Source organism: Eleutherodactylus coqui, chromosome 6 (genome assembly GCF_035609145.1).
Source record: "Eleutherodactylus coqui strain aEleCoq1 chromosome 6, aEleCoq1.hap1, whole genome shotgun sequence".
NCBI classification, from domain to species: Eukaryota; Metazoa; Chordata; class Amphibia; order Anura; family Eleutherodactylidae; genus Eleutherodactylus; species Eleutherodactylus coqui.
The window spans coordinates 134924471-135068649 of record NC_089842.1 but is presented as its reverse complement, the minus strand read 5'-3'; the positions used below and the strand labels follow the sequence as shown (position 1 = coordinate 135068649).

Here is a 144179-nt window from a genome sequence, read left to right as displayed (position 1 = left end):
TAGCACAATGAAAACAAGAGCCAACAGCTCTCCTTCCCTATGTTTATTGTACAGCTCAAAGGAAAATACAGGAACTGTAAATGGTATTTTCCATCACATTTTTGCAGAAACATATCACTGGTAATATATGCACTACATTTAATACTATTATGTGTGCATTTTGGTTAGTGCTATTATATATGCACTACAAGTGGAACTGTTATTTCTGTATTACAGAGGGTAATATAAAATATTTTAGATGTGTTATTTGTAGTGGACTCAATCCAGGTTGCTGAGCATGGGGTTTATGCTGCAATGATAGATGAGGTGGGGAGGGATGTAGACATTTTAATGTGGCAGTACAGTCCTTCTTCCACAGCCCTGAACCCGGTGGTATATTTGAATTTGACATTATAAAATAGTTTTAATAAATTCTTCAACATATACACCCATCCTTTTTCTTGTTCCTTCAGAATATGATTGCTGAAAATTAGCCAAAATTGACAAAGTATTATGAGAGTCTGTAATGGGTTAATGAAAAGATTCTCTTTTATTTATTGGTTAAGTAACTTGGCCACATATGAAATAGATCAAACTGTGATTCTTCTCAATCGTTAGTGAGGCCTAATGGGAGAATATCCATGAGAATGTGGAGATAAGCATGAAGAATAAAGCTTAAAGGGCAAAAATAGCTCATGCTGTGTAATGTAAATCTGATACATACATCTGGTATTTTAATGTGTATCATAACTACTCATCTTATCTCTGACACAACTAAATCAATTGTATTCAACTGTTCTACTAGGCATTTTGTACCAAAGTCAGATCCGCAGTTTGGGATAACCTCTGAATTTCAAAGCAAAGATGAGAGAGTACTGAACATTACTATTCATGGTATACATTTAGAACTCAGTTCCTTACCACAAAGCATTATGGCTCCAGATTTCAGAACTTCCAGAAACTTTGAGGTGATTTGCTTTGTTAATTAATCAAATGCTGACTGCATGGAAACATAGATGCAAACTAAAAAAAAAACTGTGCAATAGAATTCTCAACATATAGTCTAATATGCATACAATGTCTGATATAAAATATCTGTTTATGCAATGGGTTAGGAACTACTGTCAACCGAATGCACAATAATTGTTTTCTCCTTTCACTTCATCAGATTCCACAGCAGATATATTGACAGTTCTGTGCTCAAACACTGAATGGAGCTGCTCTCTCTCTCCCTCTCATAGCAGATAGTCAAAGCAGTATCTGAAGTTATAAATTAACAGATAAATTACACTAAAGATCGATTTTGATGGGACAAACTGTTGGGCAAACGATGCCCGACAGCATGTCCCGGTGGAGCAAGTATTGCTGGATCGCTCACAGCACGGTTGGCATGAAGCCGGGGCGGCCGAGGAGCTCTCTTTCCCTGCCTGCCTCCATTCACTGTATGCTTAGAACTGAATAACTGCTGTATATCCTGAATGGCTTGTCCTTTAGGTCTCTGCATGCTGAAACTGAATGACTTTCACTCAGTCGTTAAGTCTCTGCATGCTTTTACATGGGAGCGCAGAGTTTTGAACAACTCTTAGGCCTCATGTCCACGGGGAAAATCAGGCCCGCTACGGATTCTCCATGGAGAATCCGTAGCGGGTCCCTCCTGCCCCGCGGACATGAGCGCTTAAAATAAGAATAAACTCACCTCTCGCACGCTCCGGATCTTCCCTTCGCCGTGGCTTCATCTTCTCTCTGTCGCTGCCGGATCTTCTTTCTTCGGCCCGGCGGATGTGCATGGCATGTCGGTTGCGTGCCGCGCGCATGCGCCGGCCAGAAGAAAAAAGATCCGGTCGCGACGGAGAGAAGATGAAGCCTCGGCGAAGGGAAGATCCGGAGCAGGTGAGTATATTCTTATTTTAGGTCTCCCGCGGATCCGGACGGCTTCCATAGGCTTCAATAGAAGCCCGCGGGAGCCGTCCCCGTGGGAGACCCGCACGAGAATGGAGCATGGTCCAGATTTTTTCATGCTCCATTTTTTTAAAATCACTTTTATTGACCATCCGCGGATCTACCCGCGGGTGGTCAATGCATCCCTATGGGATGCGGATCCGCGGGCAGGAGAAGAGTTAAAATCCGCTGCGGATTTTAATTCTTCTTTTGCCCGTGGACATGAGGCCTTAATGATAATGGTCCCGTGTAAAGGGGCCTTAACTAAACCCATGTATAGCTGTTTCTTTAGCTCAGTTCTCACATAAAGTAAGCTTTGGCAAAAAAAAAAATAATAATTTAGTGATAACTGATAACGGGTTTCCAAAGTTTTTATGTTGTTTAGTTCTTGGTGGAATTCTGAGCGCCAATTGTGACACTTTTCAACTTTCAATGCCTTTAAGAATAAGCAGGATGATGTCTTTCTACACATGCTTTTACTCATATTTCTTCTAACTATACATCTATTGCATAGAAAGAGCATCAAATACTACATTGCTATACTGTGCTCTGGTAAGCAAGATTTAAAGGGGTTTTCTCATTACTTAAAATTGCTTCACAGCAACTCTGTACTTCTTGGTTGCTTCTGACCAGGACATGTGACTGCTGCAGCCAATCACTGATCACAGCAGTGACTTTCTACAGGGAGTGATTGGCTGCAGCAGTCACATGTGCTGGTCAGAAGCAACCAGCACGTAAAGAGTGGCTGTGAAGCAATTTTAAGTAATGTGAAAACCGCTTTAGGGGTACCATTTCATGAGATGACTATTGGGCACATAACACCCATCAACTGTGCTTTACACATGGGTGATAGCCGTTCAAGTGAATGGAGGCGGAGCAGCAAGGGATCGTTCCGGCCGGCCGCCTGCATTCACAGTATACGTGTGTCTCTCAAACATTGAGCGGCTCCTGTTTAGACAGCCCGATAGTCGCTTGATTTATAGTTCTGTTAAATACCAAGCGACTCCGATAGGTGAACCATGCCCTGTTGGCGGCCGCATGTACATAGGATGCTTATCGCAATAATTTGCTGCTTCCATCAAGAATTTGGGCGACAATCGCCTTGTGTAAAGGTACCTTTACTTGGTATTGTCATGATTAAACCTTGAACTGACTTTGTGAATTGTTGTAGCTTTTGCCTCAAGTGTTTGATCTGCATGTTAGAACTGGTAAGACTGGCAGCAAACTGATTAAAGGTGCAATTTCCCCACAAAACAAGCACCGGAATATGCTGGAATGACTGGAGTGCTAAAGCAGCCATTTAACCTTTTCCGAACATTTTGTATGAGAAATTTAGAATTAAAAGAGAACATATTGATTTCATGCAGAAAACACGGTTGATACAGTATGTGTTATGTAACGTCTATTTTCTGCCGCACCCTTAACCCATTCCAATCCACTGTCTGACGTGTAAAGACATTCTGATTGAAGGATGTACAGCTCCGATGTTGGAAGACATCCGGCAGGGTATTCTTACTGTAGATTACTGGCCACTCTATTGTAGGGGGCCTCTCCGGCATGTCCCATACCGCAGTACTAGCTCTAGCCAGCAGATGGCACCATTGTATAATGGCAGAAAGAGAAAGCCCCCTAGGAAACCCTGAATCATAATTGGATTGCAAAGGGTTAAACTCACAACTTTATAGTTATCAACTTATTGGCGACCTCGGGACAGAATTTACCATCCTGTGGAATATTTCACATAAAAATCCGCAGGTCTTTCGTGTGGATTTTGATAGGGAGTGGAGAATGGCTTAAATCTGCCATCAATTACACATCAAACTCCTCAGTTAGGGCTCCTGCAGACAAGCATGGGCATAGATACACTGGTGATAGCGTGACGTAATGGCGCTTTGAAGGGAGCACTATTGCGTATATCTGTGCATTCTACTGTACTTTTCTACACCGACGGGTCCATTCACATTCGCGCGGGACGCATCTGTGCAGCCTAATTAGTTCCCGGTGTTATCGATTAATACTAGGAAACCTCGCAGTACAGTGCATGTTTTTGTGATGACAGGGTGCGCACCCCCATAGACTCCTGTTGTGTGCAAATGAGCACAAAATAGAGTATGTCACGTATATTTTCACACGCGTGAAAATTAAGAGCAAAAACATAGAATGTGAGAGAACCTATTAAAATGAACATGTTCTACTCTCTGCGTTTTGCGCAAGCAATTTTGTGTGTGCAAAAACCCACGCAAAATTGCCCATCTGCAGAAGCCCTTAGACAAGCGGACTTTGGCGTGGATTTCCGTGGCGGAAAGTATTTGGTCCTGTGTGTAAGGTCTCCCATTTTTACTGAAATAAATTCATTTTTTATTATATTTTCTCTTGTTTTTAAATGTCATTTTTTAAATTCTTTACATGATTATAGGGGCAACCAAGTTGCCTGGGTTCCTGCATACGTAGCTGCACAAATGTGCATTATGCAGCCATCTCAGCTTAAGAACGCAAAGTCCCGAAATGACTTCTTAACTTATAAAGCAAAATATTGTGAACATGCTCTATGACACGTACAGACCTGACTCTGCAAAAATGGGACAGGAGGAAGAAGATGAGCTGCCTCATCACCTACTGTCTAAAGGCCCTTTTACAGAGCACAATTATCATGCAGGCCATTCGTTAGATGGAGTGGTTTTCACAATAATTGTGCAGCGTAAATGCGTGCAGTGGAAGAATGATCAGCAATAAATCACTAATCGGACCTTTCATGGGGACTATAAAATCATCGTTGGTCTACTGCTGCATCATTCTATGTAAACAGGCAGTCACTCATCTATAAACGACTGCCTGTTCACTGTGAATGGAGGTGGATGGGCTGCAACAATCTCTGGTGTGCTCTTCTTTTCACTGAGCAATGATCGCTCCTATGTGAAAGCACAAGGTCCATCATCGCTGTCGGGCACTGACAGTCATTCTGTTCAAAACGGGCTTAGGAAGTGATCTGTTATTATCTGCCTCCTGCTTTGTAACAGTCATCCTGCCTGTGATGATAATGAGATGACTGCTGAGAAGTGATTTCTACACAAGAGAAAGTGTTAGGGCCCTTTTACACGGGACAAGTGTTGGGCAAATGATGGCTGACACTCATCCCTGTATTTACTTGCTCCTATGCTGTTACGCAGGAGCGAGCATCGCTGGATTGCTCACAGAGCGGCCAGCAGGGAGGCAGGATGGCTGGAGGAGAGTTCTCTCCCCGCTCTCCCCCACCCCTCTCCACTCACTGTAAGCAGCGGCCGCTCAGTACTGGACGACTGCTGTTAAAACTGAACGGCTAGTTGTTTGGCTTTCAAGCATGATGAAACTGAACGACTGGCTGACTCTCACCGAGTCATTCAGGTTCTGCATGCATTTACATGGGACAACTATTGTTCAAAACCCCGCAGGAGCGCGGGGTTTTGAACAACTACTAACGATAATCATCCCATGTAAAAGACTCTTTAGCTATCACTATAAAAACGGCGATATTGCAAGTTGATACAAGTAATATCATAAAATAACTTTTAACGATATCTTTTTATTTACTCTATAAATAAAATAGTGATTACAGAATTATGATGGCTGCCAAATTGAGGGATAACATATGAGAAATCACGGTAAGCCGTCCTGAAGGTCTGTATACACCATGCTAATCTTCTACTTTTTAATACTTTGTGTCAATTCCATCTGCTGTGTCTCCCTGTATATGTTACCTTGTTATTAGGAATGTAAGCTGTATTGAGAGTTACTATTTGCTGATGGTGACTTTAGAGTTTTTCGTGATTTCTCATGTGCCATCCCTCAGTTTGGCAGTCATCATGATTGTGTTCTTGATGTTTTAAAAATATCTATTTATTCTGTATTACTAAAAGTTATATTTTCTGATATTACTTATATCAACTTGTAGGAATTAGAAGAAAAAAATACTGCGCTCTGGGTGGGTATGTAATATACAAAGTAACAACCAATATTAGATAGGACGTCAATAACACGAAGGACTCCTCTATTATCCTGGTCAGTGTTGGAATCCCTAAAGGTTATTGCTAAATCCAGGAATGGCTTTTCCATTTTATTTTATAATATACAGGAACACGATATTAGGCCTCGGTCACACGGGCGGTTTTTCCCGCGATTTGCGGATCACATGACGGATGCGCATCCGCAAATCGCGTGACCAGGGCTGAAAAATCGCCCGAAAAAACTGCTCCTAGCCGCATTTCATTAGAAACGGGCCGGAGCTGTCCAGCGCATTACATTCAATGGAGCCGGCAATACAGCCGGCTCCATTGAAAGCAATGGGCTGCGGGCGATCTCACGATGAATTTTCGGGAAGGGCTTAAAAATATAAGCCCTTCCCTGAAATTCATCCAGAAATGTGTAAAAACAAAAAATATATATATATATACTCACCTGGTCCCGGCAGACGGAGTTCATGAATTCAAGTAAGTGAGAGCTGCCTCTGATTGGTCACAGCCTCACCAATCAGAGGCAGCTTATTCAGCAGGTGGGGATTTTAAATCCCCGTCTGCTGAATACTACTCACAGCAGTTCAGGAGAACTGCCGGCCGGCCGCGGCTGAACTCCGTCTGCCGGGACCAGGTGAGTATATATATAATTTTTGTTTTTACACATTTCTGGATGAATTTCAGGGAAGGGCTTATATTTTTAAGCCCTTCCCGAAAATTCATCGTGCGATCGCCGGCAGCCCATTGCTTTCAATGGAGCCGGCTGTATTGCCGGTTCCATTGAATTCAATGGGCAAACATCATTCTTCTCTGCCACAGCTGTTACAGCTGTTGGTAAACTATGCCTAAAATCATATTTAAAGCAGCCTTGGACCGGTGCTAATAGACGCCTGTCAAATGACGGGCGCTGGACACCAGGTGAGTCCATTCAAATCACTATATATATACCTTGGGTTAAGAGTGCCTCAACTTACAAGCTTTTTGACTTGAGAGCAGGCTCTCCTGAATTTTTTCCTTGACTTAAGAGAAAAAATTTGGATTAAGAGCCTTGCTGTCAATGGGGCCACCGCTGCTGCCGGTGGCCCCATTGAAAGCAATGGCCTGCCAACAACCCCTGCAGTGATTTTCAGGGAAGGGCTTTAAATATAAGCCCTTCCCTGAAAATCATCCCTAGCTGTAGTAAAAAATATACACTCACCTGTTTCCTGCCGCCGGGGCTCAGGCGTGTCTAGCCGCCACTTGTTCTCCCTGCATTTTTAATCCTCGCCTGCTGAAAAGTTTCAGAGCAATGCAGGGAGAACAAGAGGCGGCTAGATGCACCTGAGCCCCGGCAGCAGGGAACAGGTGAGTATATATTTTATTTATTTTTTTACTGCAGCTAGGGATGATTTCAGGGAAGGATTTATATTTAAAGCCCTTCCCCGAAAATCACGGCAGGGATGCCGGCGTCCTATTGCTTTCACTGGGGCAATGCCTTCCCCATTGAAATAAGTGGGAGAGCTTCACGATCCAGAACGGATTAATGGCTTTTCCATTCATTTCAATGGGGAAACTAGTTTTGAGATAACAGTGTTTTAGGCTAAGAACTCCATCACGAAACAAATTAAACTCTTAACCCACGGCACCACTGTGTGTATATATATCCACACATATATTTATATATAATTATTTTCATTGTTTGGAGTGATATCTATACCTACACATGTTATATCAACTTTTGGATTTTCCATTTTGGTGTGTATCATTTGTTGGATCCACAATAGTTATTCACAATTGTCTGTATTCCCTTACACACTATGCTGTTATAATACTCATGTCTTCCTACGTACTAGATGGGCTTTTGGGCCCACTGAGGATCAATAGCCTGTGTACGACAGCTACCTCTGCACTTCCTGTAACTATACCTAAAAGCCCCATTTACACACTGATCCTAAAGCCCCATTTACATGCGACATTTGCTCAAATTATGTCTTTTGAGCGATAATTGTTGCGTGTAAATGCTACCATTGTTTACTTTTCAGCGGAACAATGATTTTTAGTTGAGCTTAAAATCCATTGTTCGGGCGGAGAGCTGATAGCAGGGACTGCATGCTGTGTTTCACCAGTGCATGAAGGCTCATTTACATGCAAATGAGGCTAATAAGCTACTAATGGGTATTAGTGCCTATTAACAGCTTATGCGAAATGATCGTTCAAACTGTCAATCATCCTATTTTTTGAACAAATTTTAAGCGATCATCTTTGCGTGTAAATGGGGCTTAACTCACATTGTTCTTTCTCCAGACCTCTACTCCATTAAGCTACTTGTAAGTTATTCACATCCATCTCAATTATCCTCACAAGCAAAGCTGACAATGTGATCTCAGTGATATTTGTTCACTCTAGAGCTGCTCATCTGAAACTATATTTAAAACTATAAACTTTGTGTAGTTGAGAATATGAAACATAGATGATGACGAGATTATGTGAACAGACTTTACAAGAATCAGTTAAAGTGAAGTTTCACCTCACTGCCACTCTAAATCTTAAATTTAGGAATTGTAAGGCATTAGAGATGAGCGAACGCGTTCGTCCGAGCTTGATATTCGTGCGAATATTAGGGTGTTCGGGATGTTCGTTATTCGTGACGAACACCATGCGGTGTTCTGGTTACTTTCACTTCCTTCCCTGAGACGTTAGCGCGCTTTTCTGGCCAATTGAAAGACAGGGAAGGCATTACAACTTCCCCCTGCAACGTTTAAGCCCTATACCACCCCCCTGCTGTGAGTGGCTGGCGAGATCAGGTGTTCGCCTAATATAAAAGTCGGCCCCTCCCGCGGCTCGCCTCAGATGCGGTGTGAGTTAGATGAGGGACAGTGCTGTTTATACCGGAGCTGCTGTAGGGAAAGAATTGGTAGTTAGTGTAGGCTTCAAGACCCCCCAAAGGTCCTTATTAGGGCCACTGATAGCTGTGTGTTGGCTGCTGTTAGCAGTGGGATTTTTTTTTTTTTCTCAAAATCGCCTCTGCAGACCGTTGCACCTGGCATTAGGGACAGAAGTGCTGCATAGGCAGGGAGAGTGTTAGGAGTGAGTGTAGCCTTCAAGAACCTCAACGGTCCTTTCTAGGGCCATATTTATCCGTGTGCAGTACTGTCCAGGCTGCTGTTGGCTGTGCTGCATTTTTTTTGGGCTTCTCAAAATCGCCTCTGCAGAGCATTGCACCCTCCATTGATACTGCAGGGAAAGAATTGTATAGGCAGGGCCACAACACAGTTATTATTCATAGAATATACGCAGTGCTGCCTGTTGGTGGGAAAAAACTGAAAACAAATCTATTTGTCCAGCCTGTGTCCGTCCTTACGCCTGTGTAGACGTGTGAGCTGCGTGAAAAACATTGCTAAATCATACGCAGCCAGCTACGCTTTACTGCTGGGTTCGCCATTTGCTTTCCTTAATTGGGAAAAAAAAATACCTGCTCTCCAAGAGTTATAATAACTCTGCTACCCTCACGTTCTGTGACACATAAGCAGGGACACAGCGCAGTTATTAAACTTCGCAGGTTCATTGAATATACGCAGTGCTGCCTGTTGGTGGGAAAAAACTGAAAACAAATCTATTTGTCCAGCCTGTGTCCGTCCTTACGCCTGTGTAGACGTGTGAGCTGCGTGAAAAACATTGCTAAATCATACGCAGCCAGCTACGCTTTACTGCTGGGTTCGCCATTTGCTTTCCTTAATTGGGAAAAAAAAATACCTGCTCTCCAAGAGTTATAATAACTCTGCTACCCTCACGTTCTGTGACACATAAGCAGGGACACAGCGCAGTTATTAAACTTCGCAGGTTCATTGAATATACGCAGTGCTGCCTGTTGGTGGGAAAAAACTGAAAACAAATCTATTTGTCCAGCCTGTGTCCGTCCTTACGCCTGTGTAGACGTGTGAGCTGCGTGAAAAACATTGCTAAATCATACGCAGCCAGCTACGCTTTACTGCTGGGTTCGCCATTTGCTTTCCTTAATTGGGAAAAAAAAATACCTGCTCTCCAAGAGTTATAATAACTCTGCTACCCTCACGTTCTGTGACACATAAGCAGGGACACAGCGCAGTTATTAAACTTCGCAGGTTCATTGAATATACGCAGTGCTGCCTGTTGGTGGGAAAAAACTGAAAACAAATCTATTTGTCCAGCCTGTGTCCGTCCTTACGCCTGTGTAGACGTGTGAGCTGCGTGAAAAACATTGCTAAATCATACGCACCCAGCTACGCTTTACTGCTGGGTTCGCCATTTGCTTTCCTTAATTGGGAAAAAAAATACCTGCTCTCCAAGAGTTATAATAACTCTGCTACCCTCACGTTCTGTGACACATAAGCAGGGACACAGCGCAGTTATTAAACTTCGCAGGTTCATTGAATATACGCAGTGCTGCCTGTTGGTGGGAAAAAACTGAAAACAAATCTATTTGTCCAGCCTGTGTCCGTCCTTACGCCTGTGTAGACGTGTGAGCTGCGTGAAAAACATTGCTAAATCATACGCACCCAGCTACGCTTTACTGCTGGGTTCGCCATTTGCTTTCCTTAATTGGGAAAAAAAATACCTGCTCTCCAAGAGTTATAATAACTCTGCTACCCTCACGTTCTGTGACACATAAGCAGGGACACAGCGCAGTTATTAAACTTCGCAGGTTCATTGAATATACGCAGTGCTGCCTGTTGGTGGGAAAAAACTGAAAACAAATCTATTTGTCCAGCCTGTGTCCGTCCTTACGCCTGTGTAGACGTGTGAGCTGCGTGAAAAACATTGCTAAATCATACGCAGCCAGCTACGCTTTACTGCTGGGTTCGCCATTTGCTTTCCTTAATTGGGAAAAAAAAATACCTGCTCTCCAAGAGTTATAATAACTCTGCTACCCTCACGTTCTGTGACACATAAGCAGGGACACAGCGCAGTTATTAAACTTCGCAGGTTCATTGAATATACGCAGTGCTGCCTGTTGGTGGGAAAAAACTGAAAACAAATCTATTTGTCCAGCCTGTGTCCGTCCTTACGCCTGTGTAGACGTGTGAGCTGCGTGAAAAACATTGCTAAATCATACGCACCCAGCTACGCTTTACTGCTGGGTTCGCCATTTGCTTTCCTTAATTGGGAAAAAAAATACCTGCTCTCCAAGAGTTATAATAACTCTGCTACCCTCACGTTCTGTGACACATAAGCAGGGACACAGCACAGTTATTAAACTTAGATAATTCATTCACTAGAGGCAGTGGGGCCTTTCGTTTTCCAAAAAGGGCAAAAATTATATTTGGCCTGCAGTCTTGCGCCAATTTATTTCCTGCCTGGGAAATCTAATCACTGGTAATACAGCATGCTGAGGGGTAGGGGTAAGCCTAGAGGACGTGGACGTGGACGTGGCCGAGGACGCGGAGGGCCAAGTGAGGGTGTGGGCACAGGCCAAGCTCCTGATCCAGGTGTGTCGCAGCTGTCTGCTGCGCGATTAGGAGAGAGGCACGTTTCTGGCGTCCCCACATTCATCGCCCAATTAATGGGTCCACGCGGGAGACGGTTATTAGAAAATGAGCAGTGTGAGCAGGTCCTGTCCTGGATGGCAGAAAGTGCTTCGAGCAACCTATCGTCTACCCGCAGTTCTGCGCCGTCCACTGCTGCCAATCCGAATCCTCTGTCTGCTGCTCCTCCTTCCTCCCAGCCTCCTCAGTCCACTACAATGACACCTGCTCAGGAGCGGGAACACTCCCAGGAACTGTTCTCGGGCCCCTGCTTAGATTGGGCAGCAGCGGTTCCTCTCCCACCAGAGGAGTTTATCGTCACTGATGCCCAACCATTCGAAAGTTCCCGGGGTCCGGGGGAAGAGGCTGGGGACTTCCGCCAACTGTCTCAACAACTTTCTGTGGGTGAGGAGGACGATGACGATCAGACACAGTTGTCTTGCAGTGAGGTAGTAGTAAGGGCAGTAAGTCCCAGGGAGCAGCGCACAGAGGATTCGGAGGAAGAGCAGCAGGACGATGAGGTGACTGACCCCACCTGGTGTGCAACGCTTACTCAGGAGGACAGGTCTTCAGAGGGGGAGTCAAGGGCATCAGCAGGGCAGGTTGCAAGAGGCAGTGCGGTGGCCAGGGGTAGAGGCAGGGCCAGACCGAATAATCCACCAAGTGTTTCCCAAAGCGCCCCCTCGCGCCATGCCACCCTGCGTAGGCCGAGGTGCTCTAAGGTCTGGCAGTTTTTCACAGAGACGCCTGACGACCGACGAACAGTGGTGTGCAACCTTTGTCGCGCAAAGCTCAGCCGGGGAGCCAACACCAACAGCCTCACCACCACCACCATGCGCAGACATATGATGGCCAAGCACCCCGCAAGGTGGGACAAAGGCCGTTCACCGTCTCCGGTTTGCACCCCTGCCTCTCCCCCTGTGCCCCAACCTGCCACTGAGATGCAACCCCCCTCTCAGGACACAGGCACTACCGCCTCATGGCCTGCACCCACACCCTCATCTCCGCTGTCCTCGGCCCCATCCAGCAGTGTAGTTCAGCGCACCGTTCAGCCGTCGCTTGCGCAAGTGTTCGAGCGCAAGCGCAAGTACGCCGCCACGCACCCGCACGCTCAAACGTTAACCGTCCGCATCGCAAAATTCATCAGCCTTGAGATGCTGCCGTATAGGGTTGTGGAAAAGGAGTCCTTCAAAAGTATCATGGAGGCGGCGGCCCCGCGCTACTCAGTTCCCAGTCGCCACTACTTTTCCCGATGTGCCGTCCCAGCCCTGCACGACCACGTCTCCCGCAACATTGTGCGCGCCCTCACCAACGCGGTTACTGCCACGGTCCACTTAACTACGGACACGTGGACAAGCACAGGCGGGCAGGGCCACTACATCTCCCTGACGGCACATTGGGTGAATTTAGTGGAGGCTGGGACAGAGTCAGAGCCTGGGACCGCTCACGTCCTACCCACCCCCAGAATTGCGGGCCCCAGCTCGGTGCTGGTATCTGCGGAGGTGTATGCTTCCTCCACTAAAGCACCCTCCTCCTCCTCCTCCTCCTCTGTCTCACAATCAAGATGTGTTAGCAGCAGCATGTCGCCAGCAGTCGGTGTCGCGCGGTGTGGCAGCACAGCGGTGGGCAAGCGTCAGCAGGCCGTGCTGAAACTACTCAGCTTAGGCGATAAGAGGCACACGGCCCACGAACTGCTGCAGGGTCTGACACAGCAGACCGACCGCTGGCTTGCGCCGCTGAGCCTCCAACCGGGCATGGTCGTGTGTGACAACGGCCGTAACCTGGTGGCGGCTCTGCAGCTTGGCAGCCTCACGCACGTGCCATGCCTGGCCCACGTCTTTAATTTGGTGGTTCAGCGGTTTCTGAAAAGCTACCCACGCTTGTCAGACCTGCTCGTAAAGGCGCGCCGGCTCTGCGCACATTTCCGCAAGTCCCACACGGACGCTGCCACCCTGCGCACCCTGCAACATCACTTTAAGCTGCCAGTGCACCGACTGCTGTGCGACGTGCCCACACGGTGGAACTCTACGCTCCACATGTTGGCCAGGCTCTATGAACAACGGAGAGCTATAGTCGAATACCAACTCCAACATGGGCGGCGCAGTGGGAGTCAGCCTCCTCAATTCCTTTCAGAAGAGTGGGCCTGGTTGGCAGACATCTGCCATGTCCTTGGTAATTTTGAGGAGTCTACCCAGGTGGTGAGCGGCGATGCTACAATCATTAGCGTCACCATTCCTCTGCTATGCATCTTGAGAAATTCCCTGCAAACCATAAAGGCAGCTGCTTTGCGCTCGGAAACGGGGGCGGGGGAAGACAGTATGCCGCTGGATAGTCAGGGCACCCTCCTGTCTATTTCTCAGCGCGTACAGGAGGAGGAGGAGGAGCATGAGGAGGATGAGGAGGAGGGGGAAGAGACAGCTTGGCCCGCTGCTGACGGTACACCGGCTGATTGCCTGTCATCCTTTCAGCGTGTATGGCCTGAGGAGGAGGAGGAGGAGGAGGAGGATCCTGAAAGTGATCTTCCTAGTGAAGACAGCCATGTGTTGCGTACAGGTACCCTGGCACACATGGCTGACTTCATGTTAGGATGCCTTTCTCGTGACCCTCGCGTTGCACGCATTCTGGCCACGACGGATTACTGGGTGTACACACTGCTCGATCCACGGTATAAGGAGAACCTGCCCACTCTGATTCCCGAAGAGGAAAGGGGTTCGAGAGTGTTGCTATACCACAGGACCCTTGCGGACAAGCTGATGGTAAAATTCCCAGCCGACAGCGCTAGTGGCAGAAGGCGCAGTTCCGAGGGCCATGTTGCAGGGGATGTGCGTAGATCGAGCAGCATGTACATCCCAGGCAGTGCAACAGTCTTTAAGGGCCTGGCCAGCTTTATGGCTCCCCACCAAGACTGTGTCACCGCTCCCCAGTCACGGCTGAGTCGGCGGGAGCACTGCAAAAGGATGGTGAGGGAGTACGTAGCGGATCGCACGACCATCCTTGGTGACGCCTCTGCCCCCTACAACTACTGGGTGTCGAAGCTGGACACGTGGCCTGAACTAGCCCTGTATGCCCTTGAGGTGCTTGCTTGTCCTGCGGCTAGCGTGTTGTCGGAGAGGGTGTTTAGTGCGGCTGGGGGAATCATCACAGATAAGCGTAGCCGCTTGTCAACCGACAGTGCCGACAGGCTAACACTCATCAAGATGAACAAAGGCTGGATTTCCCCAGACTTCTGTTCTCCACCAGCGGACAGCAGCGATACGTAAGCAATACGTAGGCTGCACCCGCGGATGGAAGCTACGTTCTCTCTCACCATCCAAAACGGGGACATTTCTGCTTCATCAATCTGTGTCTAATATTCCTCCTCCTCCTCCTCCTGCTCCACCTCCTGAAACCTCACGTAATCACGCTGAACGGGCAATTTTTCTTAGGGCCACAAGGCTCACTCAAATAATTTTTCAGAACAATTTTTATAAGTTTCAATGCGCTTAAAAGCATTGGAACTTTAACTTGAACCAATTTTTCGTTACACTGGGCTGCCTCCAGGCCTAGTTACCACTTAAGCCACATTAACCAAAGCGATTAATGGGTTTCACCTGCCCTCTTGGCTGGCCATGGCCAATTTTTGGGATGTACATTAGTACTGTTGATACAGCAATTTGTGTGGGCCCTCGCCTACAGTGTAATCAAATTAATTTTTAGCCCACCTGCATTACAGCTGACGTTACCTCAGCTGTGTTGGGCAATGCAATGGGATATTTTTGTGTACCGCCGGTGGGTTCCAGGGAGCCACCCATGCTGTAGGTGCACACTGAGTTTTTAATACATCTGTACACTTCTAAAGAACCCGTCTGACCGGGGCATGCAGTGTGGGCCGAAGCCCACCTGTATTACGCACGACATTACTACCTCAGCTGTGTTGGGCAATGCAATGGGATATTTCTATGTACCGCCGGTGGCTTCCTGGCACCCACCCAGGCAGTGGGTCCACAGGGAGTTAAACCTACATGTGTCCACTTGTAAAGAATCCCAGTCTGACTGGGGCATGCAGTGTGGGCCGAAGCACACCTGTATTACGCACGACATTACTACCTCAGCTGTGTTGGGCAATGCAATGGGATATTTCTATGTACCGCCGGTGGCTTCCTGGCACCCACCCAGGCAGTGGGTCCACAGGGAGTTAAACCTACATGTGTCCACTTGTAAAGAATCCCAGTCTGACTGGGGCATGCAGTGTGGGCCGAAGCCCACCTGTATTACGCACGACATTACTACCTCAGCTGTGTTGGGCAATGCAATGGGATATTTTTGTGTACCGCCGGTGGGTTCCAGGGAGCCACCCATGCTGTGGGTCGACAGGGACTTCACAATAGGGAGTTGTACCTGCCTGTGTCTATGAATTAAAAAGCCCGGTCTGACTGGGGCATGCAGACACCTTGACAGAATGAATAGTGTGTGGCACATAGGTTCCCCATTGCTATGCCCACGTGTGCAGCTCCAGATGGCGGTGGCACAGGATTCTATTTCTCATTGCTTCTGTACAGCATTGTGGGCTATCGCTCCGCCACTTTTAAAGAGGGTCGCTGCCTAGCCGTGCCAACCTCTGCAGTGTATGCCTGCGGTCCCTCGTCATGGCAGACGCAATTCTAAATAGACATGAGCGTGGTGTGGCATGAGGGCAGCTGAAGGCTGCGCAGGGACACTTTGGTGTGCGCTGTGGGGGGGAGGGGGTGCGGTTGGGCAGCATGTAACTCAGGAGAAGTGGCAGTGGAGTGTCATGCAGGCAGTGATTGTGCTTTGTTGGAGGTAGTGTGGTGCTTAGCAAAGGTATGCCATGCTAATGAGCGCTTTTCAGAAGTAAAAGTTGTTGGGAGGGGGGGGGGCCCACTCTTGCCGCTATTGTGGCTTAATAGTGGGACCTGTGAACTTAGGATGCAGCCCAACATGTAGCCCCTCGCCTGCCCTATCCGTCACTGTGTCATTCCCATCACTTTCCTGAATTGCCCAGATTTTCACACATGAAAACCTTAGCGAGCATCGGCAAAATACAAAAATGTTCTGGTCGCCCATTGACTTCAATGGGGTTCGTTGTTCGAAACGAACCCTCGAGCATCACGGGAAGTTCGTTACGAATAACGAACACCCGAACATTTTGGTGTTCGCTCATCTCTATAAGGCATCATTAGCTATCCCCCAATATATATTGCTCTTTTAGGTTCACTATTAATTTGGGTGATTGTGTGTGATAAAATAACTAATCCTGATCAGAGTGTAAAAAAGAGGTTCATATGGAAATCAAGCATAGTATGACAAGGCAGGGTAATGCTGTATTACATAGAACGTAAAACTAACCCAAAAGTTTAATTATATTTATGTAGCCTATCTGCAGGGTTGGTTGAAGTAGTGACCTCTGCATATATGCTGTAATGTACTGAATAAGAAATTCAAGACTATGAATGAGTTAAGTCACTATATGGAGGCAATTATACTTACCCTTCCCCCTTCGTCAAACAGCAGCATAGCCAAGAACAACATCTGCTGTATAAATCAGAGCGCATTCTTTCTCACTGGATCAAGCAGCCTCTTTAGGTTTCCTTATTTTCAAAAGATGTACCGACTTATTCCCTGTCACTGGAAAAGTACCCATGGCATAAAGGGAGGAATTAGGAAAGAGTAGATTTATTTTGATTGTTAATTGTGTAAAAGAAACAGATTATGTTCAAAGGGAAACTTCCCGCAGTTAAAAGAATTCAGCATGTCCGCACCTGCGGGGAATCCCTCGCTTCTCTTAGGCTGCGTTTTCTATATGATAATGTATATCCAAAATAATTCAAGAAATTCTTTTTACAACATGACTCAAATTCTTCTTCAGATAAAAGACCTAAAACATACTTATTTTCCATTAGGTGATATATACGAGCAATAGAAATCACACATGCATGTACATTAAATTCAGAGACCAGCGTTCTTTCTTAAGGTCCCTTTATACATTACGATTGTAGGGCATATACCAGCGACTATTGCTCCTGTGCGTCACATAGAAGCGATACGGGGGTGGAGTGAGTGGGGATCGTTATGGCCGCCCACCTCCATTCATAGCAAACAGGAATTGCTCAGAGATTGAGCGACTCCTGTTTAGGCCCAATGTCCACGGACAGATCTGATGTGCGGAAGATCCGCAAATCAAGCCGTTCATTGGGATACATGGGCGTTCACAAGTGAAATAAGGCATTCAATTTTGATTTGCAGACCTTCTGGTCTGGAAAAAATAAATCGCAGCATGCTCCATTTCACTGCGAATCCCGCATGAACGGCTTCCATTGCGGGAAAGCAGGAGTTTAAAAAAACAAACTCCACTGCGCACGTGCAACAGCGCGATGGTTGGCACTTCCGCACACATCCGCAGTGAAGAAAAGAGAAGACCCGGATGGGTAAGTAGAAGTCCCGCAGTGACCGCTGTCATGGGCAAGGTCGGATTCCGCTGCGGGAATCTGATCCACCCATGGACATGAGGCCTTACACAGAGCAAGAAGCCACTCAGTAGTCGTTCCATTTCAGTAAGCTGAAACAAAGACTGTCAACAACTCACTCAGTGCCATCAGGAGTCGTTTGTACATAGGCCAAGAGTCACCCAAAATTGCTCATTTGAGCAATTACTTTGGTGGCTATCAGTCCATGTAAAGGTACCTTAAAAAGAATGTGTCATCAGAAAGTGACCTATTGTATAAATCACATTTTTGTGTTAAACATATATATTTTTTTAATTTTGATTTTTTTTTTCAAACTTTTGGTCACAATCTGAATTGTTAAAAGAAAAATCCTAAAATCCTGCATTTTCCACACCGACCACAGAGACTAATAATAGTAGATAAAGCTTTGCAGCAGTCATCTTACTAACATCACAGGCAGGATTACACTGAAAGGTGACACCTATATGTAGATAAACGCCCCTTTACACAGGATGACTATCGGGTGCATTAGTGTCTGCCAGTTGTCCCACAGACTACCACCCAACTGTGTTTACACAGAAGTGAGAATCATTGAGCTGAAATGGAGGGGGAGCAGGCTGTGATCATTCTGACCCATCCGCCTCCATTCACGGTAAACAGGAGTTGCTTCAACCCACCTGAGTCTTTGTCATGCATGATTATACGTCATTAGGGTAGTTTCACCCGAGCTGATTGTATTACGTCTGTAATACAGATCCATGACACGGACATGCTAAAGATGAAATTGTAATCGTATGTCCTCAGTATTTCATCATTGTTTGATCTATATTTGCCTCTGTATTTGATGTCATTACTTCTATTTTCCACTATTTTCAGAGTCTCTAGTGTAGATAAATGAAATGCAGGACTTATTTGTCTGGTAAAAATGCCGGACAGGTGCAGGAACTGAACGGACCCTATTATAGTCAATGGGTTGTGCTTGGCACAGTTTGGCTTCATTATGACACGGATCCATCGGTTTGTGTGCTAGCGCTGGTTTCTAATTCCAGTCCAGTCCTGTGGAAGAATCAGGACATCCCTGTCTACCAGATCAAGCTCAGCTGTATGTGAATAGCATGCATGCCATTAACAGTTCACTTGTGGGGTCCATTATTAACACAATTCAAATCCACAATTAACAGAGACCAGAGGGTTACCCCTTTTTATAGAGTACTAGAGATGAGCGAGCACCAAAATGCTCGGGTGCTCGTTACTCGAGACGAAATTTTCGCGATGCTCAAGGGTTCGTTTCGAGTAACGAACCCCATTGAAGTCAATGGGCAACCCGAGCATTTTTGTATATCGCCGATGCTCGCTAAGGTTTTCATTTGTGAAAATCGGGGCAATTCAAGAAAGTGATGGGAACGACACAGCAACGGATAGGGCAGGCGAGGGGCTACATGTTGGGCTGCATCTCAAGTTCCCAGGTCCCACTATTAAGCCACAATAGCAGCAAGAGTGGCCCCCCCCAACAACTTTTACACCTGAAAAGCCCTCATTAGCAATGCATACCTTAGCTAAGCACCACACTACCTCCAACAAAGCACAATCACTGCCTGCATGACACTCCACTGCCACTTCTCCTGGGTTACATGCTGCCAAATCCCCCCCCCCCCACGACCCAGTGTCCACAGCGCACACCAAACTGCCCCTGCCCAGCCTTCAGCTGCCCTCATGCCACGCCACCCTCATGTCTATTTATAAGTGCATCTGCCACAGGAAAAGCAGGCACACACTGCAGAGGGTTGGCACGGCTAGGCAGCGACCCTCTTTAAAAGTGGCGGGGCGATAGCCCACAATGCTGTACAGAAGCAATGAGAAATCCAATCCTGTGCCACCTCCATCTGGAGCTGCACACGTGGGCATAGCAATGGGGAACCTATGTGCCACACACTATTCATTCTGTCAAGGTGTCTGCATGCCCCAGTCAGACCGCGTTTTTTTATATATAGTCACAGGCAGGTACAACTCCGCAATGGGAATTCCGTGTGCACCCACAGCATGGGTGGCTCCCTGGAACCCACCGGCGGTACATAAAAATATCCCATTGCATTGCCCATCACAGCTGAGGTAATAATGTCATGTTTAATGCAGGTGGGCTTCGGCCCACACTGCATGCCCCAGTCAGACTGGGGTTCTTTAGAAGTGGAAACAGATGCATTTACAACTCCCTGTGGACCCACAGCATGGGTGGGTGCCAGGAAGCCACCGGCGGTACATAAATATATCCCATTGCATTGCCCAACACAGCTGAGGTAGTAATGTCGTGCTTAATGCAAGTGGGCTTCGGCCCACACTGCATGCCCCAGTCAGACTGGGGTTCTTTAGAAGTGGACACAGATGCATTTACAACTCCCTGTGGACCCACAGCATGGGTGGGTGCCAGGAAGCCAACGGCGGTACATAAATATATCCCATTGCAGTGCCCAACACAGCTGATGTAACGTCAGCTGTAATGCAGGTGGGCTAAAAATTAATTTGATTACACTGTAGGCGAGGGCCCACAAAAATTGCTGTATCAACAGTACTAATGTACCTCTGAAAAATTGCCCATGCCCAACCAAGAGGGCAGGTGAAACCCATTAATCGCTTTGGTTAATGTGGCTTAATTTGTAACTAGGCCTGGAGGCAGCCCAGTTAAAATAAAAATTGGTTCAGGTGAAAGTTTCAACGCTTTAATGAGCATTGAAACGTATAAAAATTGTTTAGAAAAATTATATGACTGAGCCTTGTGGGCCTAAGAAAAATTGCCCGTTCGGCGTGATTATGTGAGGTTTCAGGAGGAGGAGCAGGAGGAGGAGGAGGAATATTATACACAGATAGATGTAGCAAAAAGGTCCCCGTTTTGGATGGTGATAGAGAACGATGCTTCCATCCGCGGGTGCAGCCTACGTATTGCTTAGGTATCGCTGCTGTCCGCTGGTGGAGAAGAGAAGTCTGGGGAAATCCAGGCTTTGTTCATCTTGATGAGTGTAAGCCTGTCGGCACTGTCGGTTGACAGGTGGGTACGCTTATCCGTGATGATTCCCCCAGCCACACTAAACACACTCTCTGACAAGACGCTAGCCGCAGGACAAGCAAGCACCTCCAGGGCATACAGCACGAGTTCAGGCCACGTGTCCAGCTTCAACACCCAGTAGTTGTAGGGGGCAGAGGCGTCACCGAAGACGGTGCTGCAATCGGCTACGTACTCCCCCACCATCCTTTTACAGTGCTCCCGCCAACTCAGCCTTGACTGGGGACCGGTGACACAGTCTTGCTGGGGAGCCATAAAGCTGTCAAAGGCCTTAGAGAGTGTTCCCCTGCCTGCGCTGTACATGCTGCCTGATCTCTGCGCCTCCCCTGCTACCTGGGCCGCGGAAATGCGCCTTCGTCCACTAGCGCTGTCGGATGGGAAGTTTACCATTAGTTTGTCCACCAGCGCCCTGTGGTATAGCATCATTCTCGAACCCCTTTCCTCTTCGGGAATGAGAGTGCAAAGGCTCTCCTTATACCGTGGATCGAGCAGTGTGTACACCCAGTAATCCGTAGTGGCCAGAATGTGTGTAACGCGAGGGTCACGAGAAAGGCATCCTAACATGAAGTCAGCCATGTGTGCCAGGGTACCTGTACGCAACACATGGCTGTCCTCACTCGGAAGATCACTTTCAGGATACTCCTCCTCCTCCTCCTCCTCCTCTGGCCATACACGCTGAAAGGATGACAGGCAAGCTGCATCTGTACCCTCAGCAGTGGGCCAAGCTGTCTCTTCAGCCTCCTCCTCATGCTCCTCCCCCTCCTCCTCCTCCTCTGGGCATACACACTGAAAGGATGACAGGCAAGCAGCATCTGTCCCCTCAGCAGTGGGCCAAGCTGTCTCTTCCCCCTCCTCCTCATGCTCCTCCCCCTCCTCCTCAACGTGCTGAGATATAGACATGAGGTTGCTCTGACTATCCAGCGACATACTGTCTTCCCCCGCCTCCGTTTCTGATTCCAAAGCGTCTGCCTTTATGCTTTGCAGGGAACTTCTCAAGAGGCATAGCAGAGGAATGGTGACGCTAATGATTGCAGCATCCCCGCTCACCATCTGGGTAGACTCCTCAAATTTTCCAAGGACCTGGCAGATGGCTGCCAACCAGGCCCACTCTTCTGTAAATAATTGAGGAGGCTGACTCCCACTGCGCCGCGCAAGTTGGAGTTGGTATTCCACTATAGCTCTACGCTGCTCATAGAGCCTGGCCAACATATGGAGCGTAGAGTTCCACCGTGTGGGCACGTCGCACAGCAGTCGGTGCACTGGCAGATTAAACCTATGTTGCAGGGTCCGCAGGGTGGCAGCGTGCGTGTGGGATTTGCGGAAATGTGCGCAGAGCTGGCGCACCTTTCCGAGCAGGTATGACAAGTGGGGGTAGCTTTTCAGAAAGCGCTGAACCACCAAATTAAAGACATGGGCCAGGCATGGCACGTGCGTGAGGCTGCCGAGCTGCAGAGCCGCCACCAGGTTACGGCCGTTGTCACACACGACCATGCCCGGTTGGAGGCTCAGCGGCGCAAGGCAGCGGTCGGTCTGCTCTGTCAGACCCTGCAGCAGTTCGTGGGCCGTGTGGCTCTTCTCTCCTAAGCTGAGTAGTTTCAGCACGGCCTGCTGACGCTTGCCCACCGCTGTGCTGCCACGCCGCGTGACACCGACTGCTGGCGACGTGCTGCTGCTGCTGACACATCTTGATTGCGAGACACAGGTTGCGTAGGAGGAGGAGGAGGGGCATACACCCCCGCAGATACCACCACCGAGCTGGGGCACGCAATTCGGGGGGTGGGTAGGACGTGAGCGGTCCCAGGCTCTGACTCTGTCCCAGCCTCCACAAAATTCACCCAATGTGCCGTCAGGGAGATATAGTGGCCCTGCCCGCCTGTGCTTGTCCACGTGTCTGTTGTTAAGTGGACCTTGGCAGTAACCGCGTTGGTGAGTGCGCGTACAATGTTGCGGGAGACGTGGTCGTGCAGGCATGGGACGGCACATCGGGAAAAGTAGTGGCGACTGGGAACCGAGTAGCGCGGGGCCGCCACCACCATCATGCTTTTGAAAGCCTCCGTTTCCACAAGCCTATACGGCAGCATCTCTAGGCTGATCAATTTGGCAATGTGCACGTTTAACGCTTGAGCGTGCGGGTGCGTGGCGTCGTACTTGCGCTTGCGCTCAAACTGTGGCGCTAGCGACGTCTGGACGCTACGCTGAGAGACATTGCTGGATGGGGCCGAGGACAGCGGAGGTGAGGGTGTGGGTGCAGGCCAGGAGACGGTACTGCCTGTGTCCTCAGAGGGGGGTTGGATTTCAGTGGCAGGTTGGGTCACAGGGGGAGAGGCAGTGGTACAAACCGGAGGCGGTGAACGGGCATCGTCCCACCTTGTGGGGTGCTTGGCCATCATATGCCTGCGCATGCTGGTGGTGGTGCCTCCCCAGCTGATCTTGGCGCGACAAAGGTTGCACACTAGAGATGAGCGAACGTACTCGGATAAGCACTACTCGTCCGAGTAATGTGCCTTATCCGAGTACCGCTGTACTCGTGCTGAAAGATTCGGGACGCGCTGCGGAGCGGGGAGTTGCAGGGGAGAGCGGGGAGGAACGGAGGGGAGATCTTTCTCTCCTTCTCTCCCGCCCGCTCTGCCCCGCTCCCCGCTGCGACTCACCTGTCAGCAGCGGAGCGCCCCGAATCTTTCAGCACGAGTACAGCGGTACTCGGATAAGGCACATTACTCGGACGAGTAGTGCTTATCCGAGTACGTTCGCTCATCTCTATTGCACACCACTGTTCGTCGGTCGTCAGGCGTCTCTGTGAAAAACTGCCTCACCGTAGAGCACCTTGACCTCTGCAGGGTGGCATGGCGCGAGGGGGCGCTTTGGGAACCAGTTGGTGGATTATTCGGTCTGGCCCTGCCTCTACCCCTGGCCACCGCAGTGGCTCGGCCTGTGCCCACACCCTGACTTGGGCCTCCGCGTCCTCTCCCGCGTCTACGTCCTATAGGCCTACCCCTACCCCTCAGCATGGTGTATTAGCAGTAGTGCAGAAGCAGAACGTTGTAATTAAATGTGCCGCTTATTGGCCTGTGGTTGGAGGCTGACTTCGTTTACGGAACCCCAGGAAATAATTAGGCGCATGCCTGCTGTAACACTTAGCTGGCTGCGTATTTATTTGGAGAAATACTACCCCCAGCAGACACGGACCCAGAACACTGAGCACAGTGACAGGCAGGCCAAATAGATTTTTTCCAAATATTTTTTTCAAAAGGACCACCGCGTATATTCAATCTATAATATGTCTTCTGGCCCTGCCTACACAATTCTGTCCCTGATGTGTGTGTCACGGAACTGCAGTGTTGCACTGTTATTAACTGCAACAGACCGGTGATTTCAGGGCCAGGAAATAATTTGGCGCAAGCCTGCTGTAACACTTAGCTGGCTGCGTATTTATTTGGAGATTTACTACCCCCAGCAGACACAGACCCAGAACACTGAGCAGGCAGGCCAAATAGATTTTTTTCAAATATTTTTTTCAAAAGGCCCACTGCGTATATTCAATCTATAATATATGTCTTCTGGCCCTGCCTACACAATTCTGTCCCTGAAGTATTACTGCAGGGCGCAATGCTCTGCACGGCCGATATACCAAAAAAAAAAAATGTGCAACACTGCTAAAAGCAGCCTCCACAGTACTGCACACGATTAGATGTGGCCCTAAGAAGGACCGTTGGGGTTCTTGAAGCCTACACTAACTCCTAACACTCTCCTTGCCTCCACACTTCTGTCCCTGGACTATTACTGCAGGGCGCAATGCTCTGCACGGCCGATATACCAAAAAAAAAATGTGCAACACTGCTAAAAGCAGCCTCCACACTACTGCACACGGTTAGATGTGGCCCTAAGAAGGACCATTGGGGTTCTTGAAGCCTACACTAACTCCTAACACTCTCCCTACAGCAGCTCCAACACGATACCACTGTCCCTCAGCTATCTCACAACGCATCTGAGGCGAGCCGCGGGAGGGGCCGATTTTTATACTCGGGTGACACCTGATCTCCCCAGCCACTCACTGCAGGGGGGTGGTATAGGGCTTGAACGTCGCAGGGGGAAGTTGTAATGCCTTCCCTGTCTTTCAATTGGCCAGAAAAGCGCGCTAACGTCTCAGAGAGGAAAGTGAAAGTAACCCGAACATCGCGTGGTGCTCGTTACGAGTAACGAGCATCTCGAACACGCTAATACTCGAACGAGTATCAAGCTCGGACGAGTACGTTCGCTCATCTCTATAGAGTACCATTTTAACTTGGAAATACAGCACACAGTACCACTTGCCAGTAACTTTTAGTACACCTCCTTCCAGTCAATAAAAGATGTGGACCTTCCTTCATGGGGGTGGGACGGATAAAAAAATACAAAAGTCCATACTAACACCGTGGCATTCGTCATGCATTTCAGTATTCGGAAGTGTACATCACCAAAGACAGCGGTGCCTTCCCAACTGTGGAAGTAGCATGCCAATGTGTATGCGGCGTTGTGTGTCCCAGGGCAACTCTCTCAAGATGGCATGTATTCCATAGAGTGGAAATACACATACATAGAAGTGCAAAAGAGGATTTCACCTAATAATACGTACTATATGATGTATTAAAAAATAGGTGAAAGTGAGGTGCAATAGAAAAGAAACCACAATTTCAACATTTTGGGGAAGAGGGTGATTTTATGATGATCAGGGCACATTAAAAAAATATGTGTATTCTTTATCCTGTGGGTCAGTACAATGGCTAGTATACCAAATTTCTATAGTTTATGTTTTACTACTTTTTAAATAACAGAAACTTTTTTAAAAAGAAAAATTGCTTCATGTTACCATATTCTGAGGCCCATAACTTGAGCTGCAGTGTTCACCATGTAAGGGGCTACCCTAAAGGGTTAGCATGCTATCATGGAGATGCACTAAATTGCACCAAATTGCGATGCATGTGAGGGGAAGCTGCTGGAGCTGCTGAGAGAGGGCAGTACCAGAGACTGCTTGGTGACTAAAGACAGTAGAGAAAGCCAGTGTTGTGTCCCCAGACCAGCGGAACACCCCGACAGTGATAAGCATTTATGCAAACCGTGGTGGAGGAGTGCTCCTGACCCTGAACTAGCCTGGGTCAGTGGAAGTGAGTACTCCCACAGAATGTATTGTAAGTGAGGTCAGCCTTAATCTGACAGTAGGTGTGCACACTAAGGAAGGGATTAAAGACAGTGTGTTAGCAGGTCTCCAATAGAAGATATGGCTCATATTGCGGACATTAACAAAATGCAAGCTTCTGATGCTTGATTCCAGGTTATGGACTGTGCTATTTAGAGTCCCTATATGTTAATAGGAGAACCAGCTTTTATTGGAGTGTTAACCCCTAAGGGAAAACTATGTTGCTGTGCAATAAACAGACATTGTGTGAAACAGTGTTGATAATAGTCGAGTGTTAGTGATATTTAGAGATGAGCGAGTATACTCGCTAAGGCTAACTACTCGAGCGAGTATTGTCTTAGTTGAGTATCTGCCCGCTCGTCTCTAAAGATTCGGGACCGGTGCGGGTGACAGGTGAGTTGCGGCCGTGAGCAGGGGGGAGTGGGGGGGGGGAGAGAGGGTCTCCCCTCCGTTCCTCCCCGCTCTCCCCCGCAGCTCCCCACCCGCCGCCGGCAGCTGAATCTTTAGAGACGAGCGGGCGGATACTCAACTAAGACACTACTCGCTCGAGTAGTTAGCCTTAGTGAGTATACTCGCTCATCTCTAGTGATATTGTTCTTTCAGAATTATTTCATATTGTGCCTTAAGTATTATACTTAGAATGACTTGTCACTAACTACAGCTAACTAGATCCTAATGAAAAAGGTTTAATTGTGAACCCACTCTTGTCAAACTATTGTTGTTCATTTCTACTTTTGTGCTTATCAATAAATATTGTACATTTTGGTCACTCCGTCTGCTACATTGTATCCTGAATCCTGCGTCTCACTACCACCTGTGACAACCATGTAGGATAAATAGTGTACTATTATAATAGTTGAGACTTTTATGAACACCATGAATATGTTTTTTTATTGTTTTAATTTTTATGTGAAAAATCAGGCAAGGTTTTTTTTTTCTATCTAATATTTTTTTTTTCTTCTTTAAATATTTTTTACAATTTTATTAAACCTTTTTAACCTTTTTAAAGTCCGTGTAGGAAAGTTTAACTTGCCATCATTGGATCGCTTGTACTATATATTGCAATATGTCAGTATTATAGTATAGTATTTTTCAATGTTGCCTATTAAGCCTTGCCACAGGGTTCCTTCACTAGGCTCTCAGCACCCTGTGATCACCTTGAAAGGGGATTGATGGGCTCGGGAGTGCCCCCACCCCTCTATCTGGCTACTTAGATGCATGATGATTAGTATTAAGCGTAGCATCTAAATAATTAACAGCTTCCATCAAAGCTGCTGCTGACAGCTGTTGAAAACTGCTGATACTAGTCAGGTATGGAGAAGACTTAGCTCCCAAGCCCTCTCTATACACTTTCCGGGACTACCAGATGTATATTTACGCTATGTGGTTGGGAAGGGGATAAAAAGGCTGCCAGACCTCTTTATGCACTAATTGCCTTAGCAACCCACCAACACAGTGAATCCCATGTATGAGAGCCGTGGCTTGATCTAACAGTGCTGCAGTATAGGCCCAGAGCTGGACAAGAAGAAGGAAGCATCTGGTTGGCGCTCATCAGCAGCTGTCTGCTGGTATGTGGCGCCGGCATTGGGGTGGGTGAGTAACAAGCATCAAACTTCAAAATATCCCCAGTCATGTAAGGGTTACATTAAAGAGTTTGTATTCCTGGTGTGAGTGGATACATCCTGGAGCAGATTTGTCAATAGAGGTGTGTATGTTCAATGTAAAAGCAATCAAGGCAGAATTGCAATATTTGCAAAATTCTGCAGGTCAGATGTTTTCTTTAATGTAATCGGCACAAGCTTGAGCCCGTCACGGCGCCCCCCAGAGGCCCCAAACTTACCTGCGGATCCGGCGTCCTTGCTCCCGCATGACGCTTCAGCGTGATGCGCCGCAGCGTCATGTGACACGCCGGCCACGTCACATGACACGCCCACCGCGTCAGAAGCGACGGCGGTAGGCGGGGAAGCGGTTTCACGCTATCTTCCTCTGTGCTACAGAGGAAGATAGCGTGACGGACGGCTTCCATTGACTGCAATGGAAGCCGTCCGTGCGTACACCCGCGGCAAATAGAGCATGCCGCGGGTGAGGTCGGGTGATTTCACGGTGCGGAATTCCGCTGTGGAATTCCGCACCGTGAGCCCTGAGCTATTAGGTTCAATAGAACCTAGTAGCTGCGGGCAACGCAGCAGATTTCCGCCTCGAATTACGCAGCGGAAATCCATTCGTGGGAAGGAACCCTTACACTAGAAGTGACCTGCCCTGTTTTCTGAGTCACAATCAGTGTAATAGGATGTGTAGAGAGGGCTGTGACTGACTTCATTCACTGCTCAGCAGTATACTAATGTATGTGGTCACAAGACAGACCAGTCATCTGTCAGCCGGAAAAAGTCGCTAAACTATGGAAAAGAGTTAGGCCGGCTTCACACAGGTGATAAAGTCTCGCCCAAAAACTGAACCCCATTCTTTTGAATGGGGTCATACACATGAGTAATGTTTTCCTACATGCCAGCGCGATGCGATGCAGGAAGCAAATTGTGGCATGTTCTATCTTGTGCGTGCTCTCGCATCACAGCGCTCATTATTTTCAATGGGGTGGGCAGCAGCATCGCACCACTTACTAGTTGCATGCAATGCAAGGTCTCCCACAGATAGCTGTGGCGGAGGATTCCCTGCTTCTCCAAAGTGATGTGAGGCTGTTTTGGCATGAAAATGCCTCGCATCCTTGGTGAATTCACAGGGTGGGGAGGGCGATTTGGGGATGGGATTCACGGACCCATATCGCGCTCGCCCATATGAAGGGACCTCCAGGGTCATCGGGTCCAACCCCCTGTACTGAGAAGGGGTTGGACCCAATAACCCTGAAGGTCCCTTCCGACTCTACCATTCTATCATTCTAAGTAAGCCTTAGGGTGGTTTCACATCTACATCGGAACTTCCGTCTGGAGGTTCCATCACAGATGTGGCTGAAAATACTGGAAGAAAAAGCTCTGCATGCTTTTTCTTCTGTCCCAAAGCCAAGCAGCTGGGCGGAAAGTGGGCAGACCCCATTATGGTCAATTGGGTTCGTCTGGCGCTGTTCAGTTCCTTCCAGAGATAGAGCCATTCAGCCACGGGGATTCCCCTTTCCTGCTCCCCAAACGGAGCAGGAAAGTGGAATCCCCAGCACAAATGTGAAAGCACCCTTATTAAGACTGGAGTTTTATATACAATTCTCAAACTGAAGTCTGTCCAAGTGAAATGCACAAATTTATAAAGAGGTGCAATTTGGCACATCTTGGATTGTTCTTAAGACAGAAAATGAAATCTGCAACTGTTATGAGCAGACATAAGTTTACATTATAATTTGCGTAATTTTGTGCTTTCATAATGACTAGTAATTATTAGGAAATTATAGTAGCAGTGTTTCTGGTGGCACAATTTGCCACACAGCTGTGCTGCATGCACGTCACACACACAGCACTACTACATACATTGTTTATTCCATACAACAGGGATCAGAAGCAGCACAGCACTGCAGATGAAGGACCTGTAATGACGTCACCCTCATGCTCCGCCCCTGATCACATGATGGTGACATCATCAAAGATCCTGCATCCTTGTGCAGATTATGGGTGGACTACAAACCTCCTGCGGCGTCAGTTGCTATGGAATACTAACAAACACCTAGCTGGACAGCAGCCGTGTGCGTACAGGACCTGTGATGATGTCACTGTCATGTGAACAGGGGCAGAGCATGTAACTCCCTCACTGGGGATGAAGGACCTTTGATGACGTCACCGTTATGTGATCAGGGGTGTAGCATGTAAGTCACTCACAAACCCACTCACTCACGCACGGACAGACTGGTCGTCATTAGTAGTTTCATAAATCTGTTGTAAACTTCATGACGCACCACCTACCAGCTAACCCCGTCCAGTTTTTGGATACTTATCATAAGTGGCAAGAACAGGACAAAGTCACAAATTTTAGGGCAGAACCTTTAATAAATATTCATAAGTAACTTTATACACATAGAATTCAAAAGCATCACAATATTAGTCTACTTATTGTATCATTGTACAATGATCGTGCTGCTACATATAGTGAATAAATAATATGAAACAAAGAAGTGAAGCCCAGGCCTGCTTGCATCAGTAGCCATCACTACTCTTATGAATTTTTTTTTCTTCTTGGTTCATTATTGTGATCAATAGATGATGGAATGAAAAAATTAAAATGATGTATTTCCTATGGTGTTACACATTTGTTTCCACTAGATGGTGTTATATGCCACAAGTTCAACTCATTGCACACAGTGCAGAAACTAACTTTCTTGAAACATTAAATGTACGCACCTGAGAGTTCTAGAAAGTCTTATTTTTTTAGTTTTTATTCCTCTCCCTTTGAGTAATAGAAGACTGTGGTTTCATCCTGAGGTTCTGTCTGAGTCCCATTCTTGGAGATTAAATACATAACCCAAGGGTAGTACCCGGGGATGTATAGAAAAACAAGATATGACCGGCCCTTTACATGTCTGATGTTCACTTTCTTTACATTGTAGCATATGGACAGTATTTGACAACTCAGTGGGATTAATGCAAATGCTGTACTACAGGGATCTGAGCTATTTGAAGTGCAAACATGGAGCTTTACTATGTAAGAGGAAGAGATATTTAATAACATGTTTTCTGCACCGAGTTTCCTAAAACAAGCTCATTAAACGTTGTTGGATTGTAATACATAGATACCTTCCTCTTGCTTCATTACATCAACATTTGTGAAGCACATGTTGTCATAAAGCAACATGAAAGACCACTACAAAGGCACCTGGAATGTCTCTTATGTCTTGGCCACAATCTTACTAGCATTAGCAATAGTTTTAGTCATATCCTCCCATAATTACCCTTTCCAAATAAATATTGTTTCAATTACATTAAAGGGGTTTTCCTGTTATTTATTTTATATGGTTTTGGGGCCCCCCATGCCCAAAACTATATAACATAAATATACTCACTGACAGGTGACGCCCCATAAACCTGTCTTGTGGGATTCTAATGTAGAAGCCATCATCATTGACGTCCTTGTTGGGGCTTCTATTGGCCGCAGCGGTTATGTGGGTAAACAATCCATATGACCGCTGCAGCACTTGTAAACAGAAGACTGGAGAGCAGCAAGAGGAGAGTAATGTGCTTATTTTTTATGTACTCTGTATCCCTCTACTGCCAACAACCCCTTTAATAATATGTGCAATAGAGCATACAAAAACCAGTTTAAAAAAGGCCCCACATGTGCACCCAGCTGTACTCATCAGCAGTCTTGCAACATGACTAAGGATATAAGCCAAACCAGAGTCTTCTCCAGAATGAAAACAAACCCATTGAAAAAGCCTGTCTGCAGATGAATGCCTTTTCCTACTGGAGAAGACTCTGGTTTGGCTTATATCCTTATTCCTTAGTCATTTTGTCTAAGTAGTGACTGTTATAGTCAAATATATTGGTCAGTGTTGTAGGTTTCATATATTTAACACCGAACATTTCCAGAAAATAGTGCCTCCAGTGGTAGTCGAGTGCAAAAACAACCCTCCCATCAAATTTGTGAAGAACCATTGCATGATGTTGAGGATGGCAACAGAAAAGCAGGGCGGGAAGTGTGAGGTGGTGGAAGAGCTCCCTGCTCCTTCACTGAGGATACAATGGCCATTCTTTCAATCACTGTCAGCAATGCCTTAGGCCTCATGTCCACGGGGAAAATAAGATCCGCTGCAGATTCTCCATGTAGAATCTGCAGCGGGTCCCTCCTGCCCCGCGGACATGAGCGCTGAAAATAAGAATTTAAAAGCATTTACCTATCCGGCGCGGGCGGGGAAGGTCAGCTGTTCCTCACGGCCGGATCTTCATTTTCGGCCGGCGGATGAATTCCTGACGCCGGCGGCACGTCGCCGGCACGTCGTCGACGTGCCGCGCGCATGCGCCGGGCACATCCGCCGAGCCGAAGCAAGGAAGATGCGGCCGTGAGGAAGAGGAGACCTTCCCGGTCCGCTACGGATGGTAAATACTTTAAATTCCTATTTTAGGTCTCCCGCGGATCCGGACGGCTTCCATAGGCTTCAATAGAAGCCTGCGGGAGCCGTCCCCGCGGGAGACCCGCACGAAAATGGAGCATGGTCCAGATTTTTCCATGCTCCATTTTTTTTTAAATCCCTTTTATTGACGATCCGCGGGTATTTATCTACCCGCGGGTGGTCAATGCATCCCTATGGGATGCGGATCCGCATGCGGGAGATCCGCTGCGGATCTTAAATCATATTTTGCCCGTGGACATGAGCCCTAAATCATACTGGTCCAGAGAGTAGAGTTAACATGTCATTTTTATCACACAGTGAACACCATAAAACCAAGACTCCCAAAAAGTTGCACAATTTGTTTTTTGCCCTCGTATTTAAAGGCTTTTCAATACATCATATGGTGTAATGAATGGTACCAATAAAAAAATATAACTCATCCCACAAAAAAACATGTCTTCATAGGCTCCCGTAAAAGAATGAAAGAAAGTTATAGCTTAGTCCTTATGGGATTAAAAGGTTATTCCAGTCAGTGAAGGCTGAGTTGGGTACTACCTACCCAAAGTAGTCAGGATTACAGAAAAAGCTGAGCTGGCTGTCCTATGCTGTTCTTATAACTTCCATTCATTCTATGGAAGTTATATAAAGAGCGTGACTACCTTGGCTGTTTCCGTAATTTCGACCACCTCTACCCACGGCATACAGGCAGGTATTCTCATCTTAGCCATGATTAAAGGATGATGGATATAACCCTTTAAAATGACCATAAAGCTATTTCCACTGACCCATCAATAGGGGATTGTAATAGGGAGAGGTGTCTGGCAGCAGTCTATCTTCCTTGAGAACAAAAGAAACAGGCATGTTGAAATCCAAGATGCCCAAATCTTCTTTCCCCTGACATCTGCTGTTAGTCCACCCTTATAGATAAGGCTAGAAATTAAAGATGGTCATATACATTACAGATACTCCTCTAGCTGCGAACATTCGAGTCACGAACTTCGCTAGATACAAACAAGCCTGGCTTGATAGGCACTCTGCATAGGCAGCCCTGGGGCCTTTTAGAAGATCTCCACGGCAACAGCACGGCATCCCGCGATCTTATCGCACGAGGCCGTATGGGACCACGAACGTCGGGTGCAGGCTGTTTCTTACAGCCAACAACCAGCCGCACAGCTTATCGGAACTGTTAATGGTTTAAACGCTGACGTCATTTCTGACAGCGGCATTTAAAGCGTTAACAGAACCGCCGTTAACAGTGCGGCTAGACTGAGCTGCTGGGCCAGGTGCAGGCTGTTTCTTACATTGTATGGAGCGGGATCCACCCGCGGTCCCAGTCCATACAAACCTTTATTTGGACATACGAACAAATGGACTTACGAACGGCTTCCAGGAATGGAACCTGCTCATAAGTAGGGGACTTTCTGTAGTCTGAAACAGAATAAAACGGATGATTTCAACCAAAACAATAATTTATTGGCTGAAATTTAACAAGCGATTATTTTTTGGCTAACCAATGGCGGGTTGTCTGGGAAATCATCAACAGCATTTAACATCTTCAGCTTATAGTTATTAGTCCATGAATGATCTTTTTATGGTAAAGCATTCCCAGAACGTTCCTAGAAAGATCATTTGTCCTTAGCCTGGTGTCATGTATGACGTGTATGGCCAGTGTAAGCCATAATGTGAGCCAACAAGTGCTTTGCTGCAGCAGTGTAACAATGGTTCATGAGATGATTGTACATTCAAAAACAACCTACTTCTATCTAACGTATAAGGTCACTTTTAGGCCTTATTCACATGAACGTATTTAGCCGCATACAAAATCACCCAAAAATCGCAACCAACCAAAGCATTGGATTCCAATGTATTCAATCAGATGAACCATTTTTGGGAGCATAAAAAAATTGTGCTGGGAAAAAATATACATATTTGTGTGTTTTCGGCTGCCGATTTTATACGCCGTGTCAAAAGACAGGTTTTGCCCTATCGTTTCCAAGATACGCAGGAAGCTCCCATAGATTGGGAGGAGGAGGAAATAACCCTGCAAACAACACTGGGAGAAGGTCACAGCTGGCCCAATTTAACCATTATTGGTCATTCTGAGTATTTTACAGCGATCAATGGTTCTCCGCGCCTTTTTGCATTTTTTTTTGCCAAAACGCAGCAGCGGCCCGTGTGAATGGTATGAAATACGCGAATTAAGATCGGAACTCCATTGTCGTGTGAGAGAGGCCTTCACTTGTGACTATATCAAACAATTAGTTCTTCCTCCAATTATGAAAATAAATCTAAAGGTAAATAACATGATTATCAGTAAATCATTATATGATCTAAAGGAGGGCATCTTTTACATCTAGAGGAAAAAGGTTTCTACATCAAAATAGAAGGGGTTCTTTACTGTAAGAGCAGTGAGACTGTGGAACTCTCTGCCGAAGGATGTCGTGATGGTGAACCCGCTAAATGAGTACAAGAGGGGCCTGGATGCCTTTTTTATGTGCAATAAGTCACTGATTTCTTCAGAAGGGTTGGTGATCCGGGGGTTATTTTCATTGCCAGATTGGAGTCAGGGAGGATTTTTTTTCCTGAGATAAAGAAAATTGGCTTCTACCTCATGGTGGGCTTTCTGGGTCCATATTGTAGGATAATAGACTGAACTGCATGGATGTATTTCTTGGTTCAGTCCTACAAACTATGCTACTATGTAAAGTAGCTTCAGGGATGCTATGTAGAGCTTACATCTTGAAAAATACAAAGCACAGTCATGAATCACATGTGAAAATAATGGGAAAACAATTCAATCAAGTGGAGCAGGTTGTCCAGGTCATGTGTCTCAAAGAACAAACAGGGAAGCTTAGTAAAGAACAAGGTCAATATGCAGTTACAAAGATGAATAATAAGTCACATACGTCAGAGTACAACATACAGAAAATGAGAAAACCAGGTATTTTATGATCTGAAGGATCAGCACAATGTGTTGTGAAGCCTTGATGTTTATGAGTTCTCTTTTATGTCATCTTTTGTCTTTTTGTAAGAATCAGGAAGCCACTGATTAGTTCAATAAACTTTTTAAAGAGCAGATTTGAACACAAAAAATAGACCTTCAGGCATTTTTTTCTGACATTGAGCAAGGTCGTTCGATTCAACACATGCAACCTGTAAAGTGGCATTTAGGTGACTGTAATACTGCTCCATACGGGGGCGGCATTCAGTATTTTGTGACAAGAACAGGACAGGATAATGCCAGGAAAAAGCAGGAAAACCTGTCATTTAAAGGGGACCTGTCACCTCTGCTGAAATGTTTGTTTTAGTAAATACTTGTATTCCCCATGAAGTTATAGTTTTGAAGCATCTTTTCTCATAACTCTGAATTGTGTTATTTCTCTGTAATTTTTCCTAGAAATGTATGACTATATTGACAATGAGGTATTAGCATCCCCATTGTCAATATGATGTGTTCACACACAAGCCAACCCTTCCCATCCTGAAGACAAACAAGCCCTCATACAACTCTATTGATGGAAAAATAAAAATCTAAATGCAGGAACACATAAAAAAAGTTTTTAGTACAAAAGTATCAAAACATAAAAACTGAATAAGTTTGGTATCACCATAATCATGCTGACCCAGAGAATGCCATTATCTTGATATTGAAATGGGATAAAAACGGAACCAAAAAAACAATTGTGGAATTTATAATTTTCCAACCCTCCCCTCAAAAATTACTATAAATTATGGAACATATTGTCTTCACCTCAAACTTACGAAATTTAAAACTACAACTTATCCTACAAAACAACATGCCTTTGGTGGAAGAACAGAAGAGTTATGGCTTTTGGAATATGATAACGAATGAAACAGAAAAACTGGTTGGTCATTAGGGCTTAAAATAGGCCAGTCGTTAAGAGCAGCTGTTTTCAGTATAGTAGACGCCTCCTGGTGTGATTGGAGCTTACAGAGTGTCACATTTCTAAGCCCTTCTGTCTACCTGCTCCACTGTGATGGTCAGAACAATCAAACTGAATTATAGGTATTTAGGGACGGTTAATTATTTACAATTTTGTTAATATGATTTTAATACACTAATTTCATAACAGAAAACCATTGAAAGTAAAAAGTTAATTGTCATTTCTTTCAAGCACTTAATATTTGAGCCAGTAAACACATTAAGGTTTATCTCTACTTCATAAACCGGTTAAACAGCTGATCACAGTCATAGAGTAGTTTACACAATAACCTTACTCTTTACAAGTACACCAGTGTTACTTCATTGCACAATACTCTTCCACTGTAACAAGCATCACCACAAATATTAGTATAGCATCTATGTGATCAAAATATATTGCAATCAATAGGGGGGCGTGGCCTGACTTCAGCCGAGACGGCAGCAAAACCTTAGCTCCGTCGGCTACCACCTGAAAAAGCAACCTCAAAGTGTCCCAAAGGAAAAGAAAAAAAACAACTGACAGAAGCAAGAACCTCCAAAGATTGGAAAAATGACGAAAAGAAAGCCTCAGAAGCCACAACCGCAGCGGGTGAAGGACTTCTTCTCGGCGCGGGGCGCCGAAAGAGAGCATGCTGCTGCGAGCCGCGGGTCTCCTTCTCCTACAGCCCCGCTAGACAGGACTCCGGGGCGCTCCGATTCCCCTCGCGCGGCGGAGAGAGCTGCAAATGCCGCCGACGGCACAGAAGACCGATACAGCCAGACGTCCCTCCGTGTGGGGGACTTCTTCCCGGCGCGCGGTGCCGACGGAGTGCGTGCCGGCGTAAGCCGCGGGTCTCCCGGTCCTGCGGCCCCGCTTGTCGGGGCTCCGGAGCGTCCCGACTCTCATCACATATCGGAGGGAGCCGCGGATACCGCCGACGGCACAGAGGACCGGAGCAGCCGAGCAGCCCTCCGGGAAGGGGTAAGTCACTGTAGCGCTGAGGAGCGCCCCAGCCCCGACACTCCGAACAAGATGGCGCCGACCCCTAGTCACTCTCTCTCAACCACTACAACTCCTTCTGCAAGCCCGGCCAAACAAAAGCTAAGGATGTCACCTGAGTCCCCAACTACCAAACAGACACAAACAAAGCTTTTCCAATATGCACTGACAGAAGAAGACCCCATCCTAAGTGTCCCTACTTCCAAGCATCCCGCCTCAGAAGAATTTATAAAAAATATGATTCTTGCCTTGAGGGGGTCATTACATAACGACATATCTGCCATGTCCGCGACATTCAACTCCTCACTACAAGAGCTAGGGGACCGTACTGACCACATGGAAAATAAAATGAAAGAACTGACTGCATCACATAATTCCCTAATAGATGCACACTACTCTCTGACAGAGGAAGTTGCGACCATGAAAAATAAGATGGCCGACCTAGAAGACAGAAGCAGGCGGAATAATATAAAAATGAGAGGAGTGCCTGAAACCGTTACCCAAAGCGAACTAAAAGAATTCCTGTCAAAATTTATCTCTGTCTTGCTACCGAATACCCCTCAGCAGGAACTTATAATAGACAGAATCCACAGACTCCCCAAACCCAGCCACATTCCAGAAAAAGTACCAAGGGATGTTATTGCAAAAATTCATTTCTTTCATGTGAAAGAGGCACTGATGCAGATTACCCGTAAAACGAACCCGCTTCCTTCGCCCTACTCGAACATTCATCTCTTTGCAGACCTATCCCCTGCAACTATGCAGGCAAGAAGAGCCTTGCTACCCATCACGCTTTCCCTGCGGGCAGAAAAAATTCTTTATAAGTGGGGATTTCCAACAAAACTCGTGATACATAGAGATGGCATCCTTCATGTAATATCCTCACTTGAAGATGGTAAAAAACTTTTAACAAAATGGGGAATACCCATCGCCAGCATCCAGAATCCTACGCTCCCACAAAGATCAAGAAGGGTGGAAAGCGCTTGGTCTTAATCCATTCACGTATGGAAAAGATTCCATTCAACCTTGCTGATATACGTCAGACAAATACCAACCCTAATTATTTGGGACACATAAGACAAGAACACCTACTTAATAAGGTGGCCGTGTCAGGTGGACTATTATTATCGCCTCCCAAGGAATGCAGGCATTAATTCCTGCTTTAACATCTGTTCTGTTGCACTGTTTTCTTTCTCAGTTCGCCGTCCAGAAGTACCGTAAGATGCTGAAGACACTAACCATCGACGGTGGACCTGTTATTTCTATTGACAACACTGTTCCTTCTGTTGATGTTCCTCCTTTGCCAACCTCTACATCTCATCCAGGCGCAGTAAGTTCTCAACCTTCCACAACTACACACCTACCTCATAGTCAGTATGTCAGTTAAAGTATTCTCACAGAATGCTAGAGGGCTAAATTCCCCTTTTAAAAGGTCACTTATTTGGAGGGACGCTAACCGCACTAAAGCGGACATATTATGTGTACAAGAAACACATTTTCTCCACAACTCAAAATTAAAATTCTCTAACAAACATTATCCCCAGATTTACACGGCCAGCGCCCAAAAAAAGCACGCTGGAGTGCTGATAGCACTCAGAGCAAATATAAACTTTAGAGTAACAGAACAAATCGCAGACGTAAAGGGGAGATTTCTTATCCTGGTGGGCACACTCAACGAAAAAGATATCACCTTAGTAAACATTTACGCCCCCAACAATGGTCAGATCTCTTTTCTGAACAAAACCATTAGAAAAATCAGGAGGGTGCAGAGCGGAGATCTGATCATGTGTGGAGATTTCAACTTAATCTCTGATAAAACAATTGATACCACAGCCAAACACAGAACAGCCCCTACACTACTCCCATGGCTACATAAAGAATCGATGTATGACACTTTTAGATGTTTAAACTCTTCTTCGAAAGAGTTTACATTTTTCTCAGCAAGGCACAATTCGTTCTCGCGAATAGACATGTTCCTAGTTGACAGATGGGCCCTATCTAAAATTATTTCCTCTGAGATAGGACTGACCACTTGGTCAGACCATGCCCCAATAATGATGTCCATTAACCTAGGTGAAAGTCAAGGAAATGCTAGAATATGGCGAAATAACGTTGCACTTATTAAACTCCCTCACAACATATCAGCAATTAACAGTCATCTGAAAGAATACTTCGAATTAAACATAAACTCAGAAGCGAGTGTTTTTTCAATATGGAACGCGCATAAGGCCTTTATTAGAGGAATTTTAATAAAAATGAGCGCCCGTCACAAAAAACATAAACAGTCACAGGTAAATAATCTCCTGACCCAAATACAAAACCAAGAAAGAACACTACAAATCCAACCGACAGCAGACGGTCAGAGAAATCTAATGTCCCTGAGGAGGAAACTAAGGTCCATCTTGCTTGTAGAACACAACAAGAATACGGACTTTATGCGGGCAAATTATTACTCCTCATTCGACAAACCCTCTAAACTGATGGCCAGTCTTGCCAAGAAGAAACACATTAGATCCAAAATCCCATATATAATAAAAGCTGAAGATCACAAAACAAAACTATCCCACCCGCAAGATATTGCAGAGGAATTTGCCAGATTTTACACCAATCTCTACAATCTGAAAGATGACACATCTATACCCCAACCAACTACAGAGATAATTGATAAATTCCTAAATAAAATGGACCTCCCCAAAATAGACAACCTCACACTAAATGAACCTATTTCCATAGAAGAGATCCAAAAAGTCACAAAAACTCTGAAAAACTTCAAATCACCTGGCCCCGATGGTTTCTCTAACGAATATTATAAATTATTTTTACCCACACTATCCCCCCACCTAGTAACGACATTTAATGAAGCCATGTCCAAAGAAGAATTCCCGAAGGAGATGCTACAGGCAACCATAGTTGCTATCCCCAAACCAGGAAAGCCGACAGACTCCACGGCAAACTTTAGGCCAATCTCGTTATTGAATACGGATATTAAAATTTACGCCAAAATCTTGGCCATAAGACTTTCCCATGTTCTGCCTGACATTGTACACAGTGATCAGGTGGGATTTGTTGGAGGCAGACAAGCGGCGGACGGCACTAGAAGGGCGCTGAACTTGATTGCAGAAATGGGGAGGGGTCGGACGCCTTCTCTCCTCCTTGCCCTGGATGCGGAGAAGGCGTTCGACAGACTCCACTGGGAGTACGCATTTAGCGCTCTCAGAAAATTTGGATTTAACAAAGAATTCCTTGGTGCGGTCAAGGCGCTATACTCTGCCCCCTCTGCTAAAGTCTTGGTAGATGGTGCTTTGTCGGCCTCCTTCAATATCACAAATGGGACCCGACAGGGCTGCCCCTTGTCTCCCGTATTGTTTATCTTAACAATGGAACCCATGGCTGAGTTAATTAGGACATCTCCTGAAGTCAGGGGAATCCCCTTAGGTAACAGGTCCCACAAAATAGGTTTATTTGCGGACGATGTCCTCTTGACTCTGTCAAACCCTTTGGGATCCCTAAGAGAAGTGTCAAAAATCATAGAAGCATTTGGGAACGCTTCACTCTACAGTCCTAACATGAGCAAATCTCAAATATTGGGGATAAATATTAACTCGAGTCTGAAAACGGACATACAAAAAGAATTCTCCTATCAGTGGCCCCCGTCGATACCTTACTTAGGCATAAAACTATGCTTTCCACTAAAGGATATCATCCTCTTAAACTTTGACCCTCTCCATTCATCTATTCACACAGACTTAGAATTATTAAAAAAGAAAGACCCATCCTGGTTTGGCAAAATCATATGGTACAAAATGCTCATACTCCCAAAAATTTTATACTTGTTCCGTACCCTTGCATACCCAATCCCATATAAAACCATAGATAGCTTCCAAAAACAATTACTAAACTTCGTATGGGGAGGAAGACGACCAAGAGTAGCAGCCAATATCTTATATCTCAACCGCAGACAAGGCGGCCTAGGAGTACCAAATCTATGGTCATACTATCAAGCAATCAGCATTAAACATTCGACCCTATGGCTCGTGGACTCCCAGAAGCTGCCGTGGCCTATCATGGAGAAAAACTTCAATCGAAATAGATCATTGTCAACTCTTTTACAAGCCACAATTCTAAGCATCAGCAACCCAAACCTTCACTTAGCCATAGACATGCAGGTCTATTCTCCTCCTATGCTAGTTTCTCTGCAAGCCTGGAACTTATACACCTACAATCTCATGAAGTCCCCTAAGGCGACGCTCTCCAAAACCCCATTGGAGATACTCACCTACTTCATCCCTGACATCTCTATCAAGGGGTGGTCGGCTAAAGGAATTCAATTCGTGTCAGACCTTATGGAAGATCAAAAAATAATACCATTCCTAACACTTAGAGAAAAATACAACCTCCCAACTAATGACATCTTCGTGTACTTCCAGATACGATCATTCATAGAAAAAAATCATTTAGAAAGGTGTAGGGTTCCATCCGAACTGTCCTCTATTTTCTCCACACCCTTACATACCCAGAAAAGACCCACAAGGAAATGGTACAACACTCTCTCAGGCGATATAGGAGAAATGAAAAAAGTCCATTTGCTCAATTGGGAAAGAGACATAAAAGAAAGCTTCACAATACCGCAATGGCTGCTATCCTTCGAGTGGGCAAATAAAGCTACCCTAAACACTAACGTTATCCAGGTTCATTATAAATTACTCACAAGATGGTACTACACCCCATCTAAGCTAGCCAAAACAATTCCTGGAATAAGCAACCAATGCTGGAGGAATTGTGGTGAAGAAGGAACCATTTTCCACATTTTTTGGGAGTGCCCTCTGATCCAACCCTATTGGAGAGAGGTCTTCCTAATGATCCAAGAAGTAATTGGCGTTAAGATTCCTCATGTCCCAAGTTTGGGTCTACTATTACTGAACTGTAACCTCATTCCCCTCGAACAGAGAAAATGGGTGTGCCACTGTTTACTTGCGGCTAAATTAATAATAACCAGAAGGTGGAAGTCCACTAGCCCTCCTAGTTCCTCTGAACTAATTGAAATCATCAACAACCACTATACATATGAGAAAATTTTTGCTAACAACAACAACGACAGACATAATTTTGATTCCAGATGGAAGTTGTGGATGCGCTTTGCGGCAAAACGACAATTGTTGTAGTTTCCTGTTTAACTGTTTTCTACTTTTTGCATTAATTGCAAAGAAAAAAAAAAAAATCCACAGGTGCAAGCCTCTTGAAATAATTGGTAATTTCTATGATGATGACATGTAATTCCTTAGCATGTATTGACTGATTGTGTTGTATATTTGTAACTGTGGTATCAAACTAATAAAAAACTATTTGGTTAAAAAAAAAATATATTGCAATCAATAACTATATACACTCATTGTCAAAAAATCAAGTACCCGAAGAAGTTGTTGTTTTGCTGCAAAATTCAGCATGCAATTACATCTCAGGCAGATATACAAATGCTGAGAGTTGCGGCATGATTAGATGAACGTCTTCCCACCTACTACTTGTGTGTAATGATCTCTTTTTCCACTTCTGTAGAGCTTGTTTGCCACTAGACGCCTCTGCGACGCAGAAGAGATTTCACCCGGTTAACAGAGTTTGAGAGGGGGAGCATTATTGAAATGCAAGAAGATGGACGCTCATTTTGACGAATGGCCCACTACTTGGGCTATTCTGACGAGACTGTTAGGAGGTGTTGGGTACTATGGATGTTTGGCACAATAGTTACGGGTCGCATATTTGGGATTTCAGCCGCACTTAAGCAGCGGTGAGCGATTCCAATGACCTGATTGGTTGTTGGGTACACACACCCCTTTAGAGATGTGCACGAGTGGCTGGCCCATTAAATAAGCAGCAGCAGGGCTGTCGGAGGGTCGGCAAGTAAGCGCAACCCTAAACCCTAACCCTAAACGTAACCCTAAACCCTAACCCTAAACCTAACCCCAAACCCTAACCCTAAACCTAACCCTAAACCTAACCCCAAACCCTAACACTAAACCTAACCCTAAACCCTAACCCCCCACTGGTCTCGTGAAGTAGCACTCGTGCACATCTCCAAAGGGGTGTGTGTACCCAACAACCAATCAGGTCGCTGGAATCGCTCACCGCTGCTTAAGTGCGGCTGAAATACCAAATATGCTTACGGGTCCCCTGTTGGAACCATTTCCAGGCACTTGGCTAAAGGACAGTTATTTTCACGGAGCCCATTACATGTACTGCCTTTAGCACCAACCAGCTGTCATCTCTTTTTGCAGTGGTGTTGTAAACAACAAAACTTGACTGCTATGGAGTGGAGGAACTGTGTTGTCTTCAGCGATGAATCAAGGCTTAGTTTGGACACTAACGATGGCTGTGTTCGAGTCTGGATACCTTGGGGTGAATGTCTTAATCCTGCCTATGCTGTGGAGAGGCACATTGCCACCATTGCTTGAGACATGGTCTGTGGAGGGGTCATCGCATACAACAGTTGGTCACCCCCAGTAATTGTACAAGGGACATCCAGAAACAGGTGATGCCATTGTTGCAGGCCCCTGTGTCTGCCAGAACTATTTCCAGGTGCTTGTCTGAAGGAAATTTGGTCTCACAGTGCCCATTACTTTTTGTGACACCCTCTGTTTGCAGTGGTGTCGTGAACGATAAAACAGGACTGCTACGGAGTGGAATAGCGATGTCTTCGGCAATGAATCCAGATTTAATTTGGGCCGTGTTCATGTCTGGAGACCTAGTGATCAGTGACTGAATCCTGCCTTTGCTGTGGAGCAGCACACTACCCCCACTGCTGGCGTGATGCCCTGATGGCCATCACATATGACAGTCAGTCACCCCTACTAGTGAATATTTTGTTCCTTGAATGACTACTATATCTGCTGAGGGGTTTATTCTTGAGCTAGTTAGCCCTTTTAGGGAAAAGTCATATTTAGGCTGGGGCAGAGGATTTCTCCATTTCGAGGGGAGTAAAGAATCCCCCACCACAGCTGTGGCAGAGGATTTCTTCATCCCTGCGGAGAGTAAACAATTCCCTGTGACCGCTGTGACAGCTGTGGCAGAGGATCGCAATGTTCTCTCATTGCTTTTAATGGGAGCGGTGCTGCTGCCATCCCATTGAAAGCAAAGGCATGCAGGCCACCCCTGCAGTGATTTTTGGGGAAGGACTTGAAATTAAGCCCTTCCCTGAAAATAAGCCCTAGCTGTATGAAAGTAAAATGAATACATTGCCTAGCGACGCTGAAAAAAAAATTAAAAATTAATATATCACCTAGCAGCGCTGTCGGGGCTCCGGCTCTTCTTCTCTCTGGCTCCCTGGCAGTGTTCATCAGCATTTTCTTCTGGTCTGGGATTTTAAATTGCCCGCCTTCAGAAAGCACTGTCTCTGATTGACTGAGCACTGTGACCAATCAGAGGCAGCACTCAGCCATTGATTGAATTCAATGAATGGCTAAGTGCTGCCTCTGATTGGCTGAGTGGTGGGACCAATCAGAGGTAGCGCTCAGCTGTTGGTCAAAGCACTCAGCCAATCAGTGGCAGCACTTTCTGGAGGCGGGGATTTTTAAATGCCTGGCCAGAAGAAAATGCTGAAGAACACCGCTAGGGAGCTAGAGAGAAGAAGAGCCGGAGACCCGACAGCGCTGCTAGGTGATATATTAATTTTTAATTTTTTTTTCATTCAGCTAGGGCTTATTTTCATGGAAGGGCTGATATTTCAAGCCCTTCCCCGAAAATCACTGCGGGGGTTGCCTGCATCCCATTGCTCAATGGGGTGGCAGCAGCGCCGGCCACATTGAAAGCAATGGAAGAACATCCCAATCCTCTGCCACAGTTGTTGCAGGGGATTCTTTTGTCCCTGCTGTAGTCCCCTCATCAATGAATACTGTGACTGTGCTGTCACAGTGTTCAGTGATGAGAGGACCTTCGTGGAGCAGCTGCACTTCTACAAGCACAGCTGCTCCAGTAGCACAGAGTTTCGGTTACGTGCATTTCGCACATCCGTGAAGCACATTTTTTTAGGGCACATAGGTGCGTAAAAAAAAAACGCTTGTCTGATCGAGCTCTAAAGCATACCTGTGTTGTCATCAAGTTTTGTAAAATACACCAAGTTCTCCACACCTTCTCATTTGCTGCTGTTTGCATCCTGTTTCATGTTTGTAGGTTTTGATTTTCAGGTGGTCTTCTTAATTTTTCCTGTTGTCCTGCTGTTTGCAATCCACTTTCAGGCAGGGGGCATGTAGCAAACCTAGTATTCTTTCAGTAGTTCACTGTCCTGCACTTCTTTTTCATTTCTTTCCATGCTGCATTGCTTGGCCTCTGGTTCAATCAGCAGGGAGACAGTATCTGAATACCTGCCTGCCTGCTTTCCTAGGATGAATAAGGCATTCAGAGATGTTCTGGTGAAATGGTTAGTAAACCTAATATAATGTGTACGCTTTCTCACACACATATGTGATGTAACAGTAGGAGAAGCAAAGATTTTGGGAACATTAAAGACATTGTGTCTGCAGATCTGTCAGCCTGTGATGATAGCACTTCCCCACAGCTCTTACCCTACGTCCTAACATCCCTGTTACTACAGAAGCTCAATACCCAATAACAGACAGTGGATTGCAGAGAGGCTGGAAACCTCTTCAAACATGATTTATCATGGAAAAATAAAAATATTTTTAATAGAAGTATATCACAAGATTCAAAAGACACACACAGGCTATTACATGAACATAAGTTGCCGGAAAAGTTAGTACCTTTTTAACTACTATTATGTCAAGGTACAGGAAGGGGATAAATAGGATGATTCATGAATGAAGCACCATATTCCTTTAGAAGAGCTACCATAATTTAATATAGCATTTGCACTGCACTATATGTAGGTGTACATGAATAGAAGCTGCAACCATTACCACTCACACAAAATACTGCAGCTAGGTTGTTATCAGCTATCCCCACACTGTCAGTTGTCTACATTCTTTATTGGCTTCAAAGAAAAAACAGAATTCTATATAACATTGGTCTCCTGCTCAGTCCATGAGGCTCCACATATGGATATAGTTAAAAAAAAACTACAAAGATATTTCTTTACTAGTTTCTTGTCACTGCATTTACAGTGCTTTAAATGAACACTAACTTTTCAAACACTGTGTGCTTATATGATAGCCCGGGTGATAATTAGCAAAACAGCTATGTATTTTATTTTCTAAAATAAGTTTTTTGCATTAAAAAACATCACTTTAAAGTGCTGTCTTCCATCCCCTACATTGCTGTCCACTGTCTGCTCTCACAGGATTTAGAGGCTGCTGGGATGGCAGAGCAGGGTGATGAGTCATCTTGCACATTGAATGGTATGTAGAGAGGATGAGGAGGTAGAGGCACACACAGACTTGAATGCTAGAGCTAATGCTGCTGCTGTTTATCTACATGTATCTTGCTAAATATTTCTGTACACTTCTACGTGATGAGGTTATGTCTGTGTGTGTAAAAGACAGTTAGAGACCAGAATCTCTGCAGTTCTCTAGGCACAGTCTATAGAACACAGCATCCATAGTACAGCAGCCAGGCTCCTCTCACCAGTTCTTAGAGGAAGGAGAATCAGATATAGAACCTGCAGTGGGCAAAATGTGAAAAATACAAGATACTAGTCATATAATGGTCGCAAAGAGTGTTATTCCTAATGTGTACACATGGCTGCCAGAAGATGGCGGCAGAAAATGATTTAAAGAAATTAAATATCTCTGTAAAAAAACAAAAGTAGTACAGCAAAAAAAAACTATATAAATTTGGCATTGTAGTAATCATACTGACCCATAGAAAAAAGTCATTGTTGTTTTTGTTGCAGTGTGTACACCGTAGAACCCTACCCCAAGTGCCCAAAGATGTCGGAAGTCCGTTTTCTTATCATTTTACTCCACTAAGAATTTTTCTTTACATTTTTCAGTACATTATATGGTACATTAAATAGTACCATTGAAAAATACAACTTGTCCCTTAAAAAACAAGCCTTCAGATATCTACGCTGATGGATAAATAAAAAGGTTATGATTTTTTTAAAGGGGGAGTAAAAAACGAAAATGGGGGGTTGGAAGGGCCACGTCCTTAAGGGGTTAAGCTATCTGATGATTGAATACATTTTATTTTGACGATGGCAAGGTACCTGATTTATTTATTAAGCTGTAGCCAATCCATCTTTTCCCACCCATTGTGTCTTCACTATCTCTATTTCTATTGTCACATAAATGTCTCCAGCCTGCTAATGTCAGAATACTGAATGTAAACAGGGTCAATGAATGGTTGGTCATAGGTCCACACTGTCTGTAATGCAAAGTGTTAGTACTTCCCAGAACTATTTGTACACGGAATAGGAAGGGTCATACTTGTCTTCTACATAAAGCTAACTCCTCAATAAAAACCTAAGCCTCTCACAGCTCTGGATGACTTGGCAGTTTGTTCTTCACTCATTCCTAAAACTAATCTGGGAGGGACGAAGATTTGATATCTGTATTATACATTCACATGTATGTTTGCTTTGTGCACTGCCCATGATAAACTATAACACATGAGCAATTTCATAAAACATTTGACATGGTTGTGTTTATTATACTAGATTTGTCACAATTATTACTCTAGGCCACATTAATTCTGAGATTACAAAAATCTGTGGGTGTGGTGTCATTCGCAGGTCAGGGAAAGTAGAGAACAACTGTAATTGGGGTATATTGCTAATCACTCAGCTTTCCAAATAACATATATCACGAAGACTCTGTTCCCCCCTGCCTCATGGCTTACATTTATTGATTTGTAATGGGTCAGTCAGGGTTCTGTTGTAAGGAACCACATTACTGTTAAAAATGGCCATAAAGGAAGGATGAGCCTGAAATTGTGCCAAAAATGATAGCGTGCAACAAAATTTGGTTCAATGTAATTAAGTATGCCCACTGGACACTTGTTGATTGGTTAATGTTTTGACTGTGAAAAGGACATTTTTATTGCTGCGTAGTGAGCCGAGCTGACGCAGGTCCAAATATTCAGGGAGCTGGAGTCTGTGCTGCCTGACACTGGGGAGGAGCATAAATGCAGCAACCCTGAGCTAGTGGAGTGTTACACCACTGTCTGGAGCAAAGAGAGTGAGAGGGGAGTACCACTTCTGATCCCTGATCAAGCTATTGACTCACATTGATCAGGAGAAGCTTAGACATTCAGTGCAGCAAACTGTAAGTAAGGCCGGCCTCTGAGAGGACTATAGGTGTGCTCATTGAAAGAGATAATGAAAACTTAAAGATATTTTCTGTTGGCTCAAGCTCACGGAAAGTCATCAATGTATCAATGAGCATGAAAAGTTCATAATTTCAGGACTGAGAGATTTTGCAGGGTAAAAATGTAGAAAGACTGCTGTAAAGGTGCATGAGCCTTAACCAAAAGAGTTGATGTGCGTCATGTACTGTAAACTGCATTTCCATTAGACTATACTGATATCAGTAACACATTCTTGATATTACTCATAAGGTATTACTATGTTACAGTCAATCATACATAATGTCCAGATAAGTGAAGGTGAAAATTCTGTTGCATACTCATTAATATTCAGTTGCTTGCCCTTATCTCTATGTTTTAAATAAACCCTTTGTGCTCTGTTCATCTGATGCATTGTATCTTGATACTTGTGCCTCCATTCATTAGCCCATGATATTTTTTGGCAACCCGAACAGGATACAACATCGGAGATCACAGTGAGGCCTTAGTCAGACGGGCGTTTTTTTGCGCGATTTGCGGATCGCATGTCGGATGTGCATGCGCAAATCGCGTGACCGGGGGCGAAAAATCACGGGAAAAATCTGCACCTAGCCGCGTTAATCGTCGCAGCAAAACGCCCGTCTGACCGGAGAAAAATCGCCGTGCGCATCAAAATGCGCATGAAACTTAGACTGGCCGGCGAAACGCCGAACGCAGATAGGCGCGATCTGCGAATCGTCGTGTCCTATAATTTATCGCATATCCGCATAAAAAGCGGACATGTGACCGATACCATAGCGAATAGAGATGAGCGAACACGTTCGGCTCCGCCCCTTTTTCGCCCGAACACCGAACTTTGCGAACACTTCAGTGTTCGGGCGGAAAAGTTCGGGGGCCGCCGTGGCAGCGCGGGGGGGTGCGGCGGGGAGTGGGGGGGAGAGGGAGAGAGAGAGGGCTCCCCCCTGTTCCCCGCTACTGCCGCCCGCGCCGCCGCGCATCTCCCCGCCCCCCGGCGGCACCCGGACACTTACGCGCGAACACTGCAGTGTTCGGCAAAGCCGGTGTCCGGGTGCGGATGTGTCCGTAACGGACACGTTCGCTCATCCCTAATAGCGAACCATTGGTTCTATATATGCGCGAATCGCATGCGCAAATCGCGCGAAAAAACGCCCGTCTGACTAAGGCCTAGAAAGTGTTGAGATCTTCGCAGCTACCTAAACTAGTGGTGAAACAACCACAAGTGTATAACTGGTGGGAGATATTTTAAGTCGTCTCACCAAGTTTGACGAGCACAATATTACGCGTCCTGATTGGGTAGCTAGGTTAAAGAGTACTATTCGCCTCTATAGCATAACCTCTTATCCTGCAGACAGAGTTTGCTTTAAATGCACTAGAAATGCATGAAAAACAGTGCTATTATAGTTGGATTGCAAAACTGTTGAGAAAGTTAATAAGCTTCTAGAGAATACATGTGGGGAAATACCTAGTGCAGGGAACCTAAAAACTTGGTTTTTCACTTGATACCAATGAGAGGAGGATGGTATTCCCTAATATGCTAATGCCCTCCAAGAAGTTTTGACCAGTATCTAAAAGAGATATCCATATGGGTTAGATACTATGAGGCATGCAGACCAGATCTTGAGAGACCAATTTATCATTAGGTCAGATAGCGGTCTGTTAGGCCAGGTGTTACGGGAAAGAATTCTGGTCAATCTTTCCCTAATTTTCCACCAACTACTAACTGAAGTCATTACAAGCAGATTACTGTGAGACTTTAGGCTGTAGATGGTCATAGTGCGACTGGAAAAGAGAAGGCTTGGGAAACTGTGATCTGAGAGCTTCAGGAGGCACTGTGTTTTATAAAAGAAGAATTGAGTCCGGTGAAGGTCTGAATGGAGCAGCCTCTAATCGGAAAACTGCATTATGAAGAGCCCCGGTACTCACCTTTAGAAGTCAAACTTTTCCCCAGTCCCAAAGTGCAGGGATGATGCAGATTACACATTGAATCAGATAGAATTCATGCTCTTAGATCAGGGTCATAGTTCTGTCAGATTAGTATAAATCCAAATCTCCAGTTCAGGTTCTATAGTTGAACATGTAGAGCTGCGTAAGGGCTGCGTATAAGGGAAGCAAGCGTCATATTCCTTCCCGCTTGTATAAAATTGTGTGTATGTAACAGTTTATTGTCAAATTGTGGTTGCCATGATTTATTGCATACTATGTACTTGCTATGTTATGTTTTGTCCTGTTGTTGGCCACAAGGTTTGGTATTCCCCTCTCCGACATTTATGGCATATCTACATGAGCAAAAAATGGTAAAAGAAATACTAGATAATACGTATCATTTTGACATAAAACGTATAGAAGCACCTTTAGCCCGCCGTCACATGGTGCGTATCTCCTGTGTGCTTTTTTTCGCACTGGAAAACCCTCAGCAAATACCCGATAAGGCCTCACGTACGCGGCAGAGGTGGATTCCGCATGCAGATATCTGAAAACCTGCAATTCATTGCAAAAAGTAATTTAAAAAACTTGGGGCCAATCAGGGATTCAATGGTTTTTCCGTGCCGATGTACATGGATGCACAGCGTATCTTCCATGCGGGAAAAAAATTGCAAGCCCAATGGCACCTTCCCCCACCTCCCTGCCTGGTCTCTAAGCAACCTGAGAAGTATACGCCTACAAATCTGCAATTCATCTGTGCTAAAATGGAGCATGCTGCGAATTATTTTCTGGTCGTGGAATCCGCATGTGTGCGTGTAGCTGAGGACGCTCCATACTTTCCTATGGGCGATTTGAACAGGGGATCGCACGTGCCAGTGTTGATCGTGGATTCCGCAATTCAAATCCGCCTGTGTGCGTGAGGCCTAAATACACACAGGTCAAAATTGCAACTTGAGAGCTTCTACTCACTAGCATTTTTCTTAACGCTGCGATATCGCTGCAATTTTTTCAATGGGACTTTCTAATGTTAAAATCACTTCGCACAAAAATCACAAGTTTGTGCGATGTGATTTTAGCATTAGAAAGTCCTATTGACATTTAAATTAAAACACGCAGCGATATCGCAGTGTTAAAAAAACGCTAGTGGGTAAAAGCCCTGTCTACACACAAGGCGGAAATGCTGCAGAATTTCCACTGGTGAAACCACAACAGAAATTCCACAGCATTTGCGGTAGAAGGCATGTGAAGGAGATTTTAAGAATCACTTTGACATGCTGCAGAAAATTTCTATAAGGAATTTGCAGTGTTTTTGAAAAATGCCATGGATATTAAATACAAGGGTTAAAATCCACAGCATTTGCGCAATTGAAAACACGGCCATATCCGCATTATTCGCTGCATATTTGCTGTGGATTTTCTGCTGCAGAAAGCCCACAGTGAATACGCCACATGTGAAGGTAGCCAAATGGTGCTCCATTGCTGGTCATGTGTTCTTTCTTCAGATGCTGCGGAGAGTCGTCTGTACCTGCAGTGCGGCCGTCTTCTTCATGCAGTAACACGGGCGCATAGGTGCCCGGATGCGCCCATGTGACTGAGACCTAAGGGTGGTTCCACACACTGTTTATTGGAAAAGCTATTGCAGCTTTTGATGCAGTTGTTTGAGCTAAGGCCGCTTTTCACACAGGTGACAAAATTGCGTGTTTTCCTCGCGATACGACAGCGCTACAAATCACATGTATGTGAAGCCCATGCTTTCCTATGGGTTCCTTCACATTAGAGATGTTTTGTAGGCTGTTACATTGCAAGAAAAAAAATTGTAAATGCTAAATATTGCCGCAATTTGCTGTTTTGTAGCCCATGTTTCTTTATATAGCCTTCCTTTCGGTTGCATCGCATCACATGATAACGTGGTTTTCCGGTGGTGTGATGCAACTTTTACAGTAGGAAGTCTTACTGTTTGTCCCTAAACTAAGCCCTATCTGCATTAAAAAATACATCACCTAACAGCCGTATGTCTCCAGTCTCCAGTATGTCTCTAGACTGTTTGCGGTGCTCAAGAACTAGCGCTTCCTGGAGGTGGGGCTTTTGAACCTCCAATTGAGGAAGTGCTGACAGAAGACTGCAAACAAGTGCCGCGGACCTTGAGGAGTAGTGCGGCGGAGCAGACAGCACCTGTTAGGCGATGTATTGCGTTTTTATATTTCTTTAATGCAGCCAGGGCTTATATTTCAAGCCCCCCTCCCCCTCCCATAAATTCTGGCATAAGAGCAACTTTGGAGCACCACATGCGACTTTGTAGCGACACAAAATCGCAATATCGCCACAAGAAAAAACAGCAAAATTGCACAGAACACAGATGCGATATCACTGCGATTTTCTTGCGGCGATATCGCTGTCGCCTGTGTGAAAGAGGCCAGAAGTGGATCACATTGATGGGGTGCGCTGAAACTAAAAGTCAAAGTGAGAGCGGCCTAAGTTCTTCCTTTTTATTTCCCATATCTTTTGGAAACACTTCTGATCTTGATTTTTTTAAAACTCCACGAAAATCTGCAATGTAAATTGACTTTTTAGGGGAAAAAAACAGTGTGTGAAACCACCCAAAAAGATAGTTAATAACTTGAGGTTAAGTTTGTTCTCTAGGTTTCATGGGCATTACTACCAAACTGACAGGTTTGACATCATTTTCGTCTACGTCTCACCCATGACATTCGAAAAAGTCAATAAACAAGTATTTCAGAATTCAGCTTCAGGCATGGCTGCAGAAACTGAACAATATGATTTCTTATAATGCAGGACACAACAACGCTGCGGGATGTGCTGCTCTGTACATGATTGACATCACAAACATTTTTGTAGAATGAAAATGCTAGAAAATAGTGAACATTTCTATGAGTGCTCTTTTTTGCAGATAATTGACTGATAATGTATTTTTATACATTAAGAGCAGTTTTATGCTCTTGTACAGGCACTGTAAGCAAGTATAGCACCATTGTGCTCCTCTCATTGGATGCAGCACCTGTGCTGGAGAGACAATCTGAAAGCTCCATACTCACAGTTTTTCCATTTATATGCAGTCAATTAGTCAACCTGGGTGGGCTGCAACAGTGATTGCCCCACAGTCTTGAGAGGCCATGTAATGTATAATGAAAGGGCCCCCAACAACAGGGACAGCATTAGGCAGAGTTAAAATAAAGGAACTGATGTTACTTTAAGGGACATTTGACGAAGGCAGGGTGGGAGGGCACAGGCCTATAAAAAGTAGGCTGCACCCATGGCAAATGCAGTATGCTCAACTAGGAGCACAGCTGGTGGCTCTGACTCCTGCTCTTATGCCGCCTAGAGCCAGCCAGAGCCTGCTTGCCGTCTCTCTCTATAGGTGACTTCTGGCTTGGGCAAAGCCTCAGGAGTAGTTGAAGGCCTGTGCCTGAACACAGACCATCTCTTTCAGCCTGGTGCGGTGCACTGGGATCCGGCAGCCGGTTCATCCCAGACACAAAATGGCAGCATTATAAGGATGGGCCGCCATCAGTGAGTTCTGAAGGTATGACAGTGTCCCACTCAGAGAAAGTGCAAGTACAGGCACAGTCAGCAGCTGGTTTTGGGGAGGAGCGGAGCAGCAGGCAAGAGCTATTGGTTCCATGCAAGGAACTACTTGACAATCAAACAGCTCCTTCATAGATGGGGAATAAGGGCAGCTTTCCTCCACCGGGTATATATACCCTTGTTCTACAGAGGAGTGGACAGTTAGAGGATTCTGGGAATCAAGCAGCAGAAATGTGGGATATACCTGGGAGTCATGTTGCCACTGCATTTTTGGATAATAACCAGCAGATGGTATTTGTAACCTTTGAGCTCACAGGGGATACTTCTGCCTTTATATCTATGGCTTCAGGTTTTTGTGTAGCTGAGAGAGCTGCAGCGGGCCATTTAGCTGTGGTGGTTCAGCATTTATAAGGTTTCTAAGAGCCAGAATAGGTGTGCAGATGGTCGCAGATGCTGGTTCCATTTGTCCCCCACAGGTAGCCATTTCTCACAAGCAGGCAAGCATCAGTAAAGAGGCGGAAATAGAAGACACCACAGTAGGCTTGGCAGAAGGGAATGCCGGTCCTAGAATAGGTCGTTTTAAGACTCTATATCCTCCACGTCTCCCCCAGGTACTGGTAGACGATGTCGTCATCACCAGTCCAGCAGATCATTAAGGTCAATACATTCCTGCAGAGACCAGGAATCGACTGGTGGACCATCCCAAAAGACTTCTCTGATGAGGGTAGAGCCCAACACAGAAAAGCCTCCTGTCTCAGCTACAGCTCTGTTACCACCAGCAAGGTCTTCTTCTACTTCCACTCCATCAGGAGAAAACAATTTGATGTCAGTACTTAAACAAATGTTAAATCAGATTGCGAGAGCAAGTCTGTATTAATACTCTTTATTCACACGGTAGGTGGGGGTTCGCTCTCACCCAACTGGAATGTGGAGCAAAACAATTTTATTTAGGGATTCAAAGTTTCATGGGGTAGCTCCACTAGGGATGTGTTTATTGGCAGATTTAAAAGACAAGATCAAGAGAGAATATATATGCACAGGCAACAGTCGATAAAGAGTGAGTATTCAAGATTTGGATAGGAAACAGAAGGTTGCTAAAACCTTTGCCAATTGGCTTTAAGCAGTTTAATGCTAGCACATGTTATTTTTCTGCAATAGAAAAAGAAAAGACAGGAATTGGTGGATATTGACACAATCTTTAGCGCCCACAATCTTTAGTGCCTATCAATTAGCTGGGCTTCAAGGAGTACAGATGCATGGATCCAACTGATTCTTGTACAGAATCCTCAGTGGCCCTTTCCAGGAGGAGCTGGAGTTGCTGAGCAGCAGTCAGGCACCACGGCACCTAAGTCAAATGGATCTTGCTACTGTATAATTAAGGCTATTGCCAATTTCATGCAATCTGCAAGTCCAGGTATGATTGCCCGATTTGCAGAGGAACACTTGCAGCAATTAAATGTTTCTGCCAGCTGAAGCAGCTTAAGTTGGATGCATCCGGTAACTCAGAAAACTGCAGTGTAAGGGCGCCCACCCACTGGCGTTTGCGATTTCCGTGCGTGAAAAACGCAGCGTTTCCGCGATTTTTCCGCGCTTTTTTCGCGGCGTTTTTTGCGGCGTTTTCGCGGCTTTTCCGTTAATTTCCATTGCCATTCATGGGTGTATTAAGAGAAAAATAAGGACACATATGCAACTGACAGTTCCTATGTTAAAAATCGCAACGGACCGAAAAAAAAACGCCAGTGGACAGGAACACATGTTATCTCTATGCCTGTGCAGGAAAAACGCAAAACGCAAACGCAGGTAAAAAAAACGCCAGTGGGTGGGCGCCCTAAGACAGTCTGTTGCAAGAATGATTAGGAATGTACCCTAGGAGGCAGGAACCAAGATTGATCAGTGATGGGTTTGAAGTAGGCTTTTTTATTTTGCACCAGCATTCGTCGTCATTGTTGCTATGCTGTCTTTTGAAATCGGTCCAGGAAAATGTGACTTTGGCTAGAAAAGTTCTAAAAGAGGTTGCTTTGGGCTGTATGTGAACTTGAGGATATTGGGCCTGATCTCCAAGAAAGAGCTAGGTAAATTCAGGCTAATGCATCATCTTTCATCTATGGGGAATCGGTCAATCATGGCATCTCAAAGATGCGGTGGTCGCTTATGCATCCTTCAATAGGGCTGCTTTTCTGGTTCAACATGCAGGTCACTAATATACAAAGAGATATATCTGAATAATTCTTAGCAAGACCTGAGATGGTGCCTATATAATCTTAATATTGCGTCGCACCCTGTCACGGGAAGACATAGGCCCTTTTGTATGGAATGAATGGGCTGGAGTGTGTTAAAGACTAATATTGAAGTCCCACTGGGCTATATTCACATACATCGATATGGATGTGAATTGAGACTTTTTAGATATATGTGTGTTGATCTATAATTTTAATTAAAAATGCTCTGTCCTGTTCTATTTCCAGGATCTACACCCAACAGTGAGCAAGGAGGGGATGCATGACCTAAGTTCTCATGGAGACTGGCAGAGAGAAGCTCTTAATGCTTATCCACAACTCCATCTTGGAGATGACCTGGAGGAGCTATGGCATTACATGGGCTCAGTGGCTTTCGCACACTGGCAAGTCTTTCCCCGAAAAGGAAGAAGTGTTGTTACAGGTCACCATGATTTTTTTTTTATTATGTTACAGGCTAGAGGGTTATCAGCAGGAAACAGTACAGAAGTGTCTCTGGTGTTGTGATTTTATTACAACTACATGATGCAAAGTGTATATTATGAAACATTTTATGATGGTTAAAGGCTGGAAGAAGGAGATAGTGGGTGATGATAGTCGTTGCCTGGTATCCTTTTTCTTTACTGTGCAGATTGTTGTTGGTTTTAGAAAGAACTTGTAGAGATGAATGGGAAGTCTTGAATTATAGCAGCTTTCCTTTGAGTTATTTTCGTTATCCTACACATAAGGGTGATAAAATAGGACTTTTGTCCAATGCAAGCTTTTGTATTGGTTTTATTGGGTGGGAATGGTCAGCAGTCCATGTTGGTTCATACAATGATCTGAAAGTCTACAAGTCCGCAGTCTCTTGGCATTTTGGATGTGTTATCGTTACCTTGGTTATTAATTCTGCTTTAATTAATGTTTATTACATGGCATGGAATAGCATTTTGTTTTGTTAACAATGGTAATAAAGCTGTGGCCAACCCCACTTTGACCCACTTAGAGAAATGTCTCCATTTATGTTCCATTGTAAGAGGTTTTCTTTAACAGTCCATTGATGTATTTTATGGGCTATAATACATGCAGTCCTGCTGAATGCTACAGTGGCGGGATATCAATTCTCCTGCAGTGTGGACCTCATACAGCCTCCTGGAAATATACAGTATGGTAAGAGGCTAAACAGCGTTTTTTTAATTGAGCAGCAGATTTGTTAAGCTGGGAAGATTTTTATTTCGAACTGCAATCTTGTTTCAAAGACAAATAGTCCAGTTAGGAACATCTGACTTTATGACTGTATTGTAGTGAAAAAATCCTTCCATTCATCCTTCCAATTTATTACTCCCAGATAGAGTTAATACCCTAAGGCCGCCTGCAGACGGGCGGGTCGGATTCGGCGGTGAGGATTCCTGCCGCGGGACCCGACCCGAGCGCCTGCAGGGACCAGCACGTACTCACCCGCGCCCGCAGCTCCAGCTGTTTGATGTGCCGGCTTGCCGGGCAGCCGGCGCATGTGCAGACCGGAGCCGGCGGCGGGTGGGTGACGTTTCTGAGCGGGGCTCAGCGAGCACCGCACAGAAATAGAGCTTGCCACGGTTTGTTTGCCGCGTGAGATTTCGAGCGGCCAAACCACAGCCATCTGCATAGGATTGCGTTTGTTAACGCAATCCTATGCAGGCTTCCAGCGGCGGAAATCCTGTGGGAAATCCAGCCGCGGAATTTCCGCTCGTGTGCAGGCGCCCTAAATAGGAGATCATCTTATACATTGTATTGAAATGTATGATCATTGTGCCTGTGTGTAAGGTTTGCCACTCCCTCCGAGATTTATTTTATTTTGACTTAGAAAATCAGTAGTTCTTGAGGTGTAGAAAAGTACCACTTATGGGTGCATTCAGACGACCGTATATCGGCTGGGTTTTCACGTCCAGCCGATATACGGCATCTCTCTCTGCAGGGGGAGGAGGCTGGAAGAGTCGGGAGCAGTGCCCTGAGCTCCCGCCCCCTCTCTGCCTCCTTTTCACACCCCTGCACTATTTTGAATGAGGAGAGGCAGGATGGGGGCAGAGCTAATTCCTGGAACTTAGCCCCGCCCGCCTTCTCTTATTGCAAATAGTGCAGAGGGGCGGAGAGGGGGTGGAGAGGAGGCAGAGAGGGGGCGAGAGCTCAGAGCACTGCTCCGGGCTCTTCCAGCCTCCTCCCCCTGCAGAGAGAGACGCCGTATATCGGCTGGGCGTGAAAACCCAGCTGATATACGGTCATCTGAATGCACCCTAAAGTTAATACTAGCCCACGGCCACAGATTTTCACAGTCCAAATAAAATGAATGGTAGGGGGCACCTGGCATGGCAAATGCCTTATTTGACAAGTACCACTGTACCCTTCAACTATCTCAGCTATTATTTCATTGAGGTCTTCCATTCAGATTGTCTATTGCCTCGGTCCTTGACAGATTTTGTGCTTCAAGAAAAGTACATCTTCATGTTTATACTTAGTGTGTGATATAAAATGGCTTTACAATTACATAAATTCCCTGTTTATGCATGAATTATTATGCAATCATTGCAATAAGTTATAGTAATATTTCCCTGCATAAATAGGGAGTTTTTAACATTACGTATTATTAATTAGAATTATTGCATATAACATACTACTCCTTGGCTAAAAATAATTCTTAGCAATTCTACAAACAGTACTTTCACTCTGCTGGAAAATATTTAGCGTGACCAACAGACATAATATACTGCAATACAGAAGGCTTGCAGTGTATTATTGCACCAATCAAAGTCAAGTCCAAAAGTGAGACTAAAGACACATAAAAGTTATATAGAGAGTTTTGAAAGATTTAAAAAATACTTTACAAAAAGTAAAAGATAAAAAAAACTATATATAATTGGCATCACTGCATGATCAGTGTTGAAATTGACAACACTTAAAATTGACACGTTTTTTATCCCCCATCTTAAATATTGTAAAAAAGCAAAAATAGCTATTTTCTTTTCAAACTACCACCTAAAAGCAGTCATAATAAGTGATAAAAAAAATTATATCTACCCCAAAATGGTTTCAATGAAAACAGCGAGTCAACCTGCAAAAAGCAAGCCTTCCCAAAGTAAGGGCCTATTTAGACGACCGTATATCGGCTCGGTTTTCATGCCGAGCCGATATACGGTGTCCTTGTCTGCAGGGGGGGAGGATGGAAGAGCCAGGAGCTGGAACTGAGCTCCCGCCCCTTCCCCGTCCCTATTTGCAATGGGAGGGGCAGGGGCGGAGCTAAGTGCCAGGACTTAGCTCCGCCCTGTCTCGACCCCTCCTATTGCTAATAGTGGCAAGGGGCGGTGAGGGGGAGGGAGCTCAGTTCCTGCTCCTTGCTCTTCCATCGTCCCCTCCCTGCAGACAAGGACACCGTATATCGGCTTGGCGTGAAAACCCAGCCGATATACGGTCGTCTAAATAAGCCCTAACATTGATAGAAAAATGGAAATGTTATTATTTTGTAAAGAAGTGTTTTTTATTGTAGTAGTAAACCATAACAACTATATTGATTTGGTATTGCTGCAATCATAATGACCCATAGAATAAAATTAACATATTATTTGTAACTTATGATGAAAATATATCTCTAAAAACAATCGCAAAATTGCTTCGTTTTTTTTTTCATTTCCATCCAAAAAATATTACTAAAAATGATTCAATATATCATTTATAAACCAAAATGGTTGCTATAAAAACTACAGCTTATTAAGCAAAATACAAGACCTCAAACTGCTACATTTAAGAAAAACATTAAAAAGTCGTGACCATTGGAACACAGACAGGGAACAAAAAGTTACTGTTCACTTAAGCTAAAATTAGTTACATCAAGAGGTTAAAGGGACTGTCCAGTTGTAAACTATTAAAGGCCCATTCTCTGGCTAGGTCATCAATAGTAGATTAGTGCAGGTCTGACGCCCACCGATCAGCTGTTCACTGGGCCAGTGCTTTTGTGGATTGAGCTGATTTATGCAAGAAGCAGACAGCTCAGTTCCCAATGCAGTGACCAGGCTTCGTATTATGGGCAAAATTCCCATTGAAGTGCATGGAAACTTGCCTGCAATACCAAGTCTCACCACTGCAGTGAGAACAGAGCTGTCTACAGCACAACATCCTGGAGAACAGCTGATCAGAGGGGATCCTGGAAAGCAGATGCTTTCCTGTCTACTAATGGTGGCCTATCCCAAGGATAGGCTATCAAGATTTTAAATCTGGGCAACCCCTTTAAATTGCACTTAACCGGGGTTTTCAATATCTTAAAATTGCTTCACAACCACTCTGTCATCCCTGTTTGCTGCTGACCAGGACCTGTGACTACAGCAGCTATAGAAGATCATTGCTGTGACCAGTGATTGACTGCAGCAATCACAAGTCTTGGTCAGCTCTGACCAGGAAGGACAAAAGTAATTGTGAAGCAATTTTAAGTCATGGGAAAACTTTTTTTTACGACATTTGAGTTATGAACCAAATATATTTATGTCCTACTTAACTTCAAAATCTACAAAAAAAATAACATTTCCTAGAGGGTTTTTGACATTTTAATGTATTTTTTAGGGCTTATTCACATAGACGTATATCAGCCAAGTTTTCACGCCCGGCCAATATTCACTGCCCCTCTCTGCAAGGGAAGGACGCGGGATGGGGCGGGAGCTAGTGTGCTAATCTCCCGCCCCCTGCCACTGTTTGCAATGGGAGGGAAGGAGCTGAGCTTAGCTCCGCCCCATCCCACCCCTCCCATTGCAAACAGTGGTGAGGTGTGGAGAGGGGGTGGGAGCTCAGCATACTAGCTCCTGTCCCATCCCGCCTACTCTCCTTACAGAGAGGGGCGACGTATATCAGCTGGGCGTGAAAACCCAGCCGATATACGTCCATGTGAATGAGCCCTTAGGTTAAGGGTTCCATAGTATACAGAAATAAAATGCATTAAAAGAGGTCATATAGAAAATGACATCCAGAGGTTAAAATTGGGTGCAACTTCCTATACCCCATCTCGATTCTCCCTCTGTGCAACCATCACAGGGCTTGCAGGGTTTAGTGAGAGCGGTGTAAGAACTCAAGCATTTCCATGCTGGCTCAACAAAGTTACCAGGAATATCCATATAGGATATGGATTGTTAAAACAAAGAGAACTTCTGTTGTGACAGTAACACTGTCACTTCTGTCCATGTTCCGTGTGTAAAGAGTTAAATGATCCCATTGTATTTGCTGTGCATGTTAATTGTAGTCTGTCCAGGTGTCCCACAGTCATCTGGTAACAATAACCCACATTGTTATCTATAATCTAATATCACATTCAGAATGCAGAATGAATTGCCGCCTGCTTTGTAATACGTGTTTATAGAAATGTAGGCCAGTAGATCCTTACAGGAATAGCCTGCTATAGTTACCTATTTAAATCCAGCCTATAAAAGAAGTCATTACTGATGGTCCTCATGATCAGCTATGCTACGGTGAAGCCTGGCCAGACCCTCGTTAACGTCTATCCTGTTTCACTTCTGTTGATTTATCATCTTGCAAATAAGTCAACTGATCTACTGAAGGTGTAAATGCTTCCTGGTTGCTACAGGTAGGCTGCATGACCTGCTGGTGTGTCTCCTGAGTCTGGCACAATGACAGGAAGAACAAAGACAGGGAGAGCAGGTGGAGAGCGACAACCTACACAACCGCAGTTTCTTTGAGCTATGCTGACATCTTTCCCACAGTCGCTTATAGATAAGCCCATGGATTCGAGGAGACAGTAAAAGTATCTTCTGTCCTGGGTTCAAGTTTTCAGCTGGACTTGAGTCTCACAAGTACTGCTCTGAATATTCTTGTGATTTTTAGGTTTTTATGTCATTTAAATTATTTCACATTTCAAAGAAGAAACAAAAGGCTTCAGGGAAGAGATGGCAAAACAACCGGCTGGAAAAAACAAAATATCCTCAAAGTTTTTGACGTCATGACTAATCGTGGAAGATCTTGTGTCCTACTATAATGAAGAGGGCTTCTTGTCAGGTATGATTTTATTATCATTCTTCTTTTTATATTGAAGTTACTTTGCATAAAATATTTGTTACATACAAATGTTTTCTAATATATATTAAGCAGCATTTTTCAAGTTAGTAGCAAACTTGTTCTGAAAATCAAGGACAGCTGAGGAAATTTCAGATTTCTTGCTGTTGTTTTGCTATCAGCAGGCTACAGACTGTCATTTGTAGATCTGTAGTTTGAAACTGGAACTCAGACTCATGATTGATGCAGGTAGGAAAGTCCTGACTATGCGTCAAGTCAGTGGTGTAGATCCACTGTGCCAATTTGGCTTAGGGCTAGATCCGAGGGCTGTACCTGTGGGTCCCCAGTTTTAACTTTTTTAATTAGGATCTGGTACTCACTGTGGGGGAACCTAGACCGCTCTCCCAGAAGTTGTCTAAGTTAAGGGGAGCTAATGCAACTTGGTCAGGTTTACCGTAACGCAGTACTGGAGAATGTAGACAGAGATGTAGCCAAAGAACAGAGCTGAGGTGAAGACAGGTGGAACGGAGAAGCAAGCCAAGCGTCAGGGCAGGCAGCAGGCAGAGTAAACTTTGTCAATACACAAGCCGAGGGCAGAAGTGGATAAGTCTAGAAAAGCTGAGTTAGACAGGCACGAATCCCAACCAAGTGAATAGGCAGAACAGCAAACACATTTGCACACTACAGAGACCGATTGCTCAGGCACCTGCTAGTAGGAGGAGGTGCCTTAATTAAGCAGAGGCTTGTCTGGATTGGTCAGGGAAGAAAAAGTTGGATGTGCATGCTGGCCCTTTAAGAGGTAGACCAGCCAAATGCGGATATGGGGATTAGGAAATTTACAAGAAATATGGCATCTCTTGCAGATTACATGTGGAACACAGCAATGGCCATGACTGGCAGCAGGAGGAAGTAAGGGACACTGACGGCCATGACACTATACTATATTTTAAAACTTATCCTGATCTGATCCCATTGCTAGCAAAAGTATATTTGCCGATAAAATTATCCCTTTATTCACGTAAAGAAGGCATCATCTACAGTTTTGAGCAGGCAGTCAACTACCAGTTTTTTGTCTCCTTTACGGCTAACTGCTTAGATGTCACAGTGAACATTGACTGTGGCATCTAAGCAGTTGGGTGGTCGTGATTGGGGCCAGCTCCAATTGCAGACATTACTGGGGACTGTCAGTTTGAAGAAAGAGCTTATAGCTGTCGGGTATGAAGTGGGCTCAGCTCTCAAACCTGTTCCAGACACACTTGTAGCCCAATGGACGTGCCATTGGTTGTTAAGGGGTTAAAGCTTGTCACAAACATACACATTAAGGGGAGCTTTATTGTTAATGTTATAAAGTTAGACAGGACAAAATTAGGCCAGACAGACAAAAGTGCCTTAAAGTTATCACAATGGCATATGCCGTTCGATATATTTAGTACATCTTACTAGGTATGATAGACTCATTTACCGTTTGGCTGCTTTACTTTACATCAATAGTTTGCACACCACTAATAAACCTAGCACATTTGATATCATCCTAGTCACACATCCTTTTCAAGACTCTTTTCAAATTTACCTAGTAAGATGTAAAAAGTGTATAAAACACACACTAAGTTTTGCTTAAGGAACGTGGGGCATATTTTTGGCATGATTTCTGCCATATTCTGGCGCATTTTGCAGTAGTAGCTTGCCCCCAATAAGAATAAACGTCAAGAGAATGTATTTTATATTAATCAAAGATATTTGCCGTAATTTTATATTGTACATATCAGAGTATAAGGCCTCATGTCCACGGGGAAAATCGGGCCCGCTACGGATTCTACATGTAGAATCTGCAGCGGGTCCCTCCTGCCCCGCGGACATGAGTGCTGAAAATAAGAATAAATGACAATAAACTCACCTCCCATCCGCTCCGTTTCTTCTCTTCGCGGCGGCGTCATCTTCTCTCGTCGCGGCCGGATCTTCATTCTTCGGCTCGGCGGATGTGCACGATGACGTCGGTGACGTGCCCCGCGCATGCGCCGGGCCGAAGCAAAATGATCCGGCCGCGGCTGAGAGAGGATGGCGCGGCGCCGAAGAGAAGAACCGGAGCGGGTAAGTAAAATGTGATTTTTGTGTCCCGCGGATCCGGACGGCTTCCATAGGCTTCAATAGAAGCCCGCGGGAGACCCGCATGAAAATGGAGCATGGTCCAGATTTTTCCATGCTCCATTTTTTTTTAAATCACTTTTATTGACGATCCGCGGGTATTTATCTACCCGCGGGTGGTCAATGCATCCCTATGGGGTGCGGATCCGCGCACGGGAGAAGAGTTAAAATCCGCTGCGGATTTTAATTCTTCTTTTCCCCGTGGACATGAGCCCTAAGGCACTGTAACCAGTAATTATCACTGCTCGCTTGATATCCACCCTTCGCTCCCTAATGTTCATGGATAAATAAAGGCAAGTTGTTATTTCTTGTGTGCTGTTGGCAAAATAGCCTGCTTTAAAGTAAAGATTCCCCATGGTTAAAGGGGTTTTCCAGAACTTCAACACTGATGACCTACTTTCCCTGTATACCAGGCACAGCGCCATACATTTTGTAGAGGTGGTACTTGGAATAGCATTCACTTGAATGAGACCGAGCTGCTCTCAGGCCATATGATGAATGAATGTGACACCACTGGTCTGAGAGAAGGCCACAGTTCTCACCTGAGCACCATGGCCGCTTCAAACAGCAGCTGATTAGCGGGGAATTCTAAGCAGCGGACCTCAACCGATCAGAAATTTTATGACCTATCCTAAGGCTGGGTCACAGCCGTGACGGAATTTCGCGGCGGAGCCCGTCACGGCGCCCCCCAGAGACCCCCAAACTTACCTGTGGATCCGGCATTCTCGCTCCCTCATGACGCTTCGGCGTGATGCGCCGCAGCGTCATGTGACACACCGGCTACGTCACATGACACGCCCACCGTGTCACATGACGCGGCCGGTCACGTCATATGACGCGGCGGTAGGCAGAGAGGCTGCAATGGAAGCCGTCAGCATGTACACCCGCGGAAAATAGCCGCGGGTGAGGACGAGAGATTTCACGGTGCGGAATTCCGCGGTGGAATTCCGCACCGTGAGCCCTGAGCTATTAGGTTCAATAGAAATCCGTCCGTGGGAAGGGGGCCTTTGAGTCCCAGAAAACCCCTTTAATGTACAGTCAGAAAATGTGCAATTTCGCAATATATAAATTCTCTTTTTGCGCTTTTAACTTATTGCGTAGCACTTCGTATTTTCATTGGGAAGGATTTTTGGCTTCAATTAACATGAAAACATAATCCCATTACTCAAAGAACACCTAAGCATAGAGAGAGCAGAAACTTGAATAAATTATAAGTTATACTGAATCTCTTCCCAGAAAATTATAAAACAATCTACTCAACTCCTTCTGCTCTATATAATGGTGCCCACAGATAGGACTGTACATATGATATGACAAGTTCCCTTTAAGGGAAACTAGGATTTTAGACAAAGTTTCCTATTATAATTATCTATAGTGGAGTCATTCTGACTTGCAATGCAAAATAGGATTGATCACTGCCACTGTTCTGTTTAGGTAAATGGGTTGCTGCAACTCTAAATGCTATTCATAGGCCCACAATACCGGAAATGGATCCAAATTATTTAGAAATCTCCAACAGCCTATGTAACAGTGAATGGAAAACCACCATCCAAATTCCCCTTATCCCGTAGCACCAGACAGGGTTGCCCTCTATCCCCGACTCTATTTGCCATAGCTATAGAAGCACTGTCTATAAGGCTAAGCTGCGCCCCAGATATTACGAGTATTTGGTGGGATGGGTGAGGAAGTGTAGTGGGTCTGTACACAGATGACATGGTCCTATTTCTACACACCTGGGGAAGTCTTTTCCACAAGTTATTAATATTTCTTGAACAATCTTTTTTTATTTATTTTATGGAAGAAAAGACATCAACAACATATCTAATGGAGTCATTAAGCATATAAATGAGGCACGCAGGACTCCATTACTGATAGAGCATACAATGAAAACGGAAGAGCCAAAATTAAAAGCACAAGCTATTAATATAATAAATACATTCTCTTAATTCTCAGGACTATACATTAATTGGCCAAAATCTGCCATTATGTATACTGCTCAAGACTCAACTGATAACTCCTTTGCCTCCAGGTATGGCCTGCCGGTGTTCTCTAAGTTTAAATATCTGAGAATCACTATGGTGTATGATCACGAACAGGCAATTGCTGAGGCCATCTCCCTACAACAAGAACTAGTCAAAACCAAACTTAAATTATGGTCTAGACTACCCCTTTCTGTGGCGGGCCAAATCAATTTGATTAAAATGGTTATACAGCCCAAGTGTTTATATACCCTACAACACATGCCAGTAAAGGTCCCACTAAATGCTATTTATAATGCAACTATTCCAGAACTAATGATGGTGGTTTTCTTTAATAATGAGTCCAATGGTCTACTTGTACTGCTCTTCCAACTCAAGAAAAGTCTCCCACTATTCACTAGAACAATAGGCCTCTCACATTGCTTCAATCTGGAGACTCTGATTGTCAGGTCAATTAGAGTCAATGAGCAGCCTGATAGCATCTATTTTAAAAGAAGTAGAGTAAAGGCCCATTTATACACAACGACTATCGCTCGAAATTCGCTCAAAAGCCGTCTTTTGAGCGATAATCGTTGTGTGTAACTGCACTGACATCGTGCAGTTTTTGTTCTCCCATCGCTCATCGTTGTCTTTCAGCATGCTGAAAGACGACGATGAGACTTATCAGGGATTCCCAGCAGGATACAGCTGATACTATTGTTTCAGCTGTATCCCGCATGCTGAACACGGGCTGGGTATGAAGAACAGAGCAGTCCAGCTCTGTTCTCCGTACCCCACATGGAGCGCTCGGCTGTATAACAGCTGGGCGCTCCATGCAGAAAGCATCTGGATGCAGAAGACAAGTGGGGACATTCCGCTTGTCTTCTGCATCCTCCGCTCTGAGCGCTCAGCTGTATAACAGCTGGGTGCTCAGCGCAGGGAACAGCTGGATGCAGAAGACAAGCGGGGACACCCTGCTTGTCTTCTGCATCCTCTGCTGGCAGTGCAAGGTGATTGTTCATCTTGAGCGATCATCTTGCACTGTAAATGACACAACGATTATCACTCAAAACTCGCTTGAGCGCCATCTTTTAAGCGATAATCGTTGTGTCTAAATGGGCCTTAAGGTCGGTGGGAGTTAAGTATATGACACTCTGTTGGGTGAAATTGCCAAAAAAGCCAATCTGTGAATTTTTTGTGATCTGCAGGTCGCAGTAACTTGCAAGTGTCACTGCGACTGTGTTGACTTCAATGATTGTGCAGGGTAGCAGGGGTACACAATGATCTTCGATCACACAAAAGTTGCCATGCAGCCCTAGCCTACTGAGGTCTCCTGTGACTAAAAAGCTCCCATGCAAGCCTAAGAGATCAGTTTTCTGATTTATTGCCATCTGACATTTTTGTACTGTACTGCCCACAGAATGTTCAGTCTACATCTCCTACAAATTCCTTGTGTTGCTGCTGTGATTGCTGATAATGCTAACAAATATATTAGATGTACAGCAAAAATAATGTGGTACTATGTTAGCCAAAAAAATCTATGAGATAAATACTCTTGTGTTTAAAAAAAGACAACAAAGTATTATAGAGGTGATAGCTTTATGGCTAGTCATAAAACTTATGTTTGCAAGCTTTTGAAGCACAGAGGCCACCTTCATCAGGCAAGTGAAACATCATTAACCCTTTCCAATCCACTGTCTGACGTCTGAAGACATTATGATTTAAGGCTGTACAGCTCCAATGTTGGAAGACATCCGTCGAGGGTTCTCTTACTGAATATTGCCAGCTTCTCTGCTGTCGGAGCCTATCCAACGTGTCACCTCATGCAGTACTGGCTTTAGCCAGCATATAGCACCGTTGTATAACGGCAGCAAAAGAGTAAGCCCCCTAGGGAAACCAGGATACAAATTGGATTGGAAAGGGTTAAGATAAGCCAGAGAAATAAAACTTTAGGGCTTATTCACGCAGAAGTTTTTTCTGTGGTCCGATTTTTAATCAAACCAAACTTGTGTGGAATTAGAACACATCGATTTCAATGGTTATATTCACATAAGCGTTTTTGTACTTGAACGGATAGTCCAAGCAAAAAAAAAAGACATAGTATGTCCTATCTTGCACTGATTCTCAAAAACAGATTGCACTCACATCATGCAAGTGCGTTCCATATTTTCATGTACTCATTGACTTCATTGGGAGTTTTAAATAACATCAACTGAGCCACTTTCCCTTTTTTAATGTGCTGTAAAGAAAATGACACATAGATGACACCTGTGCATGAAGAAGCAAAACAGCATGAACATTGCATTAAAAAGCAGTCTGTTTTCTATGCATCACAATGGCACTCACTTGGGTGAAATAGGCCTTTGGTAAAGGTAAAAGGGGAAGACTTTGAAGTTCAGAGTTAAATCTGAGGTCAGCCTGATGGGGGTGAGGTATCCATGTAATGAGTCATAAATCAAAGTGCTAGGTTCGGTCCCTATTAATGATTGTAAAGTTATCAATTTGAATTCCCCAATTATCTGTCTCTGTCATTCTTAAGATGACGATTTAGTATTAAGACTTTTAAATCTATCGTACTGTGGCCTGGTCCAAAGACATTTATTCCCACGGGTACTAGAGCTTCCTCATTATCAAATGTCTGTGCCACTTTATCCTGGATTGTAGTTTTTAGCTAATCTCTCTAATGTATATGCCTTCAAGACACATTGTACACTATATCAAGTATACCACACTGGAGGATGTATATGAGAAAGCGTCAGTGATTTTATAGTCCTGTAGTGTGTTGGGTATGTGGACTTTGTTGGAAGGATGTGGGTACAGGTCTTGCATTCTTTTGCTGTTACAAGACAAATTGCCTGTCTTGGATGGTGATGAGAGGAACAAGGAGATTCCTTAGGTTCGGTGGCTGTTGGTATGAGAAAAGAGGTAAATCTGGGAATACAGTGGTGGCTTGGGTTAAGAGTTTAATTCGTTCCATGACGGAGCTCCTAACTAGAGATGAGCGAGTATACTCGCTAAGGCACATTACTCGAGCAAGTAGTGCCTTAGCCGAGTATCTCTCCACTCGTCTCTAAAGATTCGGGGGCCGGCGGGGGGCGGGGAGCGGCAGGGAGGAACGAAGGGGAGATCTCTCTCTCCCTCTCTCCTCCCCGCCGCAACTCACCTGTCACCCGCGCCGGCCCCTGAATCTTTAGAGATGAGCTGGGAGATACTCGGCTAAGGCACTACTCGCTCGAGTAATGTGCCTTAGCGAGTATACTCGCTCATCTCTACTCTTAACCCAAAACACCCGCAAGTCAAATCAATTTTCCCCATTGAAATGAACTGAAATGCCAATAATGCGTTCCAGTTCATTTCAATGGGGAAAACTTTACACTACATGTAAAAAATACAAACATCAATACTCATCTACCGCCGGTGTTCCGGTCCTCACGCGGGTCTCAGTCACTGTTGCAGCCTGCCGCGTCCCTCCTTCACGCCGGCAGAGCATTTCTAACCAATGACATAATTGAATGGCTGTGACTGGTTAGTCCAGCGCCAGGTTTCATTGGCTGATGCGGTGCTGGATTAACCAATCAGAGCATTAGCTTGCTGGAGGTGGGGAATTCAAGCCCAACTTTCAGGAAGAACTGCTCTGTCAGCGTGGAGGAGGATGCAGCAGCGCCGCAGACCATCGCAAGGACTGGAACCCTGAGCCAGCTTGTGAGCTTCTTGATTTGCAAGCAGGCTTATAACCCAATTTCTTGCTCTTAAATCAGAGCAAAAATTCAGGAGAGAGCCTGCTCGCATGTGATTACTAGGGGCACCCTGCTATTCTCCTCCTTCTGTTTGTATTCCAAGAGGTTGCTCATTGGAATCATTGCGACTCGTTGGATCTACTCATCTATTGGTTGTAGAAAAGTATTCCTCGGGGTTCTTTCCCACGAGCGCATATACGGCGATGGCGTTTTTACGCATGCTCCGTATAAGCGCCTGACAGGGCGTTTTTCCGTGATCACGGCCAGCGTTTTCTCGTCCATTCCCACGACCGTGACCATCGTTTTTGGTGAAAAAATACACTGCACTCCGGAAAACCCTTGCTCTGCCAAAATCCTTGAGATGCCTTTTGCCTATATAGAGGCACCTGTAAGCTTTTCGCAGCATTGGACACTGCAAAAATGCCTTCCCCTCCCTTCTCGTTCCCTGCTCCCATAGGAGCCTATAGGACCTGCCGGCGTATATTGGACAAAACATAGTTCCAGAACTATGTTTTGGCTGAGCGTATATGCGCTGGCCGTGTATATGTTCTTTTTTTCGCGCTGCCGGTGTATTTACACGCCGTATATTCGCCCGTGCGAACGGCTGTATTGGAAACCAATGCTTCACATGGGTACGGTATATGCGCCCAAGCGTGAAAACTCGCCGTATATGCGCTCGTGGGAATAAAGCCTCAGGGATTAAAGCTGTTGTTTCCTGTCTTCATTGTCTGAATAGAACCGCATGTATCGCAGAGCTTGACTGTAAATTATGGACTTCTTTTTTTCCCATTAAGAATTTTTTATTGAAAATTGTGTAAGAACAAGCAGGTAGATTTACACGAATAACACATAATGTCTACAGTGAGTCAAAATTAAGTCAAGATTTGGTTATAACAATGTAGAGTATATAACAAAAATTAATGAAGAGTAAGATTCTTGAAATAATAAGAGTAATGGGAACAGTAATAAGTATAATAAAATCTATAGAAAAAAGTAATGCCAGCAAGGGTTCCACTTTATTGTTTGAAGGGCAAAAAAGTTTTCATAGGCAGTATGTTTTGAAATTACAGAGATCAAATCCTTGACGGAGGGAGATGTGGGAGACTTCGAATTTCTGGCAAGAAGCAGTTTGGCAGAAAGGAGAATGTAGCATATCAATTTACTGTAGGGAGGTGGGACTGAAACAATATCAAGTAGCAAAAACACTTTAGCAGGATGTGTTCTCTCGTGATATTTCTTATTAGGGAAAACACGTCTGACCAGTATGATGACAAAAAAGGTCGCCTCCAAGAGATGTGAAGTAAAGAGCCCATTTGTTTATCATTTCTCCAGCCCAAATGATTAGAGCCAGGAAATCATCTAGCTTGTTTAAGTGGAGTATAATACCATCTAGTTAGCTCTTCACTCCTAGAAGTGCCCTATAAATTGTTAAGTGAGAATTTATTGGCCCAGCCTTGTGTCAAGAACCACTTAGATAAGGAGAAACAACTGGTCAGAACTCTCTCCCAATTCAAAAAATTAGCTTTCTTAGAGTCTCCCATGTCTTCCAATAACATGTTATATATCAAACGTACACATGATCAATTTCCAGTTATGATAATGAACAAAACAGTATCAAGTTTAGAAGGGATCTTGATTTTAAAAAAAGAATTAATTTAGGAATATTTAAAGAAATCTCTATGGGGAATCTCAAATTCTGTTTTTAAATGCAGCGTTTTCAAATGGCGTTTTGGATCCAGTCTCGTGATATTTTGGATGGTTTCCTTGAAAAGGAGTTAGGCTAATGCTCTGGAAGTTGTATGCCCCATGAAAATAAAAGTTGAAGGTGATGTTAGAAAAGACTTTCCTAGCTTGTATGGATGCTGGTGAGCGGTTAGAGGAAAGGAGAATTCCTGTATGAGGGCTAAGAATATTGTTAGCTTTGTGGGCTGCAAACATTAGGGCTTCTTTGATGTGGAAGAAATGTACTCTGGCTATGACATCACATGATACATTAGCTGACACAAATTCCGGCTTTGTCAATCTATGGACTCTATGAATGGTTAGGTCAATTAGTGAGTTAGCAGGTAGGACTGTTTTTATCAAGTGAAGTAAATAATCTTTAAGTTCAGAGATTCTGTAAAATTTCACAGTTTCTTCTACTGCGGTCCTCAGTTTATTTTCAATAAGATCCATATCCTCAGCTAAAGAATAATGGGTATCAATTAGATCATTGTGTGATTGAGTCAGTTCAGCTATTTTGTTTTCAGTGTGGCTCACTCTATTACTAAGGTGATTTATAGAAGAATTAAAAGTGGTAGATAAGCGGTTAAAGTAATTTTGAATTGAACCTTTCAATGCCAGTATAATTTCTTTATAAAGGTTTCGGAAGCTGTTTGGTTGGAAGAAGGCATATTGAAAAGGAGATCCACAGTAATAACTGGTGTTAAAGGAGGAGAATGAAAATTTCTAGCCTGAGCCTCTGTTTTTCAGGACTATCTGATGGTGAGCCAGCAGGAGCTGTGTAAGCCATGTGTATGAGCACCATTTTAGCAGGCTGAGTGTAGCTGTAGAGGGAGAGACTGTCTTCCTGATGACCTACCAGTTCTGGTAAAACTGTGGTGCTGTGCCCCGAAGCATGCTTAGGTGGTGAGTAAGGTGAACCTGGTGAAGTTCTGTGAGGGACCTCTTCACCGTCCTGTGAGCTGCTAAGCAAAGAGGAAGTACAGGTCTCAGTTTTGGAGCCTTGGTGTATACTGCAGGCGGTGAAAAAATTCCATTAGGCACTGTGGCTGTGCCTTAGAAGCTCTGCGTTGAGTCATTGCGAGGATCCCCAAGCTGGAGCGAGGAGACAGGTAAGTGAATCACTCGCCAGTATGCTGAAGTGTCTCTGTGTGAGGAGGATACTGAGCAGAGCTCACGGCAAAGCTGCCATCTAGGTCTGCATCCAGGCCATGCCCAATTATGGACTTCTTAATTAGTTGTAACATAAACCATAAACTTATGGCCTGTAGGTTTATGAAGATTAATATTTGTATGGTATCTTTTTTATGTATATAGTTGTGTCTAGTTAATGTATTGAGATTGTGAGTATCTGAGAGTAAGCCTGATAGTTGAATAGAACTTGTTGAAGTTTTTGTGAAGGGTCTGCAGCTCATCTTCAGGGGCTGTCCAGATTATTAGCAGATCATTAATCCAACAGAAACATGCTAGAGGTTTAATTATGCCATAAACCTACAGGGCATCTAGCATATCTAAGATGGAAAAGCTTTTATCCATGAGACAGTATCACAGTAATTCAGATTTTTTTTTCCTTTCTAGAGTTTCCTTGCATTCCATGCTCAGTCCTGCAATCACAAGACTTTCAAGGGATTAATATACAGATAAACTCCGGGTACATGTTTTACTGTGCATAACACTACTAACTTATTACAAAGACTGCTAAGTCTAAAATGGCCAACTCTCAGATAAAATGTTTGGAAGATGAGCATGAATTTGTTGAGATTTCTCAAACAAATCCTCAATTTTATTATTCGGAAAAACAGCGGACGGCCTTGGAAGCACTTTTATCTTCCGGGGAAGTGGGATTCTACAACTACCTAAAAAGTGAAGGAGTTCGACAGTTTTTATCCCGGGATGAAGTTATTTCTTTACAAAACTCAGCAGTGGATTCTCAACTAGGCAAAATAGAATACGAGGAAGATTCAGAAGTGGATGATGATTTAAGTGTAAGCTACTGGCCAGGAAAATCAGATGTACCAACACCTATGCTGGACCTTGGATGGCCAGAGGGAGACACGTGGAAAGGGATTACACGAGCTGAAGTTTTCACACATCCTCCTAGTAATAATGCTCCTCACATTAAAGTGGTGGTTCGGAGAGTAATACAAGAAGCAACAAAGGTATGTGAATTCAGTTTCCTCACAATGTGTTGCCATTTGGGCCTTCAGACTTCTCGAGGGATTGTTCATGAATTTTCTAATTTTGTTATTTCATTTTATTGCTGAGTGTCCTCTTCCATTGTTCTTCACATTTCACTTGTAGTGTCAACAGCTAGATGCACAACAATCATCTAATGGAGAGACAAGCCGTTTCATTTTTGATTGTCTTTCATCATAAATATTAATTATTGTAGGTATAGATTAAGATTAGAGATGAGCAAGTATACTCACTAAAGGCAATTGCTCGAGCCAGCATTGCCTTTAGCGAGTACCTGCCCGCTCGAGACCAAAGGTTCGGGTGTTGGCGGCGGGCGGGGATTTGCGGGGGAGAGCGGGGCGGAATGGAGGGGAGATCTCTCTCTCCCTCTCTCCCCCCGCTCCCTCCTGCTGACTGCCGCTACTCATCGCTCCCCCGCGCCGGCACCCGAACCTTTGGTCTCGAGCGGGCAGGTACTCGCTAAAGGCAATGCTCGCTCGAGCAATTGCCTTTAGTGAGTATACTCGCTCATCTCTAATTAAGATGCGTAATTTTAGAAATTGTACAGATTTAGCCAAGTTTAACTTGTCTGTGATACCTTTCAGAGACAAGTTATCTTATCTGAAGTCATTAAAAAGCTATTGTTATCTTAACACAGACAGAGCCATTCAATAGCTAATTAATGGCAAATAGACTGTTGCATCAAAAGTTATCCTAACACAATGACTCAAGTTAAACTTGGCTACATTTGTAACTTGAAGCCTTAACCCTATGATAAAAACTAGAGATGAGCGAGCATACTCGCTAAGGGCAATTACTCGATCGAGCATTGCCTTTAGCGAGTACCTGCCCGCTCGGAAGAAAAGGTTCGGCGGAGGGCGGGGAGCGGCGAGGAACGGAGGGGAGAACCCTCTCTCCCTCTCCCCCCTCCCCCCCCCCCCCCCCTGCTACCTCCTGCTCACTGCCGCAACTCACCTCTCACCCGTGCCGGCAGCCGAACATTTTCTTCTGAGCGGGCAGGTACTCGCTAAGGACAATGCTCGATCGAGTAATTGTCCTTAGCGAGTATGCTTGCTCATCTCTAATAAAAACCCTATAACAGAGCATGAACATGAATTTTAGGGATCTGTCCTTCAAACTAATCTGATTAGCTTCTATGAGGAGGTAAGTTCCAGACTGGATCAGGGTAAGGCTGTGAATGTTGTATGTCTAGATTTTTCAAAGGCATTTCATACTTTGCCACATAAAGGTTGGTGCAAAAATAAGAATGCTGGAAATAGGGGAAAATATGTGTTATTGGCTTAACAACTGACCCAGTAATAGGAAACAAAAGGTAATGTCAGACCATTATCTTCAATGTAGACTTAGTGAGCCCTGGGAGAGCTGCTGTGTGGACCAAAGTTGTTGGGCATAGTTTGTTGCCCTGTTTCTGTTCTGTTCCAGTAAGTGTTCCATGAATGAACATTGACTGTACCTGGCAAACTAAGTGTGTGCCCTAAGTGAGAGGCTTTTTCTTGTGATTTGCTACTGCCAAGATAAGTACCTTCCTAAATAGACTGAAATTGTGAAGCCTTGTACCATTACAGTAACCAACAATCTCTGTACCCAGTATAGATTCTGTACCCATTTGTGACTGTAACCATTGTGCTTCATGCCTACTGATGGTGTCCACTTCAGTTATCGTACAACCCTTGAGTGGGGCCCCACAATTGGATCAAGGACCACACATAACTTGCCATCTTACAAACCAGTTGCTCATTGTTCCACTAGTCAAAATAACTAATCTATGGCCAGTTTTACAGTCATTTATAACAATTTTAGCTGGTAATGATTATCTAAAAATGGAAGACCATACTCAACTACTACACTAAGGTCTAACGGCTCATTCACATGGGGGCATGAGAGTTTTGGTTACATAATACATAGTGTATTAACACAAATCAAAATTGCATATTCTCAGCATATTTTGTGTGTTCTTGCATGCGTAAATATGCAGCATATTTATGCACAGAAAGAAAATTTAGAAGGGCCCAATGTTTAGATGCACAAATATGCAGTGAATATGCAAGCTTCAGTGGCCTATTTCAGCATGTAATACGCACCAAAATAGGACAGGCCATGTTTTTTTTCATGCGGCTGAAAGTTGCATGAAGAATACGCATATGTGAATGAACCCATTGAAATTAATTTGGTTTTGTTCTCTGCGTTTTACATGCGTAATACGCAGCATAAATCCGTGTGAATGAACCCTAATTGTATCTATTACAAAGAAGACAGAAGTGAACTTGCGACTTCACCGGGGGTCTCATAATTGTTGGCAAACATTTGCATATCATTTGGTAGCTCATGTCTCCATTTCCTGGGCATGATCATCTACGCTGTGGCCAGTTAGTTTAACTGATGAGACAGTTAGATACATTACTGAGAAGGAATATTACAATACATTTATTTAGTTATCTTATTAGTAGTAAGGCATCTTTTCATGTTGGTAAATCAAATGTGTGAAGTTAAATACTTAACATTATAACATAGTATGTAAGAAAAAATTCCTTCCCAACTCCAATCTGGCAATCGGAATAATCCCTGGATCACTGACCCTTCTGAAGTTATTAATGATTATAACATATAATATTGTATTGCTCAAGAAAGGCGTCCAGGCCGCTCTTGTACTCTTTCATCGAATTCTCCATCATCGCATTCTTAGGGCTTATTTACACGAGGCTATATCAGCCAGCATTTTCACGGCCGGTCAATATACGCTTCCATCTAAGCAGTCCCCCTCTTCCCTCCCCCTCACTAGCTCTTTGCCTCTCTCACTCTCTCCTCCACTCAGGCGTTTGCAATGGGAGGGAGCTTGATGGGGCAGGGCTAAGCTCTGCTCTGCCCCGCCCATTTCCATTGCTGGCTGCAGACAAGGGTCAAGGAGTGGGCGGGAGCTTAGCTCCACCCTCATCCCACTCTCATTGAAAACAGCCGAAGGGGGAGGAGAGAGGCAGAGAGTCGGTGAGGGGGAGGGAAGGTGGGGACTGCTCAGATGGAAGCGAATATCACAGCTGGCCGATATACGCTCGTGTAAATAAGCCCTAAGAATGGGGTGATGGAGAATTCGATGGAAGAGTACAAGAGCGGCCTGGACGCCTTTCTTGAGTGATATAATATTATATGTTATACGCTCGTGTAAATAAGCCCTTAAGCAGAGAGTTCTATAATCTCACTGCTCTTACAGTAAAAAATCCACTTCTATGTCAGTGTAGAAACCTTCCCTCTAGACGAAGAGGATGCCCCCTTGTTACAGTCACAGTCCTGGGTATAAATAAGTGATGGGAGAGAACTCTGTATTGTACCAGTGATATACTTATACATAGTTATTAGGTTGCTCCTTAGCTGTCTTTTTCTAAACTAACAAAATCCATAATTTGATACAAGCTCTGATATGTTGAGTACCGATGCCCCAAACTGTCCACAATATTCCATGTGAGGTCTGACCACTGACTTGTAAAGAGGAAGAACAATGCTCTCATCATGTGCCTTAGACCTCCCCTCCCCCTTCCTGACACTGGTTGCTCCACTTAAGCTTACAATTAACTAAAATCTGTAAGTGTTTTTCCATGTCAGTGTTTCCCAGTGGTTTCCCAATTACTCAATTTTGCCAGATGTTAAGTCTAATCTACTCGGGTTCTCAATAGTATCACCAGCAGCACTTGTGTATTCTAACATGGCGGGTGAACCAGCTGTGAAATATAATTTTCTTCCAAATCCCTATATTACCACTGGAGGTTCCTCCCACTCAAGCCCTGCAGCAATCAGACTATAATGCCAAGCAGGACTGTGCCTTGCCCATGAGGATTTTCAAACTTCATGCCACTCTGTGTGAGAACTATGGAATAGCTCCATTATCACACACACATTGGATGTGCAATATAGTAATAGTTAGCCCCCTATGTCATTTAGGATGTTGATAGGATAACAAGCCCAAAATACTGCTAATTAGTTTTTCGTATTTCTGCTTATATTAGTGCAGTGTGTCAACATTGTTTTAATTTCTTGTCGGCACTTTCTTGACTGCCCCATTCTAAAGATGCCTCTAAATGGACATTGTAGAATGGGGACCACTTGGGTCCTCCTCTATAAGCCAGAGTAGGAAGCCAATGGAAAGAGTAGCTCTTTCTGGAAGACTCTGTGGAAACATGTTTTACCCGCAGTTTCCCTAAGCAGTTTGACCCAGAACAACTGGCCTGTTTTTTTTACAAGGGGAGTTTCCTACTGGGATAGTCCCTTAAATGTTTATTGGTGGACTTCCTTCTCAGATATCTATTGTAAAGCCTGGTTTAGACACAGCGATTATCGCTCAAAAAATCTTTTGAGCGATTTTTGAGCGAAAATCGTTGTGTGATTTACAGTGCAAGGTGATCTCTCAAACGTTGAACAATCACCTTGTGCTCCGAGCGGAAGATGCTTGTTTTCGACATCCAGCTGCTCTCTGCTTGGAGCGCCCAGCTGTTATACAGTCAAGCGCTCTGAGTGGGGTATGGAGAACACAACTGGACCGCTGTGTTCTTCATACCCAGCCTGTCTTCAGGGAGCAGGATACAGCTGAAACAATAGTATCAGCTGTATCCAGCTGTGAATTCCTGATGACTCATCGCTGATGTTTCAGCACGCTGAAAGATCAGCGATCAGCGACGGCTTAACCAAAACTGCACCATGTCAGTTCAGTTAGACACAACGATTATCGCTCAAAAGATGGCTTTGAGCGATTTTTGAGCGAAAATCGTTGTGTCTAAATCAGCCTTTACATGATATATTTAATACAATTGAAATTGTAGACAAATGAATACACATTTGTTCACTTATTGTTCATTGCTTAGTTTGTGCACGCATAAAAACTAAATGACAATCTGCCTGTATAAATAGGCAGTCGTTCATTGATGAATGGAGGTGGGCTGCGGCAAGCAATGTCCGGCCCAGTCCACCTTCATTAAATTAACGATTATTGTTCCCATATGAAAGCACAGGAGTGATAATCCCTGCTATGACTGTTGGGCACTTAAAGGGGTTGTCCCGCGAAAGCAAGTGGGGTTCAGCACTTCTGTATGGCCATATTAATGCACTTTGTAATGTAGATTGTGCATTAATTATGAGCCATACAGAAGTTATTCAGTTACCTGTTCCGTTGCTAGCGTCCTCGTCTCCATGGAGCCGTCTAATTTCAGCGTCTAATCGCCCAATTAGACGCGCTTGCGCAGTCCGGTCTTCTCCCTTCTGAATGGGGCCGCTCGTGCCGGAGAGCTGCTCCTCGTAGCTCCGCCCCATCACGTGTGCCGATTCCAGCCAATCAGGAGGCTGGAATCGGCAATGGAACGCACAGAGCCCACGGTGCACCATGGGAGAAGATCTGCGGTCCACCGTGGGTGAAGATCCCGGCGGCCATCTTCGCAAGGTAAGTAAGAAGTCACCGGAGCGCGGGGATTCGGGTAAGTACTATCCGTTTTTTTTTTTAAACCCCTGCATCGGGTTTGTCTCGCGCCGAACGGTTGGGGCTATTGAAAAAAAAAAAAAAACGTTTCGGCGCGGGACAACCCCTTTAAGCGCCAGACATTTGGCGCATCTAAAAGGACCCTAACAGTATCATTGATTAAAGAAACTGTTTATATCCAGTCTTATCTTCAGAAAATGTTGTTTCTGCTACTTTTCCTAAAGAGGTTTTCCAGAGGCTTTATGAAATGTTGCTAAGTGAGAGACCAGCCACTGGGAATACAAAGAAAATTAGAGTAGTGGTTATTTGTCAGAACAGCTGATTGATAGAAGGTCACACGTGTAATGTCATGCTTCACTGAAATGAATGGAAGTAATGGAGAGTGAGAATAAAAAGATAAAATTTGCCATACACCATAGCAGTAGCAGCTGTAAATGATTGGACGACCATGTAGTAAAAAGAGCCCCAACCTTTTACACCTTTTGAGCCACATTCAGTTTTAAGTAATAATTAGAAGCCAAACTGAACTCAGAAATGAAGGAGAGATAAAGAGTACTGTTGTATCTTGTCTCCACCAGAATAATGGGTGGAGACATGGTTTGGCAGTACTAAGTTGAAGGATATGCCCCCCAGCGGCTGATTGGCTGCTGCAGACATGCCCTCCTGAGCTGGACCTCCTGCTTCATCCTCCCGGGCCAAAAACACATATGCCGTTGGAAGTGGTGCCGGCCCTGAAGCTACGCCCACTACTGCTGGTAGAGTCACAGTGCTCCCCCTCGCAGTGGTCGCAGGGAGAACAGGGAGAGTGACAGCATTGCCGGCGGCAGCACCGATGAGGCAGCACAGCAGTCCTTCAACTCAGGACTGCCAAAGCATGTCTTCACCGATTATTCTGGTGGAGACAAGATACAACAGTACCAAGATAACGTTGAAGAGCCTGCAGGGTTGCAGGTTCTGGGTCAGTGGGTAGATTGTCTTTGAGGGCCGGGCCATGGCTCGGGGACAGGAGACTACCTTGACTATTTGGTCTTCCTTTGATGCAGATGCTCAATACACTGGGTCACTCTCCGATAATCTCACAACTGGAACCACCAAAGCCATCTGGGAAACATGCCAGGAAGCCTTCCAATCACATTTATGGTCAGCTGTAGCAGAAGCAAGGAACTTACAGGCACCTCCCGCCCAACACACAAGGGCAGATAAATCTTCAAACATTACTGAACAAAAATAACCTAATAAAACATGTAGCAGTCAGCATAACCCTTATTTGGCCTACCCCTTACATACTAAATATGGAGAAATAGGAAATCACACATTTTTAGTGTAAATTTGATACTGGTCATTAATCATTAAAGTTAGAGCTGTTCAATGATATGCAAGGTTTTGTTGTTTTGAAATAAACAGGGTTATTGAAATGGATTTTTTTCCGCAGATGCCAAAAATGACCTTCAAAATTCAGTATTACGTCAGGTTTTTTCACAAATCACGAAAATGTAAAAATTACAAAAAACGTAATTTTTTTATGACATTTATATATAACAACGCTAGTATCATGTGAAAATGCAAACATACCTAACATTTACCACTTGCCTCCCCTTGAAATTTCCTCTTTTTGGATTTTCTTGTGTTCATCCGTACAGTGCATCATATGTGCAGTCCACTGTCCCTAATATCTCTTTTCCATCATGTTCTTCCAATCGTCAAGATTGTCAGGAAAGTTATTTAGATGAAGAAAGTGAACTTTGATGCTCACGTTGCAACCAAGCAGTTTATAGGATTCCAACATCTCGCTGACTAAAAGTGTAATTTGCAGCCTTCGTGTTCCCCAAAAAGTTTTGTACCACATTTCTGAATGCAGTCCATGCTCGCAATTCGCACTCATGGTTTTATTGAATATGTTGTCCGCCATTAATTTTCGTATTTGTTTGGCTACAGCATTTTCAAGGGATCAACCAGTGGAAGTGAAACAATGTTTTTTTTCGCCAGGTGTGAAGGTACTGATTGGCCGCTGCTTCTAAACCCAAGCAGTGACGCGATACAGATAAATCAATTTCATTTTAGTAATCAGCTATGCATTTATGTTTATCTATTCCTTGCACATTCATTCCATTCCTCCAGTTCACACGTTACAAACGTTGTCATATATCAATGTCATTAAAAAAAGTACATTTTTTTTTTATTTTCAAATGTTTGTTATTTCTGAAAAAACCTTATGTGATATGAAATTGTGAAGGTCATTTTCGGAATCTGCGGAAAAAGTACATTCTGATACACTTCTTTATTTTAAAACAACAGACAAAAGTTGCAAAATTGCAGATCAGTGATCAGGGGCATAGCTGAAGGCTCATGGGCCCGGGTACAAAAGTTTATCCTGGGGCCCCACAATGTCTCTTAATCCCTTAAAGGGGTTGTCCCGCGGCAGCAAGTGGGTCTATACACTTCTGTATGGCCATATTAATGCACTTTGTAATGTACATTGTGCATTAATTATGAGCCATACAGAAGTTATCAAAAGTTTTATACTTACCTGTTCCGTTGCTGGCGTCCTCGTCTCCATGGTGCCGACTAATTTTCGGCCTCTAATGGCCAAATTAGCCGCGCTTGCGCAGTCCGGGTCTTCTGCTGTCTTCAATGGGGCCACTCGTGCAGAATGCCGTCTCCGTGTAGCTCCGCCCTGTCACGTGCCGATTCCAGCCAATCAGGAGGCTGGAATCGGCAATGGACCGCACAGAAGAGCTGCGGTCCACGGAGGGAGCAGACCCCAGCGGCCATCTTCAGCAGGTGAGTATGAAGACGCCGGACCGCCGGGATTCAGGTAAGCACTCTCTGGTTTGTTTTTTTAACCACTGCATCGGGGTTGTCTCGCGCCGAACGGGGGGGGGGGGGGTTAAAAAAAAAAAAACCCGTTTCGGCGCGGGACAACCCCTTTAACCCAGAGGCGTAACTTGAACCTCAGGGACCCCAATGCAAAACCTGTAACAGGACCCCGCGTGGCGTTTTTGCAGACAACATTACTGAAGACTGTGGAAGGGTGGGCATTCTTCACAGGTGCTGTAGGGTGTGTTGGTATAGAAACGCTATGCAACGTTTTAGGATGAGACATTCTCCGCGTTTTGCGTAAAAAAAACGCAGCTAAAAGCGCGCGAAAAACGCAAACGCGTAGATGCGAAATCGCTGCGTTTTTCACGCACTAACAACGCAAACGCCAGTGGGTGGGCGCCCTAACTCAGAAATCCTGCAAGCCACTTGTAGCTCACAAGCCACTGGTTGGGGGTTACTGTTGTAGTACATAGTTGCAATAAATCCTCCAGAGAAGCAGCTAATCTTTGCAGCTATTCTCTGCTCTTCTTGCTAATAGAGGAAAGTACCAAACAGGGGATCCTCCTCTATGACGTCCATGCGTTGAAGCAAAACTTTAAGAGACAAGTTTTAAGCAAGTTCCATGTAACTATATAAATAAACATCGAGTCAGCTAATGGCGCACATCCCAGTGATTCTGCTTTATTTGCATAAGTACTACACAGATGTTTTTTCCCGGATCACATATGGTTCTAAGTCCCTGCTCGGATGGTGGATTTCGCCATGGATTTCACAATGAATCCACCCCAATTCCACATCAAATCTGCATCATTTATATGTCCTATTCATTTGATTTAGGCGTCGAGATAGAGGTAAAAAAAGCCAGTTCCATGTGTAAAATAATTCAAAGGGCAGGTATAATAGCCTGACTTCTCTTTATTACATTTCAAAATCACCAAAAACGAAACATAGTAAAGATTTCTGCAGTAAAAAGCTGGAAGAGGAGGTAAAAACGGGAACACCGCCACACCAGCACCTTCCATATTATACTGCCCCAAGTACATCTTTGGGCATTGACGCACCATACCCCTTAGGGTCCTTTTACATGATCATATGCATAAAAACGCTTGCGTAAGCACGTGAATTATGCACTTTTGCACTCGTTCTTAGGAATATAACTGTACTATTTGCGCTCATAGAGCCAGCTCACATGGGTGCGGGACACACCAGCACTGTGATTTTAAAGGCTATTTAGCCTAATGAGACTAGATGTATTCTTTTTCCTACTCAATTGTGCCGCGTATTGCGCAATTGTGAGGGTAGTAAGTGTGCATTTGCTCACCTCCCACAGACTTCTAGAGGGCCTTTGGCGCGCAAATGCACACAATAATAAAGAATGCTACGTTTTTTCTAATACACGCCAAAAAGGCTGAGGATGTAATTATTGAAATCAATGGGTTCTATTTTCTGCATTTTATGTGCGCAAATCACGCAAACACAGTCGTGTGGAGGAGCCTTTAGAGAGCTGTTTTCAAGTCTACCGGGACACTCCACCCATGTTTCATAGTCTGTACGCCATTCATCTAAATGTGAATCTAAGCCTTAGTCTATTTAGTGCAGATTTTTCCATGTGTTGATTTGAGATCCACGTGCAGAGGAAAAAGAGGTACGAATCCGCTACTGCACTAATGGAAAGCTGCAGTAGAATCCCAATGTAAGGGCTTAAACACATGGGCGTGTTTTTATCCCATTGTATGGCCATGAAAATCATGACTACATAACGGGATGAAACAAAACCATGTATTTCAATTGTTTCGTTTTCACTATTGGGATTCTCGTGCGTTTATACTACATGTGAGGGCAGGATCTATCTTTCCGCTTTTTTTTTTTTCAAACTCGCACATGTGAGCAGAGCTTTTGGCGCTGTTCACACAGTTATCAATTCATGTCAGAAATCTGAGCGGTTACCATGGATTTCTGAGGTTTTATTTCAACATAACATATCCACACGGACTAGCCAAACTCAACTGGATTAAACCACATGTGGATTTCTGATGTGTTTTCCACATGAATCCGTATCAAGAATGAGCATGTCAGTTACTGTTCTTGCACATTACAGATATCAAGTCTGTGCCTGGAAATGCCATGCAGTATGAACTATGAGGCAAATACCCATTGATCATAATGGGATAATAAAAGGAGAAGAATTCAAATGCAGATTTCAGTGTGGAATTGCTAAGTCCTGTGATTGGCTGCAGCAGCCTGTGAAGTCCTGTACATAAGCTGCTGCAGCCTGTAAGCAGTACATCGCAGGGGAGACCCAGAGTGGTTGGTGTAGGACGTAGGAGCTGGGAGGGGCAAGTAAAAACTTGTTATTTATTTTCTGCCATGGAAAACCTGTTGTTGTTGTGTTGTTTTTTTTAAATGTATTTCAAACAACCCACATGCAGTTTTTGCGCAGTTTTTCGCTTGTGTGTACTTTGACTAATAAAATCAAATGAGGGTGACTACCCACTACAGTTCTTCTTCACTGTGAAATTCGCAGCGTTTTTTTTCTCCAGGGGTCTATGGGACTTGTTAATGTTAAAATTGCATCGCACAAAATCGCGATTTCGCGGTAAATTGCTTTTAACATTCTAAAGCCCCATAGACACCTGGGGAAAAAAACGCAGTAAATTCGCAAACGCTAGTGGGTAGTCACCCTGACTTTGAAAACCAAATTTCACAACAGCTTTAGTTCAAAATCAGTTATGAAAAGAATAATAGAAGGAGGCAATTATGTTATTGATAAGATCATGTTTTATTTACCAGAGGACTTACTTGTCCCGACTGCACAATAACAATGGCTTACAAAATGGTGCCAAAAAGTTGTGCAAGAGCTTCCTGTAATGAGTTTTGCATTATTTATATAGTACTCAATGAAGTTTACACTATAGGTTGTCCTGATAATACCTTCTATGAAAAAATGAAAACATTATCATTGCTCAACAATGAGGTACTGTACTTAGCCAGGGGCAATAGTGGTGATCTATGGGAATATTCATGTCATGTCTGGTGGAGGTCTATGTACTATATCATTCCATGGTGATCAGCACTCCATTCAGTATATTATGGTCAATGATATCTGCTGTTTAGTAATACAATCCATTGTAAACCTCAATTTGACCTACTAGGTTCTGAGAATTGTAAAATTAGTCCAACTGTCTTAAAAATTGTATTTGGGCCCTTTTACGCAGCCAATAAATCGTTCAGATTCCCACATCCAGAAGGAATCTGAATGAGCATCATTCAGTGTAAATGCACGCCCCAACTGAACAACGAATGAAAATTTGCTCGCTTCTCGTTCGATATTCAGTCTCTGAAAACTGAACGACGGATCGGCCCGCGTAAACAGGCAGTCGTCCACTTATGAATCACTGCCTGTTTGTTGTGATTGGAGGCGGAATGATCCCCAGCCCGCTGCGCCTCCATTCACTGAGTGATGTTCGTTACTGTGTAAAACCACAGGAACGATTATCACTGGGACGACTTGTTCATATAAGATGAATGACATCATTGAATGGCTGTGATTGGTTCATCAAGTGCCGGCTTTGATGGGCTGAGGCGGTGCTCCTGAACCAATTAGAGCAATCACTTGCTGGAGGCGGGATATTCGAGCCCCATCACCAACAAGAGACGCTCCGTCTTTGAGGACTGCAAGGAAGCCTGATGGAGCGCCGCAGCCCAGCGGGAGAGACCCCGAACAGCTCCTGCTAGTTGAATATAAGACACCCCTGAAAATAAGACCTGTCCTCTTTTGGGGCAAACTTTATTATAAGATAGGGTATTATTTTTGAGGAAACACAGTATGTAGTCCTGGTATATGGGTAGTCTGCTATGGGGATGTCGTTAACATCTCATGGTTCTCTTGTGGTTATAATTAGGTTTGCAATGAGAGGTGTGGCTAGCATGATTAAGGGTGGAGCTTAAATCTGAAAACTCTGATGCTATATGTGTTTCTATGTTTCCAAGGTTGAGGCTTTTTAAAGGAAGCAAGTCAATATTACTGTTCCATATAGGAAAGCTTCTAATTATTCACATTTCGCATTTGGCATGAAAGGCTCTCAAAGTGAGTTCTACTGACCCGAACCCCCATGCATCACAGGACAATTGTCTGTATTACAAGTGCAAATGCACCCATAGTATGCTTATCTAAAACTGCTTCTGCTGTCTCCTTTGACATCAGACATTGAGAGCGCAGTCTCCCATTTTTAGATCCTCCAGTAAAGAATGAGTGACTATAGAAAGTTTTAAAGTGATTGTCCGGTCCTGGAGAACCAAAGATGGCAGCAACACTTCTCTGACTGCCTGATGCACACTGTGAACTAGTATGCATCATTAGTCTGAGACACTACACATGCTTTTATTGGCTAGTGCTGGCCATTTGAGCAGCACTGGCCAATCAGATCAGCATGTAGTGTCTTAGACTACCGATGTATGCTATGTACAGTGTGCATCAGATAGTCAGAGAAATGGTGCAGCCATCTTTATTTCTCCAGGCCGGGAAAGTCACTTTAAGCCTAATCCTTAGCAACATGTAATATTTTTCTTTCAGGTCATTGCTGTTGTGATGGACATATTCACAGATCCAGATATTTTCTTGGACATGTATGAAGCGGCTACGCGACGCATGGTTCCAGTATACATAATCCTAAGTTTACATCACCTGGCTTCATTTACGCAAATGGTGGAAACAACTGGAGTCAATGTTAGATTCACAGAGGTACAACTTCAACCTTTTCATTATTTCTACAGTTTTCGTAACTAATGACTTGGCTTTTAGATGACTTTATAACGACTTGACAAAGGTGCAACAATCTGTGTGCAGGATAAACTGTCCTGTTTTCTTTTGGCTCCTGACTTACTGTAGTGCCCACTGGCACCTGTATATGCCATACTGTTTGTCCCCTGATAAGCCAGACAATTAACAGGCAAAACGCTGATTGGCATTTAAATTCAATAATTTTATAGGAGTTTCCTAAGGCTATTTAAACCAGGGTTATACCTTACAGAGGGTTGCTCTTCTCAGGGCGATGGCCCCGTATTTGAACTTTAGGACCGTCTTGACACCAGGGCAGTGTAGCGTAAGTACTATATATGCCATCCTTTCTCTACTATTGCCCACTTTTGCACTGCATGAAGTTACATATTGTGACTGCTGTAAAACTACTGTGACCAGCACATCACCACGGCGTATACCTTCATGCTAGTGCTAGGACTGTTCCATTTTAATTTTTGTACTCCATGAATTAACATATTAAACTACTGTGACTAGCATACCGCTGCAGTGTATACCATCATCTTAGCTGTAAAACTGTTACATTTTATTTTTGTACTGCGTGAATTTACATATTGGGACTGTGGTGGAACTACTGTGACAGGCATATCCCTCCAGTATATACTTTTGGCTTCACGGTAAGACTGTTCCATTTTGCCGTCATGCTTTTGGCCCTTCTTTCCTTCAGGACGTTAGATTGTATGGGTGATTTACCTGTGCAAGCCTGTGGTCATAACTGCAATTACTTGGCCGTTTTTAATCACTCTAACTTTTTCACTTGATATGGGGGTCTTCTATTTTAAATGTAATTTATTAAAAATTACCTTTTAATGTTTATTATCATACCTCTACCCCATTTTCACATTTTAAAGGTGCAACATTGTGTACTGTTTAGGATCATAAATGATATTGTAGCAAACAAGAAAATGTAAATGCACTTATTGGAATTTTTCTGGTGACAAAAAGCATTATCTTTAGGCCGACTTCACACAGGCGAGAAAATCGCTTGAGATTTGTGCGCTGTGAGATGCACAAATCTCACAGAAATATGAAACCCATTCTTTTGAATGGGGTCATTCGCATGAGCAATGTTTTCCTGCATTGCATTGAGATGCGATGCTATGTGGGAAACAAATCACGGCATGTTCTATCTTGTGTGTGCTCTCGCATCACACCACCCATTGTTTTCAATGGGGCCGACAGCAGCATCGCATAATGTGCAAAGCGCACGCAATGTGATGCGGGGTCTCCCATTGAAAACTCTGCGAATCTGCGCCGCAGCTGACAGCCACACCAGAGGATCCCTGCATCCACGAAGTGATGCAAGGTGGATTTCACATGAAAACACATCACATCCTCAGGGATTTCACAATGATGATAAGGGCGATATTGGGCCGTGAATCACAGCACGATATCGCCCTCGCTCATGTGAATTTGGCCTTAGTCATATACAGATAGTACCAGACTTGCGAACGTTCGATTTACAGACTTACGAACAATCTGTTCTGCACAGTATGATGTAATGCTATGGCATTACATCATACTGTGCAGGCATCGGACAAGCTTCTATCAAGCCTGATAGAAGCCTGTCCGGTCAGATCGTGGGACGCTGTGCGGTTGCTAGGCAGCCTGGGGCCTTTTGAAAGGCCCTAGGGCTGCCTATGCAGAGCGCCTATCAAGCTGTGCATTTGATAGGCACTCTGCATAGGCAGCCCTGGGGCCTTTTAGAAACCCCCCGGCTGCCTAGCAACCGCACAGCGTCCCACGCTTCTTTACACTGTACGGGCCCCCTGAACATACCACTCAGTATTTAAAGTGTTAACAGTTCCGACGAGCGGCGCGGCTCGTCGGAACTGCTGCTGCGGGGTGTCTGCTTTAAAAACAGCCGGGACCCTACGTTGTATGGAGCGGGATCCACTCGCGATTCCGCTCCATACAAACATTTGTTCGGACTTGCAAACAAATGTACTTGCGAACAGGTTCCTGGAACGGAACCTGTTCGCAAGTAGGGGACCATCTGTACAGAAGTCTTGTAGTAGTCTACTGTTAATGACACCATTGTTCAGTTTCAGTAATGACAATGAAAATCTCAGAATCATTATGTCAGTTAAGGATTCTTCTCTATTCTGCTCTGGTTTGATACAAATTTGTACAAACTGGAGCTGGAAGAGAGTTGGCTCGTATGTCTCTGTTGCTTTTACACCATACTCTTTTCTATCAGAAAATTAAGCCAGGCTTTTTTATTCCTAGTTTCCTGCGGTGGAAACTCCCATATTGGACATTTTTTGGGTGATCAGAAGTGATGTCATTTCACAAAACATCCAGATTTTTTTGACAGAACATCAGAAAGGAACAAAAAAATCAGACTGTGCTTGCCCAATATTGTATAAGGGAGCTATGAAATTGGAATGACTGCCAGATAACAAGTCTTAGCACAATACATAGCTTAAGAAAACGTAGGAGCAGATGTCACCAAAGTAAGGGTGCGGGCAGACGAGCGCATAAACGGCGCGTTTTTGTGACCAAACGTATATACGTGACCATCTGAGGCAATGGTTTCGAATGTATTCGTTCACATGGGCGATTTTACGGCGCGTAAAAATGGCAATTCGAAAAAAACGGAACATATGCGACCGAAATACGCGCCAACGCATATTCGATCGCAGAAAAGACCGTTTGCAAAGTAGGAACAAACGAAAATACGCTTTCTAGCTCTGGTCGTGATCGGTGAAAAACGATCGCTCGGGCGATTATACGTTGCGCTCGTGCGAACGTAAATACGCCTACGCTCGTCTGCCCGCACCCTAAGACTTGGACTTGAAACAAAGTTCTAACCATGAAATAACCCACCTCTGCTGAGCCAATTATCTTCTCTTTTATTCATTACACAAAGTGATGTGATCACAGCAGGCTGAATGCATCTGACCATACCACAAATGTCAGATTTTGGAGGCTAATCAGGGATGTAGCTAGAGGCTCATGAGTCCTAGTTAGAGATGAGCGAGTATACTCGCTACTTGAGCGAGTAGTGCCTTATTCGAGTACCTGCCCACTCGTCTCTAAAGATTCGGCTGCCGGCGCGGGTGACAGGTGAATTGCGGGAGTGAGCAGGTGGAAGCGGGGGGCGGGGGGAGAGGGAGAGAGGGATCTCCCCACCGTTCCTCCCCGCTCTCCCCCGCCCGCCGACGGCAACCGAATCTTTAGAGACGAGCGGGCAGATACTCGGCTTAGGCACTACTCGCTAGAGTAGTTAGCCTTAGCGAGTATACTCGCTCATCTCTAGTCCTAGTGCAAAGGTTCAGCTTGGCCTCCACCTCTGTACAACTTTGGCCAGCCTGTAACTTTCAGCTGCATTACTGGCAATGTTCTCTAAGCCTTTGTAGCCAGTGAGTGTGGCAGTTCATGACTCATAATGGGTCCGTGTGCCATCCGTGTAATGAGCCCTTAGCCTAATTTACAGTTATGTTATTTGTATAACATAGAGGATTACGCTTTTATTTATTACTACTTTAAACCGAAAAAATATCCAACATCCAGATCACATATAGCAAATAGTAACAGAGCTTTTTAAGTTTATATTCCCATCAGGAGCAATAATTACAACTAAAAGTCTTTTTACATGGGCCAATGATCGTTAACAAGCATTCATCATAACGCTCATTAGTCCATTCATTGCCCCATGTAAACAAGACAGCAATCAGCCAATGAACAAGCAAAAAGCTTGTTCCTTGGCTGATCGTGTATTTTGTCCATCCAGAAATATCTCCTCATATGCACGGGAATGTTGATCAGTACATGTTACATGCGGCTTAAATATTGATCGGTATTTGGTACATGCGGCTTAAAGGCTGATCACTACTTGTTACATGCAGCTTGAATGTTGATCGGTACTTGTTACATCCAACTTGAATGTTGATCAGTAGAGATGAGCGAGCACCAAAATGCTCGGGTGCTCGTTACTCGAGTCGAACTTCCTGCGATGCTCGAGGGTTCGTTTCGAGTAACGCACCCCATTGAAGTCAATGGGCGACCCGAGCATTTTTGTATGGGACCTATGCTCCGCTAAGGTTTTCATTTGTAAAAATCTGGGAAATTCAAGAAAGTGATGGGAACGACACAGAAACGGATAGGGCAGGCGAGGGGCTACATGTTGGGCTGCATCTCAAGTTCCCAGGTCCCACTATTAAGCAACAATAGCGGCAATAGTGCCCCCCCCCCCAACAATTTTTACTTCTGAAAAACCCTCATTAGCAAGGCATACCTTAGCTAAGCACCACACTACCTCCAACAAAGCACAATCACTGCCTGCATGACACTCCGCTGCCACTTCTCCTGGGTTACATGCTGCCCAACCGCCCATTTCAGTAATAGTAGCAGTTAAGACAGGCCCCGGTAACAATTCCAAAGCAGCAGTATAGGGGGAGCACAGTATTAGTTCAATTTGAGTAGTAATAGCAGTCTAGACAGGCCCCAGTAACATATCACTAGCAGCAGTATAGGGGGAGCACAGTATTAGTTCCATTTCAGTAATAGTAGCAGTCAAGACAGGCCCCAGTAACAATTCCGAAGCAGCAGTATAGGGGGAGCACAGTCTTAGTTCCATTTCAGTAATAGTAGCAGCACAGTGCAGCCAGAAAAAAATATGCGCAAGGCTGCAGTAACACCTAGCTGGGTAATAGTGAGCGACTACTAACCCCAGCAGACACGCAGTAAACTGAACACGGTCACAGGCAGCCCAAAGATTTTTTTTTCCAATTTTTTTTAAAAAAGCCCACTGCCTATATAGCCAGTATATCTCTTTCCCTGTACCACTATCCCTGCCTCACCAGTACAGCCCCTATACTCAGTAAAATGACTGCAGACTGAGAAAGCTATGGTCTGCACGCCCGATATACAAAAAAAAAAAATGTGCAAAAATGTGCAGCCTCAACAGTACTGCACACGGTCAGATGTGGCCCTAAGAAGGACCGTTGGGGTTCTTGAAGACGAAGATAACAGCCTAACTCTCCCTATAGCAGCTACAGCAGGACGGCACTTTCCCTAATGTCTCTCAGCGTGCATCTGTGGCGAGCCGCGGCCGGCCCCAGTTTATATATTCGGGTGTCACCTGATCTCCCCAGCCACTCACTGCAGGGGGGTGGGATAGGGCTGGAACTTCACAGGAGGAAGTTGTAATGCCTTCCCTGTGTTACTATTGGCCAGAAAACGGCGCAAACTTTTCTGGGAAGAAAATGGAAGTGACTCGAACACCGCGTGGTGCTCGTCTCGAGTAACGAGCATCTCGAGTACCCTAATACTCGAACGAGCATCAAGCTCGGACGAGTACGTTCGCTCATCTCTATTGATCAGTACTTGTTACATTCGGCTTGAATGTTGATCAGTGCTTGTTACATGCGGCTGTAATTGTGATCAGTACTTGTTACATTCGGCTTGAATGTTGATCAGTACTTGTTACATGCGGCTGTAATTGTGATCAGTATTTGTTACATTCGGCTTGAATGTTGATCAGTGTTCGTTACATGTGTCTTAAAGGTTGATCAGTACTTGTTACATGTGGCTTGAATATTGATTGGTATTTGTTATATGCGGCTTAAAGGTTGATCACTACTTGTTACTTGTAGCTTGAATGTTGATCGGTACTTGTTACATCCAACTTGAATGTTGATTAGTACTTGTTAAATCCAACTTGAATGTTGATTAGTACTTGTTACATGCGGCTTGAATGTTGATCAGTACTTGTTACATGCGGCTTTAATTGTGATCAGTACTTGTTACATTTGGCTTGAATGTGGATCAGTACTTGTTACATTTGGCTTGAACGTTGATCAGTATTCGTTACATGTGGCTTGAATGTTGATCGGTACTTGTTAGGTGTGGCTTGAATGTTGATCAGTACTTGTTACTTGCAGCTTGAATGTTGATCAGTACTTGTTACATGCGGCTTGAATGTTGATCAGTACTTGTTACATGCGGCGTGAATGTGGATCAGTACTTGTTACATGCGGCTTGAATGTTGATCAGTATTTGTTACATGCGGCTTGAATGTTGATCAGTACTTGTTACATGCGGCTTGAATGTTGATCAGTACTTGTTACATGCGGCTTGAATGTTGATCAGTACTTGTTACATGCGGCGTGAATGTGGATCAGTACTTGTTACATGCGGCTTGAATGTTGATCAGTACTTGTTACATGCGGCTTGAATGTGGATCAGTACTTGTTACATGCGGCTTGAATGTTGATCAGTACTTGTTACATGCGGCGTGAATGTTGATCGGTACTTGTTACATGCGGCTTGAATGTTGATCGGTACTTGTTACTTGCAGCTTGAATGTTGATCTGTACTTGTTACCTGCGGCGTGAATGTTGATCGATACTTGTTACTTGCAGCTTGAATGTTGATCTGTACTTGTTACCTGCGGCGTGAATGTTGATCAGTACTTGTTACATTCGGCTTGAATGTTGATCAGTACTTGTTACATGCGGCAGATGAGTGTTGGTATGACCACAAATGATGGCTAATGCAATCATTCATCCCCATAGACATTGCATTTGTCAGCTGCGCATTCCCAGTTTATATGGAGAGATATACTGTCGATGAGCAGATAGGTTCTTGCCTGCATAGACCATGTCATCAGCCAACAAACAAGCAGTCAGCTGATTGTGGAAGTGTTTTCCTGAGTTGTTGATTGGGCAAACAAACATAACTGTTCATATATAATCAACGGCCTGTGTTCAAGGAACTTTAAGCAAAGCTGTACTAATATATGACAACCACCATGTTTGACTATTAGCATAACCATCCTACTGTGAAATGCTGTATTTGTATGAATAGAAGTTTTAGCAAAGACAAGCATTCATTGGTGGGTTGACTTCTAGAAAAATTCTCCCTCTTAGCCCCTGAACACAATGGTAAGGTCCTATGGAGTCCCAGAGCTTTATAAATGTTTACAGACTGATGATTTTCAGCATTTTTTGTCTAATTAGTTCCAAACTTTCCTTAGTTTGTACTGTACAGTTCTTATATACATCTCAGGGCTCGTTCCCAAGAGCGCATATCGGCCGGACGTTTTCACGGCCGGCCGATATGCGCAGTGATCTAATGCATTGAATTCCAATGCATCAGATCACGTGGGCGTATTTGTGAGACATAAAAGCGCCCGGCCAAGCCAATATAGCGCCAGGATTTTTTTACGTTGCGCCCAAAACATAGTGCTGGAACTATGTTTTGGGCCAGAATATGTCGGGCGCTGCATGGGCTACTACGGGAGCCCATGGCAGCGGCCGTAGGTGGGAGGGAGTTTAGCAGCGTGGCTGCTAAATTCCCTCCCTCTGTTCTCCTCACCCCCGTGAAGGCTTACCTCTCATTCCTCCCTGCTCGTTCTGTGCAATGGGAGGACGGGGGACGTGGGCAGAGCTAAGCGGTCCACCCCGCCTCCTCCCATTGATGGCTATGGACAAGGGGTGGGACGTTGGTGGAGGTAAGTATCCGCCCTCTCCCTGCTCCTTGTCCATAGCCATCAATGGAGAAGGCGGGGTGGATCTGCACCTAGCTCCGCCCCCACCATTGCACAGAACAAGCGGAGAGGAACAAGAGGTGAGCCTGTGATGGAGAAGAAGGGGAAATGGTCGACGGCCTGGTGAGCTTGGCGCATTTGCGCCGGGCTTACCAGGCCATCTGAACAAGCGCACAAACGTTTGATTTGTGTGCCCATTCACCAGATTTTCCTCTCCCAATGTAGCTTATATCGTCTGGCCGTGAAATCGGTGGATGATATGCGCTCATGGGAATAAAGCCTTATGATGACTATTACCATTAATGGGATAATTTCAGAAACCTTTTAGTGTAACAAATGTGCTGAAGTAGGTGACATCGAAAAGAATGATATTTCACAGCACTCTATGTATATGATATGCTTTATGCCTGCTTCTACTGTAGCTACTTGTCATTTTTGTGTTAACAGAATATTCGTATAAGGGTCGTCTCTGGATGCACGTTTAATACTCAACAAATGAAGCAAGTAACGGGAGTGCTGAAAGAGAAATTTCTCTTGGTTGATTGCAGTACTGTAATCACTGGAACATATAGGTAAGGAAATTAAAGAACTCTCTAAAGATAGCTTTACATGGGGCAAATATCACCAGTCATCCTGTATAATGGGCAGAAAATCACTCACCTGTCGGAGTCGCTTGTTTTTTAGCAGAACTGAAAACCAAGTGACTGTAGGCCTGTGTAAACAACTATGAATGACTGTTTACTGTGAATGGAAGCGGATGTCTAGAAGAGATCTAAAGCTCGCTCTTCTTCCATTCACAGTGAGCGATAAATGGGCGATAGTCCGTGGGACAGCTGTCGGGCACTTATGCCCCTGACAGTCATCCTGTGTAAATGTAACTTAATTCTGTTTTAGCATAAGACCCTTAATGATGGTCAGAGTGCTCCTGAGACACTCTGCCCAATCATAGAGATAACTGTGCCACCACAGAATTACAGCTGCACAGTCCTCTCTACCCACCTCCAGGACTCATCTCTATAAACTATTAGTGTTCAGCCTCCTGCTACAACCTAGACAATGTTGGTGCCTTGAAAGGGAATTAGCCCGCTTGACCCCAGGTATGCAGCAGTAACGTTTCCACTGCCTTAGATCACCAGGGATCTTAGGATTAACCATTTGTCTGCCCTAGACAACCAGAGATCCTTACATTAACCTCCTTTTCTGCCCTAGACCACCAAGGATACTGGCATTAACCCATTCACAGCTCTAGACCACCAGAGATTCTGACATTAAACTCTAAACCAGTGTTTCTCAACTCCAGTCCTCAGGGACCCTAACAGGTCATGTTTTCAGGATTTCCTCAGTATTGCACAGGTGATGTAATTATTGTCAGCGCCTCAGATATTGCCACAGGTGTTCGTACTATAGGATATCCTGAAAGAATGACCTGGTGGGTGTCCCTGAGGACTGGATTTGAGAAACACTGCTCTAGACCATCAGGGATTCTGACATTAACCTTTTACTGCTCTAGATCACCAGGGATGCTGAAATTAACACTTTTATATTCCTAGACCACCAACCACCATGCTATGTGGCCCTGTATATTTGGCAGCTAATTATTATGCATTATGCATTAAAGTATATCCGAGTTTTCAACAGGTTTTTAGAAAATACACCAGGTTCTCCTAACCCACTCATTTGCTGCTGTTTGTACACTGTTTCATGTTTATAAGTTCTGATTTTCACATGGTCTTCCCCATTTTTGTAATCCCCCTGCTGCTTGTAATCCTTTTTCAGATAGGGAGCATGTCACAAGATGATCAGTTTCGCAGTAGTTCACTGTCCTGTATGTACCTCCTTTCTCTCACTTCCCATTCTGCATTGCTCTGTCTCTGGTCCAATCAGCAGAGAGATACAATTTTTCAATGCCTATCCCTCTGCTTCCCCACGACAATTGTATGATTTTGGCATTCAGAGACATTCTGGCAAAATGTAACGGCAAGAGAGGCAGAGAATATGAAGATTGCAGACACAGTGTCTGTAGATCTGTCAGCCTATGAGTGCAGGAAACTGAGCCTGTGAAGATAGCCCCTCCCCCACAGCTAAGAAAACATCCCAGCATCCAAGTTACTACAGAAGCTCAATATCTAACAACAGATAGTGGACTGAAAGAAAAGTTGGAAGGGAAACCCAGAGTGGCAAATAGTTGCAGTGGAAAAACAACAACATTTTAATACAAGTATTTTATAAAAATTGATAATACACATACAGGCTATTACATGGGCATAAGCTGTCTGCAATATTAGTGCCCTTTAATATTTATTTGCTACAGTTCTGTATTGTTCAGCCTAGAGGCACATGCGCACCGCTGCTCTATTCATTTCAATGATGGCGCAGGAAATTCCCAAGTACAAGCGCTTGGCAATGTCCCATGCTGTCACTGAATTTAATGAAGTGGATGTGAGCATGTGCGACTTCTGCTTCATTCATATTGGTATCTCTAATCTCCAGATCATTTGGGTCTTATCCTGGTTATAGGGGATAACTTTAGATCTTGGTTCAAGCCCTTTAACAGAAAGGCATCCACAGAGTCTGTTCTAATAGTGTGCTCTTTATCTATTTTAGAAAGTATCATATCGGTAACCCTGTTAATCATATTTTGAAGGTCTGTTTTCATGCATTACAGATTGTCACAGTTCTTTCATTTCTGAACGATTGTAACAATTATTACTAGTGTATACGGACAAAAAGATCAACAAACTATAATTTATCTTTCTTAAACGTTGATTGATTAAGAAAGCCCTTAGAAAGCCCTTGTGGCAAGTGTCCATAAATTGTGCCCATGATATTATGGGAGGCCAAGGGCTGCGAGGATGTGTTTTGTATAGAAATTGTCATCAGACTTGCTGTGCAAACTTGAACAGTTTATTAACAACTGTAACTTTCTGGCCGGTCCAGCCATGTAACGATTTCATAGTCTGTGCAACAATTATATGTCAGCAATAGTAACAACTAGGCTGTTTCTGGGTGCATTCTTTTGAACAAAAAAAAAACCCAAAAAGCAGTCTTGTCGCTAAGCGAGTTTAACTGAAGTTTCAAGTTCTTTAGTGCAACTGCACTTGTTACTGTGTATTGGGATCTGGATACTCACAGTCCAAGTTCATAAGTGCCATTTAGTAACTGACAGATTTAAGCCAGATACCAGCCACCACAAGATGATATTGAAAGGACTCCCTGGGTGTGACTTTTCCACGAAAAAATGCAGTTGGGGTGTTGCCTCTTCTTCCAAGTCCGTAGTGCACTTTGGTGCCGGTCACCCCTTGGGTTCAGACTACATTATGCAATGCAGTTGTTGCACTTGCTTCCTAATCTCACCTTACTGTAGATTACTGGCCGCTCTGTTGTCGGGGGCCTCTCCAGCATGTCCCATGCCGCAGTACTGGCTCTAGCCAGCAGATGGTGCCATTGTATAATGGCAGAAAGAAAAAGCCCCCTAGGAAACCCTGAATCCAAAATTGGCACACTTCCCCAAATGTCACACCATGCTGCAATAACAAATAACATCATGACTACGCCCCCTTACACAGGTCAACAAAAAAAGTTAGTGTAGTTCAGTTTGATGATTTCGATTGACATTTGGAATAATAGCAATAAGCAGAAACATTATAGAAATTTTGAAAATGTTGCCCAGTCTCCGGAATACCCCTTAGGTGAATAAATTCTCTACTGTGACTAATGAAATCACATGTAGGATGGAGCTCTGTTGGAGTAATACTGTACCCAGTTCCCCATAAGCATCCTCTATTGTGTGAATTAATTCAGATTTATTTACCTATAATGTATATAATCTTTGTCTTTCAGCTTTACATGGTGCGACTCAAGACTAGACAGAAACTTGGTCACACTCTTTACTGGAGAAATAACTGATTCATTTGATAATGAGTTTCGTACACTGTTTGCAGCCTCTCGACCACTTCAGAGATATGATTTTGTGAAGGACCCCCACAAAGATTCTCATAATAGAGTTATAGCACCTTCCCCTACACCAGTTGCACCTAAAGATACTGAAAATGTGAATTCCACCGCCCAGGTTGAGCCAGAACCCTACACCAATGGATTTTCCTCACCTCAAAGATTTACCACCAATGGAGCTTTGCAGGCGACAGAAGTAATTTCATCCCCTTTCCTCACCCCAATAGGAGGACAACAGTTGTCGAAAAATATTAATAACATAGCAGAGCGGCGGACTGTTGTACCAGCAATAGTAAAGACTAATGGCTTGGATGTTGGTTTTAATAGGGCTTCAGGCATACCTCAAGACTCTTCAACCATACCTAAAGAGTCTCTAAATGTGCCCGATTACTCCATTCGCCATCGACTTGCTGCATGCCGCAATTTTGAAGGACCTACAATAAACTTTCGAAGTGCACAGGAGTCTCATAGCGCTTTGAGTGATATTTTAAAGAATGTTCAGAGGAATAGGCTATCTGTGGCTAAGACAACAGGGGGAAGGCCAAGCAAGTCTCTATGGGACCTTAGTCAGCTGTCCCAATTGTCTGGCTGCAGTGGAGAACTTGGTACAAGACAAAACCCCTTAGACCCCGGGGAGGACCCAAAGGTGAGTGTGTTCGAATTTGCTTGGAATATAATGTAATTCTTAGATGTATTTACAAACATTTCTTCTTCATAGTTCACTTCATCCATCTGTTCATACAGTGTTTGACATCCAACTCCAGTTGGTTCCCACTGACACAAAAGAATTCATGCTTGAGAATTTCTATAGAAAATGCTAAATACTGTGTAAAAAAAACATGTTCTTGGTGTCAGATATCACGATATCTGCCCGTTTCTGCATAGATAAGATACTTAAGATCTTGGCAGAGTATATTTACTTTTGAACTGTCAATGTTTAATTTAAGTAACAATGAGAGCTACAATTTAACCCCTTTTTGCATCCACACATATGATTGTGTGGGACACAGAAACTGATTGACAGCCACCTTCCAGCACTAGTGAACAAGATCAGGGCTATTTAAAGGGAATGTGTCATCGGAAAATGACATATTATATAATTCACATTTTTGTGTTCATTTTTTTTTGCCCGGTCATAATCTAAATAAAATTTAAAAAATCCTAAAATCCTGCATTTTTCACACTGACCAAGGAGTGTAATAATAGTCTGACACTTCCTGATCTGTAGAGCAAACTTTGCAGCAGTCTCACTATCACGGGCAGGATTACACTGAAAGGTAATACCTACATGTATGTATCACAGGATCCACCATTCACAAGAGGTAAAGGGTGTGACTATCTACTGGCCCTCCCTGCAAAATAACCTCTGGACAGATCATGTCTGAGCATGTCTAGAATAGTCTCCCGTGCAAGTCAAAGGGTCCCATCCTGTCTATTGTGTGAATGGCCCTGCTGCTGCTAAATACAGGTCAGACAAGATGGTCAACCCCATAGTTATATATAAACAACAGAATTTTAAAAAATGGTAATATAATTCCTTTAAAGGGGTTTCCAGTAATTTAACAAAATAGCTTGTGTCTGTGCAGCCTACGAGAAAACCATCCAGGGACAGGTGAATACATCTCTAGACTGGAGGGAAAACAGAGCGGCGGGGGAAGAACCTACTACCATGGAGGTTGTCCCTCTCAGGTTTACCATTCTGCCACTGCCTGCCATTCCCACCCCACTCCAATCTGGTATGAAAAAGCATTCAGCTATCCTAGGACAGGTTTCTATGAGAGCTGCTGACAAAAGGAGGGGGAGACAGTTTAGCAGCGGCTAGCGCTGTAAACCATGTCAGCTGGCTCTACTTAAATAATAGAAGCCATGCTGAGCATTTCTCCCGACCAAAGGAATTCCGGACTGCGACATATATACGTGTATATATGTGTAAATGAACGGGAAAACGTGGATTTTAGTCACGACTTTGTCGCAGCTTATTCTTCATGAGTTTTCCAGCCACAATGCGGCCTACGTGAAAATCCATCGCCCATGCGCATGAATGCTTAAACTGTCAATTTAGGGTCTAACAAAGGTCCCCATAGCTGTCCAGTAAAGCCCCTGTTAGAATGCAATGAAATTCAGACATTTCATTACAATGAAAAAAAAGTAAAAGTCCCTTAATTAAATAAAAATAAAGTTTATGATTAACATAACAGATTTTCCCAGGGTCAAAGGCAACGTATGATTTTACCTCTGTCGTTCTAAAAAGTGCAGGGCCGGTTCAAAAAAAGGCAGGGAGCAAATTTTGCAGCAATTCTGCATCCAAAAAACGGTCGAAATACTTACCATTGATGCGGATTTTTACTGGAAATCAGCTGCAGATCCGCAAGTGATTTCATACCATGTGGCGCTCCCCATCACCTCCTCCGAAGGCTTTCCACTGTCAGGGTTCCCTGATTTCCGGTTCCCAGCGGACTGTAGTTGCCTCACCTGACCAGCAGCGTCACATCTAACTAGGCTGCTGGGAACCGGAAGCTGGTTGTCATGTCTGTCTCCTGAGATCTGTTGTACTGTAGGTTCTCTGGAGCTTTCCTGCTCTGGTGTGGGGGCTTGTACTGGCTGGGCATGTGTGTGTCTCCAGCCAGCCAATCACTCTGGGTCAGTACACATCAAAGCTGTCTTCCCAGGTGTGGGTGTGTTCAGCTTTCTGTGTTCTCATTTCTCTCTCTCTCTGTGGTATGAGCAGGTTCTATGTGTGGTGGCTGTGAAAAAGGTTTGTGTCTTGTAGTTTCATTTGGTTATGTTGCTGGACTCCTGGTTAGTGTAGGGACTAGCGGTATTGTCAGGAGCCATGACGTGGCCCGCTAAATTCCATATTTTGGCCAAAATGTCAAAAAATACCTGGCATTTATAGCATTATGCTTTTCATTTGCATTCACATGAGGCCTCCATGACAACACTGTACTCCATAGTCATCAGAAAGGGACATGTTGTTACCAGAGTCCACTAGGAGTTCCCCATCATGCACAGGGCTAGAAATGTATGGCAGAGGTAACTATCTGGGAGCTCACATACCCTTCCCACAGACCACAGCACTGCCTGAAGCTGACTTTGCAGGACATTTTTCTAGGTGGGGTAGGTTTCTTGCTTCATACTGTTGAGAAATCAATGATTTCCCTACTTAGTATAGAGTTGCTTACATGATGGATGGATTACTAGTCTGTTATCAACTAGAACTACATAACACCCAGAGAGGTTAATGCACAGGAAGTACCTGAACGTTCTTCCACCCATTAAGCATACAACACTGTAAAATCAGTCATACTGTACTCATCCTAACACTGCTGACGGCAGTCACAAGATGTAAGACAATAAAAGCAACAGAACGTGGGACTTAAAGTGACCGGATTAGTTTCCAACTACCATAAAATTACAAAGGTAAAATGTGTGCCTGCAGGGCCCCCTCTTTTTGGTTGGCCATACATATTAGATAGCTGTTGGACCAATGCTCATTCGGATGAGAGCCATCTCTCCCACCCATGTCTATATACATGCACTCTGGTTATTCTGGGACTTAAAAAAAAAATTCTATTGATGATCTGTCAGTTATCAATAGATGATCGGCTGATTCCTGGGGTCTCTGTCACTGCGGTCAGCTAAGGGATCAGAAAATGCTGACTATAGCGCAGCGGCCTGGGTTGGAAGCTGCACTGCAGTACCAACCCAGGCCATTCTGCAGTAGTCAGCAATTTCCGCATTGACCGCAGCCCCAGAAATTAGCTGATCAGCGGAGATCTAAGCGTCAGGTCCCTATCAAACATCAGTAAAAAAATTTTTTTGAAGTCCCATAATAACCCTTTAAGCTTCTCTGTCTTGACCAGGTTATTTAAACACAGGGTTATAGAAGTATTCCTATCTCGGCCAATCATGATCAAGATGAGGATGCCCCTCTATATACAGCAGCCAGGAGGGTCAGGATTACGGAACAGCCGAGCAGGCTGTGGTACGATGTTTCCATAACGAATATACAAATGGATGGGAGTAAGGCCTCTTTTATATGGGCGATGTGTTTACCGGCCGGCCACATTGCAGCCGAAAAAAGCATGAGCGAGAAAATGTTGCAACCAAGTTACAGCTAAATCTTGCACTCTCTCGCCCATTTACACGCTCAGCATTGCTTCTATTGTTTAATTAGAGCCAGCTGACATGGTTTAGCAGTGCTAGTCGCTGCTAAACTCCTCCCGCCTTCCTTTGCTGGCAGCTCCCATAAAAGCCAGTGGGAGCCACCAGCTGATGATGGCTTGAAAGATAAGGCAAGCCCTATCTTTTTCGGCTGCGTCAAAACATCAGCCACGATGTCCTATTATCATGGCCACAATGTTTTGACGCAGCTAAAATGCGGCCAACTGAATGAATGCATTGGAATCCAATGCTTCAGACAGTCATGATTTTCGACCAATGTTTTATAGCAAAAAAACACTTGTGTAAAAGAGGCCTAATGGCAACAGTACAGGTGAGGTACCCAGCGGGGTACAAAATATCTGTAACTGGGACAGAAAAGTCAGATTTTGAAATATGTACAGATCTCATAGTGGATGTGCCATAAAAGTCCAAGATGGGAAAATCCCTTTAAGGGATCATTTACAAGGGCGTATGAAATTTTGGTTTGCGGATTTTTGCTGCTTATGTTTTTTTTTTACATCCGTGTTCCATCTGTGTGCTGTGTTGTTCACATGTGTTAAAAAGAAAGGGGAAAAAAGCCAAAAGAAGACCCAGTTGATGTCATTTTTTTCACTGTCTTCCGGCAGCATCTGTGTTTGCTGCATTTTTTATGCTTTTGTAGTCCATGAATAAGGACTAGAATAGGACCTACTGTGGAGCCGCGTAAGAAACAGCTGTGTAAATAGCCCAGTTTACTTTAATGGGTCCATGTGCTGTTTGGTTCAGTCAGTTCAGCTCAGTTCCCATGGGACAGAGATCCCGTGGAAATCTCGCGGAATGCCTGCAGCGGGACCGCACGGAAATTCCACAAGATTTCCGCAGCAGAAAGGCTGCTTCAAAACCTGCACCATTTAGCGCGGGTTTGAAGCGGCTTTTCCAGCTGTATTGAACTGCGGAACTCTCTCCCCATAGAGAGGAGAGAGCCCACAGTGGAAACGGCAATACAGTTGACATGTCGCTTATTTGAATTCCGTGCCGCATATCAGTTTCCGCGCGGCTTGTCCACAGCGTGTGAATGAGACTTTGGCCAATCTCGTCCACTTTGCTGCTTAGTCTCAAGTTTAAAAGTGCAGGTAGAATTTCCGTGCGGAAAGTCCACATTGAAATTCAGCGGCAATTCCGCCCCGCATGAACCCAGCCTTAAAGACACGGACAGCACACAGCCAGGAGAAATGCCTGTCTGAATGGGCCTTAAGTCAGCAAATTGAATCTTTCCCCCAGGCGAAGGAAAACTTAGCAAAGCCTCCCGACGATGACATATTTTTCAGATCACCTTGTTACCCATGTTTACAACCAAATTAATACGTGAAAATGTTCTTTTCTTTTATCTTCATCCATAGCGTTCTTTGAATTGTGTTCTCCTGTGTGCGGTTTCCTCCCTTGTCTAATATTCCCTCCACCTTGTTCCAATATTTACTCTGCAGGTCCAATAGATTTGTCAGTTTGTCTATATAACTTTCAGATGCATTTAATCTTTTCATCAGCATGCAATATAATAATGGAACATAAAATGCAGCAAGTAAAGCCAGTAAACTGGAGTTGCCGTACTAACCTTTCATGGATGACATATGTCATGACTGCACTGACAGAGCATTAATATAGGTCAGGATAACACATTACAGATTAACATATTTTAAATAATTCATCAAAGCAAATTCCAGTCGTGCCAGTAATGAAGAAATATTTAGTACAGCTGTGCGAGACGATGAAAGCCGCCTGCTATTTCTTGATAACTACTACACTCTAATTTCTCTATTTACACATTCAAATGGCTCATACCATCTAAAGAATCATTAATCCATTCACTGGAGAGAGGCGTTTAGGAAATGGAAATCCCATACAAAAATGTTCCAAAGCAAGAACTTTATATTCTAAACTATACAGGGCAGATGTACCCCAAACACTGAGTTTAAAGCTCAGCCTTCATACATGACCCACCAGTTGTGTAATGGGAAGTGGTGTCTATGTAAGGTTGTGTTCATATCATGGTGTAGTAGTTTTTAATTTATAACAGAAACCACAACACATTGCCAAATCGGTCGAATGATGGACCCCCATAGACTCACAGTGGGGCTGTCTGATTTTGCATAGGTGTCTGTGAACATAGGGTGGCCATACACATTAGATCCAGAGTGACCAAACCTATTGATTTTGATGTGAATGGCCAAATGTGGATGGATGCCTCTCTCCAATAACAGATTCCGGGGAAGATAAGGATCGGGCAGTTGGATTTCAGCTGTCTGATCTTTTTGTTGTTTTGGGAGAAAAGCCCACTACCGGCTATGATAACTAACTATAGCACATTTTTGGCTTTGGATTTGTTTCTGCTCCCTTGTATTACATTTGCTTACTGTCTGAGGCCTCCTTCACACGAGTGATGTGTTTTCAATATAAAATAGCGGCAACACTGTATTGCCGCGATCTAATACCAAAAGGAATTCGCTTTTTCCCATCCATTCACAAGAGCATATCGCGTTAAAAGGAGGCCACAGCGGCGGTCGGCAGAATGGCTCTATTTAGCTTAAATAGCTAAATAGAGCCAGTTGTCTTCTTCAACGAGCCCCGAAATCAGGTTAACTCCCTACCCCTCCCTTTATTTTTCAGCTCGCCTAGGAATCTCTGGGAGCTGCCTACAATAGGCCATCAGTAGAGATGAGCAAGCACGCTCTGATAAGCCAGTTACTCGAGCGAGCCTCGGTCTTCTCGAGTAACTGCATTCTTGTCCAAGCGTGTCCGGGGGGGCGACAAAGGTAAGCAGGGGGGGAGAGAGAGATCTCTTTCACCCTCTCCCCTGCCAGAGATCTCTTTCACCCTCTCCCCTGCCTCCACCCTGCCCCCTCCCCTAGCACGCTCCAACAAGAATGCAGTTACTCGAGAAGAGCGAGGCTCACTCGAGTAACTGGCTTATCCGAGCGTGCTCGCTCATCTCCAGCCATGACCTATCTTTTGACGCTGTGAAGAAAAAAATCACAGTGCTTTTCAGTTGCAGTTTTTTCTCACGGCTAAAAATCGCCCATGTAAATGAATGTATTAGAATCCAATGCTTTACATAGTCGCGATTTTCCGGCGACATTTTCTCGTGGCTAATAGCTCAGAGAAAATGCTTTCTGAGTGAGGCCTGAGGCTGCTTTTAGGCCGACTTCACACGGCCGTGAGGGGCTCCGGAATTTCGCGGCGGAGCCCGTCACGGCGCCCCCCCAGAGACCCCAAACTTACCTCCGGATCTGCCGTCCCACGTCCCGCATGATGCTTCGGCGCGCATGCGCAATAGAGCGCGTGGCGCGCCGGCCCCGTCATATGACACGCCCACAGCGTCGGCGGTAGGCGGGGAAGTGGTTTCACGCTATCTTCTGCTGTGCTACAGCGGAAGATAGCGTGACGGACAGCTTCCATTGACTGCAATGGAAGCCGCCTGCGCGTACACCCGTGGCAAATAGAGCATGCCGCGGGTGAGGACGGGTCATTTTATGGTGCGGAATTCCGCAAGCATTGTGCTATTAGGCTCAATAGAACCTAATAGCTGCGGGCAACGCAGTGGATTTCCGCTGCGTATTACGCGGCGGAAATCCATCCGTGGGAAGGAACCCTTAGACTGGACGATTCTCATTTGCAATAGCAAACCAGTCAGTGATGTCATCATTAGGTCATTCGCTCTCGTGCAGCCTGGTTAGACAGGCAGATTCATCGTTGACTCAGTCAACAACAATCGTTCAGTGTTTCATATACTCTATGTAAAATACTGAATGATCAGTATTTAAACTGAATGAAAAGTGAATGAACCAATAATGATTTTAATGCCTGTATAGAATGCACAACGAGCGAGAACGAACGATTCTCATTCCTCGTTCAGTCGTTGGCTCACATCTAGACTGAACGATTATCGTCCACTTTCACTCGTTTGAATAATCGTTCTGTCTAAAAGCCCCCTGAGGCCTGTTGTAGCGCAGTAAAGGCATGTGAAAAGATCGCGCCCATACTGCACTAAAGATCGCGTGAATGGGTGTTTTTCATCTATTTTAATTAACCCATTTACACAATTGGAGGTGCGTGTTATTCACCTCCCATAGGAGTCTATGGAAAGTACGCACCAAAGGTAGGTCAGGCCCTAAGTTTTCTTGCACCGTGGAGCTTACAGGCGACCATGCAGTCTCATCTCCTATCTTTGATTGGTGCAATTATTTAGCGCGTCTAAAACTCCTCCATCTGAACGCTTCCATAGGAAACCATTGGCTCTTATAGTAGCGCTTTCTTTGCGCACCTCTAATGTGTGAAAACAGCGCTCGTGTGAACGAGGCCTGACTCTGTGACTCTGGCTCGCCTTGTGACTGGGGTTCATACATCGAAGTGCGATTTTTACCAACCACCTGCTGCTCCTTTAACTCTCCCTATCATAGTTTATAGAGAATTTGCAGATAATCAAATGCAAGTTCTGAGGACAAGAAAGACCCTAAACAAACTTGTTGGAGCAAGAGGTGAAATTTACAGTCTGATGTAATTCTTTCTCTGAGAAGCAGATTCTTGAGTCTGATGTTACATTATAAGAAGTTCCCAGTGCTGGCCTATACGTTCTACCTTCTCTAGTGCACCTTTCTACTGAACACATACAGCTGTCCTTGACTACATTTCCAAGGGCCCTTTTACATGATTATCATTCAAAAAATTGTTGTGGGGGGGTTTATGCAGCTAAGGCATATTTTTGGGCTAGGGCTTATATTTCAAGCCCACCTGTCCCCCCGAAAATACCGCAAAAAGAGCGCAATGAAGTCGCACCATGTGTGAGTTTGTAGCAACACAAAATCGCAATATCACCACGAAAAAACACAGTGATGTCGCACAGAACACCAATGCAATTCTACTGCGATTTTCTCACGGCGATATTGCTATCGCCCGTGTGAAAGAGGCCTAGGGCCGGTTTCACATGGGTGACAAAATCGTGCAATCTTCTCACGATGCGACAGTGCTATAAATCGCATGTATGTGAAGCCGATGCTTTCCTATGGGTTCTTTCACATTAGAAAAGTTTTGTAGGCTGCTACATTGTGAGAAAAAAAATCGCAGGTTGCTAAATATTGCCGTGATTTGTGAGGTTTTGTAGCCCATGTTTCCCTATGGAGCCTTCCTTTCTGCTGCTTCTCATTGAATGGCTGTGATTGGTTCATTAAGCGCTGGCTTTGATTGGTTGAGCTGCGGCGCTTGAGAACCAATCACAGACAGCTCTTACTGGAGGTGGGGATTTTCAAACTCCTGACCAGGAAGCTCTGCCGGAGGACTTCAAACAAGTGCTGGAGATACAGAGGAGACATGTGGCGGAGCTGTACAGCGTCCCTTAGGTGATGCGTTTTTTTTTTCAACTTTTTCATGCAGCTCGGTCTTATTTTCAGGGTAGGGCTTATATTTCAAGCCCCCAACCCCCTCACCCTTGCAAAAATCCCGGGAAAAGAGCGACAGAAAATCGCAATATCGTCGCGAGAAATCGCAGTGATATCGCACAGAACACTGATGCTGTTGCCCGGTGTGAAAGAGGCCTAAAACTGACCCCCTGAATGAATGAGCAAACAGTGTACTCTTTCCATGTAAAAACGGTCTTAGGCAGGTTTCACATGGGCAAGAAAATTGTGCGATGTAAGAGTAAGTAAAAATGCTGAATTATGAAACCAATGATTCTCAATGGTTTCCTTCACATTTGAGATGTTTTCATTCATTCGATGTTGCGATTTAAAAAAGTTGCGGCATGCTCTATCTTTCTGTGTTTCGCGTTATTTTTATCTCCCATGTTTCCCTATGGAGTGTCCTTTTTATCACATCGCAAAGCACAAACTTTTCATGCAATACAATGCATTTTTTAATATTAGAAAGGCCCATTAACTTTAACGCTAAAAAATCGTGACAAAATCGCGCGAAACAAAAATCGCAAGTGGCAGCAATGTTTTTGCGACAAAAAGAAGCGCTGACACTCAATCATGGGGAAAAAAGATGTGATTTTGCCGTGATTTTCTTGTAGTGATATCGCTATGGCTTGTGTGAAACCAGCCTTAGGCCTCGGTCACACGACCGTTTTTTGGTCCGATTTGCAGACGCGCTTGCGATCTGCAGATCTATAGACCAAATGCATCCCAATTGGATCGGTCACATGTCCGCTTTTTATGCGGATGTGCGATCAATTATAGGACACAACGATTCGCAGAACGCGCCTATCTGCGTTCTGCGCATCGCTGTGTTCTATATATGCGCACAATGGGGCCGGCGGCAGCAGCACCGACCCCATTGAGAACATATACTTAAAGATCGTTCTCCTCTCCCACAGCTGTTGCAGCTGTGGCAGAGAAGGACGATGTTCGCCCATTGAATTTAATGGAGCCGGTAATACAGCCGGCTCCATTGAAAGCAATGGGCTGCCGGCGAGCGCGGGATGAATTTTCGGGGAAGGGCTTAAAAATATAAGCCCTTCCCTGAAAAACATCCTGAAAATGTGTAAAAAAAAAATATATATATATATATATATATATATATATATATATATACACACTCACCTTTTCCCTGCAGACGGAGTTCAGCCGCGGCCGGCCGCCAGTTCTCCTGATCTGCTCTGTGTAGTATTCAGCAGGCGGGGGTTTAAAATCAGAGACAGCTCTCAGCTATTGAATGACAGCTGAGAGCTGCCTCTGATTGGTCCCTGTGCTCAGCCAATCAGAGGCAGCACTCACTCACCCATTCACGAATTCATGAATGGGTGAGTGAGAGCTGCCTCTGATTGGTGAGGGCTGTGACCAATCAGAGGCAGCCCATTCAGCAGGCGGCGATTTTAAATCCCCGTCTGCTGAATACTACACAGAGCAGTTCAGGAGAACTGCCGGCCGGACGTGGCTGAACTCCGTCTGCAGGGAAAAGGTGAGTATATATATATATATATATATATATATATATATATAATTTTTTTATTTTTTTTTACACATTTTAGGATGTTTTTCAGGGAAGAGCTTATATTTTTAAGCCCTTCCCGAAAATTCATCTGGCGCTCGCCGGCAGCCCATTGCTTTCAATGGAGCCGGCTGTATTGCCAGCTCCATTGAATTCAATGGGCGAACATCATTCTCCTCTGCCACAGTTGTGGCAGAGGATAGCGGGCAGCGCGGGGCAGTTTCACTGAAAACGCTGCTAGGTGCAGCTTTTTCAGTGAATCGTTGGCCCCGGTCACGCGATTTGCGGATGCGCATCCGTTATGCGATCCGCAAATCGCGGGAAAAAACGCCCGTGTGACCGAGGCCTCACTCTACTGCTGTGCCTGCAATAGCAGACAAAGAACAACTGCTCCGCCCCTTGGCTGAGCTCCAACCATCAGAAGCCCAACCTGACAGTATATAGACATATGTAGTGCTATGAAGACCCTAATGGGGACACTCGTAGATACTATAACAATTATTTTGAAACACAGCTGTGGGCAACACATCAATAACGCAACATTAATGAGGTTGGCCACTTTACAGCAAATTAAAAAAAATAAGTCTGCAATATTCTTATTTTGCAATTTTTTATTATTATTGTAATGTGCAGTTCTATATTCTTGAAGTCACACAATCTCTTTCTGCCATCCTTAAGCCAGATCTAGATGCTGCTCCTACCCACTGGCGTAACTATAGGGGATGCAGTTGCACCCGGGCCCAGGGGCCTTAGGCCTCCCTCACACAGGGCGTTTGCAGAAACGCAGCGTTTTTCAACACTGCGTTACTGCAGATTCCGCCCCGTTTCAGCAGCGCTGGCATACTTTATGCCAGCGTTTTGGCATAAAAATGCTGAAAAAAAAAAATTAATACTCACCTAGCCGCTGCAGTCCGGGTCGCGGCCGCTGGTCTCTGCCGCTGATCCGGGCTTCCTCGGCACTCTCAAGTCTATTGCCGGAGGCCAGGTTTGAGTGCTGTGATTGATTGTCGGTGCTTGCTCGATGCCCAATCACAGCCCTTCATTGACTGTCTCAGCCAATCAGAGCTTGCCGGCGCTGATTGGCTGAGACAGTCAATGAAGGGCTGTGATTGGGCATCGAGTGTGCCGATAACCAATCACAGCACTCTATTGCCGGAGGCGGGGTTCTCAAATCTGCCCTCCAGCAATAGACTTGGGAGTGTTGGAGAAGCCCAGATCAGCGGCAGAGACCAGCGGCCGCGACCCGGACTGCAGCGGCTAGGTGAGTATTAACTTTCTTTTTTTTTGTCTACCTAGCTGGGGCAGATTTTCGGGGTAGGGCTTCTATTGCAAGCCCTCACCCCGAAAATCGGCAAGCGGTTAACGTTGCCAAAAACGCGGCACCAAGTGTTGCCGCGTTTTCAGCAGTGCTAAAACCGCTGCCCATTCATTTCAATGGGCGACGCAGGGCTGAAAACGCCCAAAAATAGAACTTGCATCGATGTCAAAGTGCAGCGTTGGGAGGCGCTGCGTTTTCAGCCCTGTGTGAGCAGCCCCATTGAAATGAATGGGAGTGTTGTACAGCGTTTAGCGCTGGGCTGAAAAGGCAGCGCTAAACGCTGTATAAAACGCCCTGTGTGAGGGAGGCCTTAGGGGGCCCTTAAGGCCTCTCTTTTCCATATAGGGAGCCCAGTAGTATGAATAAAGCATTATAGTTGGGGCCCTGTTACAGGTTTTGCATTGGGGCCCAGGAGCTTCAAGTTACGCCTCTGCTCCTACCCATTCAATGGTTTCAGATGGAGGGACATGTGACCAACACAGTGATACTCAATGCACTCAGACCCCGGCACCCATGACCTGCACATATCCACAGAGCAGCTGTCCTGTACATCAATGGAAGAAGCGTGATGATGTGTTGATCACATGCCCGTCCATCTGTATCAGCCTTATGGATGGGAGTACTGCCCACAGTGGGCAGAGGCATAGTTGAACGAGATGGCATGGTTTCAATATTACAGAAGAACAAGGCACACCAATAATAAAGACTATACTAGTAAGTACAAAATAAGCATATTGCAAACTCATATTTTGTCCAGGCCCTTTTAAGTGTTGTCTGACTAAAAGTTTGTTTAAACAACCATGTTATAAAATAACAAAATAAAGCATACTTACCTCTCTTCTCCCCTCAGAAAACTTTACAGCGGGTCCTGCGATGCTGCCAGGTTGTACTGACAGCAGAATTAGACACCGCAGCATTATCGTTCCGAACTTCTGACATCATGGTACCCAGGATGTGAGCGCTGATGCCAGGAGAACAGATGGTGACGCTAAGATTGGCGTCAGTAGTCATGTGACGTCTGCTGTCAGTACAGCCTGCCATTGTCATGGGACAGCTCTTCCTGGCGGAAAAGAGAGGCGATATAATTTACTTTTTGTTACTTCGTTGCAGGCCGTAGGGAAAACGATCTACACAGACACAACCCAGATATGGCAGAGTCAGGCCGTTTTCACACAGCTGAGAAAATCTCGCAAGATTGGGGTCATAAGAATGGGGTCATACACATGAGCGATTTTAACCTGCATCGTGATACAGGAAACCAATCTCAGCACATCATATCTTTGGGTGTAGCCTTGCATCGCCCATTGTTTTCAATGGGACCGGCGGCAGCATCGCACCGCGTGCTAAGTGCATGCGATGGGTTCCCCATTGAAAAAAATTTTAAAACTCTGCTACTTCCTCCAGGGGGTGCGAGGTGGTTTTGATATAAAAAACACCTCATATCCGTGGAGTAATCGCATGTTGGCGATCACAATATTGGGCGGTGATTCATGGCCCAATATCAAAATCACCCCTGTGTGAAGTTAGCCTTATTCTGTCATGTTCACCCTGAGCACAAGATGCACCACGCCCGGGACAAATGTAAGGTTGTGTTCACAAAGGGAGAGAGAACGTGCATGCATAACCACACAAACACCAGATAACAAGAACAAGCTGTACTACGAAGCTGCGACAAATAAACCGGATATGTGTGCAAACAACCAACAACAACAGACAAACACCAAAACACTTACCAATAATACCAACAGTCATAAGTAGATGGAACAGCGAGGTACTAGATAGTAATTTGGCCAAAGTACATAAGCTCATGAGCCCACAACAAGGGTCCACACTAACAAGACGACTTAAACCCAAGGAGTCTTGCCTACAAGCAGCGCGATCGTCCCAATTGGAACGTCCCTACACTGGAACTAGGGGCCTGGCTCACCATAGATGGAATACAACATATATGCTGAACAGGACACAGTTCACATGCACAAACAGACAAGCGACATACACCCTGAACAGGTAACTGTTCACACCAACAAACAGGAAACCACCCAGAAACTCACGCATCAAACCAAAGCAGAACATGCATGACACCAAGCACCAGGGTCCTGAGAGGGAAGGAGGAAAATAGTAAAATGGGCAAAGACTAGCACCATCTAAAAAAATGGACTGGTACTTACGTACACAGACCCGTGGTGATTGGCTGACTGGAGAACTCCACAACGTCAGCTAGCCAAATCAACCAGACCCGCAGCAGTGTGCTTCGGGAAACCCAACAGAACTACAGGTCCCAGGAGCACAACGTGACATTTTTATCTTATAACATGGTTACTTGGACAATCCCTTTAAAAATGTGGCTATTCCCTTTTTTTTCTGACCAGCTGTTGAAGGTGTGGCAGACATTGCGGAATCATTAACTTGTTTCTTCCCACGATGCCTCTATCCTCTGTTGTAAAGTCCATAAACTAACATAGTCAATAGCGATTGGGACTAGACTGCTAGTTACGCCCACACATCTCAATCTATGTGTATTGTTTAATAAATAACAGGATCTTGCTGCTTTTTGTACATACTTGTATTCCTAACCATGCCGCTTGTTACTGTTGCCCTGACAGTACTTAGAGTCTAGGCTCCGTGCCAGGCATGGCATCACATCTAATCTGCCCTGCATTCCAGCCCTGCCCATCTTTACATATCATGTTGTTACTATGCTGTTTTGTTTTCACCTTTTATTAAAACATACCGTGAAATATTAGGTGATTATTTTATTGTAATGAGTCTGATTATATTAATTAGACACTTTAAACAGTGACTTCTCAAGGTCTACAAAGTCATAGCATACAGCTCGTCATTCATGGTTTTGGCCGTGTACTATAACCGCTATGTTCTACACCTAAATCTGTGCTAAATGGCTGCTATGACATCCAGTAAAAGCCAGGAGAATGAGCGACAGAATGCTCTGCCCCCTACAGCCATCTGCTTGTACCAATTACTGGAGGAAAGGTTTCATGGCATCAGGTTGTAATAGTGAGAAAATCGTGGCAAAATCACAGCTTTATTCACTGCGATTCATGAAGATCAAGTTCGCGCAATTTTTTATCACATACGTCAATGGGATTTGTAATGTGAAAATCGCATCGCAACGCGCTTTTGTAACATTGTGATTAGAGATGAGCGAACGTGTTCTTCCGAGCTTGATATTCGTGCGAATATTAGGGTGTTCGGGATGTTCGTTATTCGTAACGAACACCATGCGGTGTTCTGGTTATTTTCACTTCCTTCCCTGAGACGTTAGCGCGCTTTTCTGGCCAATTGAAAGACAGGGAAGGCATTACAACTTCCCCCTGTGACGTTCAAGCCCTATACCACCCCCCTGCTGTGAGTGGCTGGGAAGATCAGGTGTCACCCGAACATAAAAGTCGGCCCCTCCCGCGGTTCGCCTCAGATGCCGTGTGATTTAGATGAGGGACAGTGCTGTTTGTACCGGAGCTGCTGTAGGGAAAGAATTGGTAGTTAGTGTAGGCTTCAAGACCCCCCAAAGGTCCTTATTAGGGCCACTGATAGCTGTGTGTTGGCTGCTGTTAGCAGTGGCAAATTTTTTTTTCTCAAAATCGCCTCTGCAGACCGTTGCACCTGGCATTAGGGACAGAAGTGCTGCATAGGCAGGGAGAGTGTTAGGAGTGAGTGTAGCCTTCAAGAACCTCAACGGTCCTTTCTAGGGCCATATTTATCCGTGTGCAGTACTGTCCAGGCTGCTGTTAGCTGTGCTGCATTTTTTTTTGCTTCTCAAAATCGCCTCTGCAGACCATTGCACCCTCCATTGATACTGCAGGGAAAGAATTGTATAGGCAGGGCGACAACACAGTTATTATTCATTGAATATACGCAGTGCTGCCTTTTGGTGCAAAAAAACTGAAAACAAATCTATTTGTCCAGCCTCTGTCCGTCCTTACGGGCGGTGGACACGTGTGAGCTGCGTGAACAACATTGCTAAATCAGACGCACCCAGCTACGCTTTACTGCTGGCTTCGCCATTTGCTTTCCTTAATTGGGAAAAAAATACCTGCTCTCCAAGAGTTATAATAACTCTGCTACCCTCACGTTCTGTGACACATAAGCAGGGACACAGCACAGTTATTAAACTTCTCATGTTCATTGAATATACGCAGTGCTGCCTTTTGGTGGAAAAAAACTGAAAACAAATCTATTTGTCCAGCCTCTGTCCGTCCTAAGGGCGGTGGACACGTGTGAGCTGCGTGAACAACATTGCTAAATCAGACGCACCCAGCTACGCTTTACTGCTGGCTTCGCCATTTGCTTTCCTTAATTGGGAAAAAAATACCTGCTCTCCAAGAGTTATAATAACTCTGCTACCCTCACGTTCTGTGACACATAAGCAGGGACACAGCACAGTTATTAAACTTCTCATGTTCATTGAATATACGCAGTGCTGCCTTTTGGTGGAAAAAAACTGAAAACAAATCTATTTGTCCAGCCTCTGTCCGTCCTAAGGGCGGTGGACACGTGTGAGCTGCGTGAACAACATTGCTAAATCAGACGCACCCAGCTACTAGAGATGAGCGAACACCAAAATGTTCGGGTGTTCGTTATTCGTAACGAACTTCCCGTGATGCTCGAGGGTTCGTTTCGAACAACGAACCCCATTGAAGTCAATGGGCGACCAGAACATTTTTGTATTTCGCCGATGCTCGCTAAGGTTTTCATGTGTGAAAATCTGGGCAATTCAGGAAAGTGATGGGAATGACACAGTGACGGATAGGGCAGGCGAGGGGCTACATGTTGGGCTGCATCTCAAGTTCCCAGGTCCCACTATTAAGCCACAATACCGGCAAGAGTGGGCCCCCCCCCTCCCAACAACTTTTACTTCTGAAAAGCCCTCATTAGCATGGCATACCTTTGCTAAGCACCACACTACCTCCAACAAAGCACAATCACTGCCTGCATGACACTCCACTGACACTTCTCCTGGGTTACATGCTGCCCAACCGCCCCCCCTCCCCCCCACAGCGCACACCAAAGTGTCCCTGCGCAGCCTTCAGCTGCCCTCATGCCACACCACGCTCATGTCTATTTAGAATTGCGTCTGCCATGACGAGGGACCGCAGGCACACACTGCAGAGGTTGGCACGGCTAGGCAGCGACCCTCTTTAAAAGTGGCGGAGCGATAGCCCACAATGCTGTACAGAAGCAATGAGAAATAGAATCCTGTGCCACCGCCATCAGGAGCTGCACACGTGGGCATAGCAATGGGGAACCTATGTGCCACACACTATTCATTCTGTCAAGGTGTCTGCATGCCCCAGTCAGACCGGGCTTTTTAATTCATAGACACAGGCAGGTACAACTCCCTATTGTGAAGTCCCTGTCGACCCACAGCATGGGTGGCTCCCTGGAACCCACTGGCGGTACACAGAAATATCCCATTGCATTGCCCAACACAGCTGAGGTAGTAATGTCGTGCTTAATGCAGGTGGGCTTCGGCCCACACTGCATGCCCCAGTCTGACTGGGGTTCTTTATAAGTGTACAGATGTAGTAAAAACTCCGTGTGCACCTACAGCATGGGTGGGTGCCAGGAAGCCACCGGCGGTACATAGAAATATCCCATTGCATTGCCCAACACAGCTGAGGTAGTAATGTTGTGCTTAACCCTTTCCAATCCAATTTGTATATGGTTTTCCTAGGGGGCTTACTCTTTTTCTGCTGTTATACAACGGCGCTATATGCTGGCTAAAGCCAGTACTGCATGAGCTGACACGTAGGATAGGCTCCGACAGCAGAGAGGCTGGCAATATACAGTAAGAGAACCCCGACGGACGTCTACCAACAACGGAGCTGTACAGCCTTAAACCCTAATGTCTTCACAGGTCACACAGTGGACTGGAAAGGGTTAATGCAGGTGGGCTTCGGCCCACACTGCATGCCCCAGTCAGACTGGGGTTCTTTACAAGTGGACACATGTAGGTTTAACTCCCTGTGGACCCACTGCCTGGGTGGGTGCCAGGAAGCCACCGGCGGTACATAGAAATATCCCATTGCATTGCCCAACACAGCTGAGGTAGTAATGTCGTGCGTAATACAGGTGGGCTTCGGCCCACACTGCATGCCCCAGTCAGACGGGTTCTTTAGAAGTGTACAGAAGTATTAAAAACTCAGTGTGCACCTACAGCATGGGTGGCTCCCTGGAACCCACCGGCGGTACACAAAAATATCCCATTGCATTGCCCAACACAGCTGAGGTAGTAATGTCGTGCGTAATGCAGGTGGGCTTCGGCCCACACTGCATGCCCCAGTCAGACTGGGGTTCTTTACAAGTGGACACATGTAGGTTTAACTCCCTGTGGACCCACTGCCTGGGTGGGTGCCAGGAAGCCACCGGCGGTACATAGAAATATCCCATTGCATTGCCCAACACAGCTGAGGTAGTAATGTCGTGCGTAATACAGGTGGGCTTCGGCCCACACTGCATGCCCCAGTCAGACGGGTTCTTTAGAAGTGTACAGAAGTATTAAAAACTCAGTGTGCACCTACAGCATGGGTGGCTCCCTGGAACCCACCGGCGGTACACAAAAATATCCCATTGCATTGCCCAACACAGCTGAGGTAGTAATGTCGTGCGTAATGCAGGTGGGCTTCGGCCCACACTGCATGCCCCAGTCAGACTGGGGTTCTTTACAAGTGGACACATGTAGGTTTAACTCCCTGTGGACCCACTGCCTGGGTGGGTGCCAGGAAGCCACCGGCGGTACATAGAAATATCCCATTGCATTGCCCAACACAGCTGAGGTAGTAATGTCGTGCGTAATACAGGTGGGCTTCGGCCCACACTGCATGCCCCAGTCAGACGGGTTCTTTAGAAGTGTACAGAAGTATTAAAAACTCAGTGTGCACCTACAGCATGGGTGGCTCCCTGGAACCCACCGGCGGTACACAAAAATATCCCATTGCATTGCCCAACACAGCTGAGGTAGTAATGTCGTGCGTAATGCAGGTGGGCTTCGGCCCACACTGCATGCCCCAGTCAGACTGGGGTTCTTTACAAGTGGACACATGTAGGTTTAACTCCCTGTGGACCCACTGCCTGGGTGGGTGCCAGGAAGCCACCGGCGGTACATAGAAATATCCCATTGCATTGCCCAACACAGCTGAGGTAGTAATGTCGTGCGTAATACAGGTGGGCTTCGGCCCACACTGCATGCCCCAGTCAGACGGGTTCTTTAGAAGTGTACAGAAGTATTAAAAACTCAGTGTGCACCTACAGCATGGGTGGCTCCCTGGAACCCACCGGCGGTACACAAAAATATCCCATTGCATTGCCCAACACAGCTGAGGTAACGTCAGCTGTAATGCAGGTGGGCTAAAAATTAATTTGATTACACTGTAGGCGAGGGCCCACAAAAATTGCTGTATCAACAGTACTAATGTACATCCCAAAAATTGGCCATGGCCAGCCAAGAGGGCAGGTGAAACCCATTAATCGCTTTGGTTAATGTGGCTTAAGTGGTAACTAGGCCTGGAGGCAGCCCAGTGTAACGAAAAATTGGTTCAAGTTAAAGTTCCAATGCTTTTAAGCGCATTGAAACTTATAAAAATTGTTCAGAAAAATTATTTGAGTGAGCCTTGTGGCCCTAAGAAAAATTGCCCGTTCAGCGTGATTACGTGAGGTTTCAGGAGGAGGAGCAGGAGGAGGAGGAGGAGGAATATTAGACACAGATTGATGAAGCAGAAATGTCCCCGTTTTGGATGGTGAGAGAGAACGTAGCTTCCATCCGCGGGTGCAGCCTACGTATTGCTTACGTATCGCTGCTGTCCGCTGGTGGAGAACAGAAGTCTGGCGAAATCCAGCCTTTGTTCATCTTGATGAGTGTTAGCCTGTCGGCACTGTCGGTTGACAAGCGGCTACGCTTATCTGTGATGATTCCCCCAGCCGCACTAAACACCCTCTCCGACAACACGCTAGCCGCAGGACAAGCAAGCACCTCAAGGGCATACAGGGCTAGTTCAGGCCACGTGTCCAGCTTCGACACCCAGTAGTTGTAGGGGGCAGAGGCGTCACCAAGGATGGTCGTGCGATCCGCTACGTACTCCCTCACCATCCTTTTGCAGTGCTCCCGCCGACTCAGCCGTGACTGGGGAGCGGTGACACAGTCTTGGTGGGGAGCCATAAAGCTGGCCAGGCCCTTAAAGACTGTTGCACTGCCTGGGATGTACATGCTGCTCGATCTACGCACATCCCCTGCAACATGGCCCTCGGAACTGCGCCTTCTGCCACTAGCGCTGTCGGCTGGGAATTTTACCATCAGCTTGTCCGCAAGGGTCCTGTGGTATAGCAACACTCTCGAACCCCTTTCCTCTTCGGGAATGAGAGTGGGCAGGTTCTCCTTATACCGTGGATCGAGCAGTGTGTACACCCAGTAATCCGTAGTGGCCAGAATGCGTGCAACGCGAGGGTCACGAGAAAGGCATCCTAACATGAAGTCAGCCATGTGTGCCAGGGTACCTGTACGCAACACATGGCTGTCTTCACTAGGAAGATCACTTTCAGGATCCTCCTCCTCCTCCTCCTCCTCAGGCCATACACGCTGAAAGGATGACAGGCAATCAGCCGGTGTACCGTCAGCAGCGGGCCAAGCTGTCTCTTCCCCCTCCTCCTCATGCTCCTCCTCCTCCTCCTGTACGCGCTGAGAAATAGACAGGAGGGTGCCCTGACTATCCAGCGGCATACTGTCTTCCCCCGCCCCCGTTTCCGAGCGCAAAGCAGCTGCCTTTATGGTTTGCAGGGAATTTCTCAAGATGCATAGCAGAGGAATGGTGACGCTAATGATTGTAGCATCGCCGCTCACCACCTGGGTAGACTCCTCAAAATTACCAAGGACATGGCAGATGTCTGCCAACCAGGCCCACTCTTCTGAAAGGAATTGAGGAGGCTGACTCCCACTGCGCCGCCCATGTTGGAGTTGGTATTCGACTATAGCTCTCCGTTGTTCATAGAGCCTGGCCAACATGTGGAGCGTAGAGTTCCACCGTGTGGGCACGTCGCACAGCAGTCGGTGCACTGGCAGCTTAAAGTGATGTTGCAGGGTGCGCAGGGTGGCAGCGTCCGTGTGGGACTTGCGGAAATGTGCGCAGAGCCGGCGCGCCTTTACGAGCAGGTCTGACAAGCGTGGGTAGCTTTTCAGAAACCGCTGAACCACCAAATTAAAGACGTGGGCCAGGCATGGCACGTGCGTGAGGCTGCCAAGCTGCAGAGCCGCCACCAGGTTACGGCCGTTGTCACACACGACCATGCCCGGTTGGAGGCTCAGCGGCGCAAGCCAGCGGTCGGTCTGCTGTGTCAGACCCTGCAGCAGTTCGTGGGCCGTGTGCCTCTTATCGCCTAAGCTGAGTAGTTTCAGCACGGCCTGCTGACGCTTGCCCACCGCTGTGCTGCCACACCGCGCGACACCGACTGCTGGCGACATGCTGCTGCTAACACATCTTGATTGTGAGACAGAGGAGGAGGAGGAGGAGGAGGGTGCTTTAGTGGAGGAAGCATACACCTCCGCAGATACCAGCACCGAGCTGGGGCCCGCAATTCTGGGGGTGGGTAGGACGTGAGCGGTCCCAGGCTCTGACTCTGTCCCAGCCTCCACTAAATTCACCCAATGTGCCGTCAGGGAGATGTAGTGGCCCTGCCCGCCTGTGCTTGTCCACGTGTCCGTAGTTAAGTGGACCGTGGCAGTAACCGCGTTGGTGAGGGCGCGCACAATGTTGCGGGAGACGTGGTCGTGCAGGGCTGGGACGGCACATCGGGAAAAGTAGTGGCGACTGGGAACTGAGTAGCGCGGGGCCGCCGCCTCCATGATACTTTTGAAGGACTCCGTTTCCACAACCCTATACGGCAGCATCTCAAGGCTGATGAATTTTGCGATGCGGACGGTTAACGTTTGAGCGTGCGGGTGCGTGGCGGCGTACTTGCGCTTGCGCTCGAACACTTGCGCAAGCGACGGCTGAACGGTGCGCTGAACTACACTGCTGGATGGGGCCGAGGACAGCGGAGATGAGGGTGTGGGTGCAGGCCATGAGGCGGTAGTGCCTGTGTCCTGAGAGGGGGGTTGCATCTCAGTGGCAGGTTGGGGCACAGGGGGAGAGGCAGGGGTGCAAACCGGAGACGGTGAACGGCCTTTGTCCCACCTTGCGGGGTGCTTGGCCATCATATGTCTGCGCATGGTGGTGGTGGTGAGGCTGTTGGTGTTGGCTCCCCGGCTGAGCTTTGCGCGACAAAGGTTGCACACCACTGTTCGTCGGTCGTCAGGCGTCTCTGTGAAAAACTGCCAGACCTTAGAGCACCTCGGCCTACGCAGGGTGGCATGGCGCGAGGGGGCGCTTTGGGAAACACTTGGTGGATTATTCGGTCTGGCCCTGCCTCTACCCCTGGCCACCGCACTGCCTCTTGCAACCTGCCCTGCTGATGCCCTTGACTCCCCCTCTGAAGACCTGTCCTCCTGAGTAAGCGTTGCACACCAGGTGGGGTCAGTCACCTCATCGTCCTGCTGCTCTTCCTCCGAATCCTCTGTGCGCTGCTCCCTGGGACTTACTGCCCTTACTACTACCTCACTGCAAGACAACTGTGTCTGATCGTCATCGTCCTCCTCACCCACAGAAAGTTGTTGAGACAGTTGGCGGAAGTCCCCAGCCTCTTCCCCCGGACCCCGGGAACTTTCGAATGGTTGGGCATCAGTGACGATAAACTCCTCTGGTGGGAGAGGAACCGCTGCTGCCCAATCTAAGCAGGGGCCCGAGAACAGTTCCTGGGAGTGTTCCCGCTCCTGAGCAGGTGTCATTGTAGTGGACTGAGGAGGCTGGGAGGAAGGAGGAGCAGCAGACAGAGGATTCGGATTGGCAGCAGTGGACGGCGCAGAACTGCGGGTAGACGATAGGTTGCTCGAAGCACTTTCTGCCATCCAGGACAGGACCTGCTCACACTGCTCATTTTCTAATAACCGTCTCCCGCGTGGACCCATTAATTGGGCGATGAATGTGGGGACGCCAGAAACGTGCCTCTCTCCTAATCGCGCAGCAGACAGCTGCGACACACCTGGATCAGGAGCTTGGCCTGTGCCCACACCCTCACTTGGCCCTCCGCGTCCTCGGCCACGTCCACGTCCACGTCCTCTAGGCTTACCCCTACCCCTCAGCATGCTGTATTACCAGTGATTAGATTTCCCAGGCAGGAAATAAATTGGCGCAAGACTGCAGGCCAAATATAATTTTTGCCCTTTTTGGAAAACGAAAGGCCCCACTGCCTCTAGTGAATGAATTATCTAAGTTTAATAACTGTGCTGTGTCCCTGCTTATGTGTCACAGAACGTGAGGGTAGCAGAGTTATTATAACTCTTGGAGAGCAGGTATTTTTTTTTCCCAATTAAGGAAAGCAAATGGCGAACCCAGCAGTAAAGCGTAGCTGGCTGCGTATGATTTAGCAATGTTTTTCACGCAGCTCACACGTCTACACAGGCGTAAGGACGGACACAGGCTGGACAAATAGATTTGTTTTCAGTTTTTTCCCACCAACAGGCAGCACTGCGTATATTCAATGAACCTGCGAAGTTTAATAACTGCGCTGTGTCCCTGCTTATGTGTCACAGAACGTGAGGGTAGCAGAGTTATTATAACTCTTGGAGAGCAGGTATTTTTTTTTCCCAATTAAGGAAAGCAAATGGCGAACCCAGCAGTAAAGCGTAGCTGGCTGCGTATGATTTAGCAATGTTTTTCACGCAGCTCACACGTCTACACAGGCGTAAGGACGGACACAGGCTGGACAAATAGATTTGTTTTCAGTTTTTTCCCACCAACAGGCAGCACTGCGTATATTCAATGAACCTGCGAAGTTTAATAACTGCGCTGTGTCCCTGCTTATGTGTCACAGAACGTGAGGGTAGCAGAGTTATTATAACTCTTGGAGAGCAGGTATTTTTTTTTCCCAATTAAGGAAAGCAAATGGCGAACCCAGCAGTAAAGCGTAGCTGGCTGCGTATGATTTAGCAATGTTTTTCACGCAGCTCACACGTCTACACAGGCGTAAGGACGGACACAGGCTGGACAAATAGATTTGTTTTCAGTTTTTTCCCACCAACAGGCAGCACTGCGTATATTCAATGAACCTGCGAAGTTTAATAACTGCGCTGTGTCCCTGCTTATGTGTCACAGAACGTGAGGGTAGCAGAGTTATTATAACTCTTGGAGAGCAGGTATTTTTTTTTCCCAATTAAGGAAAGCAAATGGCGAACCCAGCAGTAAAGCGTAGCTGGCTGCGTATGATTTAGCAATGTTTTTCACGCAGCTCACACGTCTACACAGGCGTAAGGACGGACACAGGCTGGACAAATAGATTTGTTTTCAGTTTTTTCCCACCAACAGGCAGCACTGCGTATATTCAATGAACCTGCGAAGTTTAATAACTGCGCTGTGTCCCTGCTTATGTGTCACAGAACGTGAGGGTAGCAGAGTTATTATAACTCTTGGAGAGCAGGTATTTTTTTTTCCCAATTAAGGAAAGCAAATGGCGAACCCAGCAGTAAAGCGTAGCTGGCTGCGTATGATTTAGCAATGTTTTTCACGCAGCTCACACGTCTACACAGGCGTAAGGACGGACACAGGCTGGACAAATAGATTTGTTTTCAGTTTTTTCCCACCAACAGGCAGCACTGCGTATATTCAATGAACCTGCGAAGTTTAATAACTGCGCTGTGTCCCTGCTTATGTGTCACAGAACGTGAGGGTAGCAGAGTTATTATAACTCTTGGAGAGCAGGTATTTTTTTTTCCCAATTAAGGAAAGCAAATGGCGAACCCAGCAGTAAAGCGTAGCTGGCTGCGTATGATTTAGCAATGTTTTTCACGCAGCTCACACGTCTACACAGGCGTAAGGACGGACACAGGCTGGACAAATAGATTTGTTTTCAGTTTTTTCCCACCAACAGGCAGCACTGCGTATATTCAATGAACCTGCGAAGTTTAATAACTGCGCTGTGTCCCTGCTTATGTGTCACAGAACGTGAGGGTAGCAGAGTTATTATAACTCTTGGAGAGCAGGTATTTTTTTTTCCCAATTAAGGAAAGCAAATGGCGAACCCAGCAGTAAAGCGTAGCTGGCTGCGTATGATTTAGCAATGTTTTTCACGCAGCTCACACGTCTACACAGGCGTAAGGACGGACACAGGCTGGACAAATAGATTTGTTTTCAGTTTTTTCCCACCAACAGGCAGCACTGCGTATATTCAATGAACCTGCGAAGTTTAATAACTGCGCTGTGTCCCTGCTTATGTGTCACAGAACGTGAGGGTAGCAGAGTTATTATAACTCTTGGAGAGCAGGTATTTTTTTTTCCCAATTAAGGAAAGCAAATGGCGAACCCAGCAGTAAAGCGTAGCTGGCTGCGTATGATTTAGCAATGTTTTTCACGCAGCTCACACGTCTACACAGGCGTAAGGACGGACACAGGCTGGACAAATAGATTTGTTTTCAGTTTTTTCCCACCAACAGGCAGCACTGCGTATATTCAATGAACCTGCGAAGTTTAATAACTGCGCTGTGTCCCTGCTTATGTGTCACAGAACGTGAGGGTAGCAGAGTTATTATAACTCTTGGAGAGCAGGTATTTTTTTTTCCCAATTAAGGAAAGCAAATGGCGAACCCAGCAGTAAAGCGTAGCTGGCTGCGTATGATTTAGCAATGTTTTTCACGCAGCTCACACGTCTACACAGGCGTAAGGACGGACACAGGCTGGACAAATAGATTTGTTTTCAGTTTTTTCCCACCAACAGGCAGCACTGCGTATATTCTATGAATAATAACTGTGTTGTGGCCCTGCCTATACAATTCTTTCCCTGCAGTATCAATGGAGGGTGCAATGCTCTGCAGAGGCGATTTTGAGAAGCCCAAAAAAAATGCAGCACAGCCAACAGCAGCCTGGACAGTACTGCACACGGATAAATATGGCCCTAGAAAGGACCGTTGAGGTTCTTGAAGGCTACACTCACTCCTAACACTCTCCCTGCCTATGCAGCACTTCTGTCCCTAATGCCAGGTGCAACGGTCTGCAGAGGCGATTTTGAGAAAAAAAAAAAAATCCCACTGCTAACAGCAGCCAACACACAGCTATCAGTGGCCCTAATAAGGACCTTTGGGGGGTCTTGAAGCCTACACTAACTACCAATTCTTTCCCTACAGCAGCTCCGGTATAAACAGCACTGTCCCTCATCTAACTCACACCGCATCTGAGGCGAGCCGCGGGAGGGGCCGACTTTTATATTAGGCGAACACCTGATCTCGCCAGCCACTCACAGCAGGGGGGTGGTATAGGGCTTAAACGTTGCAGGGGGAAGTTGTAATGCCTTCCCTGTCTTTCAATTGGCCAGAAAAGCGCGCTAACGTCTCAGGGAAGGAAGTGAAAGTAACCAGAACACCGCATGGTGTTCGTCACGAATAACGAACATCCCGAACACCCTAATATTCGCACGAATATCAAGCTCGGACGAACGCGTTCGCTCATCTCTACCAGCTACGCTTTACTGCTGGCTTCGCCATTTGCTTTCCTTAATTGGGAAAAAAATACCTGCTCTCCAAGAGTTATAATAACTCTGCTACCCTCACGTTCTGTGACACATAAGCAGGGACACAGCACAGTTATTAAACTTCTCATGTTCATTGAATATACGCAGTGCTGCCTTTTGGTGGAAAAAAACTGAAAACAAATCTATTTGTCCAGCCTCTGTCCGTCCTAAGGGCGGTGGACACGTGTGAGCTGCGTGAACAACATTGCTAAATCAGACGCACCCAGCTACGCTTTACTGCTGGCTTCGCCATTTGCTTTCCTTAATTGGGAAAAAAATACCTGCTCTCCAAGAGTTATAATAACTCTGCTACCTTCACGTTCTGTGACACATTAGCAGGGACACAGCACAGTTATTAAACTTAGATAATTCATTCACTAGAGGCAGTGGGGCCTTTCGTTTTCCAAAAAGGGCAAAAATTATATTTGGCCTGCAGTCTTGCGCCAATTTATTTCCTGCCTGTGAAATCAAATCACTGGTAATACAGCATGCTGAGGGGTAGGGGTAGGCCTAGAGGACGTGGACGCGGCCGAGGACGCGGAGGGCCAAGTCAGGGTGTGGGCACAGCCCGAGCTCCTGATCCCGGTGTGTCGCAGCCGACTGCTGCGCGATTAGGAGAGAGGCACGTTTCTGGCGTCCCCACATTCATCGCCCAATTAATGGGTCCACGCGGGAGACGGTTATTAGAAAATGAGCAGTGTGAGCAGGTCCTGTCCTGGATGGCAGAAAGTGCTTCGAGCAACCTATCGTCTACCCGCAGTTCTGCGCCGTCCACTGCTGCCAATCCGAATCCTCTGTCTGCTGCTCCTCCTTCCTCCCAGCCTCCTCACTCCACTACAATAACACCTGCTCAGGAGCGGGAACACTCCCAGGAACTGTTCTCGGGCCCCTGCTTAGATTGGGCAGCAGCGGTTCCTCTCCCACCAGAGGAGTTTATCGTCACTGATGCCCAACCATTCGAAAGTTCACGGGGTCCGGGGGAAGAGGCTGGGGACTTCCGCCAACTGTCTCAACAACTTTCTGTGGGTGAGGAGGACGATGACGATCAGACACAGTTGTCTTGCAGTGAGGTAGTAGTAAGGGCAGTAAGTCCGAGGGAGGAGCGCACAGAGGATTCGGAGGAAGAGCAGCAGGACGATGAGGTGACTGACCCCACCTGGTGTGCAACGCTTACTCAGGAGGACAGGTCTTCAGAGGGGGAGTCAAGGGCATCAGCAGGGCAGGTAGCAAGAGGCAGTGCGGTGGCCAGGGGTAGAGGCAGGGCCAGACCGAATAATCCACCAAGTGTTTCCCAAAGCGCCCCATCGCGCCATGCCACCCTGCAGAGACCGAGGTGCTCTAAGGTCTGGCAGTTTTTCACAGAGACGCCTGACGACCGACGAACAGTGGTGTGCAACCTTTGTTGCGCAAAGCTCAGCCGGGGAGCCAACACCAACAGCCTCACCACCACCACCATGCGCAGACATATGATGGCCAAGCACCCCACAAGGTGGGACGAAGGCCGTTCACCGCCTCCGGTTTGCACCCCTGCCTCTCCCCCTGTGCCCCAACCTGCCACTGAGATGCAACCCCCCTTTCAGGACACAGGCACTACCGCCTCATGGCCTGCACCCACACCCTCATCTCCGCTGTCCTCGGCCCCATCCAGCAGTGTAGTTCAGCGCACCGTTCAGCCGTCGCTTGCGCAAGTGTTCGAGCGCAAGCGCAAGTACGCCGCCACGCACCCGCACGCTCAAACGTTAACCTTCCGCATAGCAAAATTCATCAGCCTTGAGATGCTGCCGTATAGGGTTGTGGAAACTGAGTCCTTCAAAAGTATCATGGAGGCGGCGGCCCCGCGCTACTCAGTTCCCAGTCGCCACTACTTTTCCCGATGTGCCGTCCCAGCCCTGCACGACCACGTCTCCCGCAACATTGTGCGCGCCCTCACCAACGCGGTTACTGCCACGGTCCACTTAACTACGGACACGTGGACAAGCACAGGCGGGCAGAGCCACTACATCTCCCTGACGGCACATTGGGTGAATTTAGTGGAGGCTGGGACAGAGTCAGAGCCTGGGACCGCTCACGTCCTACCCACCCCCAGAATTGCGGGCCCCAGCTCGGTGCTGGTATCTGCGGAGGTGTATGCTTCCTCCACTAAAGCACCCTCCTCCTCCTCCTCCTCCGTCTCGCAATCAAGATGTGTTAGCAGCAGCATGTCGCCAGCAGTCGGTGTCGCGCGGTGTGGCAGCACAGCGGTGGGCAAGCGTCAGCAGGCCGTGCTGAAACTACTCAGCTTAGGCGATAAGAGGCACACGGCCCACGAACTGCTGCAGGGTCTGACAGAGCAGACCGACCGCTAGCTTGCGCCGCTGAGCCTCCAACCGGGCATGGTCGTGTGTGACAACGGGCGTAACCTGGTGGCGGCTCTGCAGCTCGGCAGCCTCACGCACGTGCCATGCCTGGCCCACGTCTTTAATTTGGTGGTTCAGCGCTTTCTGAAAAGCTACCCACGCTTGTCAGACCTGCTCGTAAAGGCGCGCCGGCTCTGCGCACATTTCCGCAAGTCCCACACGGACGCTGCCACCCTGCGCACCCTGCAACATCACTTTAAGCTGCCAGTGCACCGACTGCTGTGCGACGTGCCCACACGGTGGAACTCTACGCTCCACATGTTGGCCAGGCTCTATGAACAACGTAGAGCTATAGTCGAATACCAACTCCAACATGGGCGGCGCAGTGGGAGTCAGCCTCCTCAATTCCTTTCAGAAGAGTGGGCCTGGTTGGCAGACATCTGCCATGTCCTTGGTAATTTTGAGGAGTCTACCCAGGTGGTGAGCGGCGATGCTACAATCATTAGCGTCACCATTCCTCTGCTATGCATCTTGAGAAATTCCCTGCAAACCATAAAGGCAGCTGCTTTGCGCTCGGAAACGGGGGCGGGGGAAGACAGTATGCCGCTGGATAGTCAGGGCACCCTCCTGTCTATTTCTCAGCGCGTACAGGAGGAGGAGGAGGAGCATGAGGAGGATGAGGAGGAGGAGGAGGGGGAAGAGACAGCTTGGCCCGCTGCTGACGGTACACCGGCTGATTGCCTGTCATCCTTTCAGCGTGTATGGCATGAGGAGGAGGAGGAGGAGGAGGAGGAGGATCCTGATAGTGATCTTCCTAGTGAAGACAGCCATGTGTTGCGTACAGGTACCCTGGCACACATGGCTGACTTCATGTTAGGATGCCTTTCTCGTGACCCTCGCGTTGCACGCATTCTGGCCACGACGGATTACTGGGTGTACACACTACTCGATCCACGGTATAAGGAGAACCTGCCCACTCTGATTCCCGAAGAGGAAAGGGGTTCGAGAGTGTTGCTATACCACAGGACCCTTGCGGACAAGCTGATGGTAAAATTCCCAGCCGACAGCGCTAGTGGCAGAAGGCGCAGTACCGAGGGCAAGGTAGCAGGGGATGTGCGTAGATCGAGCAGCATGTACATCCCAGGCAGTGCAACAGTCTTTAAGGGCCTGGCCAGCTTTATGGCTCCCCACCAAGACTGTGTCACCGCTCCCCAGTCACGGCTGAGTCGGCGGGAGCACTGTAAAAGGATGGTGAGGGAGTACGTAGCGGATCGCACGACCATCCTTGGTGACGCCTCTGCCCCCTACAACTACTGGGTGTCGAAGCTGGACATGTGGCCTGAACTAGCGCTGTATGCCCTGGAGGTGCTTGCTTGTCCTGCGGCTAGCGTCTTGTCGGAGAGGGTGTTTAGTGCGGCTGGGGGAATCATCACAGATAAGCGTAGCCGCTTGTCAACCGACAGTGCCGACAGGCTAACACTCATCAAGATGAACAAAGGCTGGATTTCCCCAGACTTCTGTTCTCCACCAGCGGACAGCAGCGATACGTAAGCAATACGTAGGCTGCACCCAAGGATGGAAGCTACGTTCTCTCTCACCATCCAAAACGGGGACATTTCTGCTTCATCAATCTGTGTCTAATATTCCTCCTCCTCCTCCTCCTGCTCCTCCTCCTGAAACCTCACGTAATCACGCTGAACGGGCAATTTTTCTTAGGGCCACAAGGCTCACTCAAATAATTTTTCTGAACAATTTTTATAAGTTTCAATGCGCTTAAAAGCATTGGAACTTTAACTTGAACCAATTTTTCGTTACACTGGGCTGCCTCCAGGCCTAGTTACCACTTAAGCCACATTAACCAAAGCGATTAATGGGTTTCACCTGCCCTCTTGGCTGGCCATGGCCAATTTTTGGGATGTACATTAGTACTGTTGATACAGCAATTTTTGTGGGCCCTCGCCTACAGTGTAATCAAATTAATTTTTAGCCCACCTGCATTACAGCTGACGTTACCTCAGCTGTGTTGGGCAATGCAATGGGATATTTTTATGTACCGCCGGTGGGTTCCAGGGAGCCACCCATGCTGTAGGTGCACACTGAGTTTTTAATACATCTGTACACTTCTAAAGAACCCGTCTGACTGGGGCATGCAGTGTGGGCCGAAGCCCACCTGTATTACGCACGACATTACTACCTCAGCTGTGTTGGGCAATGCAATGGGATATTTCTATGTACCGCCGGTGGCTTCCTGGCACCCACCCAGGCAGTGGGTCCACAAGGAGTTTAACCTACATGTGTCCACTTGTAAAGAACCCCAGTCTGACTGGGGCATGCAGTGTGGGCCGAAACCCACCTGCATTAACCCTTTCCAGTCCACTGTGTGACCTGTGAAGACATTAGGGTTTAAGGCTGTACAGCTCCGTTGTTGGTAGACGTCCGTCGGGGTTCTCTTACTGTATATTGCCAGCCTCTCTGCTGTCGGAGCCTATCCTACGTGTCAGCTCATGCAGTACTGGCTTTAGCCAGCATATAGCGCCGTTGTATAACAGCAGAAAAAGAGTAAGCCCCCTAGGAAAACCATATACAAATTGGATTGGAAAGGGTTAAGCACAACATTACTACCTCAGCTGTGTTGGGCAATGCAATGGGATATTTCTATGTACCGCCGGTGGCTTCCTGGCACCCACCCATGCTGTAGGTGCACACGGAGTTTTTACTACATCTGTACACTTATAAAGAACCCCAGTCAGACTGGGGCATGCAGTGTGGGCCGAAGCCCACCTGCATTAAGCACGACATTACTACCTCAGCTGTGTTGGGCAATGCAATGGGATATTTCTGTGTACCGCCGGTGGGTTCCAGGGAGCCACCCATGCTGTGGGTCGACAGGGACTTCACAATAGGGAGTTGTACCTGCCTGTGTCTATGAATTAAAAAGCCCGGTCTGACTGGGGCATGCAGACACCTTGACAGAATGAATAGTGTGTGGCACATAGGTTCCCCATTGCTATGCCCACGTGTGCAGCTCCTGATGGCGGTGGCACAGGATTCTATTTCTCATTGCTTCTGTACAGCAATGTGGGCTATCGCTCCGCCACTTTTAAAGAGGGTCGCTGCCTAGCCGTGCCAACCTCTGCAGTGTGTGCCTGCGGTCCCTCGTCATGGCAGACGCAATTCTAAATAGACATGAGCGTGGTGTGGCATGAGGGCAGCTGAAGGCTGCCCAGGGACACTTTGGTGTGCGCTGTGGGGGGGGGGGGGGAGGGGGGGGCGGTTGGGCAGCATGTAACCCAGGAGAAGTGTCAGTGGAGTGTCATGCAGGCAGTGATTGTGCTTTGTTGGAGGTAGTGTGGTGCTTAGCAAAGGTATGCCATGCTAATGAGGGCTTTTCAGAAGTAAAAGTTGTTGGGAGGGGGGGGGGCCCACTCTTGCCGGTATTGTGGCTTAGTAGTGGGACCTGGGAACTTGAGATGCAGCCCAACATGTAGCCCCTCGCCTGCCCTATCCGTTTCTGTGTCGTTCCCATCACTTTGTTGAATTGCCCAGATTTTCACACATGAAAACCTTAGCGAGCATCGGCGAAATACAAAAATGTTCTGGTCGCCCATTGACTTCAATGGGGTTCGTTGTTCGAAACGAACCCTCGAGCATCCCGGGAAGTTCGTTCCGAATAACGAACACCCGAACATTTTGGTGTTCGCTCATCACTAATTGTGATGCAATAAAAAGAAGCCTCCATAGGAATACATGGGAGATAAAGAATCGCACATCACAGAAAGGTAGAGCATGCCACAACTTTTTATCCTCTCAACATCGCAGATGAGAATGAAACCATTGTAAACCATTGGTTTCATATTCTGCTTTTTTACTGACTATCGCATGATTTTTCTCACCTGTGTGGAGACAGCCTTAGGGCTCTTTTGCTCAGGCGCTGCGCTTTTCAGCCAGCCGTGTCACAGCCACAGCGTGACCGAAAATCGCATGAATGAGAGGCAGCCATGATCAAGTCACGACTACATCTCCTGTTTATGCGCCCGTTCATATGGTAGAGTTCGACGGATATACGCCGCACCCAGAATACCGTTGGGACAGGGCAGGAGAGGGCGGGAGCTGCCAAAAAAGGGAGGTGGAAGGGAGTTTAGGAGCGTCTCTGCTAAACTCCCTCCCCCTCTTCTCCCCTGGCCAGCTATCTGGCCTGGACAGTGCATGAGCTAGTTTGCTAATCTCCTGCCAAGTCCCACCCCCTCCGTTTGCCAACATCTGACGAGTCGCGGAGAGGGGGAGGGAAGGGGGAGGGAGTTTAGCAGAGATGCTGCTAAACTCCCTCCCACCTCCCTTTTTCAACAGCTCCTATAGTAGTCTATGGGACTGGCCGCCGTATTCTGGCCAAAAGATAGTTTCAGAACTATCTTATCAGGCCGGCGTAACAATGGCCAACCGGAATGTGCACCATATGCGCTATCTTTGCTAGCCGGCCTTTTTTACGCATCGGAAATACGCCCATCTGCACTGATGCATTGAAAGCCAATGCATTAGATGGGTAGCAGAGAATACTCTGGCAGTGAAAACGCGGATGATATACTCTCGTGTGAATGAAGCCTAAAAAGGAGAACTAGTTTGTACGCAGCAAATCAGAGTGTGGAATGGGGAAAGCATCTAAGTCTTCAGGGAGGGCAGATCATAAAACCTGTCGCACACACTGTGTATCTACGTAAAAGGAGAGAAGAGTGCCCACAACAGACGTTACCGACATCAGCGTCTGTCAGGACAAGGAAAAAGTTATCACTCATGGACTGTAGAAGGAAAAATCAGTACACAAATGAAGTTGTGCTCATACATGAGCTAATAAAGACAGCAGTCTCTTGGACACACAGACCATGCAAACTGGATATCAATGGGTCTGAAAGTGAAGGAATGAAGATTACAGCTTGAAACTTTGTGCAACGTTTAAAAAAAACAAGGCAACCTCTAATGTATATAAATTCAGGTTTTTCATGTCAAAAATATCCATAGCCTTTAATTGCTCCAAATCCCTTGTGTTATACCACATACTACCAATTTCTCTCCATCCCTTTTCAAATGTGCATTCCCCAGTGTTGTGACGGGTCAGTTATGTGACGCTCATTCCTTTGTGTCAGGACATTTCCTTGCCTATGTATTCAGTGAGCGTGTAGCAGAGGTTGGCGCCTACCATATTATCAGTCGCTCAGTCATAGCATTTAATTGGTTGTACAATAAAATCAGAGCCACTCCCTCTCATTAGTTCTGAAGGTTGCCTGCTCTGCCTACCCCTTGCCTCATCTTGTCTATGATATTTACTTGGGTGCCTTTCATTATACAAGCCTGCCAGTCAGTACAACATGTGTATTTAGATATTGCTCAGCTGACAAGTTATGTCCCTTAGGGCTCATTAACACTGCAAGTTAAGGTGGAAGGAGGGCGCAACCAGCGGTGAGGTAGCGATTGCTTACCGTTCACTTGCCATGCATTTACACTGAACAATAATTGGGTAGTTTTGATCGTTCTTTGGATCATAACCGCACCTCTAGTCGCCCTTCTGCCACCGCTTTGTTTTTAGCAAATGGTTATGATGCCTAGCAAATGATTTGCAGCAGATAAATGATGATTTTTAGGTCTATGATTTGAATTATCGCAGATCATTTGGTTGCTGTACATGTTTACACATAACAATAATCATGCACATGGCTCCATCTAACGAGTATTAACACAAAAATTGTGCCATGTAAAAGGAACTTTACCTTAACCCCTTAGTGACAAAGCCGGTTTGGGCCTAAATGACCAACTCAGTTTTCAGTTTTCTTCATCTTCGCATTCCAAAAGCCATAACTTTTTAATTTTTCCATCAACATAGCCGTATGAGGGCTTGTTTTTGCGGGACAAGTTGTCATTTTTAATGGCATCATTTTGGGGTATATATAATGTATTGTATACCTTTTTATATTTTTTTTAATGGGGATTGAGGGAAAAAAAAGAAATTCTGCCATTTGTTTTTTGGATTCCATTTTTACGACATTCAGTGTGCAGAATAAATAATGTTGTACCATTATTCTCTGGGTCAGCAAGATTTCGGCATCATTAAGTTTATACATTTTTTTTATGTTTTGCTATTTTAGTACACAAAGAATATTTTCCTTAGGGTGACTACCCACTAGCGTTTGCAAATTTGCTGCGTATTTTTTTTGGAGGGCTTTCTAATGTTATAAACACAATGTTAAAAATCACTATTTACCGCGGAATCGCGATTTTGTGCAATGCGATTTTAACATTACAAGTCCCATAGACCCCTGGAGAGAAAAAAAACACTGCGAATTTCACAGTGAAAAAGAACTGTAGTGGGTAGTCACCCTTGAGATTTGCTTTTATGTCGCCGCATTCCAGGAGCCAGAACATTTTTATTTTTTTATCGATGGAGCTCTTTAAAGGCTTGTTTTTTTGCGGGGTTTTGCGTTTTTTGGGGTTCTTTGCAACTTCTTCACACTGTAAAAAAAAAAAAGTATTTTTTTATTGCTGAATTCAAAAACCCCTAACATTTTTTTATTTTTGTAAATGGTGCTGTGTAAAAAGTTTTTGCTTTTTTTGTGGGGTAAGTTGTACTTTTTAATGGTACCATTTGTTGATCCATACAACGTTTTGATCACTTCCTATGCCATTTTTTGTAAAGTGAGATAGGCAAAATCTGCTATTTTCGCTATGTTTGTTTTTTGTAGTTTTTTTTTTCAGGACGAGCACCGTGCAGGTTAAGTAATGTGCTAACTTTTTTGTCTAGGTCATTACGAAAGCAGCGATACCACATGTGCGTTTTTATTTTTTTTTTCCATAGTAAAAGTTGGGGTTTTGGATGTTTTTATTTTTTTTTATTTTTTTTTACAATTTTTTACTACTTTTCTAACTTCTTATTTTTGTCCCACTAGAGGACTTGAATGTCAACATATTTTATCATTCTTCTAATATACTGCTATACTTCAAGCCATAGCAACCCATCAGGACTGCATGATCACTTTGCAGGGGTCCAATGGGTGAGAGAGGGAGCTTCCTGCTTCTGTCAGCATTTTATATGCCATCGTTGTGCTGAACGCACTATGTAAAGAGTTAAACAACGGGGATCGAAGGTTTCTCTGGTCCTCGTTGTCCAAGCAGGTGCCAGGCTGTTATCCAACAGCTGAGCATCCGCTCCTGTGCCAGGCTTCTGATGCAGCGTCGTTAAAAGATGGCACATCTGAATAGAATCCCTTAACAGCCGCCGTCAAAAGGCATATAGACAATCGTTAAGGGGTTAAAAATCAACACAAATTCAGCTTGACAGAACATGCATCTTAATGCATTAGGGAAGGAGACATAAGCAGCTGCCAGGCACCTCTGTTTTGGACAGTGTGTGAGCTTTTGCTTTAAGAAAAAAAGTTTGGTACTGTGTTAGCTAATAGAGTAAAAAGTTAAACCAAGTAAACTTGTAGATTTGATACGGCTGAGAAAAGACGTGAGCATCAAATTCAACCAAGGAATGAGAGAGGATGAGGTTGAAGGGACAAAGTTGATAGGGTCATATTTATGCGAGTTTTGTTCCTATCCAGCCATAACTACTGTATGTGCATCCTCCTTTGTATATTTCTTCAATGAGATCACCGCTAGAGACTTGTAATGAGTTACAGGATTGTTTCATATTGCTGCAATTTCTGGTAAGAACGCTGCAGTGTGCCAATAAATAGTGAACTGGCGCCCTCTGTCTGCCTGGTGTGATAGCACAACAAATTCTTACAATGCAATTCAAATAATGTCGTTTTACCGGTCCAAAGACCACAATTAAAGGTGCTTTTACATGGAACAATTTCCAAAAAATTGCTGGATCATTCGAATTTGCAGAATAATTGTTCAGTGTAAACACGGCCAACAAATTAACGAAGAACGATAATTTGTACGCTTACTGTTCATCGTTTATTTTATGAAAGCACGAAGATCATCGTCGGCTCGTTCGCTAATTGTTCGGTTCAAACAATGATTGCTTAGTCGTTCCCATTCACTAGTACAATAGAATGATCCTGTGAAAGCACAGGAGCGATTATCGCTGAGACTACTATCAGGTCCTATATTCATCCCATGCAAAATGACCCTAACTTGTCTCATTCAAAACTGGATTAGTCTTAGAAAATCTAGTTACGATTTTCCCCAAAGGCTTCATGGCCAGTTATGTGCTACGGCAATAACTACGGTAAAAAAGAGTAATAAAACATGTAGCGCACAGCATATCTGCCAATTTACTGGATATATCAGAGAGGGACCAAAGAATCTGCTTGGCTGTATCTCTGTGCAGGTACTATAAGGTTGAATTGAGCGTGTAAGGACAGCTTGTTATGTCAACTTTACTATTTGGCGCATTTCAAAGCTGAGATGTGTGTGGCAGCTAAACTAGGGTTATAGCTTATAAAAAAGGTATCATATATTAAGCATTCCCTATTATAGGACAGTATAAGCCTCATGCATCTCTTCCTAGTTAACATAAGCTGCAAAGCTGAAAAAAGTTCATCCAACTTAGGCTGCCTGTCCACGGGTGTTGCGGTATCCCGTGAGAGCCGCCGCCCGGGAGCAGGAGCCTGCAGACGGATCTCCGCAGTCAGCCTATCTGACAGATAGGCTGACCACGGAGAATCGTGGCAATTCGCAGCATGCTACGATTTGCCGCCCGCGAGCGGAGAATCACTATGATTGTCTGCTTGTTGACAGGGGGGCTGCGTTGACAGCTTGGATTTCCTGCAACATGGATCCATTAGGCAAAACCCAATTTTTCTTGTTTTAAAAAAAAAATCCTGGATCACCAAATCTTCTGAATAATCAGTGACAATAACCTGAAAAATGATTACACTGAAAAAGGGCATCCAGGCCCCTCTTGAACTCTTAGGCCTTCCTTTTCAGCGCTGCGCTAAACGCTGTACAAGACTCCCATTCATTTCAATGGCTGCTCACACAAGGCTGAAAATGCAACATCTTCAGTGCTGCGCTTTAACAGCATTGCGTGTTCTATTTTTCGTCATTTTCAGCCCTGTGTGGCCCATTGAAATGAATGGGCACCGTTTTCAGTGCTGCTGAAAACGCGGCACAACTTGGTACCACGCTTTTGGCAGCGCTAAATGCCCTATCTACACTGCCGGAGCCAAAAAAAAAGAAAATCAGTACTCACCTTGCAGGTGATATCGCTGTCCCCGGCAGCGCTCTCAGGACATGTGAGCCTTCAGAGGAACTTTCGCTAGTAACAGAGATTCTAAGTCCCCACCTCCAACAAGAGATTGCTCTGATTGGCTGAGTGCCGTTCAGTAACAGCGCGCTCAGTCAATCAGAGCCAGCACTTGATGCGTCCAATCACAGCCATTCATTCATTGAATGGCTGTGATTGGACGCATCCAGCCCTGGCTCTGATTGGCTCAGCAAGCTGTCACTCAGCCAATCAGAGCAATCTGCCGTCTTCACAAGGTCCTGACAGCGACGTCAGGGACAGTGGCTTCACTTGTTAGCTGAGTATTGATTTTTTTTCTTATCAGCAGCCTTGGCTGCATTTTCAGCTGTGCTGAAAACGCAGCCAAAATGCTGGCATAACGCATGCCAGCGCTGCTGAAACTGGGCGGATTCTGCAGTAAACGCAACGTTGAAAAACGCAAACGCCTGTGGGAGGGAGGCCTTAGTGAGTTCGCCATCAGTTAGATACATTACTGAGAAGGAATATTACAATACATTTTGTTATGTTATTAGTAGTAAGGCATCTCTTCATGTTGTTAATTCAAATGTGTGAAGTTAAATACTTAATATAGTAACATAGTATCTAAGGCCGAAAAAAGACGTGTCCATCCAGTTCAGCCTATTACCCCCATGTTGATCCAGAGGAAGGCAAAATATAACCCACTGAGGGTTCTGCCACAGGCTGCACGGGCATCAACTATTTTGTAGCATTCCTGGACAACCCCTTTAAGTCCTTTTCCGTTTTAGTTTAACCCAGTGGTTTCCCTTGTATCTTCCCTTCCCAATTACATTCATCAGTGTTAAACCTCATCTGTGCCTTCTCTGCCGCAGCGTCCAATTTATACAGCTCCTTTGGTAACATAATACTGGACTCCTTTATGTTAATTGCTTTACATCATTTAGTATCAGCTGCAAAAATTGCTAATTTACTGTGCAATCCCTTTACAAGGTCATTAATGAAGACATTAAAGACAACATGGCCCAAAACTGACTATGATGATTAATCTGACCTTTCTTCTAATACACATTAGTTACATATTCATTAAAGTAGAAAGTGTGCTTTCTCAAGTTTTGACATGTCATGATCATATGTCTAATATTAATTGTTAGTAGAGATGAGCGAGCGTACTCGTTTAGGCAAATTACCCAAGCGAGTATGGGCATTTTCGAGTACATGCCTGTTCGTCCGAAAAGATTAGGGGGCCGGCGGGGGTGAGCGGTGAGTTGCGGGAGTGAGCATAGGGGAGCAGGGGGGAGAGAGAGAGATCTCCCCCCGCTCTCCCCCGCCGCCCCCCGACGGACAAGCAGGCATGTTCTCGAAAATGCCCATACTCGCTCGAGTAATTTCCCCTAACGAGTACGCTCGCTCATCTCTAATTGTTAGGAGTTCAGCTGATGAGACCTCCACCTATCGCTGGATCAAGGCAGCTGAAGCGCTTGTCTGAGCACAGTCACTGCTGACTAACTGAAGACGAGCCTAATGGAAAGTCAATGAGCCCATCTTCAGCTAGCAAGCCATGACAACATTCCAGATGCCTCGTACCAGCGATCGGTGGGAGTCGCGGCAGCCAGACCCCCAGCAATCAAAACTTTTAATATTTCCTATGACATGTCAAAATATCTTTGAAAGCAAAGTTACACCTTAGGCCGCGGTCAGACGAGCGTTTTTTTTTGCACGCAGCAGCGCCGGCCCCATTGAAAGCAATGGGATGGCATTGCGGTTTTCTTCCACAGCTGTGGCAGGGGATTCTTTCGTCCCCACTGTAGTCCCTTCATCACTGAACACTGTGACAGTACTGTCACAGTGTTCAGTGAGGAGGGGACTCCCCACGGGAATTAACAGAACCCTCCATGAGACCCCTCATCCCCGCACGCGGATCTGCGCCCCATAGGGATGCATTAGACACCCGCAGGTAGTTAAATACCTGCGGATGTTATTTTTCCCGTCAGGCGCTGATCTGCGTGCCGGAAAAAAAAATGGACATGCTCCATTTTCGTGAGGGTCTCCCGCGGGGACGGCTCCTGCAGGCTTCTATTGAAGCCTATGGAAACCATCCAGATCAGCGACCTGTACCAGAATTAAACTCACCTGCTCCGGACGATGCGGATCTTCCTTCTTTCGCAGCTGGAGCTTCTTTCTTTGGCCTGGCGGATGTGCCCGGCGCATGCGCGCGGCACCCTGCCGGCGTGCCGAGCACATCCGCCAGGCCGAAGAAAGAAGATCCGGCCGCGAAGGAGGGAAGATCTGTATCGTCCGGAGCAGGTGAGTTTATTCTGATTTTTAGCCTCATGTCCGCTGGGCAGGAGGGACCCGCTACGGATTCTACATGAAGAATCCGCGGCGGGCCTGATTTTCCCCGTGGACATGAGGCCTTAGAGAATCATTTTTATTGGGGGTTAATAGGCTTAACTGGATGGAGATATGTCTTTTTTCAGCCTTACTATGATAGTGAGTAGTGATGTTATTTTCAGATTTGGTGAAGCCGAAATGTCGAGTTCAAACTACAAGCATAAATCAGGCTCCTTAAAAACGTACTTGTCTGAAAGATTGGTAAAGTAATCAGTTAATCGTCAAACTCTCACAAAGTTTTTGAAGTCAAATACTGAACAACAAGCAAATGAACATCATCAATATGATTTACTAGCAACGTCTGTTGAGCCGATTGAATCTACTAGTATTAGTATTACAGCACAGATCCACTTCCAACTGTAGTCAACCTATTCTTCTGACAGGCTAACTAATCGAACTATATTAATTATATACATAAAACTTCCACAGTGCAAGGGACTAGAAATGCCAATTTTTAAACTTCAATTCTTAAGTAATCAAATAAACACAATACCTTCACTCATCATTTTAATATTGACTTTGGGGAAAGTTGAGAATAAGGGAGGGTTGCGGGCTAACAGGGGGAGTGGGAAGGAAATACCTACAGAATGAAGGGGGCTCGTGCTGAATTCCGGCAAGGAGGCCCGTAACTTATTGTGGGTGCCGGTATTAGTGTATCTTGACGCCACCGGAAGCTAGGGGTTTGACAGTAGAGACGCCCCTCTCACACCCCTAGCTTCTAATAGGGTGAAGAGATGAAGGTCCTAGCAGCACAGTGTGCATTGCTTATTGGCGGCTGTGTTGGCTTAAGGTGGGGGTTACTTTTCCATTTAAGCTTAGTAAGTAAAGTACAAGGTGCACCTGTGACTGCCACCGCTGCTTGTCTATGATGCCTCACAGCCGCAGGGAGGATGAGGGCTGATTGACGCACGCCGGCTGTCTCTTCTGTTCTGCCGGCCGGCTACCTGCTGCGAGCATCCCGCCGCCTGTGTGCTCCCTTATGGCGGCTCCCACATGCACACCAAGTGGCCATGTGTCGGCCCCAGCGCAGATGATCCTGCAGCGGTCCCGCAGCGCACTCCGATCCCAGCTCTGCCGCTGCTGCACTGTGCGTCCGGGCGGCTGTCACAGTGCCTTTCCACCGCCGCGGGGCCCTCCCTGCAGGACCTACTACCTTGGCAGCTGTCCAGCCAATCAAGTTCAGGGGGGTCACCCTCCCCCATGTCAGTCTTGACTCCCCGTGGCGTCAAGATACACTAATACCGTGGGCGCCATGGGCCCAACTGAAGAAAATTTTTTCAGATGGAAAGGGATAACTAAATAAAGTAATAGTAGCTGAGTTATATATACAGGGCGGTTGGTTACATAATAAATGTAAAAAAATTCAGGGAAGTATCTGTTTAAAGAAATATTACTGGAAAATTCATACATATGTTATATACAGATGATAGTTAGTAGGTAAACTGTTAACATTTTTTTTTTCCACCAGAGCAAATCAAGATGGTCTATAAAGGATACCCCAGCAATGCTATTGATGCGACAAAGAGCTTTTCCGGAAGACAACAGGCATCGAGAGCCCAACTCTATGTCATTTCAGTCACCAAATAATATGACACCAATGAGGCTGCAAGGACAATTAGTGCATGGTGTGTCTACAACTTCTTTGCCTAGACTATGGACTCATACAAGACAACTTGGAAGACTTCCATACCATTGATCATCTGTAGAATTTAATGGAAATTTTTGGTCCATTCCAGTTCTACTGGTCCCAGGCTGGACAGCCTATTTATTTCTATCTTTATCCACTGCTGCATTTACTATCTTAGTAGCTAACTGGGTAGTAAAAGGACAAACCCGATATTGAAAGCACGCGAAGGCAATTTAGTGGAGATACTATCTTGTTCCCCTGTTATAGCCTATGAGCCAGTCATTTCTGAGGATGTTCGGGATGGTAGACCGAGCTGAAGATATACTAGACAAAGTGGGGGGTGGAGGGCAATGCAGGCAATAGTGGCTTACGTGGATCTGCTGGATGGTTCCACTTTGCTATGTGTTTACTATTTTGCAAAGTTTTGCAAAGTTGCCACTGAAGAACATGTTAGGCCTCCTGTCAATGGGGCTCCCTGCAGCATTTTACATACCATTTACATAGCTTGTAAATACCAGCTCTGCCGGCAGAGACGGCATGTGGGCAGCGAGAGTACCATGCATGCCCGTGAACAGAGTGTAACTCTGCCTTCTTTTTTTGAATTCCCTGCTCTGCTTCATGCTGACCATATAAAAGTATAGAGCCCACGGTGCATGGTACGCAGAGAAATAGAGCATGCTGCGATCTAGTTATTGCACATCTACATGCAGTGTCTACACGCTCATGTGCATGGATCAATAAGAAGTCCATTGACTTCCATTGACCCCATTCGCCGTGTATTTCGCGATCATACATCGTACGCGTAATACATAGTGAAAAAACGTCCATGGATATGAGCCCTTAATGCAAATCTTATAATAATCTGCTCCTGATCTATCTACTTCATGTATTATCGGAATGACTTCCAGCGTCTTTCCAAGCTTTTCATACACAGACATAAATTTTCTAATTTTCTCTCTCTAGCAAAATGAATATATCCCATATGGGTTTACAACTGTACCATATATTAACCATTTCCAATCCACTGTCTGACCTCTGAAGACATTATGATTTAAGGCTGTACAGCTCCGATGTTGGAAGACGTCCATCGGGGTTCTCTTACTGTATATTGCCAGCCTCTGCTGTCAGAGCCTATCCAACGTATCACCTCATGCAGTACTGGCTTTAGCCAGCAGATAGCGCCATTGTATAACGACAGAAAAAGAGTAAGCCCCCTAGGAAAATCTGGATACAAATTGGATTGGAAAGGGTTAATGCAGTATAGAGCATACCAATGTAGTGCATTGCACCTCGGGGGCTCCTTATATGAATCTTAGCACTTGCTGTGCAGAGCATTGCTTTAGTCTAATGTAGGAAGCCATCAGCTACTCTGTACTAGAGATTACTTTGCAGATGAGCTCTTCTCTTTGAAGCAGATTGTAAATTGACTGTAGTATACCCTGCCATTCAGACATTTTGAGTTTTTATGCTAAATACTATACAAGAACAAGATTTTGTATTTAATTGTTAAATAAATATTACAGCTAAATTTTAAAAAAAAAACTGCGAAAAATTTTGGAGAAAAAATTGTTTCCCTCCAATATTGATTTTAAAAAATGCCCTTAGGGCTCATAATTTCCCTGCGGTGAGTGGAGTCAATGAAAGTACAGCCCTATTGTTCTTTATGTGTTGCAAATGAAACAATGTATGTGCGATGCTTAATACTCAACGCTGCTAAGAGACAGAGCGGGGAATTTTTTTAAAAAAGTAACACTGCGAGTGACAGCGTCCGCCCTGCATCACTGCCTTACACAGATAGCCGGCTCATACAGCAGTAATGCATAATACATGCAGAGTTTCACGCATACAGCCGTGTGAATGAGCCCTTATCACTAAAGTCTCCCTCTTAAGACGTATGATACTTGCACAAAAAAATGTTACTGAATTCGTAAACCAAACTTTCCTTTAGCGGTGATCTTCTTCAACTATAAAATGCAGCTGAGTTTAGATGAAAAAAATGAGAATTTATTTTAGGCAGATTCCATACTATTTACTACACTAAGTATCACTTATATCAGTGGAAGAAAAATGACAGGAAACAGCTCTAGGGAGGTTAAAATATTTTATCTTGTTGGGTTAATGTAGGAAGGGCTTACTATGTCCCCGGTGATAGAGTGGTTAATGCCAGACTCCCTGCTTGTCTTTGGTGGCAGAGGATTTAAAGGGGTATTCACAAACTTTTGGATTTCTTCTATGGATACCCAACAGGTCATCAATAGATGATCAGGTCAAATGCCCGCTAATCAGCTGATTCCCAGGACCGCTGTCACTGAGGTCAGTGCAGGAAGTAGAATAAAAGAAAGTTATCTTTCTGTCAAAAACCACCCTAAGGGCGCCCACCCACTGGCGTTTTTTTTCCCTGCGAAATTCGCAGCATTTTTTTCTCTGCAGGGGTCTATGGGACTTGTAATGTTAAAATCGCGATCGCGCAAAATCGCAATTTACCGCAAAAATCGCGATTTTGCGCGATCGCGATTTTAACATTACAAGTCCCATAGACCCCTGCAGAGAAAAAAATGCTGCGAATTTCGCAGGGAAAAAAAACGCCAGTGGGTGGGCACCCTTAGGCCAGCTTCACATGGGGGGGGCTAAAATTGCACAAGTATTGGGCATTGCGAGATACAAATCTCGCACAAATATGAACCCCATTCTTTTGAATGTAGTCATACACATGAGGGATGTTTTCTGGTGCCATGCTTTGCAGGAAACAAATCGCGGCATGTTTTATCTGGCTGTGTAATCTCGCATCGCAGCCCTATTGTTCTTAATAGGGGCGGCAACAGCAGCACTGACCCATTGAAAGCAATGGGAGAAATTTCACGATTCCCATGAAAACACTTTGCATCCTCGGGGATTTCACATGGTGGGGAGAGCAATATGGTGGCGGTATTCACGGCCCCATGTCACACTCACTCGTGTGAAGTTTAGGCTAAGGCTGCTTTCACATGGTTGAAAAAATCGTGCAAGATTTGTGCATGGCGAGACGCACAAATCTCGTATGTATATGAACCCTTTTCTTTAATGGAGTCATATACATGAGTGATCTTTGTCCCGCATTGCATTTCCTATCTTTGGGCATTCCCTCGGGTCCGGAAAACACATTGCATGGCGTAGGAAGTGCACACGAGTGCGATGCGAGGTTTCCCATTGAAAGCCATGCCGGAGAATCACAACTATACTGAAGTGGTGTGAGGCGCTTTTGACACAAACGCCTCGCATTTATGGGTATCTCGCACATTGGCGAGTGCCATATCTTGCTAAGTTTCATGGCTCGATATCACACTCGCCC

General features: G+C 45.5%; 1 protein-coding gene across 1 annotated transcript; it reads left to right on the top strand.

The window, feature by feature from the left end:
- Positions 1-61342: 61342 nt before the first annotated feature.
- Positions 61343-143232, top strand: FAM83E (family with sequence similarity 83 member E). Its single transcript, XM_066607717.1, has 6 exons — positions 61343-61966; positions 73101-73681; positions 86567-86734; positions 94752-94876; positions 98145-98901; positions 140693-143232. Exons 2-6 carry the CDS (start codon positions 73232-73234, stop codon positions 140918-140920), a joined length of 1728 nt encoding a protein of 575 aa, XP_066463814.1. The 5' UTR covers positions 61343-61966; positions 73101-73231; the 3' UTR covers positions 140921-143232.
- Positions 143233-144179: the final 947 nt, after the last annotated feature.

Coding starts and splice junctions, on each gene's coding strand:
- FAM83E (XM_066607717.1), top strand. CDS start 73,232: ATGGCCAACTCTCAGATAAAATGTTTGGAAGATGAGCATGAATTTGTT. Junction 73,682..86,566: donor TAATACAAGAAGCAACAAAG/GTATGTGAATTC, acceptor TTTTTCTTTCAG/GTCATTGCTGTTGTGATGGA. Junction 98,902..140,692: donor ACCCCGGGGAGGACCCAAAG/GTGAGTGTGTTC, acceptor TTTTTCCACCAG/AGCAAATCAAGATGGTCTAT.